The sequence below is a fragment of the Sarcophilus harrisii genome, chromosome 1 (assembly GCF_902635505.1).
Source record: "Sarcophilus harrisii chromosome 1, mSarHar1.11, whole genome shotgun sequence".
In the NCBI taxonomy this organism is placed as follows: Eukaryota; Metazoa; Chordata; class Mammalia; order Dasyuromorphia; family Dasyuridae; genus Sarcophilus; species Sarcophilus harrisii.
This window is the reverse complement of record NC_045426.1, coordinates 35,178,814-35,319,375: the sequence shown is the minus strand read 5'-3', so window position 1 is coordinate 35,319,375 and position 140,562 is coordinate 35,178,814. Positions and strand designations below refer to the sequence as shown.

The 140,562-nt window shown below is 37.4% G+C and overlaps 1 protein-coding gene across 1 annotated transcript; it reads left to right on the top strand.

Annotated features, from left to right (window-relative positions):
* The first annotated feature begins 24,878 nt into the window (after positions 1-24,878).
* SHQ1 (SHQ1, H/ACA ribonucleoprotein assembly factor) lies at positions 24,879-137,481 on the top strand. Its single transcript, XM_012543576.3, has 11 exons — positions 24,879-25,035; positions 28,844-28,908; positions 32,337-32,459; positions 33,380-33,540; positions 37,002-37,114; positions 43,722-43,852; positions 64,282-64,436; positions 67,553-67,606; positions 68,415-68,538; positions 91,889-92,009; positions 136,621-137,481. Exons 1-11 carry the CDS (start codon positions 24,893-24,895, stop codon positions 137,123-137,125), a joined length of 1,695 nt encoding a protein of 564 aa, XP_012399030.2. The 5' UTR covers positions 24,879-24,892; the 3' UTR covers positions 137,126-137,481.
* Positions 137,482-140,562: the final 3,081 nt, after the last annotated feature.

Sequence of the window (140,562 nt, the reverse complement as noted above, 5' to 3'; positions counted from 1 at the left end):
TTTTCTCTTCCTCCCACCTCCCCCAAGGGGAGAGAGAGTCGGTGGGTTAGGGCCAAACAAATTGTAGCTCATCAATGTAATAGTATGTGACCGTGCTGTGTGTGGTGATAAAGAGAAGCTTGCAAAGATCTACGTGAACTGATGCAGAGTGAAGTCAGTGGAGCCGAGAGGGAAAAAAAAAAAAGATACACACACACACACATATACATATAATATATACACACATTAATACATACATATATATATATATATACATATATAAAATATATTAATTACAACAACGAAAAAGGGAAAGAACAACCACACACCAAAAGTTCAAAAGTGAAAGTAACAAATTACAGACTGGACTGAACAAAAAGGTGCGAGAGAACGCTCAGTGGGAGGTCCACAGGTATAACCTATTTGTTTACATGTTTTTGGACTTTTTTAGGGAATCAATTAGTTGTGCTGACTTTATTTTCTTCTCTAAAAAATCCTGTTTGTCACATAAGAAGAGCCTCTGGGAAGGGGAGAGGGAGGGATAACTATAGTGATGTAAGAAAACAATTTTAATTAAAAAACTTTTTTTTTAAGGAGGAGAAGGGGAAATTTGTAAAAAATACAAAGTCAAGCAAAATAAGTTCTTGTATTGGAAACGTTTGTCTAAATAACTTGGGAACGCTGATCAACCTGTATACCAATGAGAATCAGTAAGTAGTTACTATGTACCGGGCACTGTGTGAGCACAGTTGTATAGGACCCTGATGAAACATGTCTACTCATCTCTTGATATGTGAAATTCCCGAGATATTCCTCTTCATGGACTTGATGAATACTTGAAATAGTCACAGGATTTCATCACAGGTGATTAAGTGTTGATGTGACAAGAGTATAAAACAGCCAGTATTTTCTGATAAGTATGAACACCTTTCTCAGAATCAGAAGATAAAAATTGTTCTCATCCTTAGGGTCTTTAATTACTTCTGTCCTTAAGATAGTCAAGTTTTGGTAGTTTGGCAAGCAGAGACAGGAGCAAGTGGTCAAATATAGATGCTCATTGAGTGTCAGGACTCTGAGGATGAAAAGGCAAGAACATCAGCCCTGACTTCAAGGAATTTACATTCAAACTAGGAATACAACTTGTCAACAACACAGATAGATTGTATATGTGTGTGTGTGTGTGTGTGTGTGTGTATGTATATATACATATATATATATATATATATATATATACCTATATCTTTCATATGTATATATACATATATATATATACCTATATACACACCCATATACAGACTTACCCACATTTTCTTTTTAAAGGAAAGAAGGGGCATGGTGGAAATGAACATTGGCCCTGACTTCAAGGAGTTTAGATTCAAATTAGGGACACAACTTGTAAAGGGCTGAAATTCTGAATAGTTGCACTGGAAACAGACAACTGAGCACTTAAGGCTAATTACCTATTGGACAATACTCTATTAGCATATGCTTGGTAAAATGGCCCTTCCCACTATTCTGTGCTGGCTTGCTTTTTTGGTGTATACACATAATTGCAGGAGGGTGGAGTAAGACAAGCCAAAGTCAGAGAAGGGAGGTAGGTGGGGAGCTTGTGGTAGTTTATCTGTCTCCTTTACTTCTCCCCCTAAAGTTCAAGGACCTTTTGCTGATCCTGACTCCGGCTGATCCTGAGGTCAACAGGGAGCTAACCAGGACTTCACAACAACTTGTCAACATAGATAGATTGTATATGTATGCATATACATATGTATATATATACCCGTATCTTGTGTGTGTATATATATATATATATATATATATATACACACACACACACATATATATCTATATACACAACCCATTTACAGACTTACACACACACACAAGAAAAGAAGGGGCATGATAGAAATGTATAAACCACTTTTTAAAGTATTTTTGAAGGTTCTCATTGCAGTTTCTTGAAACAATCATATTTAGGATGAGCAAGAGTGTAGAAAACAGATCTCTTCTTCCAGGTACCCCTCAGTCACCACAACAGCTTCACTGTATTTTCACACATGCACAAAGGAGATTTCTCCTACTCTACTGAGGGATGAATCTCCAAAGGATTATGGTGGGGGTAGTTGCTAAAATACATATTTTAAATAACTACAGACAGAATTTTGACTCTATCTTTGCCAGGGGAAGAGAGGGGGATATAAGTCTTTAGCAGTTGAAAGATTGGAAAGGGCCTCTTGTAGTAGATAGAATTTGAGCTTAATCTTGAAGGGATTCATGGAAACTAAGTCAGAGGTTGGTAAGCAAAGCATCTGAACCATGGGGACAGCTAGGGTGTCCTGTTTGAGGGATTTTAAGGAAGGTGTAACAAATCAGTGAGTGCAGCTACTTCAAGGAATAGGTGGAAGGCAATAAGGAATAAGGGAGCTGAAAAGGTAGAAAGGGATGAGGTTTTGTAGCATAAACTGGAAAGAGTATAGCCAGCTGACTGCCTTCATTTGGTAAACTTTGCCTCTTTGTACAAAACTTAAGATTTTTTTTTTGCCCCTTATTTCACATATGGACCCCATGTTGCAAACTTTGGAAGAATATGGATAAGATGGGCATGGGTGGACTGCCATCTGTATCTCTCGAGGGACCTCCAGAATCCATGAGATCACAGATCCCATTTATGTCCCACATTGAATTTGCATTCCATTAAACTCTCAATGTTTTCTACAGTAACTGGTGTCTAGGCATGTCCTGATATCCTACAAATAGTCCTTATCCACAAGTCTATTTTAAGAACTTTTCTTCTGCAGATTGTAATCTTGAGGGCAGCCTAGAACTGTGTCATGAACAAAATAGGTGACTAATAAATAAATGCTTGTTGGATTGGATTGTTGGAAAAGAAAATTAATTTATCATGGCCTGTTTTTATGATTTTATTTAAAAATGAGATTTTGGACTCTTAGAGCAAAGCTTCCTTTTCTAAATTTCACAAAACCATCCCTTTAATAGGGATGTGCCAATAATAATTCTTGTTGTACCGTGGGAGCAAGGGTACTTCTTTCAAGGGACCTATAGAGACATGGTGAAAAATTGTTTAAAGTCTAGTAGGTCTTTGCATGACCAACTCCCTGTGGGGAAAATTGAGAAGCACAGGTAAGTTGGAATGAGGTGTAAGGCAGCTATTTATTTACTCACCAAAAAAATACATTTATAAGCATCCATTGATCTAAATTTTTTTTTAAACAACAGTAACAACTATTGTTATACTCTCCCAGGTGACTGATGAATAAATTATCAAAATATGAAGAATTTTCAGGACTTCTTACTTTTTCTCTTCGGTTTTTCTGCCTGTTCTCTGGCAAAGTATGCCAGAGGTTGAGTTCCTCTTCTTGTTGATGTTCATCTTTTTCTCTAAGAAGCTCCATAGAAGGTATCAAAGGTAACTTCTACAATGTACTTGGTATCTTTTGAGAATCTGGGACCTCTAACTTTTTTCACTGAAAATATTGCCTCTAAAACTGAATTGTCTCTCAGGATCAGTGCTCAATTATCCCAACTCAGGGAAGAAAAACAGCAGAAGAGGCAGCTAGTGATTTAAGATATAATCTTAAATTCACTTAGACTAGCCCCTGAGTTGACTGCTATGTGTGAGGAATTCATCATTTTTTGCTAGGGCAGAAGGGGTCCCATCCCACTTGGTGGAAAGGAAGAAGGAGCCAGACAGGACAAAGTCATTTCCTTCTGAGGTCTACCGAGTTAGTGACTCTTAGGCTTAGAGGCTAGTAAAAGGATTCTTTTATCATCTCCAAGTACAATTCCTTTCATTCTAAGCCACACGTGTCCTGAGCAGTTGTCAGGGAAACTCAGAGCATGCTCAGTGGTATGACCATTGAAGGCCATGCTATATGAGGTGTACTCCAATCCAAATACAAGCATATTCAATGGTTATTTCTGCAAAGCAAAATGAGATTACACTCATTTTCCTTTGGAAAGTTGGGGCAATAATGCCCATTTCCAATCTTGGAGCAGATATGTTCTGTATCGGACTTTGTTTTAAGAGTTACAATGGAAGAAAGAAATTCAAGCAGATACTATCCCATGTTCACTAGTTGTTGACATTTGAAATTGGATGTCAGTTTGGAGAATTCTGAGAAAGAAAGTGTGAGTGAGTGAGAGAGACAGAGACAGACAGAGAGAATAGGTGGGAGAGAGGGAGGGAGAGAAGGAAGCAGGTTAGGGGGAGTTCACTTTCCATTTTATTTTCTTGTTAAATCACTCACAGACATCTAGGTGATGTGTTGGTTAGAATACTGGACCTGGAATGAAGAAGACTGAACTTCCCAAGTTCAAATCTGTCCTCCAACACTTCCTAGCTATGTGACGCTCAGTTTCCTTATCTGTAAAATGAGCTGGAAAAGGAAATTGGCAAAAGGGTTCAGTATTTTTGCCAAGGAAAACACCAAATAGGGTCACAAAGAGGCTAAGACAATTAAACATCTCATCCAGGCTAGAAGTATACTAATCATTATATGATCCAGTGGATAAAGAATGGGACTTGAAGCCAGAAAGACCTAAGTTCAACTTTGACTTCTGACACTTACTATATGTAAGATCTTGGGCAGGTCACTTAACTCTGTTTGTCTCAGTTTTCCCAGTTGAAGGTTACCTTGAGATATTTGTAAATGCTCATTTCCCCACCATCACCCTTCCCTACTGCCGAGTAGCACAAAGGATTTGACCAGCTCTATTTCCAAGCTAAATCATCATTCCATCCCTCCTTAAGCATTCTTAATAACCACATCCCCCAGGACTCATTATATTGGTACTGGACTTAATTGAATTGTCTTGGGAATAATGTGACAATCACCGGACCCTGAGGTCCTGTCTCAGCTAAACAGCCAAGCATTTAAACTCGACTCTAGAGAGCACAACTCTGATGTGCTAGCCATGTTGTTCAAATGCCAAATCTATGTTTACTTTCAAAACTTTTTACAGAGAATTAACACAAGCCAGAGCTCACCTGGAAGTCAGAAGAGATACAAGAACACTCTCAAGGTCTCTCTGAAGACCTCTGTAATTATTGATTGTGAGACTCAGAAGACACTGGCCCTGGACCGTCCAGCATGGTGGGTCTAAATCAAAGAAGGCACCGTGGTCTATGAGTAATGCAGAATTGCAGTAACATAAAAGAAATGTGAGATGCACAAATTCAGAGCCATCTCCACTCCAAATGCGAATTCATATGGACTATTTTTGCTGGATCTATCGTAGAAACTTTGAAGTTCATATTAGTCTGAGTAGTTCCAGTCGGACACACTCTATCTTGACCTCAACACGACTGTCATTTTGGTCCTCCATGAAAATGAAGGGAACAACAACCAACTGGATTTAATATGGACACTTGATCAGCTTTAAGTGCAGCTCAGAACTCCTGAATCCAGAAACCCACCACCTTTAGCCTTCCCAGTAACTGGGATTACAGTCATTTCCCACCATGTCTGACCATCTTTCACGTTAGAACCATGCAGAGAAGCAAGGTTGAACATCTCTGTTACCTGTGTGCCTATTGCCCCTTCCTTCATATTGAGACTTTGGTGGAACGCTGTTGCTAAACCAAATGGAAGAACAAACCTCGGAAATGGAGATATAATACTGGGCTAACCCTTAAAGATACCCCATCAAATGTTACAAGGTAAAACAACCCTTCTTCCTCTACTAATTACCTAATATATGGAAACCTCAATAGGCAATGCTCCATGAGAAAAATACAATTTATTTAGTTATTTAAAAAACTAAAACATACACATATGTATACTCACACAGGAAAGGAGATTTCTGGAGGGGTAATTTGGCAGAGGAACACCCCAAATAGCTAACATTTATGGCCTCCTTTTAATTCTGTCTTTCCCAGTTTAAAAATAATAGTTCCTTATTCCTGCTTTTGTGACTAGAGTACTAAAATGGGGGATAATAGGTTTATTCTATTTTGACACTGAATTAAGAAAAAATGTCATGTCTATTTTTCCTCATTTCTAAAATAGAGAATTTTACCTTCCTGGCTGACTCACAGGCATGTTGCAAGACTTAATTGAACACTTTTTGTAAATTATTTTGAACTCCGTTATTGGCATTCAGAATAGCATGTGTGTGTGATGATTGCAGGATGAGATTAGTTTCCACTATTCAAAAAAAAGGCCTCCTCATATCTTCCATTCAATTTATCCATATGGCTTTGTAACACTCATTCTTTAAACTAGGATTGCAGAAACTAAAAATAAATTGAATGAAATGAAGTGACAGTAAGACATAAATAAGTTTTTCTGAGCAAAAGAGTAGTCCACTTAGGCATACAGTTTTATTGAGTAATTGAATTTCCTTAAAAGAAAAAAGAAAAAAAGCAGTGACTTTTTACCTAACTGATCTTGAACAGTTTGCCTCAGTTTCTTTTCCTGTAAAGGGAGTTAGATTAGATGGCTTCTAATATCCCTCTTAGCTGTACATTTATTTTTCTATGACAAATAACTTTGTAGGTCTAAGTTAAGGAGGTAGAATAGAAAATACTAAAGTGTCTGAGAATGAGGCAAGAAGAGTACTTGATGATAAGTGAGTCCTCCTAGAGATAAGTGATTTTTTTTTTTACAGAATCACAGAATCCCACTATTAAAAGGAATCTCTATTCTGATAAAGAATCCCCCCTGCCCCCAGTTGTAGTCAACCAGTTCTCACTTGAAGAGCTCTTGTGAGGGGAAAGTTCATGCATTTCAAGGAAGTCCATTGCACTTTGGGATACCTCTACTTGTTAAAGATGATTTTTTGACATTGAACTTAAACTTACTTCTTTGTGACTTCTTCAATCATTCCTAATTCACTCTGGTGAGAAGCAAAACAAGCGCAATTCCTCTTCTAGATGGAGATTATCATTTAAATACTTAAGAATTCTTATTTTTGCTTTTTCTGATAGCATGAATACAACTTCTTCTTTGAGGGCACTACATGACAAACAATAAGGTAATGGTTGTTAAGTAACTTTCTCAAGGTCACACAGGGATTTGAACTCATGTTCTCCTGATTCCAGGCTGGATGTACTACACCAACTAGCTGCTTTGACGCAAAGTAAATTATGTTCCAGACTAATTTTCCTTTTGTGTGTGCCCTGATTTTTAGATATGTTTCAATTATTTGGTAAACTGTTCTCATATCCATTCTTCTACTTTTTAATGTAATATTAATCCATTTATATTTAAAGCCATGATTGCCAGGTTTGTGAATATATTTCCACAATATATTACCTTTGCATTCACTTATCCCCTCCTTTTAAGCTAATACTGTGTTCCTAGGATGACTTTTATTTATGCTACTTTGATGATCTTCCCACAAGAACTCTCTCACCTTCTTATGTATCTACCTTGTCCTAAATTTTTCTAACTTAAATTCTTCATTTCACTTTCTTTATATTTATCTATTCTGTCCTCTCTTATCTTTTGACTTCTTTTTCATTTCAGATAAGCATGTGGATCTTACTTCCCTCCAATTTCTTAAGTACACTATCCTGAGGTGCCTTTTCCCCCAAGATGTTTTCATGTACCTTATCCTGCTCCTTATTTCAATTCCTTTTCTAATCTGTTCCAAGTTTTGTTCTACCATTCACAGGCCATTCTCCTATTTCTTCTTCGTTGTTCTTTTTGTCTCTGAAAGGTAGAGATATACCATTTTTGACCTTTTTTATTCCATTTATGTTATTGCATTTGTAGATTTCATCCTATTTTCTTTCCCTTTTAAATTTTTTTTTTAAAATTTTCAATGGAACTTTTATGTTTGACTCTTGGAAATATTAGTTCTTGAAGTGATGTTGGAGGTCATACAGCACACAAAATCATTGTTTCCTCCTATATCTTGTCTGCATCCTGATCACTCATCACTCCTAAGGTGGAAGCCAGTCTTGGAAAGAACAACCCTTATCACAGAATATGGTTTGTTATTGTGTCTATTCCATCTAGATAAAATTCATTATCAGCCCTGTCTGTTACCACTGAAGGATACATCTATGGCACTCTTTCATTTTAACACAGCCTCCCACAGTTCCTAGCCCTTCTCTTGTTGAGAGACTAAAGAAAGAAATGCCTTCTCTGTTCACCTTCAGGTTGAGTATGTATGGGGTGGTGGTAATGGTAGGGGACAGCAGATATCTCTAGCTCCTCTTTTTGTCTCTTCCCTCAATTGTCCTTGATTGTGTGATTTCCTTTTCTACTATCACCATACCCCTTAAAGTTATTAATTCACTTATAGGGGAACATGGGCTTTAGTCCAAAATCTAAAAATCTTTTCTCTGTGAAACTTTTCCCTTTATGTAGTTTTTTAATGTTCCTTTTAATCTTTAGCATCTTAGGCAATTTTTGTCTTTTGTTATGCTTCTTTGTTCTCTTAGTCTTGATTCTATTTTCAAAAATAGCATATCATTTTGAAAGAATTCACTTTATTGCTTATTATTTTGTTAACTGGTTTACTTTTTGCCTTTAATGTTTCCTTTTAAAATGTTTATAAGTTGAATGTTCTTTTTTTGCGGGGGGGAATATCTCAAATACTTCCCTTTTTTTTGAAGATCTGAATTTTTAAAATTTCAGATTAGGGATTAGATTCACTTTTATTCAAAACACACACATACACACCCACCCACACATTTGGATCAAAATCTAAATCTTTGCTTTGGGAATATCTTATTCCATTCTTTCCTTTGATTTATTACAACTGTAGAGTAATCCTGACTTATTTGAATCAATGCTCTTTCACAGTTGAAGATTCTTCTCCAAGTTGCTTGTAATTTTTTTGTTTGTTATTAGAATTCTCAAATATAAATACTATAAACACTATACATAGAGTTCATAAACTCTACATGTAGAGGTCTGACATGACCAAGTTTTCTAATCCATTTTTTTGAACACAGAAATGTCTTCCTTCTAGTCAGTTATGCTATCACATCTTCCACATGTTTCCCTTCTCCAAAAGCTGTAACCCTTTTCTTTTGTATGGCTAGTCAGAGTTAACATTTCATGCCCTTTGTGGAAAAGGTGTGGGGAATCAGGATAAGTCAGTGCTGTGGAGAAACCAGGAAGCATTCTCCATAGCCAGATGCTAAAATTGAAATCTATGAAGTAGCTTATGTTGTTTGGCTAGAAGATGGGGTGGTTATATGTGGGAGTTTTATATATTTAAGTTCTCTGGTATTATTCAATAAGATTTGTAACATATATGACATTTTTGTATTATCTTCTGAATTCAGCTTTAATAATTTCAGATTTGTAATTCATTTCCTTCTTTTGAGATGTAACTGGGAGATTATTCAAAAAATCTTGTAGTCAGAAGCATGCACAGAGTGCTTTTCCCATACAGAAGAGACTGAGGAGTCAATTTCCAAGAGAATTGGGAAGTTATATAATGGAAAAGTTCTGGAGAGATTCATGTGGCTTTGGGGACCCTCCAACTTGATGGTGTTCGAAGACCACTAAAGTCTATACACCCTACTCTACAATGAAGGAAAGCTTCATCTAGAGAAGCTAAATGCATCCTTGTTGGATATTTTGGCTATGTTAAGGCTAAGGAAACCTCTTTTGGGAAACTCTTCAAACACTTATGAAAACCTCATTTCATCCCCAAACTCGTGGTGCTAATATCATTCCTACCCCAACAGCCTTAGTGTTTGTGTCTTTGGTTTTAGGGGGAAGAAATTAATCTGGAGGCTATAAACTTGTGAGTTTTTTAAAGATCAAGAGAATGAACCACCAACAGGCAAGGATTCCAAGGGTGAATATCTTGGAGTTTATGGCAAGCTAACTTCAATACCCTGAGGAGCAACTTTTGGGATTTAATTCAGGGATGACTGAGCTAGGGTTTGCAATCAAAACCTCATTTGGATGTGAATTTGGTTGGACCAATGCCATGCAAACCTGAGTCCACTCTCCCTAGAGACCAGGAAAATCTAAGTAACAGTGTACCACAGGACTTTGAATGGAAATTCTTGCTACATCTTCTGAGTAAATATTGCTTTATAAAAACTAACTGATTTTAATTTCTTAAATGGAAGAGGCAGCCAGGTGGCAAGGTGGTTAGAGTCCTGAGTCTGGAGTCAGGAAGGCTTGGATTTAAATCTAGTTTCAGATATTTCCTAGCTGTGTGATCCTGTGAAAGTTGCTTAATATTTGCCTCAGGATTCTCAACTGTAAAATGGGGATTATAATGGCACCTACCTTAAAGAGTTGTTTTAAAGAGCAAGTCAAATAAGATAATATTTGTAAAAAATGCTTAGGACAATGCTTGGCACATATCAGGCACTTAATAAATGCTTGTTCCCTTCTCTCTTTTCTCAATGAAATTAGGATGGTAGATACTGGTGTCTAACAGTCTGGGAAGACTACACTGAAATGAGGGATAGAGCTTGTAGCATTAGAAGAAAGATATCATCCCAGTCCTTTTAAAGCATCTCTAGAATTCAGAGAGGAAGATCTTGCCAGTCTGGCTCTGAGACAGAAAGGCTGGAATACTCAGTTCATGTGGAATCTCATTTGGGGTTTAACTAGAAGCAATCTGTTCAATGCTTATTACTGGGCTCATTGACCAGTCCCTTCCACTGCAGAGGTTGATTTGGTTTTGTGGAGTAGGTAGGTAGTACAGTGGTTAGAACACTGGGACTTCAGATAACTATCTGTGTGGTCCTGCTCAAGTTACTTCATTCAAAGTGTTTTCATTCAGTTTCCTGTAAAAGAACTGGAAAGGGAAATGGCAAACCACTTAAGTCACAAAAATTCAAACATTTCTGAAGCAACTGCTCCACCACCACCACACAAATGTCCCTCCTCCTTTTTTTGGAGGCAATTGGGGTTAAGTGACTTGCCCAGGGTCACACAGCTAGGAAGTGTTAAGTATCTGAGGTCAGATTTGAACTCAGGTCCTCCTGACTCCAGGGTCAGTGTTCTATCTACTGAGTCATGTAGCTACCCCAACACAATTTTCTTAATCAGTTTTTTATTTTCAAAATATATGCTAAAATAGTTTTCAACATTCATCCTTGCAAAACCTCCTGTTCCAAATTTTTCTCCCTTCCTTCCCTCACCTCCCCTAGACAAGTAATCCAATATAGGTTAAACATACATAAATGTTTTTAGATGGGAAAGGTATTTGAAAAGCTATTACTCTACTCTCTGTTTTTTTAAAAAAAAATATATATATATATTATTTATTTATTTATAACATTCTTTTCTTGTTGAATTTCGATTTTCTTTCCTTTCTGTCCTTTCTGTCCACCCCTCCCTCACCCACTGAGAAGGCTGAAATCTGATATTAATTAGACATGTGAAATCATGAAAACATATTTTCATATTAGTCATATTTCAAAAAAAAAAGGCAAGAAAAAGACAATTATTCAGTTTGCACTCAGAGTTCTGTTTTCTCTCTGGAGAGGGACAGCATTTTTTCATGATGAGTCCTTTGGAATTGTTTGGATCATTGTATTTATTGATCAGAGTAGCCAACACTTTCACAGTTGATTATCATCACAATATGTCATCAGTCTTCCTAAAGATCAAACACAACAATCAAGTTCCATTAAATGATTCTCATATCCCATGAAATCAAGACCCATCCTCATTCTGGTTCTATTCCTATGGATATCTGTAAGCTTACTGATGATTTTTTTCATTCATTCATTTGACAAATATTTATTAGATCCCAATTATGTACAATGATGGGAGATGAAGTGTCATGTGTCAGGAATAGAGAGAGGCTAGTCTAGCTGTATGTGTGGGAGGGGCAATAATAACCAATGAGATTGGAAAAAATAGCTGTGACTACGACTGAGAGGGGCTCTAAGAGCTAAACTGAGGAGCTGATATTTTTTCTTAAAGGCAGAGGAGACACCAAGAAGGAACCACGTGGCCACTTGCACTTAAGAAAAATCACTTTTTTTTTTTTCCCTCCTGTTCCTTTGACTGCTCCATCATGGGTGATTTGCTCAGGGTATACATGCCTTCTTCTAGTAATATTTCCCATCTCTAATACTCATGCCTACTGTACATAGTAAAGTATGACACACACATGTACACATACCCTTAGCCCAACCAATTTGTTATTTCACCTCTACTGTAGGAAGCCAGATAAACAAGCTTATTATAATTATATCCAAAATTAGGCTAAATGACAATTGAATTTATAACACATTTTATAGTTTGCATTTACACATTATATAGCATTTGATTTTTTTTGCAACCCTGAGAGGCAGCTGAGATTGTTGTTCCCATTTTATAGTTAAAGAAACTGAACCTCAGAAATCAAAGAACTTGTCCAGAATTGCTCAAGTAGTATGTATATGAGGTGTGATTTTTTAACCCATGTTTTCCTTATTCGAAGTACAACACTTGGATTAATTATGATTTATGGACATAAATGTTCCCAGTTGGTAAATGATCAAAGGATATAACAGACGGTTTTCAGAAGAAGAAAGTGAAGTTACCTATAGTCATGAAAAAAATAACTCTAAATAATTGCTAATTAGAGATGTACAAATTAAAATAATTCCAAGGAACCACTTCATACCCATTAACAGAAAAGGACAGAAAAGGAAAATGACATACTGGAGGGAATGTGGAAAAATTGGGATATTAATGCATTGTTGGTAGAGTTATGAATTGATCCAACCATATGAAGAAAAATTTGGAGTTATGCCTAAAGGACTATAAAGCTAGGTATACCCTTTGATTTAGTAATACCATTATTAGGTCTATATTCCAGAAATCACAAAAAATGGAAAAGGACCTACATGTGCAAAATATTTATAGTAGCTGCTTTTGTGGTGACAAAGATTTGGAAATTGAGGGGATGCCTATAAATTGGGGAATGGCTGAACAAAATGTGGTATGTGATTGTAATGGAGTACTATTGTGCTATAAGAAATGACAATGATGATTTCAGAAAGACCTGGAATTAAGAGCAATTTTGTACAATGATCAACTGTATGTGTGGGAGGGGCAATAATAACCAATGAGATTGGAAAAAATAGCTGTGACTACGACTGAGAGGGGCTCTAAGAGCTTGACTGTTCTGATCAATGAAATAATCTAAGATGATTCTGAAAGACATGATAAAAATGCTATTTACCTTCACATGGAGAACTGATTGAATCTGAGTACAGATTGAAGCATAATTTTATCACTTTATTTTTCTTGGGGTTTTTTTTTGGGGGGGGGAAAGGAGGAGAAATAGCTAATATGGACATATGTTTTGCTTGATTTCACATATATAATTGATATCATATTTTTTTTTGTCTCCTCAATAGGTGGAGCAGGGGCACAAGAACCCCCAAATGGGATCATGAAGGGTCAGACATGACTGAAATAACTGGACAACAAACATAAATGTAAGAAGACTGGAAAGCTAAGAGGGAGCTTTGAATGTCAAACAGAGCATTTTGTATTTGGTTTTGGAGACAATCTACATCACAAACATCACAGTTTGTAGAAAACAACAAAAGCATGTTATTTTCTTGATTTTGCTCATTTTGCTCTGCATCAGTTCATACAGATTTTCTTAGGTTTTTCTGAATTTATCACATTCACCATTTCTTGAAATCAAGTAGTATTTCATTATATTCATGAACCGCAATTTTTAAAAGGCTATTCCCCAACTGATGAACACTCACTTTGCTTTCAATTCTTTACTGTCACAAAAAAAGTACTGTTACAATTATTTTGATATATTTGGGGACTTATCAATGGCCTCCTTGGTGTATAATGACATTAATAGAATCTCTGGGTCATTTATCTTTCTTTTATCTATCCTTGACGTTTATTCTTTGATTCATCATTATCATACTTAGTTATTTCTTTTTCATTCACTTTATTTCTCATAGAATTAAAACTTAGGAGGTATCTTTTTTGGGTTTTCTCTTCTAGACAGTTTCTGTTATCCCGCACTCGTGGAAATATGAATTCCTTCAGATGAGAGAGAATATTTCTTCATGGTACTAATCTTCTTATATGGTTCTTGATTATATAGTTTGTAATTATTATTATTATTTGGCTCTCTCTTTGATGATTCCCTCCTCCTTCCACTGTTCTCAAAATTTCTTCTCTGGGCCCATGTTCTCTCACCTTTCTGGGTCATTTGTCCCTGAAGTTTGATTCCCCTTTTTAATGAGAAAGATTAAATGTTCTTTCTAAGCACCAAATCCTTGCAGATAATACCCATTGAAATGTCTCCATCTCCCTTCATTGAATATTTATCTTCTGTCATAGATGTGTTCATCGTGGCACTCTTTCCTACCATGGAAACACGTTTTCCTTCTAACCACCTCTAGACCCCTTGTGAATCCTCTTTTTTTCCTTGCTCAATATGTAGGCTCTCTTCTTCCTTAGAGACTACAGGAGTTATTTTCCCTTGATTGGGAACCCTTTACTTGATTAAGGTATAATATATTTCGTTCTGTCTTCTTCTTCCCCTCCTCTTTTTATGCATCCTCCTGTTCTGTAATTTAGTTCATAAAAAAATTGATTCATCAGTAGGCAGGGTGTTATTAGAGTTTTCACCCAGGGTAGTTTGATGGTGACAATATGATTTCTAGTCAATCCCATGTCCTAAATCCCTCTGAGAAAAATCCACCCACCTTGTCTAACTCTAAGATATTGAGCTCAGAGAGTACTTGCTACATACAAAGCATATAAAATGGTAAACAATTACAAATGAAGCCTATGGAGATTGTTTGCCTCTGTTTCTACATGTTTTATAATGTATTCTAATACCAGTTAATTTAGGACAGATAGAACCTTATAGGCTCTCAAGATGTTTTGTTTTGAGGTAAGCTAGAAGCTTCACTGGGCTATGATCTGGCAGAGTTAACCATAACTGAGTCATAACTTTTAGAGTTAATACAGGACAGGTTTCTGAAAGAGAAATCTAGAAGAACTTAGTTAAGTAACATACAAGTTAGGACCTTAGTAACTGCATGATTTGAATAATTTCTTTTGTTCTTTTCCTCCCTTCCTTCTTTTACTTTCTTCCTTCTTTCCTTCCTTCCTTCTTTCCCTCTCTCTTCCTCTTTTCCTTCCTTTTTCCCCTCTCTCTTCCTCTTTTCCTTCCTTCCTTCTTTCTTTCTTTCTTTTTTCTTTCTTTCTTTCTTTCTTTCTTTCTTTCTTTCTTTCTTTCTTTCTTTCTTTCTTTTTCTTTCTTCCTTCTCCCTCCCCTTCTTCTTCTTCTTCTTCTTCTTCTTCTTCTTCTTCTTCTTCTTCTTCTTCTTCTTCTTCTTCTTCTTCTTCTTCTTCTTCTTCTTCTTCTTCTCTCTCTCTCTATTTCACCCTTCCTCTTCCTTTCATTTTTTTTTAAACAGTACCTTCATCTTCTTGGTGCCTTGGATATATGATAGTCAAAAAGAAGCAGATGAGTTGACAAGGAAGCATTAGTGTTGTTAGTATCCTATAAAGAGCAGTGAGAGACAATTACCATAATTGAGATTGCAAAGGAGAGTTAGGGGTATTCTCCAGTGTTACTTCTTTCTACCATGGAAACAAGGTTTCCTCCTTATCACCTTTCTCCGCTACTGCTAGGAAGCAGTGGGTATATACTAAGAACAACCTTCAAATTTCAACATTTCCTGTAGTAACATCCTATAAAATTTCCTTTTTTATTTGGTTGTCAGCATATTGTACAAGTATAGAACTGTTATGAATTTTCTGAATCTCTAGCAGAAATATTAATTTGGGATTCTGGCTTGGGATTTGATTCAAGAAAGTGGAAAAAATGAATCTCCCAGAGGAATGCCAATCAATTGGCAAATGGCTGAATAAATTGTGGCATATTAATGTAATGACATATTAGTGTGCTGTTAGAAGTTATGAGAGAATTTCAGATAATTTTTTTTAACAAAGCTTTTTATTTTCAAAAATGTTTTGAATAGGTAATTTTTTGCATAGGTAATTTTCAACATTCACCCTTGCAAAACCTTTTGTTCCAATTTCTTCCCCTCCCTTCCCCTCCTCTCCTTCCCTAAATAGCAAGTAATCCAATATATGCCAAACACGTGTAATTCTTCTATACATATTTCCACAAATATCATTCTATGCAAGAAAAATCAGATCAAAAAGGAAAAAAAAATAAGAAAGAAAATGAAATGCAAGCAAACAACAATAAAAAAGTGAAAATACTATGTTGTGATCCACACTCAGTTCCCATAGTCCTCTCTGGATGCAGATGGCTCTCTCCATCACAAGACCATTGGAATTGGCCTGAATCACCTCCCTGTTGAAAAGAACCATGTCTGTCAGACTTGATCATCATATAATCTTGCTGTGTACAATGTTCTCCTAGTTCTACTTACTTCATTTGTAAGTTCATTTAAATCTCTCCAGGCCTTTCTGAAATCATCCTGGTGATCATTTCTTAAATATTATATATACATATAAATATATATATTATTTTTATTTTATAATAGTTATCGTAAATATACATGTAAAATATAAAATTATATATAATATAGATAACATGTACCTATATATGCATGTTTTAAGGTTTACAAACATTAAAAAACTTGATAGATATCATCTCCTTTTATTCTTTTTTTAAATTAATTTTTAAGCTTATAGTTTTCAAAATATATGCACAATTTGACAACATTGACCTTTGCATAGCCTCATTTTTCAGATTTTTAACTCCTTCCCCTTCCCCCCTCCCCTAGATAGCAAGCAATCCAATATATGTTAAACATGTTAAAATATATGTTAGATCCAATATGTATAAACATATTTATACAATTCTCTTGATGCACAAGAGAAATTAGATTAAAAAAAAGAAAGTAAATGAGCAGGAAAACAAAATGCAAGCGAACAACAATAAAAAGAGTGAGAATACTATGTTATGGTCTATACTCAGTGCCCACAGTCCTCTCTCTTGGTGTAGATGGCTCTTCATCACAAGATCATCGGAACTGGCATCAGTCATCTCATTGTTGAAAAAAGTCACATTCATCAGAATTGATCATCGTATAATATTGATGTTGCCGTATGCAATGATCTCCTGGTTCTGCTCATTTCACTCAGCCTCAGTTCATGTAAGTCTCTTCAGGCCTCTCTGAAATCATCCTAGTGATCATTTCTTATAGAACAATAATATTCCATAACATTCATATACCATAACTTATTCATTTATTCTCAACTGATGGGCAGCCACTCAGTTTCTAGGTTCTTGCCATTCAAAAAGGGTTGCTACAAACATTTTTGCACATATAAGTCCTTTTCTCTCAAAGGGTATGCACAGTTTAATAACTTTTTGAACATAGTTCCAAATTGCTCTCTAGAATGGCTGGATCCATTCACAACTCTACCAACAATGTATCAGTGTCCTAGTTTTCCCACATCCCCTCCAACATTCATCCTTGTCTTTTCCTGTCATCTTAACCAATCTGAGAGGTGAGTAGTGGTAGCTCAGAGTTGTCTTAATTTGCATTTCTCTGAACAATAGTGATTTAGAGCACTTTCTCATATCATTAGAAATAGTTTTAATTTCTTCATCTGAAAATTGTCTGTTCATATTCTTTGACCATTTATCAATTGGAAAATGGCTTGAATTCTTATAAATTTGAGTCAATTCTCTATATATTTTAGAAATGAGGCCTTTATCAGAACCTCTAAATGTGAAAATGGTTTCTCAATTTACTGCTTCTCTTCTGATCTTGTCTGCATTAGTTTTGTTTGTACAAAAACTTAATATAATCAAAATTGTCTATCTGATATTCACTTATGAGTTCTAGTTCTTCTTTGGACACAAATTTTTTCTTTCTCCACAGATCTGAGAGGTAAACAATCCTATTTTCCTTTAATTTGCTTATAATATCACTCTTTATGTCTAAATCATGGACCCATTTAGATCTTATTTTAATAAATGGTGTTAGGTATGGGTTGAGCCCAAATTTCTTCCATATTAGTTTCCAGTTTTCCCAACAGTTTTTGTTTTAGTGAGTTCTTATCCCAAAAGCTGGGGTTTCTCAAACACTAGATTGCTATAGTTATTGCCTATTTGTCCTGTGATCCTAACCTATTCTACTGATCTACTTCTCTTATTTCTTCTGCTGATCATTTCTTATAGAACAATAATATTCTATAACATTCATATACCATAGTTTATTTAGCCACTCTCCAACCAATGGGCATCCACTTAGCTTTCAGGTTCTTGCCACTCAATAAGGGCTGTTACAAACATTTTTGCACACATAGGTCCTTTTCCCTTTTTTATGATCTGTTTGGGATATAAGCTCAGTAGAGAAACTGTTGGATCAAAGGATATGTACAGTTTAATAGCCCTTTGGGCACAGTTCTAAATTGCTTTCCAGAATGATTAGATCACTTCACAACTCTACCAGCAATGTATTAGTGTCCCAGTTTTCCCACATCCCTTCCAGCATTTATCATTATCTTTTCCTGTTATCTTAGCCAATCAATTTCAGATAATCTTTAGTATGAAATGATGAAGGGTGAAGTAAAAAGCACCAGAGAACATATTTATACAAGGATAACAACATTGTAAAGAAAAACAGTCTTGAAAGACTTCAGAACTCTAATCAACGTCCAAACAAGTCTTTGATGAACCTATGAAAAAGTTTTTATCTATTTCCTAATATAGAGTTCATGGACTTAAGGTATAGAAAGAGACAGTTATTTCTAGACAAAGCCCCTCTGTTGATTCATTTGGCTTTAGTATGCCAGTTTATTAAAGGTATCTTTCTTTTTCTCTCTCTTGTTTGGAAAAATTGGCAGTTGTAATATTCCCTCCAAAAAGAGTCATTAGGTTTAAAAAAAAACCCAGAAGGAAGCCAGATATGCCAATTTTGAAAGTAACATTTTTATTTTTATTACCGAATTTAGGTACTTTAAAAAAATCAGGTGATATAAAATGAACATCATGTTTTCATCTGAAACCCCTCTTTTTGTGTTCTATTGTGTATATGTGTGTGCTTTGTGTGTAAAATTCTAGAATAAAAACAATTTTAAAAAATTCCCAAAGCTAACTCAGACCTTTTGTGTTAAATAGGTAACACAGACAGCATACATATACTAGTGAGGGGGGAAAAAAAGCAAAATTGAATGGGGAGAATAAAATTCTAAAATGCAATATAAATGGAAAAAGTCCAATGAAATTTTAGTCATGTTTGCTTGAAAATAGGAGCGAAGTTGCTATCAACATGTGTAAATAATATTATACTTACTGAAATACTTCTCTTTCTTTAAAGCAAACTTGATGTTAGCTTACACAGAGGAGAAAAGTACTATAATTTTAAGGAAATGTACATGTAATTAATTTAATTACAGAGAGATGATTGTGCTTCATTGATATTTACTTGCATTTTGTCAAACTGATGAAGACCTTTTCCCTTTCCTCTAACTTTCATCTAATTGGAAATTATGGTATGTCAATTATTGAATCTCTCACTGAATTTTATGAAAGCCTGCTTTGCTACCAAGTAATTTTATTCTATAGAAGACTGTGATAATGATAGTTGTTGAAAGCACTAGCACAGAAAATGAGCCACAGCTTATTCATTCATCGAGTTATTTTCAGTGGTTAAAAACCTAAACCTCTAGGGATAATCCTTTCTACTGATATCCTGGAGTCCTGCCACCTTCTGGAAACAAACAGTATCTCTTTATCAGAAACATCTCTAGCATAGAAAGTGTAGGCTGAAAGTGTAATGATTTGTTTAAAAACACTTTCTTGCTAACAAATGTGATTTGGAATTTAAAAGCTCAATCGAACTTATAGAGAAAATGCATTTCTTTTACAGAGAGATAGGGATTAGATCTATGATTTCATTAGTATGAGAAACTTGAGGTGAAGAGACTCTCTACCAGCCTTCTTTGTAACTTAGAGAATTGCTCAGAGAACTGGAGAGTTAAATGACTTGCCCAGCTTCTTGGAGGCAGTACAAGTCAAGGATTGGGATTTTGTTGTTCAGTTAGTCATGTCAGACTCTTTGGGACTCTATTTGGGGTTTTCGTGGCAGAGATACTAGAGTAGTTTACCATTTCTTTTTCCAGATCATTTTACAGATGAGGAAACTGAGTCAAACAGGTTGAAGTGATTTGCTCAGTCACATAAACCATTAAGCGTCTGAGGTCACATTTGAATTCAGGTCTTAGGACCTAACAGGATAAGCCCTGCTGGTTTCAAGCAGGCTCTCTTTACATATTATGCTGATTCTCACTTTTTTGACTGAGGCATATGTTTATAGACAGCATAAGATGGTAGGAATAAAGACAAAAAAAGATGTCAAAGTATACGGTGATTTGTCTCTTCATTCAGAAAGAAACAGTAAGAAAAAGGAAACAAGAGATGTAAAAGTAGCAAGAAAGGAGTGCAAAAATGGGACATTCAGAGGATGGAGGTTTGCTGTAGAAAGATCCTAAATTAGGAATCGGAAAATTTGGCTTCTAGTCTTTACTCTTGGCCTTGGGGGAGGCATTTCTCACCTGTGATCCCACCTATAAAATAAGGAAGTTGAATTAAATGATTTCTAAATTTTTTTTTTTTTTTTTTGCAAATTCCTTAACTGTTTTCCTGGATTTAACATAGTAGAATTTGTTTGGAAATCATTAAAAAATATATTTAAAAAAAGCAGTTTGCAATCACAAAGTTTTGTGTTTCTTTAGTAATCTGAAAAGAAAAAAAAAAACAGCATTAAGAGGTTGAGCACATTTTTAAAAGTTTAGAATGTTATATAGCTCCCAAATCTACTTCCTCATAAGGTGCAGATCACAACTCATCCACATTTTTAAAATCTATGCAATTCTTTTCCATATCTTCTTATATGTTCTTTATAGGGAAAACATTCAATGTCCTAGAGGCCTTCCTCTGAATACCATCATAGTATTCAGGCTTTTGGCCCATGCTTTTAACATATGACCAGCCCACATCCTTTTTTTTTTTTTTTTTTTTTTGTTCAGATGAATGATTTTGTATTCTAGTAGTCACTTGTTCTTTTGTTTTCTATCAGTCACCACTGGCAAAATATTTAAGTATTTTATGCTACTTTACATCTTTTTATTGCTGTTTGCCATTAGCAGACTACTTGCTAAAGGACATACTTAAATCACACATAACAATTATTGTATGTATGCTCAATTCCAGGTGGACATATAAAAAGTGTTAAGGGCTAGAGAAGCAGTCTCACAAAGATGGTGGCAGAACATGCTTTCCCCCCCCCCCTTTTTTTTGCTACTTTTAAGTGGACACTGTCCACCTGATTGACCATATTTATGTTTCTCAAGATAGCATTAACTGACAATTCTAGAACTAATCTTTATCCAAGATAGAAAAATAAACCTAGGGTTGGAAGAATAATGCACTAAAAATCTTTACTAGTAAAGAATATCTCTTGTTTGAATCAACCATAAGAACCATGGGTAAATAAGTCCTTTAATCAATCAAAATCATTGTGTTAAAGACTTTGTTATGCCCTAAAGAATTTGTATAAAAGGAAGGCTCTAACTCACAACCAGAAAGATTCTAATACTTGAAACTGCTCATTTTCTTACCAAGATTTACATTTCCATGTATAGTTACTTATCAATGCCAGAGAATAAAATATAAGCTTTGTTTATTATGGTTATCAACACTGATAGCAAAACAATCCATATTGTTTAATCTAGCAGCTTTTATCAGTGTGGATACCACAGAATTATTTTACAAGCTTGGTTTATTTTTTTTTATTTTTATTAAATCATTTACAAGCCTAGTATGAACATAGCTTGCTTATGAGAAAAGCGCTTTTCTTGGATTTCTTACTCTTTTGTACTTTGAGGCAATTTGGTGTATTATAAAGAGCACTAAAATTGGTCAGGAGAAACCTAGGTTCAAATTCTGCCACTAACACTTATTTGTGCGGTTATGGGCCAGTCACTTAATCTAACATTGCTTTTCCTTGTCTATAAAGAAAGTATCTGTAGTATGAATTATTTTGAGGGTAAAGTGAGATGAGAGAGAACTCTTTATGACAAAGTATCTATCAGGGGCTTATATGTGGTATGTTGCTTTATATCTAATTTCTGTCAGGCTGATGTCACCTTTTCCAAGTAGATCTTACCAAAAGTGAATAAGGCCTTACCTTAGTAATCAGTCTGGTTACTGAACATCATGCTGTGTTCATTTGCTACTTATATGTTGTATAACTGATTTGTTCAGTTACTGATCTATTTTAAAATTAGTATCAATTTCTTCAACAAAGAGAAGATCTCAGTTTCAATTGATCAAGAATGGACAGAAGCAGTTACACCCAAAGAAAGAACACTAGGAAATGAATGTAAACTGTTTGCATTTTTGTTCTTCCCAGGTTATTTATACCTTCTAAATCCTATTCTCCCTGAGCAACAAGAGAACTGTTTGGTTCCGCACACATAGATTGTATCCAAGATCTAACCTATTTAATATGTGTAGGACTGCTTGCCATCAGGGGGAGAGGGTGGAGAGAGGGAGGGGAAAAATTGGAACAGAAGTGAGTGCAAGGTACCCTTTGATCCAGCAGTGTTACTACTGGGATTATATCCCAAAGAGATTATAAAGAAGGGAAAGGGACCTGTATGTGCACGAATGTTTGTGGCAGCCCTTTTTGTAGTGGCTAGAAACTGGAAACTGAATGGATGTCCATCAGTTGGAGAATGGCTGAATAAATTGTGGTATATGAAAATTATGGAATATTACTGTTCTGTAAGAAATGACCAACAGGATGATTTCAGAAAGGCCTGGAGAGACTTACACGAACTGATGCTGAGTGAAATGAGCAGGACCAGGAGATCATTATATACCTTCAACAACAATACTATATGATGACCAGTTCTGATGGACCAGGCCATCCTCAGCAACGAGATCAACCAAATCATTTCTAATGGAGCAGTAATGAACTGAACTAGCTATACCCAGAAAAAGAACTCTGGGAGATGAGTAAAAACCATTACATTGAATTCCCAATCCCTATATTTATGCACACCTGCATTTTTGATTTCCTTCACAAGCTAATTGTACAATAATTCAGAGTCTGATTCTTTTTGTACAGCAAAATAATGTTTTGGTCATGTATACTTATTGTGTATCTAAGTTATATTTTAATATATTTAACATCTACTGGTCATCCTGCCATTTAGGGGAGGGGGTGGGGGGGTAAGAGGTGAAAAATTGGAACAAGAGGTTTGGCAATTGTTAATGCTGTAAAGTTACCCATGTATATATCCTGTAAATAAAAGGCTATTAAATTAAAAAAAAAAAAAAAAAAAAAAAAAAAAAAAGAAGTGAGTGGAAGGGATAATGTAAAAAATTACCCTGGCATGGGTTCTGTCAATAAAAAGTTATTAAAAATAAAAAAAAAAAATAGAGAAAAAAAAGTTATTCAGAGAAGGAATCCATGGATTGAATCAGATTGACAAAGGTTCATAACACTGAAAAAGATTAAGAATACTTTCATTAAGTTGTCATTATTAATATTTTGAGAATTTTCAGCTATATAATTTTTCTTTGCTATATTAAAGAATTAATGATTTAAATTAAAAAAATAAAAAATAAAATTAGTATCAAATTATTTTATCGCTTTGTTTTTTTCTCTTTTTCCAGCACTAATTGTAAAATTGTGTTAATATTGATGGGCATCCTTGCTTTACCCCTGATTTTACTGGAAAGACCTCTATCTTTTCTCTATTACATACACTCGATAAGCAGTTATTTTTCAGAATCTATTTGTACAAACATTTAATTTTATGAATCTAGCCTAGATAAAATTCTTCTTTGGTTCTAACTTTGTCAACCCCCATACCGGTATCAGCCTTTCCAGTTTTGTTTCTTCTGGAAATTTAATAAACAGAGAAGAAACTTAAAAATATGGCTACAAACATTTATGAACATTCAAACGAAGAGGTGGGCGATGATTTCAGGAGGGCCGGGACACTAAGAGCTTGTTTAGCTTGGTGGAAGAGGCCAGGAAAGAGGACAAAAAGTTGAGGACGGGATGGAAAGGGTCAGCTAGGAGTGAAGGAGATGGGAAGGGAGGAGGTTCTTGGGGCTTGAAGCCGCATTTCTCAGCAGATATCAAGGCCCAAACCCCAGCACTAAATGAGGCGGGGTGACTTTAGCCCTCCTCTTCACCACTTCAGAATAGATGAGGAAAGGGAAGGAGACCATCCAGCGGGGGAGGGGAAGCCTTTTCTTTTTTACAGAAGAGGAAACTGAGGCCGATGACGTCACTCGCTTCGGGTCACGTGGCCCTGACTCCGCCCCGCACGTAGGAATCGCTACAGAGGCGTAGCTATTTTATTATTATTTCTCCGTGCGGGACGAGAATGGGGCGGAAAAGAGGAGTTCCCGGACTCCCGTTTTTATAGGATGCGGGCGCGGGCCTCCTATTGATAGACAAGGCCCAGAGCGCGATCGCGCGGGCAGGATGCGACTGAAAGGAAGGAAATGACTGGAGGGCGCAGGAAGACCGGAGAAGCCGGGTCTCAGACGCGGCGGCGGCGGCGGCGGCGCCACCTCCTCTCCCGCCCGTACTCCGCCCCCCCTTTATCTCCTCTCCTCCCCACACACGCCGGCGGCGTCCCCATGGCAACCGAAGGAGGGACTTCCTGTCTCGTGCCAGCGCCATTTCCGCCGGGACCCGGAAATCCGACGCTAAGCCCGGGGAAGAAGGTGCGCCCGCGGCATGGTGACTCCTCGGCGTGCGTGCGACTGCTCCCCTAGGCATGAGAAGCTTTAGCGCTTCCATCAGCCGCCAGCCGCAAAGAGGGCGCCTGTTCCGTGCGGTTACGTTTCCGATCGCGGAATCGCCCACCATCGCCCCTTCCGCCCGTGGCTTTCGCGTTCGCGGCGGGCCCGCCGTCCGGCCAATCCACTCCCGAGCCGCCCCCCGGGCCCTCGCTGCGTCATGATCACGCCCGCGTTCGAGTTGAGTCAGGACGCCGAGTCCCTGACGATCGCCATCCGCGTGCCCTACGCGCGCGTCGGGGAGTTCGAGGTCTACTTCGAGGGCTGCGACTTCAAGTTCTACGCGAAGCCGTACTTCCTCAGGCGAGTGCGGGCGGGCCCGGGGGAGGACGGCCGCGGGGGAGGACGGCCGCGGGGGAGGACGGCCGCGGGGGAGGACGGCCGCGGGACGGGCTGCGAGTGCGAGCCGGAGCGCGGGGAAGCCCGGCCCCCCCTGGCGGGGACGGGGCGGCGGGATAAAGGCGGGAGTTAGCCGAACCCTCCGAACTGGAATTAGGAATGAGAACTTATCCCAAAGCGGGCGCCCCCGTGCTGCCCAGGGTCGGTTTCGCCTCTTTTCTGTCCTTGTCAGTGTCTTTGTAAGAACAGATGTCATCCTCTTTTTGGGGATTACTCCCGTCCTTGTAACCTCCCCTGAGAACAAAAACAAGCAAAAAGGCTGGGAAAACTCAGCGTCTGGTGGGAGAAGTCCCAAATCTGACGCGTTCCTGCCTTTTAGTGCGGTGCAAAGCCTGGATTTGTAGTGGGAGCGAAGAAGGCACTCGTGACTTGGGGCAAATCCACCTTGTTTTCCAGCTTCCTTGCTACCCCTCAGGCCGGTTTCCCACTCTGAATCCGCCTGATGCAAGAAAGTGCCAGCTGCGCAGTCTCCAGTGCTTGCAGCAAACTAAAACAAAAGTAGCTTCGGTACTGCTTACAAAGGCCCCTTGACCGTAATGGAGTTCTGGGAGCAGTCCCCCATAAAGCGTCCCTGCAAGCAGCTCTGCCCGGCCGGTCCCGGCTCTCTGGGGTTGGGCCTCAGGTTTGAATGGGAGATGATTCCCTCAGTCATAGGAGGATGGCGGCTGCCCGGCCCCCTTCTCCTGCTCCCCGGACTCCAGGGATCTCCGGGCTGGTCTCGGAGCTATTCGGGGAGCACCGATCTCTGGCTCCCAACCTCCAGGTGGTATCTGTTGGGTCTCTCAGACTGGATGCCCCAAAGGCATCGTCACCCCAGCCAGGCCATTTATTCAATGGGTGGCTTTGCTTTTGTCTGCATGCGGTTTTAGATGTAAGCTCCTTGAGGTCAGGGACTGACTTTTTTTTTCAGGTTTCTTTCTTTCTTTTTTTTTTTTTTAATAACTTTTTATTGACAGAATCCATGCCAGGGTAATTTTTTACAACATTATCCCTTGCACTCACTTCTGTTCCGATTTTTCCCTCCCTCTCTTCCCCTCCTCCCCCAGATGGCAAACAGTCCTATATGTGTTAAATAGGTCACAATATATCCTAGATACAATATATGTGTGCAGAACCGAACAGTTCTCTTGTTGCACAGGAAGAATTGGATTCAGAAGGTGAAAATAACCCGGGGAGAAAAACAAAAATGCAAACAGTTTATATTCATTTCCCAGTGTTCCTTTTCTGGGTGTAGCTGCTTCTGTCCATCCTTGATCAATTGAAACTGAATTAGGTCTCTTTGTCAAAGAAATCCACTTCCATCAGATTACATCCTCATACAGTATCGTTGTTGAAGTATATAATGACCTCCTGGTTCTGCTCATTTCACTCAGCATCAGTTCATGTAAGTTTCTCCAAGCCTCTCTGTATTCATCCTGCTGATCATTTCTTTCTTTTTTTTTTTTTTTTAATTTAATAGCCTTTTATTTACAGGATATATACATGGGTAACTTTACAGCATTAACAATTGCCAAACCTCTTGTTCCAATTTTTCACCTCTTACCCCTCCCTAGATGGCAGGATGACCAGTAGATGTTAAATATATTAAATTATAAATTAGATACAGAATAAGTATACATGACCAAAACGTTATTTTGCTGTACAAAAAGAATCAGACGCTGAAATATTGTACAATTAGCTTGTGAAGGAAATCAAAAATGCAGGTGGGCATAAATATAGGGATTGGGAATTCAATGTAATGGTTCTTAGTCATCTCCCAGAGTTCTTTTTCTGGGCATAGCTGGTTCAGTTCATTACTGCTCCATTAGAAATGATTTGGTTGATCTCGTTGCTGAGGATGGCCTGGTCCATCAGAACTGGTCATCATATAGTATTGTTGTTGAAGTATATAATGATCTCCTGGTCCTGCTCATTTCACTCAGCATCAGTTCGTGTAAGTCTCTCCAGGCCTTTCTGAAATCATCCTGTTGGTCATTTCTTACAGAACAGTAATATTCCATAATATTCATATACCACAATTTATTCAGCCATTCTCCAACTGATGGACATCCATTCAGTTTCCAGTTTTTAGCCACTACAAAAAGGGCTGCCACAAACATTCGTGCACATACAGGTCCCTTTCCCTTCTTTAGTATCTCTTTGGGATATAAGCCCAGTAGTAACACCTGCTGATCATTTCTTACAGAACAATAATATTCCATAACATTCATATACCACAATTTACCCAACCATTCTCCAATTGATGGGCATCCACTCAGTTGCCAGCTTCTAGCCACTGTAAACAGGGCTGCCACAAACATTTTGGCACAGAAAGGTCCTTTCCCTTCTTTAGTATCTCCTTGGGGTAAGGGACTGTCTTTTGCCTCTTTTTGTGTCCAGGATCTCATCACTGTGCCTGATAAGGAGTTGCTTAATGCTTGATTGCTGTAAATAGCAATCATTTATGCATTCAGGACTTATGAGTTGTAAGTGGGAGGCGGCCCCCAAGGAAAGGTGTTAGAGGAGACCTCCAAGGGGACAGGAGTGGGATTGGAGACTCATTTGGGAGGAAATTGAGGGAGGGGGTATTGGCCTGTGAGTATCTGGGGAGGAGCTGATCTCAGGGAACAGTATGGCTGGGTCTTGAAGTCTATAGGAGCTGGAAGGGCAGCAGCCAGGCTGTGAAGGGCTTCAGGAGCCCAGGACTGGGTCGGGAGGCGGGACTTGGGCTTAGTGCATGAGGGCAGAATTCAGTGACCCAAGGCCTTGGGATGAGAGGGAAGGCAAGATTCTGAGCCATTGGAACTGTGGAGGAAGCAGGAGAGGGCATGGTAACGCCCGGTAGAGCCCCGGGTTTGCCTGACTGGAACAGGGTAGTTGGGAAGAGGGGAATGTTAATCAGGAAAGATGCTGAGTCCTGTCTTAGATGTGTGAAGTTTGAGAAGCCAATGAGATGTCCAGTGCAAGATGTCTGGGAGGGTTGTGAACTTGAACTGCTCGGGAAGGGTGGCCTTGGCAGAAACTGGGACGCTAAGAGATCTGTGGGTTTCTGAAGAAAGTGAATGAGTCTCCACTCCCTCCCCCGCGTGATTGCACTCTGGTCCTTGTCTATAAATAGGAGGCTCTCACTCACAGTCTGTAGAAATGGGAGTCCAGGAACTCTTTTTCCATCCCATTTTTGCCCTGCATGGAGAAATAACAATAAAAATTGAAGTTAATTGACTTGTCCAGAGTCACTCAATTAGCAAATGTTAAATGGCTGGGACCAAATTTGAGTACAGGTCCTCCTGACTTCAGGTGGGGAACTCTTCCTACTGTGCCATCCAGCCACCTCTCTGGTTTGTTGTACTGATGGTGCACCCTGGGGATACAAGCTGAATGACCCTGTACGAGTCCTTTACCTTCTTAAATTGTCAGGCAATTTCTAGGAATTTGGGAATTTAGTACAGGTTTGTGCTAGAGCTTGGCTTACCTGCCTTTGTGGGTGGAGGTTCCATATCAGCAAATTCACACCTCCTCTTCCTGTTCCCTCATAGGAAAATAAGGATTAGTAACTTGCAGAGTAAATTTTTTTTTCCAAATGTGATTTTGTTCATCTTAGTGGGCTTTCTTTAGGTAAGTCATTTTTACTGTAGTTTTTGTAATGCACATTGTAATGTGCAATTAGCACAAATAGCTAAAATTTGGTGCTGTTTGATTTAAGTGCTTGATAAAGTCTTTTTCAAATTCACAGATTAACTCTTCCTGGAAGAATTGTGGAAAATGGAGAAGAAGATGGTTCATATGATGTTGATAAAGGTACACCATTGGGTTCTTTAAGCCCACAATAATCACATGATTATAACTGGAGGCACTATGGAAATCTCTAGGTGGAACTAGAATCAGTGTAATAAAACATGCCATTACTCTTTGTTTATTTCTTAATATAGTATATTTAACATTTTATTTTAATGCTTTATTTGCTATTGTTATTTTAATCTATTTTATCATAATGTACCTTATCTATGAAATAAGAGACTTGAATTAGATAATGTCTGAGCTCATTCTCAGCTTTCAAGTTCTGTGATTTTATATTCTGTGTTAAATGGAATAATAAAAAGTGCTTTGGAACCTTTAAAATGGAATCTGTCAGTTATGGTGGTGCTGGTTATTCTGTACTTATCCTTTTTTATGGTTATTGAAAGATATTTGGAAGTCAAAGTGTGAAACAACTTCTAAATGTGGTAATCTACAAATGGTGACCTTTGTTATGGAATTGATAGCTCAGCACCTTAATATTATTTCTGTGCAATTTAAAAATTAAAGCAAACTATAATATCTTAAATTTGGCAGTATTCTAGAATGGCATTCAAAGAGATGCTTAAATTTTCTTTACATGAATTTCAGTTTTCTTTCTTTATTTAGCTGCACATATTATGTTTGTTCACTTTATTTTCCCATTGCTAATACCCTATTCCAAGGCCTTTGACCTCCACAGTTGGAATAGATTCCTAACAAATGTATTTGTTGTGCTAATTTGCTCCACACATTGGTTACTGCTAGGATAATCTTATCTTCAGCTTTGACTGTGCCATTCTTTAGCTCAGAATTTTTGGTAATTCTTCATTTCCTGTCTAGTCTCTCTCACCTGGCCCTCCATAACCTAATTACAGTTACTTTTGGAACATGTCTCTCTCAATTAGTCATCTAGCCATCACTTTTATTTTTTTATTGAAGGTTTTTTTTTTAATCAAAAGGTTTTTTATTATTTTATTTAAAAATTTTAAAAAAATCTTTTAGTTTTATTTTCTTATTAAAGCTTTATTTGCAAAGCCTATACATAGGTAATTTTTCCAATATTGACCCTTGCATAAACTTTTGTTCCAAATTTTCCCCTCCTTCCCCTCACCCTCTTCCCTAACTAGCAGGTAATCCAATACATTTTAAATATGTTGAAATACATTTAGATCCAATATATGTATACATATTTATACAGTTGGCTTGTTGCACAAGAAAAATCAGATCAAGAAGGAAGAAAAAGAAGCTGAGAAAGGAAACACAATGCAAGCAAATAACAGAAAGAGTGAGAATGCTGTGTTGTGTTCCACAATCTGTTCCCATAGTTCTCTCTTTGAGTGTAGATGGCTCTCTTCATCACTGCAAAAGTGGAACTGATTTAAATTATCTCATTGTTGAAGAGAGCCACATCCATCAGAATTGATCATTGATTGTAGTCTTGTTGTTGTTGTGTATAATGATTTCATGGTTCTGCTCATTTCACTTAATATCAGTTCATATATGTCTCTCCAGTCTGCTCTGAAATCATCCTGCTGGTCATTTCTTACAGAACAATAGTATTCCATAGCATTCATATACCATAATTTATTCAGCCATTCTCCAGTTGATGGGCAGCCACTCAGTTTCCAGGTGGAAACTACAAAGAGAGCTGCCACAAACATTCTTGCACATGTGGGTCCCTGTCTCTCCTTTAAAATCTCTTTGGGATATAAGTCCAGTAGAAACAATGCTGGATCAAAGGGTTTTTGAGCATAGTTCCAAATTGCTCTCCAGAGTGGTTGGATCATTCACAGTTCCACCAACAATGTTATCAGTGTCCCAGTTTTCCCACATCCCCTCCAACATTCATTATTATTTTTTCCTGTCATCTTATCTAATCTGACAGGTGTGTAGTGGTATCTCAGAGTTGTCTTAATTTGCATTTCTCTGATCAATAGTGATCTGGAGCACTTTAAAGGCATATATTTTCAAAATATATGCATGGATAATTTTTCAACATTAACCCTTGCAAAATCTTGTGTTCCGATTTCCCCCACCCTTGCCCCTAAATGACAAATAATCCAATATATGTTAAACATGGTAAAAATATATGTTAAATCCAAGAAAAATCATATCCAAAAGGAAAAAAATGAGAAAGAAAATAAAATGCAAGCAAACAACAGAAAGAGTGAAAATGCTGTGTTGTGAGCCATATTCAGTCCTCACACTCCTCTTTCTGGGAGCCATCCCTCTTCATCATAAGATCATTGGAACTGGCCTGAATCATCTCATTGTTGAAAAGATCCACGTCCATCAGAATTGATGATTGTATAATCTTATTAGCCATCACTTTTAAAGCACCTACAGTATGCCAAATGTTGCACTAGATGCTGGAAAGATGTAATTCCTGCTCACAAGAAACCTACATTGCAATGGAGATATCAAATACATACAGAAATAGCATAATTATATATATCCAGTTATGTACAAGGATTTATGAGAGAGAGAGCACTAGAAATTTGGGGGACTAGGAAGGGCTTCTTGCAGAAAATGGTACTAAGGAAGAGTATCAGAAGGAATTGAGTTTTAGGCATGTGGAGAGGAGGTGGAATGGCAGTTTTGAGGAGCTTTGAGAGAAGGCTATTTTGGATGGATCTCAGAGGGTAGAAGAGAGAAATCCTGTCTGGTGAGCCTGGGGGAGATAGGTTGGGATGAGGCTGCAAAGGCTTTAAACAGCTGGAGGCAGTTGGGAGCCCCTGAAGATAACTGAGCATGAGAATCACATGGTCCAGCTTTTCACTTAAAGAATATCGCTTTGGCTGAGAGGCATATAGAATGTGCTAGAGTGGGGAGAGACCTTCAGCAGCAGGGAGACCAATTAGAAGACTTGTAATCCAGGCTGAGATTGGTAATGATTGGAAACTGAGTAAGAAACAACAAGCTTTACAACTGATTGGGTCTGTGGGGCAATGGAGGGATTGTGATGACAAGGATAATATTGATGCTACAGACTTGGGAAACTGGAAAAACGGTTTAATATTGGACATCTGAATGTTCAACTTGAAATATATGACTGTAACTAGTGATGGCAGGCTCTAGATTTGGGACTCATCTGAATAGAGGAGGTAATTAATTCTATGAAAACTGACAAGGTTCTGACTATAGGATTGAGATCTGAAAAGGGGGACAGCAAAATGAGAACGTGGCCTGTGCCTGAGATGAGCAATAAGCCCCATAAGGTGACCTCTAATAGGTTCAGAGGAGGAAGGCATAGGGAGAGATGCAAGTGATGAAAGTTATTTTCAGATAAAGGAATGGCAAAATTTTAAATTCAGGAACTTCTAATTCACTGTTACAAATACCTTTTAAAACCAATTTTGAAATAAATGAAAATGTATGCTATCTGTTAAATCATATGTTCTGTACTAAACTATAGATCCTCTTAATTCAAAAAGTATTTCATTTTTAAGGAATCTTTACTCTTCGAATGTCAAAAGAGACTCCTGGTCAGCATTTTGAGGGACTGAATATGTTGACGGCCCTCCTGGCATCAAAGAAATCCAGATCTGCGAAGCCCCTTGTGGAAGTGACAGGTATGTACATTTCCATTAGGAACAGGAAAGCTTTTGGAGTTGTTGGAAAGGCAGGAAAATGGACATGATAGGTGATTGTGTGCAAGAGCAGATCAGATGAGCTAATGGCTGTACGTTTGTGGAAGGGTAGAAAAGTTAAGTGCTATAGATTTACAAACCGTATAGGGATTCCCCAGTAAGAAATGTTGCTTAGAGAATTATTTTTATGTTCCTACTCCCGCGCCCTCCCTTATTTCAGAGACATTAAAAAATATGTGCTTGTTTGCCTAAAGGGAGTGTTTTTCATATATTTCTTGGAGGTCGGAGTTCAAAATTGTCCTCAGACTCTAGATAGGGGGATTAAAATGTATTGAGAAAAAAGGTTATTAAAACACTTTAGTCCTAAACACAACCATGGGAAGTGATATCAGAAGATTACTTCTTTTTTCACAAATTCACAAAGTATATGCTGAGGTGGCAATCTCTGTTGTGCCAGTGGCCAGAGCTTAGAATCTCTATATGGTCCTCAGGGCACGGAGGTCATCGGGCTCACCCTTCTCCCAACAGCTATGTACTGTAGCAGAATGGCATGGAATCACTTAAGCTGTGTCTGTAAGTTTCCTCCTTTGTAAAATGGGAATAATAATAGCACCTTCCTCCCTGGGGTATTGTAAGATGTTTGTAAAGCATTTCCCACAGCATCCAGCATCTAAAGTAAGTGCTTGGCAAATATGTTGTTATTTTGGCATGAGTTTTTAAAAAGAAACACAAAAATCATTTTCTAATGGACTCATTGGAAGAAAATTTAGAAGTGTAAGGTAAGGTCTTTTGGAAAACTTGAACTTGACTTTCAGCCACTGTGTTCATGAATTCCTAATGAGAAAGTCATTTCCATAATATGAAAATAATCCTCTTTCCTTGGTACTATTCAATATATTTAGGTTCTTCTGAGGTTCCTGTAGAGTGTAAGGAAGATGAGGAAGAAGACTTTGATTGGGAAATTGAACAGTCTCCATATGAAGAATTAACAGCAAATGATTTGAATTCCCAGTACCATTATGGGTTTGGAAACTTGCGCACAGGAGTGTTTAAGAGATTGCAGGTTTGTTGTTTCCCTTTGAAGAATGTCTCAGACTTTTTTCTCATGCTTGAAATCCGTGATTCTCAAACTGAAATTCACTCAGCCAGCACTTTTACTGAGCTTGATAAAAATGTGGGTTCTTATTATTCAATGTATTTTGGCTATTTTTTCTAAGCTTTTGATGAGTAGGGTGTGGCCATAATGCATGCCGGGCCTGGGATCTGGGAAACCTGTGCACTAATCTGGCCTCTGATGCCAATTAGCTGGGTGACCCCGACCAAGTCCCTGAAGCCATGCCTCTGCTTCCTCATCTATGAAATGGGAACAGTAGGACCTGCTTCCCAGAGTTGTGACGAGTATCAAATGAGATAAAGGACTTAGCACATTGCGCCTTATAAAGATTATTACTATTAGTACCCAGTAGGCACTTATTATTTGTTAATGATAAAGGTAATAAGCCATCTCTATGGATGGAAATAGGGATGAGTCCCGACAGAAAAAAGATACTGTCTTCATTACCCCCTGCAGCTCAAACATTAGGCTACATTCTGTGAGATGAGACACTTTAAATGATTGTCCCAAGGGATGTTCTAGTATGAAAATATTTGTGAGCTACTGTCTTTTTTTTTTTTTTTTTTAAAGTCACATTTCTTAACAGCTCATTAGATCCAGTGTGTCCCAAGAGTCTGTGTGGTATCAAGCGCCTAAAGTTACACTGAGACTTTGGGATACCTTGTGCTTTAGTTTATTGGATGTGGGGCTGTTTATGGGACCTTTGAGGGCAGCAGGGCTGGGGAGGATCTGAGGCCTGGGGAGGATGGGGAGCTCCGCTGTGTGTTCTGGACTTGCTCCCTTCTTCCTTGTGAGCTTCAAGAGTGTTGTGTGGTGATCAGGCAGCCACAGCCATGCAGACAGCGGTGTGCTTGGGGAGTTCCTTGTACCTTGATGAGACTTTTCTATAGTTCAGTAAGTGTTTAATGATTTCCAGACAGGTTGGTTGCTGGGTATACATCAGGAATGCCTTAATGCTATTTCAGTCCTCTTCCTTATGCTTGTATAAAACAGGATTTATTCTGGCTTGAGCTTATACTATAATAAGTTCATTGAAAAGTAAAGATTTTAATAGACTCATTTTACATTTTTTCCCAAATATGTAAAAGAAGGCTTAATTAGTAGTCAAGTAAAGCTGCCCGATCGATCTGTTTTATCTTTCAAAAGGTATAGATTAGATTTCATTCTTTCCAGTTTTCGAGATTCTGTAAAATTATATTTTTTTTTCCTTTTGCATTAATTTTAACCCATTATGCTCATAAACATTAAGGAATTACTAGATTTCCCACAAATGCATGCAAACTGAGATGTTAAAAAAAATACTTTAAAAAATAGTAAATACCTTTTTGGGGAGGCTATTCATATGGCACAAAACTTTATTTTATGGGTAAAGCTCTAGAAATTAAAAAAAAAAAACCAACACACCTTGCATAGTTGGATTTGTCTGCAGAGTTCCTGTGTAATTTCATGTACTCTATTTATGATAATCATTCTGTGTGATTAAAACAGATTTATAGCTTTAGACTAAAAATATGACCCTTTTAATAATTCATGCCAGTAATGCAGTTAGAAGAAATTGAAATAATTGCTGCATGAATAATAGCTTTGAGGAAATTGCTACTAATTTAAAATTGCAGATTTAAAGTCAACTTTAACATGCTCTAAAATACTGCTTTCCCATTTAATATGACAAACTGGGATATAGTTTGCTGCTTTGGGACAAGATAAATTCCTGAAGTTATTAGAACTGTTGAGGCAGACCTGAGGGTTTATTATCCGTGTAAGTGTGTCTCTGCCCCAAGGGGTTGGACTTGAGGGTGTCTCTGGGCTGTGGCGCTGTTAGTATTTGGAAGAGGGGAATTGCACACAGAAGGCTGCCAGCCCTTGGGGACTCCTGGGGCCTCCCTTGAGCCCTTGTTCCTCTCTCTCTCTTTCCACTAACTCCTATAGAATACAGTAAAAACTCTTATAGAATACAAAGAAAAATGAGGTGCTGGGGCCCCTGGATGGTGCAGAGCACTAGCCCTACAGTCAGGAGGACCTGAGTTCAAATTCGGCCTTACACACTTTACACATCCTAGCTGTGTGACCCTGGGCAGGTCACTTACCCTGGTTTGCCTCACCCAACCCCCCCAAAACAACAAAGAATGAAAAATTAAGTGCCCCTGGTCTGGGTCTTTTTATCTATCTGGGTCATGTTTGATATTTGGTGCAGTGGGTCACATACAGCTTGAGGCTTTGAGCAAAGTCATTTTTCTGAGATCCTATTTCATTTCTGTCCAGGAGATGTTTAGAAGCAGGCTTGAGGCTAAAACAAATGAGGCACTGGACAGAGCATCAACGAGCACTCTGTGAGGGCTTCTCACTACATCTGCCTTATCTGGCCTGTCTGTCCGCCTAGGACAAAGTGCACCCCAAGTCCCTCGCACGTGTCCCCCCCTAGCTGGTGTGGTGGGAGAGTGTGGGGACCACTCACAGTCTCCCCATTCCCGTCCTGTCCCAACTGCATGAGTATTGGAGCCCTCGGGGAGTTTCATTACAAACTGCATGTGTTGGGTTGCTTGTCCTGGAGTGTCTCAGGCTATAGTGACTGCTGCTTAGCGTGAGTGGACTCCCGAGGAGCTTGGGGTTGTTTCAGAGGAGAAGGCAGGTGACACTGGGCCTGCTGCGTGCTCCTGCACTGCTGGCCTGCTAGGCCTTCTTCACCGTTGCTAAGTCTTTAATAAGAATGTCGCCTGCCTGCTGGACTTTTTCAGAACCAACCAGTCTCTAATAGCATCTTCGTTAAGCAGATTTCATCACCAATTGTCTGAGGCTCTCTGGACATGGTAGGATTGAGCTGTTGGTTTCCAGTCAGTTTCTGTTGGCGAGCCGGCTGCTCAGAGATCAGACCTTGGTCCACGAAAACATATGCTTTCCTTGTCCTCATAAATGGGGTCCAAAAAGAAATGACTGGCTAAGCAGTCTCCCTTGTATATTCCTATTTGGATTGGGAAAGATAATGTGGAGTTAGGTAGAAACATTTTATCGTAGACATGAATTTCTTGAAAATGGTTTTTTGTGGAGTTTTCTTTCGCTTCCTAAGTGAAAAATCAAACATTTCTAATGAAACATTTTTCTGTTCATAGCTAGGAAAGCATTCTGAAAAGTTCTGAATATAAGGTAGCATAATAAGTTTATTCAGTTTCCTATATCAAATTGCCATTTAATTCAGTAGCAAACATCTGTTTACTGATGTATCTTTGAAGAGAGCTATTCATTTCCTTTTTACTGATAGCATCTGGTATCATGTCTTATGAATCAACTTACTGATAAATCAGACATTTTATGTTTGATGTTTTGTCTGAATTGTATGTCTTGAGGCTGACATACATACATTTGAGGCGACACAGTTCACTTTTTCCTTTTTTTTTTTTACTTCCTGCCTCTAGGAGGAGTTGAGTGATGTCATTGACATTAAAAACCCAGACTCCACTCCCCCAGCTGAACGAAGACAGAATCGGATTGCCGCTGAAGAGTCTAAATTTGATCCTGATCATTACTTGTAAGTACAGTGTTAAGTTCTTGAGCTTCAGTGGGTGAAATGGTCATCACTTTCTCACTCCTTTTCTAGCCTTAGTTTTGAGGAGAACATTTTAAATATTTTTTTGGGGGGAGAAATTCAATGATTTTTAAGATTTTTATGGAGGCCCACAGGAAGGGACCTTCTGATTCATCTAGGCCCATTTTATTATTTTATAGATGAGTGAACTTCAGCCCGGGGAGTTACTTCTTGCCCAGGTTAACGTGGGTTGTACATATTAGCCCGAGTTTGAAGCTGGTTCTCTTACCAGCCTTTCTTGTGTGATGTGACTTATGGTACAGGGTACTTCTTCTGTCTTACTGTCCATTGAGCTAAGCTCTCGGGCAGTGCCTCTATGAATTAGATATACATAAACATGTTGTGAAACATTATTTCCTAGATGACTACCTTAGCAACAGCAGATGTGTAACAGCTACTTCAAGCTTTGTTTCTCTAGGGTAAAATAGAATACTGAATACAGTTATTATGGATGTTTTTGACTGTTCTATTATAAAGGCTAATTACTTCATTTGTTTTAAAAAAATGTTTTAAAATAAAAATAATAAGATAAAATGATCAAAGCCTTGAGTACATGAAACTATTTGAATTTTCATAAGTATAGCTCCGTTTTTACCTCCTTTGCATTTTTAGCAAGGATTGAGGCTTAGCCAATACTTTCATGTGCTAAATCCTGTCTTCAACTAATGAATAATTCTTCAAGAAAGTATAAATAGGATGCTAAAAGAGATATCTAAACACATTTCCCCCACCTCTCTTAGCTGTAGTCTGCCTTTAATATTTTAATTTAGCATTTTCTGAATCATCTTGACAAGACATAGTTAAGTATTTTTTTAGTAAGTGTCAGAGCTGAGATCTGGAATCAAGAGGGACATTGTAGCGCAGTGGATAGAATTTCAGACTTGAAGATGGAAGCACCTGAGTTTGAATCTTGCTTCTTGTCCATGAACAATTTCACCTCTCTTCACCGCAGTTTCTTTATTTCTAAAATGGGGTAATACCCATAGTGCTTGTCTATCCTGAGGCTTGATGGTGAGACTCAAATGAAGCGATATGTTTAAAACTCTTTGCAAATCATAAATGCCACTCATTATTTTTATCACATCAGCTCTAGTATTGCTCTGTTTTTTGATCAACTGTCATAAAGTGATCTATTAACCATTGTTGTTTTAAATCACTATATGAACTGGTTTTGTTCTGTGTAGTCAAGTTTGTTCAAACCATTAAATACCTTTGGGTATGTTTGCAACTTCATATGTTTGTATTGATTTGAATTTACTGGGATTGTTGAAACATTTATAGATTTTAATAGGGCCAAAATATTAATTATGAATGTATTTTAAGGAACTTGCAAAAAAATTCTGAATTTACCATTTTGACTGAGTTATTTCCCTTGCAAAAGCTTTTCTAGATTATATTCTAAACATATCTCATTCCTGGCAAATTTTTCCCTTTTGGGGGAAATGCATTTTTGACCATTGGAATTTGCATTAGAAAATTAGAGAAAGAATTTAACATTTTTTCCCCTAATTCCTAAATATGTATGATCGCTTTGCTGTTGTTCTAGTAATTAATATTTTATCTCCTGTCACAGTATGAGGCTAATTGGAATAAAGTACAACTTATGTGCAAATGTCATGTACTATATAATATAGTGATAAATAGCAAGACTTTGGGACATTTTTAAGGGACAGTAAGAACAGACTATCTTTTATATTTTAGAGGATATCTGAAATTCTCCCATTCACGTTGCCATTTCTAATTATGTTTATCTTGCCTATTGGTGGTTTTAAAGGTCTGCTGAAGAGCAATTTGAAGAAGCCCATTTATATTCATGCTGAATATTTAAAATGAAATCTTCATTGTCAGCAAATTTCTCTGGCTAGGGTAAGGACATCATGAACATTTCTGAGGGGAAAGGAGCTTAATTAGAACAACTGACTAGTTCTTGTAAAAGGGAACAGAAATAACTGCTTGGGCTAAGGACATTAAGAAATTTGGTTTTATAATCAGTAACATTGTATAAGAATTGTATTTTTCTCTGCCTTTTTCCTTTTTCTTTTATCCAGAAGTTTATTACTTTAATTATTATGCAAGAACTATTTTTTCTATTTATTAACAAGTAATATTGCTTTTTATAATCTCTGAAAAAGATATTTTCAATTAAGACCAAAAAATGAGAAAAATGGCAGTATGGAAGTTATGGTCTTGTCCTATATGGTGTCCTAGGTTATTCTGGGTTTTAAATTTTAGCCATTCTACCAATTTTTACAGATGATATGTTACTTGCTTAATCAAATGTACATTTGTTGATTATCTACATGCAATTTATTTGCTATGCATATTTTGAAACTAGCCTAATTTCTTGTGTAACAAGACTGATTCTTTTCACTCTCAACTGATGTGTGAACTTAGAAAGAGTAGAAAACTCGTCACATTCTCCTGTTTTTATCTTTGGTTTATTGTCTTGAAGATCCTAGAAATAAGAGGTGATTTACAGGGGGAAACTGCCAAGGTATTATCCTATGTCAAATATTATTAGGTTTGAAGAAATGGTTATTTGTAAAATTCTCCCAATTCAAAGTAATTAGAATGATCTGAATTAGTGAAAAGGCTGAAATGTGTGATTTCTTTTTTTAAAGAAGTTTATTGTTGCTGCCCTTCTGTGAAAAGTTTTAGTTCTAACCATTTCTCTCGATATCAGTTTTTAGTATCCAGGTTTCCTGAAATGGTTGATTTTGTCATTTCTTGCAGTACTGGAATGAATGTTCAGTCACATTCATATTCCACAGCTGGTTCAGTCATTTTCTATTTATGACATATACAATTATTGGGGTTAATAGAAATTCACCTTAATCTCCTACCCTGCTACATCTACTTCTAAGTTATTATGTAGACATAACCTGCCTAAAGTAATTAATTAGTTCTGTGAAACAGAACACTAGAAGAAATAGTGCTATAGACAGTTCAGAAAGAACATTGTTATAAATGAAAGATAAGTTTCTGGGAGAGGAGCAAAATTGGGTATGAAAGCACATGTATATATGCAGTAACAACAAGATTGTTTGATGATCAGCTATGATTGATGAACAGATGATCATCAAACAATGACAGACTTGATTCTATTCATCAGTTCAGTGATCTAGGCAATCCCAGACTTTGGATGGAAAACACCATCTGTATCCAGAGACCTGTGGAGATTGAATGTGCATCAGTGCACATTATTTTCATCTTTTTTTTCCCTTTTTTTTTTTTTTCTTTCTTGTGGCTTTCCTCTTTTTGTACTGATTTTTTTCTCCCAACATGACTCATGGAAATATGTAAAGAAAAATGTACATGTATAATCTAAAAAAACAAACAAACAAAACACTTTTGTACATCTATATAAGTTTGCATATACACCTATGTCTGTAAAAGGTCTTTAAAGAGATCTGATACTTGTTTTCCTAAATTGAAATTCTAGACCAAACTCTTTTTTTTTTTTTTTAATAGCCTTTTATTTACAGGTTATATATATGGGTAACTTTACAGCATTAACAATTGCCAAACCTCTTGTTCCAATTTTTCACCTCTTACCCCCCACCCCCTCCCCCAGATGGCAGGATGACCAGTAGATGTTAAATATATTAAAATATAAATTAGATACACAATAAGTATACGTGACCAAACCGTTATTTTGCTGTACAAAAAGAATCAGACTCTGAAATATTGTACAATTAGCTTGTGAAGGAAATAAAAAATGCAGGTGGGCATAAATATAGGGATTGGGAATTCAATGTAATGGTTTTTAGTCATCTCCCAGAGTTCTTTCTCTGGGCGTAGCTGGTTCAGTTCATTACTGCTCCATTGGAGATGATTTGTAGACCAAACTCTTACCTAGTCCTTTTGTAGTCTGCAACGAGATGCTGAAGTCGCACAGAAAAGTGAAGAGAAGAACTTTGGTCTCCTTTAAATGTGCAACTGAGCTACGGGGTCAGGGCAGGGACTAAGGTAGACATAAGACAAAAAACAGTATTAGTCAAATGGGAGGAGGAGACTCAGAAAAGAGGAATAGGAATGTAGAGAAACATCTCTCAGAGATTGCCAACTATTTTTTGAGAAATTTACTATACGATTTGTGATGGACTGCCCTCCCCCCCCCCCCAGACCATTATGATAGGATTTCATAATGTTGAGGTAAAATTTGCTTCAGAAAAATATTCTTGTGAAAAACCATCAATTAAGGAAGCAGTTACTCCTCGAAAATGAGGTGTTTATTCAAAATTTTGACTGGAGTCATTAAAGATAATTTGAAATATGTTTAGTTTATTATGTCTCCAAGGCAAGAAAGTGAACAAATACATTTTGGAATCATAAAATTTGACTAAGAGATTTGAACTTAATTGATTGGATTTTTAACTGAATTTTATTGGGTGAAATTTTGTCAGAAAGTATGTTCTCAGTGTGGTAGGTACACTTACAGTATGATGATCATTTCTCCCCCCCCCCCCCCCCCCCCCAGATTATGAAGAATTTTATTTTATTTTATTTCTTTTCTTTTTTTTATTATAATAACTTTTTATTGACAGAACCCATGCCAGGGTAATTTTTTTACAACATTATCCCTTACACTCACTTCTGTTTGATGGTCATTTTTTAGTCAAAATATAAATTGAGTTTGGTCTTAATCTAAAATTTTCCTGGTAGTGAGTATTGTCAGATATATACCGTAATTTTATTTTATGTAAAATGCCAGTAGGACTTTTTGGTAATAGTGGTTTTAGTATTTTCCATTACATTCTCTTCTCTTGAAAGCATTTTTTTGGTAGAAGTTGTAGTTTCCCCTGTTATAATTTTAAATACTGATGTTGCATTTCTAAAGTCATCTGGAATGTCATTGATAGATGCATTTGAACAGTTGTAAAAGTAATTTCAAAGAAAGTCAAAAGACACTGCAAGTACTACATGTAATCAGCCTACCAAGTTATTGCAATCTTGATCTGGTGAGTCAGTATTCATACTAATATTAATAAGTAATTTAGATCATGTTTTAAGATTTGTAAAGTACCTTACATATATTAGCTCATTTTATTTGAAAGTCTTTACAACAGCTCTTTGTGATGAGTGCCATTATTAGCCACATTTTATGATGGAGTAAACCGAGTGGTCGCTTGCCATGGAGCACCGAACTAGGAAGTATCAGGGCGAGGTTCAGACTCAGGTCTTCCTGACTGAGTCTGGGCCTCTTTAAGTCAAGTCCCACTTTTGAAAGACTGTAGGACTTCATTCACATGCCTGGAGTTTTCCTTCTGACCTTTCTTTTCCCTGTCCCCTCCATTTTTACAGTGACTTACTTAGCCACCTTCTCTACTTAGTCACTTTCAGTTTAGACTAGGAGAGCTCAGAACCAGGACATTGGGGCAGGCTTTAAGCTTCTGTAGTCATTCTCTAGGGGCCATTTTATCTCTCCAGCATAAAGAGTTTTCTGCTTTCTTTGAAGTGATAAGCAAGACTTTTAAGTGGAATGATTAATGAGAATGCCAAAGAAGTTCCCTTGCAGGTAGTGTTCTGTTCTCTAGTTTTTCCTAATGCCAGGAGTAACAACGGGGTGTGCAAGCATGAGAACTTTCTTTCTGGGGGCAGACGGAAGCAGGAACAATTAGGAAGAACCACACAATGTAAGAACCCGCCCAGTGGGGGAGAGGTGAATCTCACTTTCCCTTCCTCTCTTTTGTCTGCCACACGTCAGTAACTACAGTAACCAAAATTAGCGAATTTGCCAAGTTCCTCTTGGGTGCTTCTCCTTCATTGTATTAAGAATTGTTTTGGAGTACTTTGGAAAAAAGGGGAAAGACTGCAGTAAATAGTGGGAGGCTGGCTGTGTGGATTCTGATTGAAACTTTGTGTTGATTTATTTTTTTCTGTTTGATTGAAAAACCTTCCTGCTTATAATAGTCTTCCCAAAACCTGATGTGTGGAATGATTAGACATTTGTATGCTGCCAGATGTAGGACTTCCTCCTGTTAAAAGTCTCCACTGTGAAAGGCTGGTGAGAGGAGGGCTGTGTGTTGTGTGCTTTTACTGTTTGAAGACATTTCTGATGTCTGCTTTTCTTTAATTACATGATAATTAGCAACCAAGGAAAAGTTAAATGTAATTAGAAATTGCTGCAAGTATGGATTGAACACATCTCCCTTTCTTCTAGAATTATTGTTCAGTCCCTTTCACTTGTGACTCCATTTTTTCTTGGTAAAGATACTGGAATAATTTGCTGATTGCTTTCTAGCTCATTTTATAGGTGGGGAAACTGAGGCAAACAGATGACTTGCCCAGAGTCACACCTCTGGTAAGCATCTGGGACTAGATGGGACTTTAGGCCTGACATTCCAAGCACTACCTGACGTCTTTATTTTTTGTTTTTTTCCTATGGCAATTGGGGTTAAGTGACTTGCCCAGGGTCACACAGCTAGGATATGTTATGTCCTGTTTCTAGGATATGCATATTCCATTTAATGTGATTTATTGAAAGAAAGATTAAAAATATATCAGATGTGACAATTCATTATAACAAGTGCATCCCCTGTTTTTCCAGAGCGGACTATTTTGAAGATGAAGCTATTCAAAAAATTTTGAAGTATAAGCCCTGGTGGACTGTAGCATTTGCAAAAATGATGGCCTCTCCGGAAAAGAATCAGGAGCAGAGTAATCCAGAAGAATTTCAGGGTAAACTCACACTTTCATTCAGTTTGTTTTGTTTTGGTCTCATTAGATGTCAAGTTTTATGGTCTTTATCCCCATCTACTAGCCTTTTGACTAAATACACAGCTGTGACTGCCTATAGTGCGGAGATAAGGTTTCGATTTCTTCTTCTAAAGTCCTTTTCCAATCTTTCCATGGCATTGAAAGAATTCTGATTTTCCAAGGCTGTGCCGAAAGGGTTCGTACTACAGGAGGCCCTTCAAAGTTGCAAAGGCTTCAAGTACCAGTCTCACAATAGGCAGAGCCACTGTTGTCCTAGCACAGGCCAAACTAAATTTGAAGAAGCTTTTATCACCAGAAATTTGGCAACCCGATGATGAATGTTTTTGTCTACAATGACTCGTCATTTGTGGAGGGAGTAGTTTGCACTAAAATGGCTAATTTTCATAAAAGATTTTTTCTGTATACCTAATTTACTCATCTTGTTTCCCATGATGGTTATTCTAAATCATCTGTCCATCAGTTCCCTGCAGCATCTTCATCCCCTTCTTTCACACAGCAGAGGGGTCCTTCTTTGCCTCTTACTTTAGAAATAGATGCCATCTTCTGTAATCTTCCTCTCTTCTTCTCAGCATCCTCCAGTTTTTCTCTCTTTTTCTGCTCTGGTCTCTGAATAGCAGGAGTCCTTTCTTGTCTAGAACAACAATTCTGCTTGTGATGTTTGTCCCTTCCCTTCCCACCACCCAGGTGAGCTTGTCTCATTCCTACCCATCTTCAATCTTTCTTTTTTCCATTGGCTGCCTACCAATGACTGGACCTCTACAGTCCTGTCTTGACCAATGCTCACTGAATACAGCCCTTTCCTTAAGCATTGATCTTGTATCTTTCCTAAGGCAAACCCTTAGAGAAAGCCATTTACAAATCACTTTTCCTGTCCTTCCACCCTGATATATGATCACACTGCTCACCTGAAACACTTATCCATGATTGCCAGTGTTCATTTGTTAAAATAAATTTTTAGTTATGTCTTTTGTTTTTTACATTGTTAAGATTCTTCTTCATTTCTTTGCCTTTTCCTTATTATTTGTGACTTGAAGTATTCTTTCATATAATTGTTAATAATCTGCTGGTTTTGTTTTTGAAAAGTGTTCGTTCCAATTTGAAAATTGAAAATTTTGAAAATTTGACTACTTATCTACTAGGGAATGAATTCCTTTTGATTATATATATAATTTTTTAAACAAAATTTTTCTCTTAAATTGCTTGTTTTGATACTGTTGACTAACCCTGCTCCTGGGCAACCTCTCTTCTTTTAATTTCCAGGCCATTGCATTCTCTTGGTTCCCATCTTAAGTGTTTAATATCTGTTCTGTAATTTGTTTTGGGATCATCTCTCCTTCCCACTAAGTATGAGTGTGTTCCTTAAAACTCTGCCTTTAGCCTTCTTCTAAGGCCAGACATTCTCATCAGCTGCTGTGAGAGCTTCAGCTCTACATCCAGCCCTAATCTTGCTTCTGAATTACAGGCTCTTATTTTCAACTGTCTTCTGCTTGTTTTCACTTGGAACTTTGCCTCGCAACTATCTCAAATTCAACATATTTAAAATAGAGTTAATTGTTTTTCCTTTTCCCAAATCCACTTCCTATTTTTGGTGAATGCACTACCACGAACCCAAACATTAAGATTCACAACTCTGGATTCATCCACAGTTCTTTCCTTTCTCTCACTCTCTCCACCATCAGTCATTGTTAAATGTCATTTGTTGTGTTTATACATCTCTTATGCTCTCCCTTTCCTTCCACTCATAAAGCTGCCAGCCTAATAGAGGCCATTACATTTCTCACCTGGATTCTTGTACTAACTCCCTGCAACCATTCTCCTACTTCAGTCCAGCCTCCAGCAGATACTAAATTCATTTTTCAAGATGCAGGTTGGCCAGTTTAATTGGCCAGTTTAACTTCCTTGTTTAAAATTCTTTAGTGGTTCATTATTGCCCCAGGATAAAATATGGACTTGTTAGCCTTACATTAAAAGTTTCTTACAGACTAACACCTGCCTTTCCAGATTTATTTGATATTACATCCTTTCTCTCTCTGTGTGGGTCTCCTAGCTTTTCCAAAGGGCTCTTATCATTGCCCTTTTCCTGGAATGCATGAGGTCCTCACTGCCACTTCTTAGGAACCTTTGCTTCCTTCAAGGTTCAGCCTATTTATGACAGAAAGATTTTACAGGTTAGTCCAGTATTTTTTCCTCCTTAAGAAATAAAATAATCTTTGTGTTTTTGTCTTTTTTTTTTAACTCTGAAGAAGATATTCTTGTATACAGTGTAGATATGATATTAAGTCATTTTTAAATTAAATTTTTTAAATGAAAAATCAATTTTTGTCTCCTACTCTCTTTTCTTTAACCCCCCTTTTTATAATAGTTATGTATAGTTAAGCAGAATTATCCATGTTCACAAAAAATAGGTTTAATTCTTCAACCTGAGTAGTAGCGTTTCTTTGTCAGGAGATGAGTTTCCAGTTCTGTGCTAATACAAAAAAGAGCTGCTATATATTTTTGTACAAGTGAGATCTTTTTCTTTGATCTCTTTGGGGCCTAGTGGTGATAGTGGATTAATCCAGTTGTTAGTGTTCTTTCTCTCTCTCTTTCTCCCCCAAATTATGCTGTATTTGCCTATCTGTATACATGTTGTATCAGTCCATAACCTTGTGGTCAAAGACTGTTTGATTTTTGTCTTCATGTCCCCAGGGCCTAGCAGAGTGTCATGCACATAGTAAACATTTAATAAATGTTTGATATATTGAATTGGGTGAAGGAAACTTTTTTTTTTTGGCTGAGGCAATTGAGGTTAAGTGATTTGCCCAGGGTAACATAGGTAGGAAGGTAGTATTAAGTATCTGAGGCTAGATTTGAATTCAGGTCCTCCTGACTTCAGGGCTGGTGCTTTATCCACGATGCCAACTAGCTGCCCCAACTTCATTTATTTTGTCTTTGCAAATACTTTTTTTTTTTTTTTTTTGACATTTTTTGTTTTACTTTTTAAGATTCACTTGTGTTAGTACATTCAAAGAAATTAGTGTCTTCATATGTTAAAGTTAATGATTTTTTGGAGGCTTCGAGTTGAAGACATTGAAATACAGAAAGGTTAGAAAAATAGCCTGTCTTCTCTGCCTCTGTTTGTTAAATGAATTGGCATGTTTCCTTAAAATCTGTCTGAGGTGATTTTATGAGGCAGCACACATATTTTATTGCTGCATCTGCAGATTATAAACACCAGGTGGACCACCTGTCCCGCTTAGTATCAGAAACATCTAATAGCTATAAGGTACCAGTAGTTCCTATATCATTATTTAACAACTGAATGCAATCTGTAAAGTGTCTTTCTTCCTTCTCCTCCCAAACTAATCTTTTTATAATATTCCTTGGAATATTAAGATTGTGTTCGTTTTGGAAGTGTAACCTGTAAGTAGTTTGAATTACTAGCCCAAGTAGAAATACTGTTCTCTCAGTTTGCAGGGTATTAATACCCCCCTCCTCATTGCCTTCAGTATTTAAGTATGTGATGAGGTTCTGAGGCTACAGAGGAGGAGAAAAGACCATCTGGTTTTGTGCTAGTTTGTGACATTGTGGAAAATTTATTATGGCTTAGAAAACTTAAGAGTTGGGTCCATATAATAATCAAAGCTCATTTATGGCGACTACTTGATAAAAAGTCATACATTTATTTCATCATTGTTCAGAGTCTGCATTTGACTTGATTTGGAAAATTATATTTTTCAGCAGTTGGACAACTTTCATATAGATTTGATAGACAAAATAAACTAGTTGTATAATTTAAAGGCTTAATGCTCTGTATAGCTGCTTAGCTATTTAGATGTACTAGAAATATTTTGAATATTAACTGGTAAATATCGATTCTTAATTTTAAAAATGGAATGCAGAAAAATTGCAATCTCCTATTTGTAATTTCCTTTCATAAGTTTGAACTCTAGTTACCAAAATTCACAATAGGCTGTTTTCTGTTATTTAAATTATTAGATTTTTCTCTGATAGGATGTTGGAATGATAATATTTATGCACAGTATAACTAAGTAACTGAATTCACTCCTGATCTTTAGTCTCTTGCATATCATTGTATGAACCATAGCTTGCTGATATTCTGTATCTAATTTAGTGTCAATATTAGCAGTAAAAAAGTAGGGTTTTTTAAAAACATAAATTAAAAAAATTTTGAGATCTCAATATTTTCCCTCCTTTACTTCCTCCCCCATCCATTGAATATTTATGCGATATGATTGATAGATACTATATATGTGAAGTCATGCCGAACATTTCAGTATTAAATATGTTGCAAAATATTAAAGCAAGAAAAGGAAAGTAAAAAACAATCTGCTTTAGGCTGTATTCAGGATTTGTAATTTCTCTGGAGGTGGATAGCTGGAGGTGAGTTCTTTGCAACTGTGTTTTGGATTGTTGTATTGATCAGAATAGCTAAGTATTTTTAAAACTGATCATTTTACAATATTGTTGTTACTAGATACAGTGTTTTCTGGTTTTGCATATTTTGCATCAGTTCTTACAAGTCTTGCAATTTTTCTGAAACCATCTCCCTCATCATTGCTTATACCACAGTTTGTTCAGCCATTCCCCAATTGATGGGCATCTCTTCCATTTCCAATTCTTTGTTAATTTAAGAACTGCTATAAATATTTTTGTGTATATGGGTCCTTTTCCTTTTCTTTGATTTTTTTTGAGGGGTATGTGGTGATATTTCTGGGACAATAGGTGTACACAGTTTTATAGCTTTTTGTGCATAGTTCCATATTGTTCTGTAGAATACTTGTATCACTTCAAAACCCCACCAATAGTTCATTAGAGTCTCAGTTTTTTCACATTTCCTTCAGGATTTGTCATTTTAAAAGGTTATTTGAAAGCAAGAATATATGAAGCAAGTTGGAAGGTCTTGAGATACATTGTATGAAAGTGCAGTGTTACTGTTTCTCTGAAGGGTTCAGTAGTATCTGTCAGTAAGAAATGCATGTATACATGTTCATTTTATGCAGAGACTTTGTATAGAATTAAGTAATAGAATTTTTCATAAATACTTTTTGAGACAAATAATTGAGGCATAGAAGGTATTACGGCTTTTAAAAAATATTGTGTGATAGAAACTGATAGTTCTGTGATCTCATTCATTTGGAAATTCCTTCCAGTGATATAGTTTGTGACCTATTTATCCCTGTCTAACCTGTTATAATCTCTGCTTTCTTCTGACATTTGGAAGTTACTTGTAGAGCACTCCAGTTGTCCACCTGTTATTATTCCTCACTCTTACTATGAGACCGGCTCATCTTCTCATTAACTGGAATAAAATGTGGGTTAAAAGAAACGGGTTTCCAATGAAAAGGTAATTCTCAAGTCGAGGTGTTTGAAATTTGCCTAAGGAAGGACAGGATTATGGGAAATGTCACATCCCTGCCTCTTAGAGATTGTTAGGAATTACTTCTTTTTCTCCTTTTCCTCCCTGGAAGTCATCTTAACAACATTTTATCTTACTCATCCTTTGGAGCAGAAGGATGTGGCTTCTCCGTCTCTTCCTTTCCTCTCCTCCTTCCCAAATAAGTCAATGCAAGTTTTAGAAACACAAGTGACTTTTAAATTCTTATTGTTCCATCAAAAAGATCTTAACCTGAATAAGCACAATTGAGTTATAGTTATCTAATATTCTTTGCCTCTTTCTTTATGGGGCTGTTATTCTAATTTCATAGCCATATGTGATACTGTGACTATTAATAAAGTAATTATCTTTGAAATTATCTATATTTCTTCCCCCCAAGGACTTGTAAATGGATATGTCAGATGTTTTGTTGATGATCTGATTTTTTCAAAATGGCTTTGCTTCATTTCTTATATCTTTGAGTGGTTAATTTTAGTCTGAGTCTTGGCTTATTATTGTTGTTTGTTTTGATGGCACATAAAGTTTACGTTTCTAATCTGTGTACTTCTCATCAAGAATGTCCTATTTAGTTCCTATGAATTTAGTGTTTCTAAGAAGGAATCATCAGTCAGTTCTGAAAGAAAACTTATAGAATAACACTGTAATACTTTTTCAATTATGATGATATAATGATATATGATGATATGATGATAAAATGATAAAGAGGCGACCTCTTGGGAAATATTGCCTGAAAAAGTTCTTATTCCTGGGACAGCTAGGTGGTGCAGTGGATAGAGTATCCACCCTGAAGTCAGGAGAACCTGAGTTCAAATCTGGTCTCAGGCACCTAATACTTCCTAGCTGTGGGACCCTGGGCAAGTCACTTAACCTCAATTGCCTCTGCAAACAACAACAACAAAAAAAGTTCTTGTTCTTATTCCTAAGGCTTCCTGGCCTTCCCGAGTGCAGAGTTGAACTCATTCGTCATGTTGGGAGAGAAGTTTAGAAGGGAGAAGAATGTATCCAAAGTAGGTGTGAGGGCTTGAAGCAGTAATTAGGGAGGGAGGGATTGCAGGCCATGGTGAGAACAAACAGGAGAGAAAAGCATAGGCAGAGATGAGAAAAATAAAAAAATATTTTCATGGGAAAAAGGAAATTCAAAGTTGAACTTGGAAACCGAACACTTGGACTTATTGGCAAGATGAAGATGTGAGCAGATATGTATTAGCAAAGGTGGAGTGGATGAACAGGTCATGGGAAATAAGGACAGCAAGGGACTGAGAAATCAGGGAACGTGAATATGAGCCAACGTAAATAAGTGCCATTGCCCTGTGATGAGACAGGATCTAGAGGAAGTCTGTGAATCCGATGATGAACTCATTGAGAAATCAGATTAGAAATCTTCTGTGGGGAAGGGAGATTAGTTACTAGAATGTGGATTGTATGAACCTCAGAGGAGCGGAGCCCGGGTTGTAGGAGAAGAGAGAAGAGAGAGAAAAGGGGAGTGTTCTGAGCCCCTATCAGAGCAAGTGACAATGCTCTGGTCCTGGAAAGAACCACAGACCCAATGTTATCCACATGGAACTGGGATCCCGACGAGGACCCAGAAAAGAGACAGTTTCCTGCAGGTGCTTGGGCTCTGCCCTCTGGGCCTAGGGAATGACGGGACCCCCAGAGGGAAAGGCCTGCAGGAAAGGAAGCTAGCCTCTCCCTTTGCTGCTGTAGCCAAGGACCATGAGACAGTAATAAATGCTTAAACAACGCTTCCTTTAAATGAAGGAATTAGTTGTGCCTTCCTTCTGAGGCTGGTCTCCCCCATTTCACACTGCCTTTCTCAACATGTAGAAGAAGATGGACAATATAAACATGGTGATGGGTGGGGGAGAGACTTGGGGGGGCGGGTGTCCAAAAAAGCTTCCTCAAGGAGAGGCTTCTCAAGCCGAGCTTGGGAGAACACCAGGAAGTGTATGAGGCAGAGCGGAGAGAGGAGGAACAGGGCTCTAGGCCTCAAGGATGCTGGAGAAGAGACCTGATGAGAACTCCTGGGAGAGGAACGGCCCCGGGGAGGGGGGGGTGGCAGAGAGGTGGTGCCGTGGGAGATGGGGGTCCTCCCTGAGGGTTTCAGGTGGTGGGGATTCCTCACTACCCAGGTCCATAACCAGAAGCGTTGCTTAGGCTCTCCCATACAGCTGGCTGTCCCTGGTCCCGTTTAGGCCAGGGGCTTTGCTGGGAGACTTGGAAACTCGGTCCCTGGTTGGCCTCGATGAAGCATCAGCATGGGGCTTTGTGAAGGACAGAATGGGGAAAGGGAGCAAGCAGCTCTCCAGCCTCTGCCAGGTACCAGGTGCTGTGCTGGGCATTGGCCGGTCTTACCTTTGATCCTTCCAGCACCTGTCAGGCAGATGGAGGTGGCTCAGCCAGGGGCACGCAGCTCCTAAGTGTCCCAGTTTGAACTTGGGCCCACACTGTATTCAGTGTGCCTCTTTGCTCCTTTAAATATAAGATAGGGGCCAAGTGCTGAGGGAAGCTCCAGAGACAGCAGTTCCTCCTGTCAGTATCAGTGGGACTTTGGGTGATAAGGACGGTCCGGCAGCAAGGAGCGATGCTCACTTCCTTTTGTGAATTCAGAGGGAACAGCCCAGCTATGGGCTCCTTCTCCCTTGTTCTGGGGCTCAATTTTAGAAGGATAATTAACAAGAAACATAAAAGATGGGGCACAATAGCTTTGTAAATCAACAAAGTCATAGAGATGTGGCGAGTATTACCTAGGTGTGAGAAAGAAAAGAGTCTTCCTCAGTCTGCATTCTAAATGTGTCACTTCTCTATCTGGAGGGGGCGTCATGTTTCATCTGGACTTCTTTGGAGCGGTAGTTGGTCAGAGGGCCTTAGTCTTCCAGGGTTCATTGTCCTTACCTGTCCTGTTGTAGAAGTTATTCTCCTGCTTCTGTGCATTTCACTTTATATCGCTTCACAGAAGTCTTTCCAAGTTTTTCTGAAATAATCCCTTCTTCATTTTTTATGGTATAGTAGGATTCCATTATATTCCTAACTATGACTTTTTTGGCCTGTCTCCACTTGAAGAGCATTCCTTTAGTTTCCAATTCTACCATTAAAAAAACCTGCTCTAAATATTTTTATTCATATGTGTCCTTTTTCTCTTTGATCCCTTTGCAGTATGCGTTTAGTAGTGGCATTGATAGTCAGAGATTATATACTATTTAATGGTCTTTTTTGGGCGTAGTTCCAAATTGCTTTATAGAATGGTTGGATGAGATCACAAGCCAATGGCAGTGAATTAAAGTACTCGTTTCCCCACAGCCATTCTAGTAATTGTCATTTTCCCTTTTTCATCTTCTTAGCCAATAAGACAGGTGTGAAGAGAGCAGTACCTCAAGAGTTTTTTTTTTTTTTTTTTAACTAGTGTAAAGTATTAGTTTCAAATTTAAATAGAAATATATCTTTATGGACCACATGTTGACAAATACGAATCAACTTTATGTTTTTTGCATTTTTTATTTATTTTGTTAAACATTTCTCATTTCATTTCAGTCTGGGTCAGTGACCTGCATGTATGCCCACAAGTTTAATACCTGATTTAGAGCATTTTAAAATATGGATATTGATAGTTTTGATAGGTTAATAGCTTTGATTTTCCTCTGGAAAAATGCCTGTTCATATCCTTTGACCATCTATTAAATGGGAAATGACTCTTGTTCCCAGTTTATCTTAGAACTAAAATCTTACTGTATATATTTTCCCCCGTTTCCTGCTTATTTTCTAATTTTATGTGTATTTGTTTTTGTTTATGCAAAAAACTTTATTTTATGCACTCAAAATTGTCTATTTTACACCCTATGAGCTGCTGTCTCTTGTTTAGTCATGAATTCTTCCTTTCCAGGAATCTGATTTTTTTCTTCCATGGTTCTTTAATTGCTTTTGATGTATGTTACTCTCTATATTTAAATCATGTACCTATTTCTAACTTATTTTGGTATACAGTGGGAGATAGGAATACATATAATTTTTTAGATTGCTTTCTAGTTTTCCCAGCAATGTTTGTTGAATTGTAAGTTCTTGCCCTGATAGCTGTGATCTTTGAGTGTATCAAACTGAAGTTATTGTGGTAATTTGCTTGTATATATTGTGTATTTGGTCTTTTCCATTGACCAACCACTCTATTTCTTATCCAGTACAAGATTGTTTTGAAAATAACTACTTTGCCTGATAAATATAGAAATATCTTAGAGAGTTGCACATTTTTAACCTATTTTGGATTATTTGCCATCCAGAAGAGGAGGGATAAGGAAGTGGGAAAAAAATTTGGAACACAAGGTTTTTCAAAGATGAATGCTGAAAGCTATTTTTGCATGTATTTTGAAAAATAAAAAGCTATTATAAAAAATTAACATTTTTAATAGCAAAAAAAAAAAGATGAGGAAACAAAAAAAGAAAATGACTGCTTTAGAATATTGTTTGAGATCAGGTACTGCTAGGTTCCTTTCTATCCCAATTTTTTTTTTCATTGATGCTCTTGATATTCTTGACCTTTTTTTCCTTCAGATGAAATTTACTTCTTTTAGTTCTGTAAAGTAATCCATTGATTGTTTGATTGATATAATATTGAATAAGTAAATGAATTTAGATAGTATTGCCACTTTTATTATATTGATCTAGGCCACCCATGAGCAATTAATATTTCTCCAATTATTTAGATCTGTCTTTATTTGTGTAAAGAGTTTTTTGAAATGGTATTCATGAAGTTCCTGTATATGTCTTGGCAGAGAGAGACTCTCAACTATTTTATACTATCTGTAGTTATTTTAAATGGAATTTCTCTTTGTATAATATCTCTTCCTGCTCAGAATAAAGAGAAATGCAGATGAATTGTGTGGATTTATTTTATATCCTACAACTTTGTAAAAGTTGTTAATTGTATTGTTTTTTAGCTAACCCATTAAAGTTCTCCAATAAACCATCATATATACTAAAAGTGATAGTTTTGTTTCCTTTAATTTCTTTTTCTTGTCATCACTATTGCTAACATTTCTAAGTACAAGATTAAATAGTAATGGTGATAGTGGACATTGGTGTTTCACTTTTGTTTTTAAAGGCTTCTAACTTGTTCCCATTGAAGATAATGCTGTCTCTTTTAAATATTACTTATCATTTTAAGAAAAACTCCATTTATCCCCCATGCTTTTCAGGGTTTTTTTTGTTTTTTTTTTGTTTTTGTTTTTTGTTGTTGTTGTTGTTGTTTTAAACAGGAATAGGTATTGTATTTTGTCAAAAGCTTTTGTCTATATCTTTTTAAGTAATCCTATTTTTATTGTTTATGTTTTTAGTATGATCAATTATACTTAGAGTTTTCCAGACATTGAACCTACCCTTCATTTCTGATATAAATCCATCCTCATTAATATAATGGCTGATCTTTGTGACATACTGCTATAATCTCCTTGCTATAATTTTACTTAAATTTTTTACATCAGTGTTCATTAGGGAAATTGGTCTGTAATTTTTATCTTTCAACTCTGCCTGGTTACGGTATCAAGAGCATATTTGTGTCATAGAAGGAATTTGATAGTACCAATTATTTTTTCAAAAAAGTTTTTATAAAATTCACTTGTAAATCCATCTGATTTGGGGGCCCTTTTGGAGTTGTTTAATTTTTCTTTCTTAGAAAGGATTATTCTGGGCAGTTACAACTTTGTAAATATTCATCTATTTCTTTTACATTATTAGTTTTATTGGCATATATTGAGCAAAATAGCAAATAATTGTTTTTATTTCTTCATTGGTTATGAATTCACCTTTTTCATTTTTGATGCTAATTATTTTTTAAAATTCAAATTAGCTAAAGATTTATCTTATTTTAAAAATTCCTAGTTATATTTTTTTGTTCAGTGATCTTCTTGTACCTCTCTGGCTATGTATGTGTATTCTTCCCTCCTTTAAACAGTTCAGATGAGAATGAGATTCAAGTGCTTCTTGCTCTTTCCACTATTTTTTGAGTTATGAACTCTTCCGTATGTATCTCACTTGTGTGAGACTCTCTCCCCCTTTTTCATCTCCCTTCCCTGCTCTGCCATTGCATTCTTTTATTCCACTCTTCATTCTTCTTTGGAAATCATAAGAATTACATTTGAACACTGATTAATTAGACTCTCCAAAATGCCAATGATTATAAAATTCTGAGGGCTTCATGTGTATCATCTTTCTACACAAGAATGTAAACAGTTTAAGCATCTTTTAGTTCTTTATGATTTTTCATTCAGGTTTACTTTTGTAATACTTCTCTTGAATCCTGTGTTTAAATGTTACGTTTTCTAAGTGAAAATTCCCAGGAATATTATACCCCAAATCCAGAGTTCCTAGGGTAAGGAAAAAAAATTTTGCATCCAGGAAGAAATAATCCACATACCTCAGAATCCTAGGGAGGATCATACAAGATTTGGCAACCACCACAACAGAAGAATGGAGAGTTTACAATGTGATATTCTAAAAAGGTTAACCTTATAACCAGGAATAACTTTCTCATCAAAACTCAGTATAATCCTAGCAGAGGGGGAAAAAAAGATCTTTAATGAAATAAAGGACTTTCAACTATTTTTGATGAAAAGAGCAGAGCTGAGTAGAAAATTTTACATTTAGTAAGGATTTCCCTAACTTGATGGCTTGCAAATTGATTGTATCCCTGTACATATTTTGAACGTAGTTTCTCATTATAACTAGCATTTATGGAAGTGTTTTCATCATAGATATTGAACGTAAAGTTTGTGAGGCATCATTTGTCTATTGAAATACATCTCTGTGTAAGTTACAAATACATTCTCAGGGAGTGGGGAGAGGAAGTATAGTATCTTTTTAAGATCTATAAAAACGAATGTGTTAAAAGTCTATATCATAAGCCAAGCCGGAAACCTTTAGAGTTTGCAGAAGATAATGTTATTTTGAAAAATCTGATAAGAGGAATAAATCTTTCTTTGAGAAAAGAGAATTATTTCATTTTGATTAGAAGACTATCATGAGTTTTTCTCTTCTGGATTTTGCTGAGCCATAGGAAAGAAAAATCTACTTTCTTTCCCTTGGGGAAAGAAACAGTGGGGAATGATTTGGGCAATTAAATGCTTTTTTACTGGTTAGGCAGTTGACCTTTTCTCATGAAAAGGTGAAAAAATGTCTCAAGTGCTGAGGCACTCTTACGTTTTTGTTTGTAGTTCCAAGCAACAATATCCAGACTTAGCAAAGATCCTGGCCCATAGCAGGTGCTTAATATATTTGGGTAGATGGATTGAATCATCTAGAAAAATCATCTACGAGGGTTCTTGATCCACAGAATCATGAGCCCTTATGGGTGTGTATCCCAACAAACTTTTAATGTAAAAAATGTGAATGTGATGTATTTCCTTTAGGCCTGGAAACAGTGAGGGTTTGACAGTTGAAGATTAGTGAAAAGGTACCTGATTGAATTCTTTGTACATATGTGTGTGTGCATGTGTGTGCATGTGCAGTACATTTGTGTGCACGTATGTGCATTATATAGCTGTGCACACACTGTGCTCATGAGTGCGCACATGAGCATATATGTGTGCATGCACTGAACAGTGCTTGTGCGTACATGTGTGCACGTGCATATCTGTGTATGCATGCAGATAAGTACATAAACTTTGTACAAAAGTTACATCATTTTATAGAAGTAACATTGTATATAATGATTGCTTTGTTAAGTAAATGGCATGGAGTCAGCAGTGCAGGGGAGTCGGGGATCTGCATCCAGCACTGCAACTTTTGTCCCTTGTCCTCCATGGGGTTTTTTTTTCCTCCTCTGTAAAATGAGGCTGTTAGAGCAGATGCTCTCTTTTATTCCATGATCCTGTGAGCTAAACTTAACATCTCATATGAAATGGATAATTAATGGAAAAGGACGTTTGATCCTACTTGTTGTTTCTTTATGTCTTTATGTCTTCTTTTTGGCGGGGGGGGCTATGTAACTAATCTGTCTGTTCTGTTTGGGTTTGTGGGGCTGTGTCTGAGGTGAAGTGTTTCACCTAAGGAAGAAGTAAACCTTGGGTGTGCCTTCTCTGCTAATCCAGATTGATCAGTCGGTCAGTTATCTGTAGCATTTTGAAAGCATATCCTACCATCTAACAATTTCTTTTTTGGAGTAGGTAGTCACATCCATAAAATTTGGAGTTCTATGGTGTTGGGGTTCTGACCTTTGATTAATTTAATTTACTTGCCCTTTCTGAATGAAGGCAGGTGAGCATGATTTGAGTGCTGCCTCTTTTCATAGCTGAGAAACTGAAACTTCCACAATGTTAATACAGGGAATAAGGTTGAATGTGACTTCCTCGATAGATTCCAAACACCTTGAAAAGAGCAATTGTTTTTTGTTCTGGCTCTGGGTCTCTAGGACCTAGCAAATACCTTACACAGTAGCAGCCGCAAATATTTGTTGCTAGACTGGATGAGTCACTGGAGGCTCTTGGTAGAGATGTAGGGTTTGTGTGGTGTTTTCCTAAGTCTTAGAAGTTTTAAATTGTATTCTTCATTCCGTGTGTAGTTAACAGTCATGAAGAGTTAAGGGACTGTAACCTTGGCTTTAGGACACATAGTCCAAACACATTCTTTTTTTGGGAGATGGCATTTTTTGTTATTGCCTAATTTGGTGAGCTTAAAAAAAATGCCAAGTGCATTTTTACTTTATTTTAGATCTGCACAATTCAGATAATAGTATTTTATGTTCTCTGAAATGAGTAATTTGTAAAGTGTTCAAGTGATTTAGCATAAACTGCCATGTCTCTAGAACAAAAATTAAAATAATATACTTTCTGTCTGATACATTGTAGGATTTTTTTAGTTAAGTTCTAAAAATTTTTTAGGTTACAAATCTTTTAAAATTATTTTCAGCATTCCTTCCTACAATTATCACTAGACTTCACTTCTTTTATAGAATTTCCTTTGCAGCTATAATATTAGTTGAGGCTCAATTGAGGTAGTGTATAATAAAACACTTTACAAATTTTAAGGCACCTTATAAATGTTATCTACTAATGACGTCAATGTTTTTTGCACTGAGTTTTAGTAGAGACCACATTTTAATATGTTTTTCCCTCCTTTATATAGCTGTAGCCTTCTTCCTTGAAGTTACTGTTTTAAGAAACTTCTTTATGAGGCACATTGTCTTTTAGTGTTGGTAGTTAATAAATGTTTATTGATTGACTGAGGAATAGATTCCATCAGCACCAGATATTCTGCCCTTGCTTCCTCTTTCCCAGTCCTCCTTCAGGGTCTTCTCTAACCCTGCTGCTTACTGCCACCACCTTCCCTGCCCATGTCAACATTCTTCCATCCTGGGACAAGAATCATGGGTTCCCAGTTTGTGTCACAGACTCTGTCCCAGGAGCAAGGTACATCAAGTGGTCAACCCCAGACAAGACCCAGTACCCACGGCCTTCTCCAGATCTCCTCCAGCTCCCCACATCTGGGACATGAGCTTCCCTGAGCATGGCTGCCGTTGCTGCCTCCTGACTGGCCTCCTGGCTCGCATGAGGTGCCTCACAGGATGGGTATCATTGCCATTACCTCAAACAGTCTCCTCACATCCTTCTCTCAGCAGACTGTGTTTACCTACTGGTCTTCTCCCTGGACTCGCTCTTCTTGGTTAGTTAGTGCACATTCCCCATTCCAGTAATTCTGAATCTCTGGCAACTGATGTGCAAGCTCCTTTCTCCATTCCCATACTTCTGTTCTTGCATCCAAGCCCTTCAGTACTCCATTCCAGATCTATTCCCTTTTTTCCTGGGCTTTCTGCAATGGCTGCTTCGAAATTTACAAGGTGATTTTCATCTTAAACTTCTTTCTTTCTCACTCCTTCCATTTTCTGGTAATCCCTGATACTTGTCTCTCTCCTTTAGCACTATCTTCCTTGCTACACTTTCTTGTGCTCATTTTGTTTTCACTCATGTCCCCTGGCAGGTCACAGTGGATGGGGTATGTTACTTATGCCCTATTGCTACCCTGGAGACTGTTCCCTATTGATCCCACAGTCTCTCTGCCTTCATATTGGGGGACTTCATTGTACACAATGATATTTTCTCAACTACTCTTAATCTTCCATTTTCTCAATCTTCTTAGTTCTCATGGCCATTACTCTGCTTTTCCTGCAAAGACAGATGGTCATGCCATTGACCTTGTCATCACACCATGCTCATGAACTCCAAAATTCCTTTTTTGATAATAATCTATTATCATTCTATCTCTCTTTGCCTTCTATTACATTCCCCCTTTCCTCCCTCTCCCCTCATGCACTTGTTAAGCTTTTTTGCCTTCTTTGTCTTGATCTCGTGGTAAACTAGTTTAATTCTATACCATCCTTGAGGCTTGAATTCTTATTCTATCACCAATGATACTTGCCAGATCCCAACTCTGCAGTATTCTCCCCATAGTCCTCCTCTAGTCTTATTTCTTTGTTTCTAAATTGAATTAAGAAAATCATGAAGCTGGTGATTGGGTCCACTATAAATGTTATCTTGGCTTAATTCCTCTTTAATTGATTCTCTGTTCAGTTTGTCACTGGGGCTGTTCCAAACCTTTTATCTTCTTAAACTTACTATGATACTACTTCTTCCTACATCCTTTCTGCTCAGAATCTGCTCTTACATACTTCATTGAAAAATTGAGGCCATTTACTAAGAACTCCCTCATCCTCATCTCAAGAAGTCAGACGTCTTCCTCTTCTGCCTTGCAGAAACCAATCAGTGTCTCTACTAGCATCCTTAATCTTAACCTTCTTGCTTTCTCCAGAAGATTAGAGCTGCTATCATCTACATTCTCTAATTCTGAATCTCTCCCTTAACAACTGCCTCCTTCCCTGATGCTTTTAAACATGCTCAAGTCTCCCCCATCCTTACAAATCTCTGACTTTTTCCCATTAGTTTTCATTCCCTTCTTAAATTCCTTGATAAAACCATTTACACCTGGTATCTCCATGTCTCCTTTTACTTTCATAACCTATTTAATCTTGTTTCTTTTATTGTTTACCTGAAACGCATTACCAGTGAATCTTAATTTCCAAATCTAATGGCCATTTTAAAATCCCCATCATTCTTGACCTGTTGGTAGCATATTCGACACTTTGGGATACTCTCTCTGCTAGGTTTCCATGACACTGATCTCTCCTGATTCTTTTTACATCTGGGAGCGTATTCTTTTTTTTGCAGATCATTGTCCATTTCATGCTTGTCATTTATTAGTTGGTCAGTCAGTAAATATTTATTTATTTATTGAGCATCTGCTATGTGCTGGACATTGTGCTAAATGCTGGTGTTAAAAGGAGGCAAAAGAAGTTTCTGTCCTAAAGAAACTCATAATCTAATGTGGAAGACAACAAACAAGTATGTACAAACAAGCAATATACTAGATACACAGTTCATTAAAAGAGAGAAAGTTCTAGCACTAATGGAAATTGGGAAAGATTTGCTGTAAAAGATGAGATTTTAGCCTTCTGGTCATGGGAATGGCCAAAGAGAGAGAATGTTCAGAACCAACAAATGGGGTGTTTTGTTTGTGGAACAGCTTGGGAGGTTGGTGTCATTGGGTCGAAGCATATGTAGAGTGGGGAATAAGATATAAGAAGGCTGGAAAGGTAAATGGGGAACAGGTTAGGAAGGTCTTTGAATGCCAAACGAGCGTTTCGTATTTGTTCCTCTGGAGGCAATGGGGAGCTACTGGAGTTTATTGATTAGGGGGATGACATGGTGAGACATGGATTTCAGAGAAATCTCTCTGGTGGCTAGATTTGAGCATAGATGGGAATAGGGACAGGCAGGAGGCAAGCTGCCTCCAGGGTCTCTGGCTGGAGTTGGGGAGAGCCTGTGCCAGAAAAGAGGAGGGGGTGTATTTGAGGGATGTTGCAGGGGCAACAAAGGTTTTGGGATGTGGGGAGTGAGAGGAGTCTGGGTGACTCCCCGGCTGTTGATTGTGAGGCACTAGGAGGATACTGTTACCTTTTACAGTCATAGGGAAGTTAGGAGGGAGGGAAGGTTTAAGGGGAATGTGGATGAGTTGTGTTTGGACGTGGTGAGTTTAAAATGTCTACTGGACATCGAGTTAGAGATCTCTTAAAGGCAGTTAGGGATGTACAATTGGAGACCAGCAGTGAAGGTAGGACAGGAGAGGCGGAGAGAAGACTCTCAATATGGAAATGGCATGGGATCTTTGGAAGCCGGTGAGATTTCCAGGTTAAGTGAAATAGAGGGAGACCTGGAGGTCCTGCAAAGGGACTGAGAAGTCAACTTGGCAGCAGGAGATTCAGGAGAGAGCCTCAGGCACGCGAACTGAGATCGGGCGATCCTCAGTGACTGCCGAAGTCAAGCCTGATGGTAAGGGCTAAGAACAAGTGGGGCTGCATGAATCTGGAGGCACTTTAGGGGAGATGGGGTATGTTGCAGGAGTTAGTGCTAGAAAGGGCAGGCGGTGGCTGGCTACCTCCTCCTGGCAGCCCAGGCAGAGGGAGGGAGGAGGGGAGGCAGGGGAGGATGGGGGTTGAGGAGGGATGTGAGGGTATGGGGGAGTGGGAGTGAGGGTTGGGTAGAAGGCTTGTCAAGCCACCCCCAGGAGCTCCCTTTAGCCCCAGTCTTCTGAGCTACCACTGCTCGTCATCTCCCGCTGCCCTTTGGACTTCTCAGCTGGACAGTCCTCGGACCTAGCCTCCTTAATTGGCTCCAACTAGACCTCATGGCTCCTTCCCTGGGGACTCTCCTGCTCCCCAGCTTCTTATTCCGCCATCTCCCTCAGCTGCCAGAGGGCACGCCAGACCGAGCCCCCTAGCATCAGAGCTCCACATCTGCCCGCTCTGGGCCCTTGTGGTCAGCTCTTTGGCATGATTTTGGCCTTCTCACACTCCTCCCTTGTGTGCACTCTGGGGTTCAGCTGCATGGGCCCTCCATCTCCCCTCAAGGGTTAGTGTACTGGTCTTCCTGGCCTCCCGCACAGTGGGCCTCTACCTTTAGGACCTCCTTTTCTGTCTCCATCGCTCCGAGATGATCTCCTGCCTCCTCTCTGCGTGTCTTGTACACACTTTGTTATTTATTGTTGGCTACCCCATCAGAATGGAGTTTCTTGAGAGCAGAGATTACCTTTCTTGGTATCAGGCCTGAATATAATTAGCACTTGATAAATCTTTTTTTTATTGACTGAGACTGTCATCCTACTTTTCTTCCAATCCAACTCTTAACATTAATATACCCTGTCCTCTTGGAGGTGGGTGACTCTGGATGTAGAATATTGTTTTGCTCTCAGGGTATTTATTACCTAAATTGTTAATATCTTTGTTAGCTTTGCTGAAATGGCTTTTTACTAAGGGATAGTTCTCTAGCCAGTGGAGGGATATATTTAGAAATTAATTAGATATAAAAACAAAAGACATCAATAAAAGTGAGGTAAAATTTTAAAAAATTATGCCACAAAAATCAGAGCTTGTTTATAAAAAATATTCTCATTGAGGATTAGAAATGATATGCTCATTGAACATTCAATAACGAGTCATCTTTTGTTCCTCTCATTTTCTCTTCCCTGTTTGCAAGGCTACTGGCAAGAATCCAGGCAGTGATCATTTGTTCTTGTTAGGATATTGGTACATTGGAACAACTGCTAGAATTTTGTACAAAATCGTCTGTGCTGGGAAAAGCAAAGCATGTGCTTGTGCTCTTTGAGTAGAAATTTTTCATTCTTATATTTCCCATCACTTTCAGAAAGTTAAATTATTTTACAAGCATTTTGGAGTTGATTTATCTATGATGTTGCCATAGCAGATAGCATGGAATAGATATTCCCATTTTTCAGATGAAGATTCAAAAGTAAAGAATGGAACAGGATATTTATTATTGTCATGATGGTCTGCTGCTTTCAGTTCATATAATTTTGCTTAGTTCTTCCTGAAATTTTCCAGTTTATTGGGTAGGGTTCTGTATGAGGGATCCAGAGACCTGCTTCTGATCTTGTTCTTTCAATTAACTACTTTGTAATATGATCTTGGAGAGTTTATTTAATCCCTCTGTGACTCGTTTTTCTCTCTGCATAATTTAGGCAGTCTATATAAAGATGTTGTAAGGATATAAGAATGGAACCATGTATATTTCCCCAGCAGATTTTAGAAGGAACTCAGTGAATGATAAATAATATATGAAACAATCTGAACTCTGTGTGATGACACAAAAATTGATCATTAATTAGTTCTTTAATTTTATCTTAATCATGAGATTATTTTTTCAATGTCACAAGATTCTGCTGTTGATTGGGTCTGTAATTAATGATTGTTTTGACAGTAAATTGATGCACTTTCCTTGTAAGGAATCTAATTTTAGAAACAACTACAAAAATTTTTCAGCAAAATTATTTTCTTCATTAAATTACAAACTAGTATTAGAAACACTTGGACCATTTGCTTTATTTTAATAATGGGTAGAGGTTTGGAGGTGATCTTTTAAAAGTATTACTATAGTGAGGGAAAAAAGCCCTAACCTTTTAGTTTCAGTTTAAGCAGTGTTATGCTGGGGTTCATAAACTTCTGGAGGCCAATGAATAGTTTTCAGGGGGTTCTATGAATTTGAATGAAAAAAATTAACATCTTTATGATTGATTTCCTTTGTGATCTTATACATTTTATGTTAAGCATTTAAATATATCATTCTAGAAAGAGGTTTATAGACTTCACTGGACTACCCAAGAAATCCATGGTATAAAAATGATTAAGAATACTCAGTCTTGTGATTTGGTTTCTTTTTTACTCTTTAACTGAATACCTTTATATATTTACATAATTATCTTTATTGAAGATTGCTGAAATTTCTAAAGGATAAATGAGAATATGGTTCAGATTTTTTCTTCACTAAAGTTGTAATACTTTATTCTACTTTAATTTGGAGAAATCTAGATTTGTTAGTGGGTTGTGAGAACATTGTTTTTCTTTAATGCCTTAATCTTTGAAAATCTCTTTTTATTTCCTTTCTAGTTTCTTTTTCTAAAGAAGAGAACTATCAACTTCTAAAATTTACAAATAAATCTTATCTGCTGGATAAAAGAGCTCGATATTATGTGTATTTTGGCTTGATTGACATTCTTTTGGCTTACTGTTATGAAATCCGTGTTACGGAAGGAGAGAGCAATGTAAGTATATGTTTATTTTGTAGAACATTGAATGTACCTAACTATTCTAAAACATTACCTGCCTGTTAGCAGAATCTGAAACCAATTGTTTGAATATGGTTATTTAAAAACAACAACATGACATTTGTATTTAGTGACCCTTTTCGGCTGTTAGTACTTGATTAGTGTAGGAATGAAAGGAGTAAGTAGTGTAGTATCCGTCTCACTCTGGTTTAACTCATCCTCTCCATTGGAAAACGACAGGATATTCTGATCCACGCAGTTGACATTGATCTTTTTCATTGCTTTCTGTTTATCAGGCCCTTCTGAAGTCAGAGGCTGGGAAGATCTGCCCTCACAGAACTTAGCTTTACATTCACAAGTGCACAAAACAAAGGACTACACATTCATGCAAAGGGGGGTTTCCTCCTTGGCATAGAGGAGACTGTTAGGAAGGAGGAGACAGTGCTTGGCACTGGGCACCTGCCTTCACATGGTCCAACTGGTCCTTGGGTAGGAGAAGAATCCGCATTCTCTTTGGTTCCCCAAGAGCGCTGGGGAGAAGTAGCAGGGTCCAATCTAGGCTTGATCCTAGGAGGGAGGTGTAGCCCAATAGGCAGTCAGGCAGATTGTGCATAAGAGTGACCTAACATGTTAAAGGAGAATATAATTTCAATTTTTTAACAGTTACTTCTCACTTAAAGACGTGAACCACTTTCCAGGTGTGTTATAGACAGTGTTTTCAGGGAGAGGTGTCTTCTAGTCTTGAGGTTGTGGGTTCTAGGATCCTAGGATACCTAGGATCTAGGTGTAAGTAGGATCTAAGTTTAGGCCTTAGATCTCCTCCCTCAAAGTGTCCTAAATACATTCTTACAAATCAAAGCATGTTCTAGTATCTTCAGCTTGTTATGTATAAAAATTCTATGACGAATCCTTGTGGAAGATAAATGATTGCCTAATTTTTTTAAAATTTAAAATTTGAGTTTATCTGGTTGTTTTAGGTAGTGTTCACGCATGCAACAGTGATTCAGTAACAACATCAGTTGTAATAATAACTAACCTTAAATGTCACTGTTAGGTTTTCAGAGTGTTCTTATGTATTGTTTCAGTTGAGCCTTATAAGAATTCTGGGTATGTGTTATCCTCATTTTAGAGAGCAGGAAGCTGAGCCTTAAAGAAATGACTTTCTTGGGAGCACTCCTCAACTATCAGAGACAGTATTTAGAATTCAGGTCAAAAACTGGAATGTTCATATTTATAGTGGATTAAAAAATCCTGGGAGAAACAGAAACAAACTACTGGATTAAAGCCTTTGGTTGTCTGTCTCACTACTAAGAAGATATTATTTTTGAAAAGCAGATTTTTAGTATTTTTCTTGAATACTATGAGAAAGTGAATATGACATTTTGAGGGGGGCAAGACAATTGGAATTAAGACAATGGGAGATTTGCCCAGGGTTAAACAGCTAGGAAACATTAGTATTTGAGTTCAGATTTGAACTCGGGTCCTCCTGACTTCAGGGTTGGTGTTCCATCCATTACGCCACCTAGCTGTTCCTTTTTATCATTTTAAAAGGATTTCTGTTTTATAGTAACAAAGACCCCTTTTTTTCAGATTTGTTTTTTCCATGTAGTGAGCAAAATTTGTGTGTCAAAGTACTTTAATAGAATAGCATGGCTCAAGTACTTTATTTAAGACGTTGCAGTTGGTTTCATAAATTTATAAATAAGAAAAATATTTTACCTTTTAAAAATTCATACTCGGATTTTGTTTGGAAAAAAATGGCAGGTTAGGATTCTACAGTATCTTATTGGCTATCATTTTGGATTTGAAGTTTGTATGTTTGAAGGCATAATAATATAATTTGAGATTTGTAAAATCTGCTGTATGCTCAGATCTCAGATATAGAAAGCTCTTTAGAGTCAGAGATAACGTTTTAACAAAAATAATGATGATAATAGTTGACAAAAACTGTGGGGTTTTTTTGATGAGAGGTGTTGCTTTTGGCAGGCACCAATAACTACAGAAGGACAAAGATTGAGTAAGCACTTTATTTTAGTTACTACATGTAAAGACTTAGCTTACCTAATATGTTTTGGTATACTTAGCAATAGAAAAATGTTATTAGTTCAACCTTTTCATAAACCAAGTAGAAATTTGTTTCTCCAAAATGTATCCATTATTAAATTTACTCAGGCAAACTCAGTGCATAAAGAATAGTTAGTGAGACAAAAATGTGTTAAATCTAGGTTTAAAATATCTTTTTCCTACCGTTTTTGCTGAATGGCATTGAGTAGCCAAAAATAGCCCTTCAGTGTCTTTAAAAAAATGGAAACATGACATAATGAATTGAATTAAAAACCAAATACTTGACTTAGAACTATCAATAAACTGATTCATTAACCTCAAAGAACTGACTGTGCAGAGACTTGGTGGTGGTGCCTGATGGGGCAGTAATTCTGTAGTCGGTATAGTAGAAAACCATTGGAAACATCCCTTTTGTCAAGATTGTCTTAACACAAAGGGTGCAGTGAGAGTTAATTGTTGCCCTTAACCCCATTCCTGAATAAATCTTGAGTCAGTCTGGTTGCCAACAACATAGACTCAGTCATTGTCTTGTCTTTGGAAAGAATTAGGTTGGAATGTGAAGGTCTTTTTATCATGAAAGTTTTAGTATGAAGTTGTTACTGGGAACTTATTCCAATACAATAATATTAGTGTGTAGTCTGTCGAACAAAAAATATGCAAGAAAATCCTTCCTCTCTTTGAAAAGTTGATGAAGAGTTCTTTGTTATAGTATACATTTTCTTTCCTAGTTAAGATTAAAAGTGATAATAAATGTTTTGTTTTGTTTTGCAAAAATTTATGAACTGGACCATTTTTTTTTAAATCAAAGAATGGATCTTCTGTTGCTACCTGAGTGTCCATAGCTATATTTTTATTCTGTACTCATAAGTACTTGTTGATTCTTGGATTTTCCAAAAACTCTATCACTATCCCTCAGTTACAGAGTTAAAAACTCAGTGTTCTTCTGTTCTCATTCATTTAGATTTATATTTTCTTTTCTTTTTCTTTTTCTTTTTTTTTTAATGATTTGATGTATGACGAATACAATTTTCTTTCCTAATCAAATAAAGGTTGAATCTCCATGGAATATCAGAAAACTAAGTGGAACATTGTCGTGGTTTGAGGTAAGATTTTCTGATGCTTAAAAGCTAATATTTCTACCTGAAGAGATTAATTTGTTTTTTTAACAGAATTTTGACTTTGTCTTTATCTTGTCTTTAAAATAGAAATTGCATTTTGCAAATTCTTTTAATATATTTGTGCCACATTTTGATACCATTAATTCAGTAATATTTAAGCAGGAATCCTTTTATGAGAAGCACCTAGTTTAGTTACATGAATTTCATAAGTAATCTGAAGAAGTAAGACTGAGTAATGGCTCTGTCTGAAACTGGACAGGAGTATTTGATGAAATGAGTTTTGAGGAAAGTTGAGAAAATTAGTGGAGGGGATTAGGGAATCCAGAATCCTGATGGTGACATAAAGGATACATACAATGGTCCAGAAATAAGGAAGGGCAAACTTGTGCAAGGTTGGAAGCTATGTGTATATGTCTGGAGTAGAATGTACAAATTATGCCATAATTCTGATATCTTAAGAGCATTGCACTTTATCCTTTAAAAAGATTTCATATGCATATGTCTTGTGTAATGGCATATGTTTTAAATTTCTTTACATTATTTTTAGTCTATAACCTTATTATGCAAAGGAAAGAACAGATAATAATGTATCAATCTAATAAGAATAAAGATAATATACATTTTTTATTATGAAGAGTTAAAATAATCTCTTAAAACTTAGTGTTTTCTGTGTACTTAATTTGATGCTAATGCTCATGTTTTTATATTCTTTTATTGAAAATCATGCCATTTGTTTAAAGATTTTTTTTGTAATATTTTCTGGAAATTAATAACTTTTAATAATAATTAACAGAGTTGGAATAATGTTCATGAAATCCTGGTTTCTTTTGGAAGAAGAGTTTTATGTTATCCCCTTTATCGACATTTCAAGCTGGTGACAAAAGCCTATATTGATACAATAAAGATATTGCAATTAGGTAAGATACTTTCTTTTCTGCATGCTAAAATAGGAGAGATTCTCCCAACTTCCAATAAGGTGGGAGAATTATAAACCAATGGTCCTCAAGAAGGCAGGTGAGTTGATCTTACAAGTAGTGAAAATACATGTGTTATTTCTGTCCTTATATAGTATTCTTTTATTTTCTAGTTAAAAGATGAAATGGAGTCATTTGTCTAGTATATTTGCTTATTTACTTCCATTGGTAAATCTTGTTGCCTCTTTAATGACTTTATACTTACCTGAAAGTACTTGTGGTTCCATGATCCAGGCAATCCTGGATATCAAACCCCTGCATATCACAACTTCGCAATGATTCGGTAACAATCTCCAAGAGGTGTGAAGTACAATTCATTGTCCCACCATCAGCCTGGTGATAGTTAGAAAGGCTGATCTCGGGGAACCGAACCCCTGATGCCATACCTGTACTAGAAGGCTTTCCAGCATGGTAGGACTGGCCAGAATTTGAGCTTCATTGGCACAGCCTTTGAGGATCTCAAGCTGCATGCCTTAGAGTGAGGTCCTAGCTCCTCTAGCTTTGGAGACTGGCAAATTACAGGGTTATTTCACAACAGTAGCAGTAATTCACTTTATATTCTACTGACTTGTATGCACATACACACACACAGACACACACACACACACAGAGACACATACACATACACACACATACCTGTGCACAGAGTGCACCTCCTTAAGTTCTTTACAGAAGCAGCATCAGCTGAGTCGTTGAAGGATTTGGGTAAATTGAAGAGTAAATAAAATTTGATTTTTTGAATACAAGTTAGATGTTATCTTTATTCTTGTGGTTCCAGCCCATCATGATTTTTTGAATCAGGATTCTATTACTGATCTATAAGCTAAAGTTCTCCATTCCTGATAGTACTGCTTCCTCTCTCCACAATCTCAGAGATCATTGAAAGTACCTTAACAGTCATACATATCCTCTTTGGTATAAAATACATACCTTTTTGATGAGCCCATTAGGGGCATACACATCCATTATGAGTGTGTGTGTGTGTGTGTGTGTGTGTGTTTCACTCAGCAACAATATTTTTTCCTACCCAGCTCACTCTCTCCAGGTCCCAGAAGAATTAAAATCCCTATTATTCTTTAAAGGGAGAAAATGGCCATCAAAATCCTAGGATTTAAAACAAACACACATATGCATACTATACACATGCATATGTAAATGTGTGATCCATGTAGACATGCATACTCATAATTTGAAGTGTTACAGAAACTAGTTTTAATTTGGTCAGATTACCAACATTTTGTATAAACTTTAACCTTTAAGCTGAAACAGTATTACTCTTCCTACTCTTAGGTTAGGCTTTGCATGAAGTAGGATTTTTATTTTTGTAATCTTTGCTGTTATTGTATTCATTTCATTTGGGGGACTCAAACTTGATTTTTCCTCTAAATTTGGCTCACTTTATTTTGCATAAATTCTTGATACTTAACAGTCACTGAAATAATCTCATTTGTCGTTTGTTATGGCACAATAATCTTTTAATATATCACAGTTTGTTCAGACATTCTCCATTTTTCTAAGAGAAAATCTGAGGCACAGGACCCTTAATTTCTACTTAATTTGTTTTGTTTTTGTTTACTTGTTTTAAGTCCCTTTTTGGATTGAAAAGGTTTATTCCCATCAACATCCTTTCTTTTAGCCCCCTTCCTTATCCCTACTTGTTTCCCTGATGACTCTGATGTTCAAGCTCTGAGGGTGTATTTATGTTCAACTCTTCCTTTGTCTGTTTTAGATAAAAATGAGCTTCTTCTAATTCCCAATCCTTCCATCCCTTCATCAGTGTTTGTATAGCTCTTCTCATGCATTCCATTTAGAAAAGCATAAGTTTTCTTGTGCTTCCTTTGCTGTGCCAAGTTAGTGTATTTTTTTTTAACCCTCCATTCTCTTTTTCTCTTCAGCCATCAAAAAAAAAAAAAAATCAGTTCATCCCTCAGGATTCCCTTATTATCCTTAGAATAATTAATATTTTAAGTGCATAGCAGAGAACAAAACAAAGTAAGTAAAGCTGTGTAGCTTTGAAAGCAGTGTGTAGTATTATGTTGATTTTTTTTTGAAATGAAAATTTATTGCTGTGTACATGGCAATATTTTCTTATTTTGTACTTAATTTTAAAATAAATTAAAAAACTTTAAAAAAAAAAGATTAAGATTGAACATTTCTTTTTCTATTAGAATTTTAGCATTACTGGTGAAAACAAAATTCTGAATGCCAAATAAAGATACAGTAAATAAGCAACCTTAGCATGAGTGAAACAGTTTAAACTTTTAATACATTCCTGCAGGAAGTGGGTGTGAAACTCAAAATAAGTTTTGAATACAGATTACGTACAGAGGTAAAGTCACAGCTTTTATCCCTTTTTCCTGGCTGCAGAATCCCTCCCCCATCTCCCTTGGGGTGATGAGGTTAACATTCTTTTCTGATCCTCCTACAAAATATACACTTTAATATGGTTCCCCTCCTGCAAAATACATTGTATGACCATAAAATGAGCTTATCTTCTCTTGGGGAGGAGAAGTTAATATTTATGAAACAATTAAGCATGTGTACTCTAGCTAAGCTATGACCTTTGTTCTATTTTCCACCTTTTTTTTTTTTTTTTTTTTTAACTACACAGCTAGTTCTGTTCAGTTTTATCTAGTTTCAGCTGATTTCAGGAGTTCCTCTGTTCCCCTCCTCTGGACTACTACTGGTTCTAGGTTTTCAGTTTTTTCTGGTGTGGGAACATAACTGTTTATTGTTTCTCACATTACATCATAATATAGCTCCTCCTAGTTCAATAAATTTTATTTTCTGTATATCTTTGGACTCTCTTGTTTGTATTTCACAGTTCGTATTCCGTTTCAGTGATTTCATCAAATATTCTTCAAAATCCTTTATTCCATTAAAGTTCCATTTTCCCTCTGGAAGATGATGTGCTCAACTTTGAAGAGTATTTTATTCTGGGTTGTAAGCTTCCAGCTTTTGTTAGGATATCGTTTTCCAGAATTTCCTCTCCTTTGTAGTGGAAGCTGCCAGGTCTTGTGTGCTCCCTGCTGTGGCTTCTTGGTACTTGAACTGCTTCGTTAAGGGTGCTTATAACATTTCTTTGATGTGGAAGTTATGGATTTTGGACTCCTAGGATTTTTCTTTGTGGATTTCTTTTCAAGAATTGATCTTGATGTTTTCTTTTTTTTACTTTGTCCTTTTGTTGTAATAGTTTAGAGTAATTTTCAGTTATGAATACCTGAATATTTGTTGAGGCTTTTTAAATATTCTTTTCAGAGAGTCTGAGCATTTCTAAATTATTTCTTCATGACATTTTTTTCCAGATTAGTGGTTTCTGATGTCATATGTTTAATATTTTCCCCCCTTTTTTCAATCTTTTAATATTATTTGAGTATTTCTCATCTCATGGAGTCATTGATTTGTTTGATCTTTTATGGTTTTTAGGGAGTCTGTGAATGAGTGAAATTTTACTATTTTTGAAGCTATTTGTTTTCTAATTCTTTCTTCCAAAGTCTTTTCTTTCTTTTCTTTTTAAAATCTCATGCTTATTTTTCTTCTTCTATTCACATTCTTGTGAAAATTTCATTTTTTTCCCCCTTTGAGCTTCTGCTTGAGGCAGTTACAGTGTTACTTTTGGTGCTTTTGGGGGGATCTTGACTTCTGTGGTAATTTTTATACTAACTGATGTCTTTGTTTTTTTCATCTCTCTAGCTTCAGTCCCAGAATTGGGGATGTTCTCTGTGCTGTGAGTTGCTCTCCTTGACCTCTCCTTGGGTCCCCTAAATTCTTATACTGACTTCCGCCACCTGAGGTCAGGTTCCCCTATCTAGATCTCATTGTCAAAGTGTGAGATCTCCACAGCTCTGACACGAGTCTGTCGGACAGAATCCAGAGGTCTTAGGTGTCCGGACAATTAATTAGACAATTAACAATCCAAAAGATCAGTTATTACTTGGTTTAATCAGTTTTACTGGCCTCTCTGACCATGCTGACTTTTTTGTTGGCACTGGGGAGTGGGGCAAAAGGCCTCATTGGGGCCTTTTTTGCTGGTGGTCCCCTTATCATTTTTGGGCTTTAAGTTGGCTCTTTGTGTCTCACACCTGTGAGCTCTGTGATGCCATATGGGGCCTTGTAACCGAATGTGAGGGTCACGGGATGAGGATTTATTATCATTGAATGTTTGATTTGTATACATCTTTTATCTACCTATATGCTCTGGGTTACATAAAAACTTCTCAGGCAAAAAGGGGTGGATAGTGGAAAAAGTGTAAGAAGCTCTGGTTTAAGCACTCAGATTTTTGGCACTTTTTGACCTCCCCCGCACATGTCAGATGGGGCCTGGTAGATGGAGGCCACATGCTCAGACTCCCCCTCCCCAACCCCCAGCTCACTCACATGCACCCCTCAGTCGTTCAGCTTGCAGGGCAGTGGGGGGGTGGGTAAGAAAGCAGGCCACCCTCCTGGGGACTTGACTCAGGTGCCACTGCAGCCTTTTCCTTTGCTCTGTGACCACTGATCACTCAGAACCAGCGACTACCCCCCTCTGAAATAGGCGACCCCTCATTACAGGCAGCCTTGTGGGATGGCAGGTCCGCATCAGCCGGGCTAGCTGAGTAGGCCTGTCTGTTCCACGTGGTGCTCTTTGGTGTCATGGCAAACAAGCCGAGGAAATGCTTCCTTGCTTGTCCCCAGTGAGCCCTCACACTCATGGCGGCTTCTCCTTGTTGATGGGGTTGTGCATGTCATCATGGTGCTTGCTCCTTCCAGGGCCTGTGGGCTCAGGAGCAGGTGAGCTCACATTCAGCTGCAGGGCTGATTGACGTGGGCACGTTTACATATTGTGACCTTGAAAATCCTGCGTTCCAAAAAGCAGCTGTTTCCCCAAACCTTGATTAGGTAGGAAGTCATGGGAGGATGTTTACTGAATGAGGTTGGGGATTGGTGAAGTGGTCTGAGAAGTGTTTGTGCCCGTGGTAGGAGAGAACGTGTTTGGGCTCTCAGAGCTGCTGGGATGTTTGGAGGGTGACAGTTGGGCTTAGACACATTGTTATTGTCACCATAGCCGTTGTTTCTCTTCCTCTCAGCAACTTCCTTACGTGCCCTCGTGCCACAGATTCTGAGAAGCCTGGCACAGTCCTTGGAAATGTTGCTTATATTTCTTGGATATTTGAAAATAAAAGATAAAAGGAGAAGATTTTTAAGTATCTTTATAAACTTAATTCTTTTTCTGTGTATTAGGTCCTGGGTGACACTTTAAAACTACATTATTACATGTGGTTTATATGCTAGTTAATCCTTTTTTGTATTAATATTTACATTTCATTATATTTTGAAGTGGTATTACCCCTCACCCTAGGCCCATAAAAATTCTATGTTTTTTTTTTTTTTTTTTTTTTAATTTTTTTTTATTTAATAGCCTTATATTTACAGGATATATACATAGGTAACTTTACAGCATTAACAATTGCCAAACCTCTTGTTCCAATTTTTCACCTCTTACCCCCCCACCCCCTCCCCTAAATGTCAGGATGACCAGTAGATGTTAAAATATATTAAAATATAACTTAGATACACAATAAGTATACATGACAAAACATTATTTTGCTGTACAAAAGAATCAGACTCTGAATTATTGTACAATTAGCTTGTGAAGGAAATCAAAATGCAGGTGTGCATAACTATAGGGATTAGAATTCAATGTAATGGTTTTAGTCATCTCCCAGAGTTCTTTTTCTGGGTATAGCTAGTTCAGTTCATTACTGCTCCATTAGAAATGATTTGGTTGATCTGTTGCTGAGGATGGCCTGGTCCATCAGAACTGGTCATCATCTAGTATTGTTGTAGAAGTATATAATGATCTCCTGGTCCTGCTCATTTCACTTAGCATCAGTTCGTGTAAGTCTCTCCAGGCCTTTCTGAAATCATCCTGTTGGTCATTTCTTACAGAACAGTAATATTCCATAATTTTCATATACCACAATTTATTCAGCCATTCTCCAACTGATGGACATCCATTCAGTTTCCAGTTTCTAGCCACTACAAAAAGGGCTGCCACAAACATTCGTGCACATACAGGTCCCTTTCCCTTCTTTATAATCTCTTTGGGATATAATCCCAGTAGTAACACTGCTGGATCAAAGGGTATGCACAGTTTGATAACTTTTTGAGCATAGATCCAAACTACTCTCCAAAATGGTTGGATTCGTTCACAACTCCACCAACAATGAATCATTGTCCCAGTTTTCCCACATCCCCTCCAACAATCATCATTATTTTTTCCTGTCATCTTAGCCAATCTGACAGGTGTGTAGTGGTATCTTAGAGTTGTCTTAATTTGCATTTCTCTGATTAATAATGACTTGGAGCATCTTTTCATATGACTAGAAATAGTTTCAATTTCTTCATCTGAGAATTGTCTGTTCATATTCTTTGACCATTTTTCAATTGGAGAATGGCTTGATTTTTTATAAATTAGAGTTAATTCTCTATATATTTTGGAAATGAGGCCTTTATCAGAACCTTTGACTGTAAAAATATTTTCCCAGTTTATTGCTTCCCTTCTAATCTTGTCTGCATTAGTTTTGTTTGTACAAAAACTTTTCAGTTTGGTATAATCGAAATTTTCTATTTTGTGATCAGTAATGATCTCTAGTTCTGCTTTGGTCATAAAGACCTTCCCCTTCCACAGGTCTGAGAGGTAAACTATCCTATGTTCCTCTAATTTATTAATAATTTCATTCTTTATGCCTAGGTCAAATTCTATGGTTTAATAATACAATTGAAGATATACTTTGGTCTCTTCTTGAACTTATATTTCAGCATATACAATTTTTTAAAAATGCCTGCATTATTAAAGTAGTTCACGTATTCTGCTATATTCTTTATTTTTCTGATCATTATATATATGAAAATTTTTTCTCTGACAGTGTTTTTCTGTTTAAAATAGCATAGACATTTGTGAGGGATGTTAAGGTTACTAGAAATTGCTTTGTACTAGAGGCATTTTATGAAGACTAATGAATTAACTTTCTGCCTTGCAGAGCTTTACATAGGGAAACTTATTTGAGAATACTCTTTGAGGAGACTGGTCCTTGTCACCAATGAAATACTGGTTTTTCATTTTCACCTTAGACAATTAACAGTCTAAAAGATCAGTTATTACCTGGTTTAATCAATTTTATAGAGACTACTTCTTTTCTGAACTATTCAGTTAATCAGATAGTTTTTTTTCCCTTTTAAATTAATTGCATTACTATGTGAAATTGTATAAAGGCTCAGTTCAATTCATTAAACATTTATTACTTACTTTCTGTATTCTAGGTACTGTGCTGATAAACTCTGGGGATACACCCCTTGCCTTCATGGAGCTTAAAATTTGATGACAGAGACAAAGTGCAAACAAATATATACAGAGCAAGCTAGATATAGAATAAATGGGAAATAATTAAGAGAGGAAAAGCCCTGAAATTAAGAAGGGTTGGGATTTTAGTTGGTACTTAAAGGAACCCAGGGAGGTCAGTGTTCCTGGCCAAGTACCTTTTAGGAAAGGTAGGAGGGGACTGGGAGCTATGAAAGCCAGATAGAACATTTTATGTTTGATTCTGGAGCTGAGAGGGAACTGCAGGGGGTGCCATGATCAGACTTGGGCTTCAAGAAAATCACTTGGATTGGAGTGGGGAGAGATTTGGGACAGGGAGGATTTTTTCCTCTTCCCTCCTTCCCCCCCCCAAACAGGCTGATAAGTGATATGATGTGGGGGAATGCAGCCTACACCAGAATCGGGGTGAGAAGGGCTCATAGTTGAGGGATCTTGTATAGGTGAGATGGACAGGCCTTGGCAACAGGATGGATATGGGAGGGGTGAGAGGTACTGAATAACCCAGGATGTCTCCGAGGTGGTGAGCCTGAAAAGGGGAGAGGGGAAGGTGAATTTAGGGTGGGGGGAAAGAGTTCTGTTCTGGACGTAGTGAATTTAAGGTGTCTACTTGGACATTCAGTGTGAGAGGCCTTGAAAGGCAGTTGGAGATAGCTGATTGTAGATCAGCAGAGAAAAGGGGACAGGAAAGGTGATTTAAGTCCATGGGAGAGAATGGGATGAGAGAAGGACCCAGCATGAATTGGGGCAGGGGGGGGAACATCTGCATTAGAGAATGCGGTCTGGGAGGAGATCTAGCAAACCAGACAGTGACGTGGTCAGAGAGGGAGGAGAGCCAGAAAAGGGTGTCACAAAAAGCTCGAGAAGAGAGCACCAAGGAGGAGACAGTAGTCAGTTGGGTCAGTGTATGCAGAGAGGTCAAGAACGAGGGTTGAGAAAAGGCCCTTGGACTTGCAGCTAACAGAGCATCAGCCATTGGAAAAGATTGATTTGGGACTGAGTAATCACCTCCTTTCCCCAAAGGATCAGTCTTCTTTCTGTTAGTCTAAATTTTTTAATAAGCCCCTGGAAAATACTCTGTTTTTTACATTTTCAGTCCTGATTGTTGTGAATTCTTTCATACCAACACTTTTGACAAATTCAGGATTTTGATACAAACTGGGTTGTGAAACCCAACAGAGTGAAAGCATTACATCCCAGCACTGTTCATTTTTGATGGGAACACATTGCCTCAAGATCAGGAGGTCTGGCTGTAGTTTAACTCGGTTGAGATCCTTCTCCTGGAGGGGATCAGTTTCTTTATCTCTAAATCAAAAGACTCCCAGGATGCAGAGCTCATTGAAGGCAGGGATTTTTATTCTTCTTTTAAAATCTCTAGTGTCAGCACAATGCCATGCATGTGGTAGCACTATTGAATACTTTTTGAATTGATTTGGCCAGATCATTTCCAAGACCCTTTCAAGTTCTAGCATCTGACAGTTCTTCTCACTATTAAGAAAAACTTAAAAAAAAAAAAAATCAAATAAATACTAATTAGTCTGAAAGTAGGAGCTGCTAGTAGACCTTTTCATACCTGCCCTTTAGTATAAAACATAGCGCTACTGTGATTTTAAATTGCTAATATGGATTATTAATTGCTTTTTAAGTTAACTATGTACTTTTTAATGCAAAATTAAATCCATTTTTCCAGCCTGAGATATCTAATCATGAATAAGATTAACATAACTATTTCTCTCATAGAATAGTTAGTAAAATACCCAAAGAAAATAATTTTTGCTTTTCTATTTTTCATCTTAGAGATTCTAAAAAACACTTGATACCTTTCCTTGTAGAGGGCCAAGTGTACTTGAAATAAGTAATCTTACAACAAGGTGTTAACTCAGTGGAATTGAGATAATGATTTTCTAGTTTACATGTACTTAGTATTTAGTATAGTTCTACAAATTGACACTATTCTACAAGATTGACACCTATGATGATGTACTTATAATAGAGTATATAAGAGTTAAGAGATCTGGGAGGGAATACAAACTGAGATAGACAAGACAGGGCTGGAGGCTGGAGGCTGGAGGATAGACTACCGACTACAGACTTGAAAGCAAAGACCCTCGTGGTGGTTGTCCAGTCTCCTTCACAGACTGTCTCCTTCGCCTGGAACCAGGCTAGCTTTCTGGGGGATCTTCAGATGGGCCTTGGTCTCAGTGGAGAAGTGAAGGGCAGCCATCCCAAGGGTCTCTGTCTTCAAGACTCTTTGAGTTCTCCTTCTCTAGGTCTGACTCTGACCTCTTAAATACTCTATTACAATTAAATCCATTCAAGATACTGAATATAAGCCAATCATTATATCAATAGGGAACCATTATTTGTTGTAAGATTAAATCAATCATACTGTACTAGAGAACTATTAATCACCATGTTAAACTAGATAACCATTGTCTCATCAATTCCACTGTTAACACCTTGTTATAAGAATCCTTGCCTCACATATGTTTCTCCAGAGTTCTGGCCCTTTACATTTCCTCTTCCATTTGGGATTCCTTTTCTCATTACAAAATAACAACTATATTTATATACTTCCAAGATCTAAAGAAAAGTAGTGGTTTGGGGGAAACTTTCATTGACTGTGAATTCAAGTCAATTTGGGAATTGCTGTTAGAGAAGCCTCCATTTCATATACATATAAATCACATTTAGGGTGTTAGTGTACACATATCAAATATAATGTGCATTCACACACACGTAGGCATTTATTTACATAAAAATTGCTTCCAAAAAGAGAACTACATTAGAGGGATAGCCCAAGATATCTCTAAAAGGCAGAATCCAGGATGCTAAGCAGTGCTGTGGGGATGAGAAGACTCCTTTGTTGAATGCAGGCCAGCAGAGTGATTCCTGGGTTGCTCCCTTAGCTACTAAGTGACAGATAACTTCCTGTCAGTCTTTCCTTCCTTCTTCCGCCTCTCCTCCCCCCCACTTGTCCAAGGCTGGGTTGTTCCCTCCCAAACCATTTGTCTCACTCTTGAGGCTAAGATTATCCTTTGTAGCAAAGCATTGCTGGGCACATCTCCTGTGCGTCATTCTTGGAGCCTAGTGGATCCATCTGTGGAGAACTTTTGTAGGAAACTTATTAGTTTTTTTTTTCATTTTTATTTTTAATTTGTGGAATAAAACAAGCATTTCCATAATATAGTAATGATAAGAAGGATGATTGCACCTGAAACTGCAAATCTTCTATGTACAACTTGCTATTCCTTTCAAATACACGACAAAATTATTATGCAAATTATTTCCCTCCTGGAGATGGTTACCCCAATAGGTGTGTGTGTGTGTGTGTGTGTGTGTGTGTGTGTGTGTGTGTATATATATATATGTAAAATTATAATAATAAAATTGATCACTTCTTTGATTTGAACTCATCTAGTGACTCCAAGTTCATCATTTCACATTGACTCTTCTTTCCATTCACCCTGTTTCTTCCTTTTTAGTGTCTCTAATATACAACTTAATTATGTTATATAGTTATATAATTTTGTAGTCATGATTCCATATGGGGGTCTTATAACTGTATGTAGGACTCACAAAATTGTGATTTATTATCAGTAAATCAAATGATTTATATATCTGTTTTAACTACCTATATATCTCATGTCACATAAAAATTTCTCAGGCAAAAAAAAGGTCATGATTGTAAAAAGCTTGAGAAGCCCTGTCTTAAACAAACCTCCCCTTTCTATTTCAGGCTCTTAATTCCTCATAGAAATTGTTTTTTATCTCTTACTTCCAGCTCTTAATACATGACTTTGTATGGGGCATAAGCTTAATTAGAGCTTGATGAGTGTTGAATTGAATTCAATTGCTAGACATTCCAAGTTCATGACTTTTGATAGAATAATTTTTGAATTCTGGGCTTGAATGATACCTGGAAGTCATGTCAGAGGACCTGGGTTCAACTCTTAGCTTTGCTATATACCTTATGGGATCTTGGGGAAATCACCTATGTTTCTTTTTCTATTTTTTTTTTTTTTAAATATTAAATAACTTTTTATTGACAGAACCCATGCCAGGGTAATTTTTTACAACATTATCCTTTGCACTCACTTCTGTTCTGATTTTTCCCCTCCCTCCCTCCATCCTCTCCCCAAGATGGCAAGCAGTCCTATACATGTTAAATAGATTACAGTAGATCTTGGATACAATATATGTGTGCAGAACCGAACAGTTTTCTTTTGCTCAGGGAGAATTGGATTTAGAAGGTATAAATAACCTGGGAAGAAGAACAAAAATATAAGCAGTTTACATTCATTTCCTAGTATTCTTTCTTTGGGTGTAGCTGCTTCTGTCCATCCTTGATCAATTAAAACTAAGTTAGATCTTGTCTTTGTTGAAGAAATCCACTTCCATCAGAATACATCCGGTGATAAAACATTTTAACAGTTTTATTTTTCAGGAAGCTCTTTCCTTTTTTTCTTTTTGTCAAGTTTCGTGTGTAGGGTCCCATGGCTAGTTAATGACAGAACCAATTCTGGGCGCCTTCCTGCCTGCCTCCCTGATTGTACTAGTCATGTAGCACTGCAGAAAGGCAGAAATCAGCCGCTGTCCATTGGTCAGGACATCCACCTGGGGCTGTGGAGAGGGGCCAGGAGTTTTTCTGGAACAATCCTCACAAACTGTGAAAATCTGTGAAAGCAGACATCCCCTCCCTTTCTCCCCCCACTTCACCCCCATTGAATCACCAGTGCAAAGTATTGCCCTGGACAAGGGAACTATGATGCTCTGGGTTGTGCTGTCCTAGCCTGTCAGCTCCTTTGAGGTTCTTCTGGAACCAGCAGCCAAAGGGATTGAATCGATTTGCCCCCTCAGGCTTCTGGGGGTAAACATTTCCTTTGCAGGTTTTGGAGCATGAGGTTTGGGATGGTGTTAGTGATGAACTCCATTCCCTTCCATTCCTGTTGGCGGCCTGAGCGCCCACGACCTTTAAAGCCTCCTGATTGATTCTCTATTTCCAACAGAGACAATGATTAATTAACTTCAGGCTGGACTCTACCCCCTCTTATGGCCTCTATCTTGTCAGTGACCAGGGCCTGTCCATTTCGCCTTTGCATGTCTCTCCTTGGACACCCCACACTTTAGGGCAGGCCCTCATCCCTTCACCCCTGGACCATTGTAGTGGCTGGTGGGGGTCTGCCTGCTTCAGGGGTCTCCACTCTTGTCCTTTCAGGTCTCCATTCTTGTCCTTTCTCTATTTAGTCACCAAAGTGATTTTCTTAAAATGTAGCTCTCTACTCAGTAAACTGCCTGTCACCTTAGGATAAAAGACAAAATCCTCTCTTTGGTATTTAAAATAATTTATTATCTAGGACTGCCTGCCTTCCCCACTTTCCAGTCTTATTACTCTTTATTCCCAGCAGTTTACTCCTTATTTCAGTGATCCTGGCCTCTTCATCCCACAAAAAATATGCTACAGGCCTTCCCTCTGAAGGTCCTCCCTTTCTGGAACACTCTTTTTCCTTCTGTCCTTGCCTGTTGACTTGTGTAGGTTCCCTTAAGTCCCAGCTAATATTCCATCTTCTGTGGGAAGCCTTTTTTAACCCTTCTCCCCTTTCTTAGTGATAGCCTGTTCATCTTGTTTTTCATGTGTTTGCCTATTGTTTCCTTCATTAGATTGGGAGCTAATTGAAAGCATGGACCATCTTTGGCCTTTTTTGTATCCCCAGCACTTAATACAGTGCTGGCATGTAGTAGGTGCTTAATAGATGTTTATCAGCTGTCCATATTAATTAAATAATTTGCTTGTTAAAGTGTGAATTCCTGATTGTAGTCTTAGAATGATGTAATGCTATGTAAATCACAGTAATAATTGGCTCTTAGCAGGACAGGATGGCCTTACTCTCTTGACATACATGAATGGTAATTGGTAAAGGGACTAGAACTTTGACTATAGTCTAATTGGTATCTTTCCATCCCACTAAATTAAGAATTCATATAATGCTTACTAATTATAGTCACATAGCTATGGATATAAGTGTAGATACAGGTTAAAATTTGATTGCTTCCCCAATTTATATTTCACAAACTACCAGAATAATCTCCCTAATATCTAGCTCTATGACACTCAAGGGTTAAAATGTCTCCCCATTGGCTGCCGAATAATGGCCAGATTTCCTACCCTCACTTTTGACGCCCTTTAGGTTCTGGCCTTCACATTTTATCTCCAGCCACTGATTGCCTGCTTCATGTTCTTATAGCTACTATGCCTAATAACTTATCCAGAACAGTTGTAGTTTAAAATATTCCTTTTCTGTTTTACTTTCAAATCATTCAGCTATTCCTGAATCATAATGTTTCAGCACCTGGTGGCAAAATAACATCAGGAAATGTTTTGATAAAACATTTGTCCTGAAAGATGGAGAGTCACTGTCTGTGAGTGGTACTTACTCACTAGAAGTATTAGGTGTACCAGTCTATTTGGTGTGTACCTCTGTCTCCATATGCAGTCTCTGTGCAGGTGGGATAAATGGTGATGGCAATGCCAGCATTGTTTAATATATTTTTATAAGCCATTCATTTACAAATCAGAATCTGTTATCAAAGTATATATCTTGATTTGGGATTAAGAAAATGTAATCATGCTGCTTATACTGTAGCTGAATTCGACTCCTTTTGCTTTTAGTTCTGCTGAAGTTTTTGTTATGTTTTTTCCCCTAGAAGACCCTTTCTCAAACCCTTTCATGGATGTTCCCTCCTGGAGATTCTCTTCATTATCCACGGCCTATTTCAAATGCCATCTCCATGAAGACTTTGCTTCTCTCCTTTCTAGATATTTTTCTATCCTTGGGACCCCTAAAGCACTTTATGTCTCAAATGACCCTTTTTAATAATGTCCCTCAGTGTTGTCTGTGTACTTAATGTATATACTTGGCCGATTATAATCTCAATCTTGTGGCCTGGTTAACTCATTTTTTCATCTTGTCTATTGAATTTACTCTTGTCAACAAGCAATTTTTTTAGCTTTTTATTTTCAGAATACATGCATAGTTTTCAACATTCACCTTTGCAAAACCATGTATTCCAAATTTTTCCTCTTCCTTTCCCCCCCAAACAGCAAACAATCGAATATATGTTAAACATGCACAATTCTTCTGCACATATTTCCACAATCATCATGCTGTACAAAGAAAAATCAGATCAAAAAGCAAAAGAAAAATGAGAAAGAAAAGAAAATGCAAGCAAACAACACAAAGAGGGAAAATACTATATTGTGATCCACTCAATTTCCACAGTCCTCTCTCTGGATGTAGATGGTTTTCTTTATCACAAGATCATTGGAACTGGTCTGAATCACCTTGCTGTTGAAAAGAGTCACATCTATCAGAATTGATCATTGTATAGTCTTGTTGCTATGGACCATGTTCTCTTGGTTCTATTCATTTCACTCAGCATCAGTTCATGTAACTCTCCCCAGATCTCTCTGAAATCATTCTCCTGATCGTTTCTTAGAGAACAATAATATTCCATAACATTCATATACCATAACTTATTTAGCCCTTCTCCAGCTGATGGGCATCCATTCAGTTTCTAGTTCCTCACCACTACAAAGAGGGCTGCCACAAACATTTTTGCACCTGTGGGTCCCTAACCCTCCTTTAAGATCCCTTTGGGATATAGGCCCAGTGAATCAAAGGGTATGCACTGTTTGATAGTTCTTTGGGCATAGTTGCAGAATTCTTGATTAGTTCACAACTAAACCAACAATGTATTAGTGTCCTGATTTTCCCACATCTTCTCCAACATTTGTCATTATCTTTTCTTATCATCTTAGCCAATTGAGAGATCTGTAGTGGTATTTCAGCGTTGTCTTAATTTGCATTTCTGAGATCAATAGTGATTTAATGCATTTTTGCATATGGTTTTAATTTTTTCATCTGAAAATTGTCTTTCCAACCTTTGACCATTAATCAATTTGGAGAATGGCTTCAACAAGCATTTTAAAAAAAATATTAACTATGATCTGGGAACTAAGTGCTGGAAAGATACAAAGTAAGGCATAAACCAGTCAGCCTGCCTACCTTCCAGGAGCTAATATTCTAATGAAGAAGGAAACTTGAAAATACAGGTTCGTCTGAGACTAATTTGCTTATAGTACTATCTCATTATGAAGTAGGAGATATCTTTTCTTCCTAGTTATGTAGTTTATGAGACAACTGAAAGGGACAATTTTAGAGTTAAAATTCACTAAAGTGGTGAGTTATCTTCCCTCTCATCCTTTCCCTCTTTTCTTTCCCTTTCCTTCTCTTTCCCATCTCTTCCTTACACATTGCTCTTTCCACTTTCTCTTCTCTTTATGTTATTTGTCTGTGAAATTGGTTGTCAGGTTATAAACAACCAACTTCATATAGTCATTTAATAATGTAAATTAAAAAAAACCTATTATGTCTGCATAGCTCTCTTTTTGCTAACTGATTACCATTATAATATAAGAAGTATAATTTTGGGTAGCTTCATTATGCAGGTCATTTTAAGAATATGAAAATTAATAATATAGCCAGGATTCCCCCCAAAAGTCTTCATTTATATTGTTGCTGATTCAGTGAGGAAAAGGAAAAAAAAAAAGACTGGGTATGGTGACTTAACATTTATAAAACCAGCTGCTGGGACACTGTAGGTTATAGGATCTCTTGAGCCTAGGACTTCTGAGTTTCAGGGGCCTCTTCAGCTTTGGTGTCCACACTAAGTATGGCTTCAGTGATGTGAGGCCGGGGAAGATGTGGACCATCAGTTACCTAAGGAGGGACAACTAGACCTGCAAGATCAGAGGTCTTGCCAGTCTTAGGATCATGGCCATGAGGAGCTGAGAGACAGAGAGACGCACAGATAAACAAAGAGACAAGAAGGAAAGGAAGAAGGAATTTTTTACCTAAAGTTTAGAAAATGAGAAACTTCTTTTATTTATACCAAAATAATACCAAGTTTAAAATAGTTTACAATTTATAATTTTCTCTAGTAATGATGTAGGTGTATTTTCATGTCACAAGAAATCAATAAATATTCTTTTATAGCATTTATGTAAAAGGAAATTGTGATAGTTTTTTTCTTATATACATGATTTTTTTTTTTTTTTTTTTTTTTTTTTGGTCTTTTTTGGCCTTTTCTCAGTTCTCATTTTCTTTGTGCTGTGTCCACCTTCTACATGAGGCCTTTCTTGTTCTCTCCACAAGTCATCTTGGATCTCCTTTATACATATCCCTGTATGAGGGAATTGTCTCCTGAAGCTGGACTGTAAGTTTCTTTGGGTCAGGAATGCTTTGCCTTGGTTTCCCCAATGCCCCAGTCCCCAGAGTAATGTGTGGCACATAGGGGCTTTGTAATAAATTCTTATTGATTGATGGATTGATTCTTTTTTTTTTTTTTTTTTTTGCTGAGACAACTGGAGTTAAGTGACTTGCCCAGGGTCACATAGCTAAAAAGTGTTAAGTGTCTGAGGCCATATTTGAACTCAAGTCTTATTGACTTCAGGGATGGTGCACCCTCCACTGCACCACCTAGATGCCCTGACAGATTGACTCTTGTAATTGTCTTCTGGTCATTCCAGTTTTTTCACACTCCAAACTATCATTTTCCTAAGGCTCAAGTTTAACTATCATCCTGCCAGTTTTAAAACCTTCACTGCCTCCGAGTTTCCTCTAGAATAAAGTGCTAATTTCTCCATCTGACTTTTAAGGTTTTTTTCTATGGTCTGATTTTATAGCCTCAACTCCCATGTTATTTTCCCACATATTCTACTTCCTATCTCTGTGCCTTCTCAGAGCAGTGGTCTCTAAAGCCTAACAAAGCCTAATAAAAATAGTACTCAGCTCAGATTCCCTATTATACCAAATTTTTCTTTACCTCTTTTGCTAATTCTCTCTTCCTCCTTACATTAGCTATTTGTTTATTTGTTTATCTATTTGTTTATTTGTTGTAGCTTTACATGTAGAGTACTCGTAGAGGAATAAATGTTGTATAATGTATTGTAAAATACAAGGGCTTAAAATCACAACTTAGATATATTTAGAAGCTCTCATAATGTTTTATTGTGCTTGTTTTATTGTTAAGTGATTCAGTATGTATAATTTCTCACCAGTGTCCTGAATTAAAGGAAAATTATCATACTTTACTTTTTTTAACTTTGATTGCTTTGCCAGGGCATTTAATCTCCTTACCTTCTTTTTGGGTATTTATTCAAGCTATAATTAGATGGTCATTCAGTTTCTTTAAGAAGATTCATCCGAGGATATAGAAAAGTATTGTTTACAATAACGGAAAAAATAATCTCACAGATTTACTGTATCCTAAGAGGTTCTTTTTGATCTGTGATCTTTTGCTAGAAATGTATTAAAATAATTCAGTGTATCCGGCCAGTCTTATTGTGCAGATGTTGCACAGACACAACCATAGTTATCTTTAAAATAGTTGGAAGAGTTTATTTTTATTTTGAATTAATTTTATGCCTTATGATTAACCACATCATCAGTAGTGACTCCCCCTTTTTCAACATCAGTTAAGTTTTCACTGTCTTATATTGTTGGGACCTCTAGAGGGCAGGACTAGGCACAAGTAAAATACCTAGCATCAGCTATATAATATGAATAATTGAAAATGAAGGTAGGTAAAAAGTGGGAAGAAAAAAAAAAGCAACTTTGTCCCTAGAACAGTTCCTAGTACATAAGAGCACTTTAATTGGTACTTGCCTGTTTAATTAAAAATCCCAAAAAAGCATGACCAGATTTAGTTCTAGATTATTTTTAATTGCTTGGAGTTAAAAGATTTCATAGATTTCTTGCTGGTCATTATGACAGTACACATTGTCTCTCAAACAAGTTAGTAAGGCACGATTCCAAATGGCCAATTTGACTTAATTTAGAAAACTCTGAACTTGTCTCACATCGACAGCTAAGACTGTCAGATTGATAAGAAATTAACCCAGGAAGTCATGTGTCAGAAACTGGGGAAAAAAAATCTTTTTCTTGGACACCTTCCAATATTAAGAAAAACTAGTGAGTGTGTAGGCATATTAAGTAACCAGAGGAATTTTCAAATAGTATTAACCACACAATTTGTGATGTGTAGTAGGAATAATGTATTCTCACAAATAATTTGGACCTTTAACTCTTAATTCTTACTAAAGTAAAATATTCATAGTACCTATGATACTGGCTGTGTGATCCTGGACAGGTCACTTAACCCTATTTATCTCAGTTTCCTTATCTGTAAAATAAATTGGAAAAGGAAATAGCAAAACACTCTAGTATCATTGCCAAGAAAGCTCCAAATGGCATCAAGTAGAGTTGAAAAACAACAATGACAAATATGAGGAAACTGGAAAGGGGAGGAAGGGGGAAAGAGAGAAAGTACCTACCCCACGGGCATGCTGATGAAGTCTGGTATGTCAAAAGGTGGGAAGGGAAAAGCTGGGAAGGACTGGCTAACCTGGGCACCTCTTCAAAATGGAAGCTCTAGGTCCATTTATTGTGGGCCCATTGTAAACTTAATCCAAGGAAATTCGGTTCCTAGAAAGGAGGGGACCTTTGTCTTAAAAAAGCACAAGCTTAAACCCTTTCTCTTGATGCCATTTGTGGTTTTGGCAGCATCTCATAAGTAAAAATAGCTCAGGGGAAGTCACGTTAGAAGAAACAGAAACCTCTTAAAGATGAAATTTTGAAGATAGAAAAGGTCTTTAAAGAGACTAGTGTGAATATACAAAGAAGTAATTGGCCAACATGAATGTTAGAAAAGCATGTAAACAAGGACATAATTCTGCGAAAAATGTCAGAACAGAGTGAAAATAGTCAAGATCAAAAATAGTTTTAGTGTATTTATTTTTAATATACGTTTTATGAATTATGTTGGGAGAGAAAAATCGGAGCAAATGGGAAAAACCATGGGAGACAAAAAAAAACAAAAACAAAAAAGAAAAGAACATAGCATGGGTTGATTTACATTTAGAATTCTTAGTTGTTTCTTTGATTGCAGATGGCATGGCATGTCCAAAGTCTGTTGTGAGTGCTTTGGATCACTGAACTACTGAGAAGAAACAAGCTTTTCACAGTTGATCATTGTACAATCTTGCTGTTATCGTGTACAATGTATTCCTGGTTTTGCTTGTTTCGCTCAGCATTAGTTCATGAAAATCTTTCCAGGCTTTTCTATAATTAGCCTGTTCATCATTTTTTTAGAACAATAATATTCATTACCACAGCTTGTTTATCTATTCCCCAGTTGATGGGCATCTACCCCTTTTCGAATTCTTTGCTACCATAAAAAGAACTGTTGCAAATATTTTTGCACATGTGGATCTTTTCCCCTCCTTTATGATTTCCTTGAGATATACACCAGTAATGGCACTTCTGGGTCAAAATATATACACAGTTTGATCGCCCTTTGGGTATAGTTCCAGAATGGTTAGAGCATTTCACAATTCCACCAATAATGCATTAGTGTCCCAGTTTTTCTATATCCCCTCCAACATTTCTCATTATTCTTTCCTGTCATCTTAGCCAATCTGAAAGGTGTTGAGGTGGTACCTCAGAGTTGTTTTAATTTGCATTTCTCTAATCAATAGTGATTTAGAGCATTTTTCCATATAACTAAAAATGACTTTAATTTCAACTGAAAATTCTGTTAAATTCGACACAGTTCTTACATGTTTTAGAAATGAGACCTTTATCAGAAATACTGGTTGTAAAGATTTTTTCCCAGCTTTGTACTTCCCTTTTAATCTTGCTTCAGTTCGTTTTGTTTGTGCAAAACCTTGTTAATTTAATGTAATCAAAGTTACACATTTTGCCTTTTATAATGTTATCTAGTTCTTCTTTGATCATAAATTTCTCCCTTCTCCAAAGTTTTGATAAGTAAATTATCCCTTGTTCTCCTAATTTGTTTATGGTATCATCTTTATGCCCAAATCATGAACCTTATTTTGGTATGGAAGTATGAGATGTAGATCTATGCTGAGTTTCTGACAGATTACCAAATAGGATTTTTTTTTAAAAATTATATTGGGGAAAAGAAGAATGTCCAAATAAGATTCTCTGGGTGGAGAGATGGTTGCTGAGGAATGACAGAATGAAAACTATTTCCTTTGTTTGCTTCTGTTGTTCAATTTTTTCTTCCAAATACTGATCCATTCTCATGTCTTCAGTTCTCACTTTATAAGGATAACTCTGATCTAAATTGCTAGTCCCTGCAGTTGTGGTTTTATTTCCATATTTCTAACTGCCTACTTGACACTCCTTAGATATCAGCGGAGGTATTAATGTCGCAATGGAGGGAGTATGGGATCCAAAATTTCTGCCATATTAGAAGTTCAGACTTCCTGTGTGAACTTGACAAGGCATTGATTGGCCTTTGAGTTTACTTTCCTCAGCTCTAAAAATGAGAGGGTTAGATCTCTTGTTTCTCTCTCTTAATCTGTGATTCTTTGTTTAAAACTATACTGTATGCTCCTTCTAAATCCCTTTGAACTTAAAAGCATATTTTAGCTAAAGATGGTAGTATGATGAAAACAAAACATTTCTAGTACTAGGTATGCAGGGCAGATTGGAAGAAAGGAAAGTCCAAGGCAAGGAGATGGATCAGAACACTTGTATGGTGATTCACAATCTGGATGTGACTCAGTGATTTGCTGCTGTACTAGGATGATGGCAGATGACAGGGGATAAGAAAATACAGATGACCTCTGCAGCCTCACAGAATCAGAGGCGATCGTGATGGTAGTGTCCATCCACCATCCCCACCCTATTGCATCCTACAAGAGATGTGAAGAACACTTGGAAAGAGGCTCCATGGCATTGTGTGGGATGTATGAATTCAGAGGTGACTAAAGTTTTGTGCTTGGCTAAGTGCAAGAATTGTGTTTTCATGACAGAAGTAGAGAGAAGGGGTTATCTGGGTAGAGAATGTTGAGAAGTTCTGACGACGAAGACTGCTCTGTCAATGAAAATTCATGTTTCTTGAATTATGTAGGGCTTGTTTGTTTGTTTGCCTTTTCCAGAAAGTTAGAGCAAAATTTCCTTCTTTTGTGTCATTGATGTTCAATATATTTCTGAATATATTACTCTTAATTGCCTGAGATGGATTTTTTTTTCCACTTTTTATCATCAGAAATAGAGAAATTTGCTGGATTATATTTTGCTTGTGTTGTCTATGTTTAGTGCTAGTGATTTGGGATTCTTTAAGGTTTTGATATTGAGCTTTTTATGACTGAAAATGTTCATGGAATTATTTAGGATCATCATGAAATTCATATATACTTCATATTTTATCACCTTCAAGCAATGCATGAGGCAAAAAAATAGTTTTATTTTTGTAAATGAAAGGAAATAGTGCTGGAGATTTAGTAATTTGCCACATAATTAATTAAATGTAAAGGGACCTCATGAACTTGAGAATAAAGAGAATTCTTGTTGAATTGTAGCATTTGCTAACTTTTAAAATTAAGTATAAACAATACTCACTAAAACCTTGCTTTAATGTCTTCTTGTGGCAGGGAGGCAAAGATGGATTCTCTTAAGGATATTTTGACTGATCATAAGCTCTAATGAGTTTTACCAGACTGAAAGTATGTGAGCAGTGATTATGTATTTATCCTCGGAGGATCAGCCTTGGTTTGGAGAAACTCATTATCAGGACATGGGCTACCTCAGCAGTTCATAAAACGGTCTCTTAAAGAATACAGATGCTTCATCAATGGAAGGAGTAGCCACACAGATGGAACTATATCCCTTTAAGTGATAATAATGTTGAAAAGAAAGGGCGATAATCATGTGAAGTAATTAAAATGGATACTTTTAAATGAACAACATTATAGTGAGATTTTATCATATTTTAATGGCTTATGAAACTATATTGATGTGGGCCATTATCAATTACTGAAGATAAAGTTTTAGTTTAAATAGTGAAAAAAAGATTAATCTCAATAGAATCATATTTCAGTCAATTTATAGACATTAATGCTTATTCTGTGACAGATCACTGCTGAGTAGTAGAACTACAAATAGAAAGGATGAAACTCTCCTTGGTCTCAGCAAACTTATATTCTAATCAGGGAACAAAAAATACATATATACATTTATATATAGGACAGATATAAAGAGAATAAATACAAAAGTAAGGCTTTGTGTAGTAGTTGGTGCTTGCAAATGGAAAAGGTAGAATTGAATGAGTGCATTCTAGGCGTGGGTCATGATGCAGCAAAAACATCTGATAAAGTTCAGAGAGTATCAATATATTCCTGTTGTAAAAAAGAAGTATTAAGATATTTTAAGTCTTATGTGAGCTGCTGCTGAGTGAACAGAGCCAGGAGAATGGTGTGTACAGTAATAGCAAGATTATGTGATGATCAACTGTGATAGACTCGGCTATTCTCAGCAATACACTGATCCAAGACAATTCCAATAGACTTGGGATGGAAAATGCCTTCCCCATCAGAGAGAGAACTATGGGAACTGAAGGTGGATCAAAGCAAAGTATTTTCATCTTTTTTGTTTGTTGGTTTGCTTTTTCTTTCTTGGGTTTTTTTTTCTCCTTTTGGTCTGATTCTTTTTCTTGCACAACATAACAGATGTGGAAATATGTTTAAAAGGATTGTATTTGTATAATCCTGTATCAGATTGCTTGCTGTCTTGGAGAATTAAAAAAGAAATTGGACCACAAAATTTTACAGACATGAATGTTGAAAACTTTATCTTTACATGCATTTGGAAAAATAAAAACAAAACAAAACAAAATAAATTTAAAAAAAAAAGATATTTTAGTCTTAAAACATTGGTTTGCACAAATCATGTTATATCCCCTTACCTGTTTCCAATACGTTTTAAATTTTAAGTGTAAAAAAAGTGGATATCATTTGTAGCCTTTTTGAAATAATGTTGGGATATTATGTTTTCTATATTCCTCTAGGAAGAAGTGCTGTTTTGAAATGTCTCCTGGATATCCACAAAATTTTTCAAGAAAATGACCCAGCATATATTCTAAATGATCTTTATATCTCAGACTACTGCATATGGATTCAGAAAATCAAGTAAGTTATGTTACCAAGCTTGTGAATATACATGTGTTAAAGTATTGGAAGATGACCTATTTTCTGAATATCTTGGAGCTAAAAATGAAATAATCTGAAGGACTTAACTGAATAAGATGGAAATTTAAATCCACCAACACCTAACAACGAAAGGGTCAGTAAAGAGGAGCTGTATTTGCATAGAAGAGAGATTCAGGCAACTGTCAACTCTAGTTGATCAAGTTGGTTGGATTTAAAATGCTAATGTCTGTCTGTTGTATAGTCCAGCTGTTGACTGGCATATCCAGTACCACTGCTCTCACTATTCAGATTTTTACTTCTTGAAGGGTCCATCTTGTTGGACATGTCTTCTGTTAATATTGAGGCATATGCTCATAGTTAAAAAATCTGAGAAGAAACATATAAACAGCCCACAGTGCTGACGGCACAGACCCTCCATCCTTCTGAGCCTTTAGACTGTTGTAAACGACAGCTGGGTTTATATGGCATTATAAGGATAGCAAAGCCCTCTTAAATATATGATTTCATTTGATCCTCACAAAAGCCCTGGAGTGATAGGTGCTGCTATTATGTCCATTTTACGGTTGAGGAGACTGAAGCTGACAGGTTCAGTGCCTTTGCTAAGGGTCACAGCATTAATACGGATTTGAAGGAAGTCAGATCCAGCGCACTGTTAGGACACTTAGCCCATGATTGGGGATAATTCTTAAAAACACACATCACTAAATAGTGTATGGAACAGTCAATCACTTATGGAAAGCTGGCCTTTTATGGGTGTTATTATATGTTCCCTTTTTTTTCAAGATACAAGAAGTATGCTAAGTCGAAAGATCCAACCAAATTTAATTTGGTCTAGAATTTCGGCTATTTGTTCCATGGATCATGGGATTTAAAGGGTTTGTGAAAGCATAGATTTGTGGAGTTGGAAATGATCTTATGGGTCAGTAAGTCCAATCTCTCTTTATAAATGAGGGACCTGAGACCCAGAGAGGCTAATTAATTTGCCCAAGTTATAACTTGCACATATAAGTAACAAGGACTTCAGATTTGATCTCATATCTTCCCAATGTTCAATCCCATGCACTAGCTGCCTCCTTTTCATAAATTTGAAAGGCTTCCATTTCAGGAACTGTTGTCACATGTGATATAAGGGTTAGCTGAAAGAATAGACATACTGAGCCTAGAAAAGGAAAATGATAGCTGTTTTCAACTATTTGAGAGTTATTTACCTTTTGCCTCGGTGACTGTGCACGGGCACTTTACAACATCTGAAATGTCCAGCCTCAGGGCTACTTTGCTATTTATGTCTCTGTGTACATGTTATACCTGTTATACCTCCTCTTCTTTCCTCTCACTATAATATAAGCTGTCAGAAGTTTAAAAACTGTCTTATTTGTGTCACCAGCACACCTACATTCCATTTCAAATTTTACATGTTATCTCCAACATTGTCCTGCTTACCTCTTCTGAACTTTTCTGCCTGTTTTGTGTATGTTTTATTAATGCCTTTTTTTCCTTGTTTTTTTTTAGTATCACTGTCATTACACTCACCTAAGTTTCCCCTCCAAAAAAGGTCCTCCCTTATAATCAGTAACATAAAACAAATGCACACATTAAACATGCCAGAAAATATAAGTATCTTGCACCTCTAATTTGTTACTTCTTTGCCAAGAAATGGGAAGCATGATTCACTATCATTGTGGTACTATGATTGATCATTGCTCTGATCATACTTAAGTTACAAAGTTGTTTTCTTTTACAATGTTTTCTCTTGATTCCTGTGTATTTGTATTTCAGAGTTTCTCTTCAGCTTTCATTTCTTCACCTGGAATAATTAAAAGTTCTCTAACCTAAATTCCCTCTAAGGATTATACTTATGAGCCTCTGCCTTTTGCCTTTTGGGGATATTTTTCTCTTTTATGGTTGTTGCTGCCAAGTCTTGTGTGACCCTGATTGTGATTACTTGATTACAGATTTTTTTGTCTTTGTCTTGAAAGCTTTAGATTTTAACCATGACATTCACTGATTGTTTTTAATTTGGCATTTCTTCCAGAAATAGTCAAGTTTTTCAATTTTCTGAGTTTTTCCTCTAGTGCTAATAGATTGGATAGTTTATTTAGATAGCATGATTTCTTAAAACATAGTATCCAAATTTGTTTTTTCTTGGTCTTGGTTTCCAGACAATCTAATGAGTCTTAAGTTATTGCTCCTTGAGTCGTTTTCTAGGTCAGTTTTTTTTTTAAACAATTATTTTCCCCTTATTCCCCCCTCCACCCCATTTAAAATCTTTGCTCTGATGTTTCTTATGTTAGGTAATCATTGAGCTCTAGTTGTTCACTACTTGGGTAAGGTATTCCATCTTTTGTTCTAAGCTATTTCTTTTCCTTTCAATTCTCCTCCTTCCCCCCATTCTTTTCTAATTTCTTTTTTGTATCTTGCAACTTTTCTTCTAGTCCCTATCAAAGTACTTTTGGCTAAACCACTTTTTTCTCTGAGGTGTTCTGCTTATTATTATAGATTATTTTCTTCCAGGTGTTACTTGATCCATAGTAAGTCTTCATTGCATTTGGTGTTTTCTCTGTCAGCTTATGTTTTCAGCCTCTTATTTTGGACTAGGATTTTGTGCTCAGGCTAGTTCTCTTTGGAAGTCTTTAAAGGGCTGGTTAAGCTTGCTTTGGTCTTGTTTCCTTTATAGGCTGGATTGGGCTGAATCACAAAGTTGGGATCAGGATCCACCCTTGAACTTTCTGGCTTCTGTTCTAGTCCCCCAGTGGTCAGAGACACTGTGTGTCCTGATCTGAGCTGGACTCTGCCTGCTTCATTTCATGGTTCCCAGTTGGAAATTCTGTTCCTGCTGTCTCCATGAAAGATGCAGATTATGCTGGCTTTTGGCCTCCTTCATCCTTCTTCTGTCCCCACACTGGTGCCCAGTCTGATTTGACCATTTTCTAGGCAGTTAGGCAGTGTAGTGGATGTTACACTAGGCCTGGAGCCTTTCCTGAAGGCTCACTTTCCTGAGTTTAACTCTGGACTCAGAAGCTTCCTAGCTATGTGCCCTGGGCACCAAGTCATGTCATTCTGTGTGCCTCAGTTTCCTCATCTGTAAAATGAGCTGGAAAAGGAAATAACAAATAACAAATCCACCCCAATGTCTTTAACAGGCAAACCCCAAATGAGATCTTTAAGAGAGGGCCAACTGTGTTGATTGAACAACGGTCAGTTCTTCTTGCTGTCTTTTAAATAAACTCTCCTTTCCTGGTGAGCTCAGGGCACTGACAAGCAAGGCCTTAGATGTAACTTTAGTCCCTGCGCTCAGATAGGCTTCCCTGGCTCTTCTCACCAGCCCTCTGGCTTCTGCATGCACCCGCCACCAGGTGGCTTTCCTGCTGGCTGCCCTGGTCTCGGAGCTCTTCTGCACTTTGGGGAGGAACTTCTGTCTGCCTTTTGCTTATTTTCATCTTTTTCTGATACTTGCAGTGGTTTGTGGGGGAGCTGGGCTTTTCCACAACTTTCCAGTTTGCCATCTTAGTTGGAACTTCTAATGCCATGATTTGCTTCATAGGAGGGACCTAACAAGTGTTTTTAAAACTGATTTATGGGAGGATTCTAAAAAGATGGCAGAATCTGTCAGAAAATTCCAAACTCTCCAGCTCCCTCCCTCCTCCACCCCCCCAAACGACTCAATAGCACCTCAGGGCTAACATGGAGCCTAAAAACAGCCCAGAGTAGGGCCCAACAGCAGTCCTCCTGGGACAGTCAGAACATACAAAGAAGGGTGCCAGGACCTAGTTCTGGCTTCTGGGGCTAGCTGGATTGGGGGGCAACCTTGGCCCTACCCACAGGAACCTTCACCTCAGGCCCAGTTGTGCTGTTCAGACTTGGCCCTGGGTGAGAAGGAACGAGCACAGCCTGGGGGGTGGAGGAGGGGTAGGGGCGGAAAGGTGCTGCTGAGGGCAGAGTTCTTGGTTCTGAGAGAACTGAAGGAGGACCCGAGGCCAGGTGCACCATCCCCAGGCCCCCCAGGAATAGAGATGTTATACACCAACACTCTGCTAAAAATAAACAAGCAAGCAAAAAAGCAGGCAAACCATTCCAAGTTAATTTGGGAATAGGGAAGACTAGGACTCAGAAGAAAAAGACAAGCCTCTCCTATCTCAAAGAGTAAACTCTATCCCAAAGAATAAAATTAAATGATCATCTGCCCAAAAAGAATTCATAAAAGAAATTTAAAAAGCCTTTAAAAATCAAATGAGAAGGAGTAGCTAAATGGTGCAGGAGATAGAGCAACAACCTTGAAGTCAGGAGGACCTGAGTTCAAATCTGGCTTCAGACACTTAACACTTCCTAGCTGTGTGATCCTGGGCAAGTCACTTAACCCTAATTGCCTCAGCAAAAAATAAAAAAATCAAATGAGAGAGATTGAGAGAAATTTAAGGGGGAAAAAAGGGATCCAAGAAGATTATGAAAAGAAAGTCAGCCATCTAGAAAAGGAAATTCATAATTTTAAGGAAGAAACTTGAGAATTGGATAAGGGGAAACCAGTGATGTTATGAGACCAAGAAAGAGTAAAACAAAATATAAAGAATGAAAAAATAGAATAAAATGTGAGACATCTCATAAGAAAAAACAATTGATCTGGAGAATAGATCAAGAAGAGAAAAACATAAGAATGTTTGGAGTACCTGAAAGCTAAGATCAAAACAAGAATCTTGATACAATAATACAAGGAATAACTAAAGAAAATTATGCTGAATTGTTAGAACAAGAGAGGAAAGTAGTAAAAACCACCAGTCACTACCTGAATAGAGATCCTGTGGGGAAAGCCTACAGGAACATCATGTTCAAATTTTGAAACTCCCAATTCAAGAATATTATAAGGAGCAAGAAAAAAAATTGAAATGTCAGAGCCACAATTAGAATCACATAAGACATAGCAGCTATATTAAAAGACTGCATGTCTTGGAACCAGGGTATCAAGATGCTGAAGAATTAGGGTTGTAGTCAAAAATACCATACCCAGCCAAATTAAGCATAATTCTGAATGGGAAAAAAAATGGGTCATTCAACGAAATGTTAGACTTTCAGGATTTTGATGACAAAAAGACTGGAACTTAATAGAAAATTTGATATATAGCATCCAAAAGAAATACAAGGTAAACATCAAAGACTAATTTCAAGGGATTCAATAGGAATAAACTTCTCTAACATGGAAATGTAAGACATATCCCTGACACTGTCATTAGCATCTGGGTAGTTTGAAAGAAATATTGGGGTAGAGCTGAATATGATTTGATTCTGAAAAACACAACTGAATAGGAACAGATTAAAAAAAAAAACAATTATTTATACAAATGAGCTGCAAAAGCAATAACTGACTCAGTAGTTAGATTGCGGAGGTGACTGGCAGTTCTGGAATCCTGCTTATATTGGGGGAATTAGGGGTTAAAGAGGGAAAAATACATGTATATCTAGAAGAATATAAGTCTTCTAAATTTATAAAGAAATAAGGGGGGCAATAAAGTAAGGGAGGGACATAGAAGGGGATATAGGTTAAAGCGAAAGGGTTAAGGTGTATATATATTAACTGGAATGGGATAAAGAGGAAGGGAAAAAGAGGGGCAGAAGATCTCAGACAAAGTTAAAACTAAAATAGATTTAATTAAAAGAATAAGGAAGTTACATATGTCGGTAATATTAATCAGAACTTTCTTCTGTTTTTTTTTTCTTTTGTATTTAAGCTTTTAAAAATTAATTTCTGTTTAACCTTATAGAGCAGAACCATGACCAATGGTTATGAGCTATAAGGAGGTGAATTTTGATCCATTATAAGTTTAAAAAGATCATGTTTATAGAGGTAATTTTTATCAGTATGTTGTTTTAATCTCACCCCCTTCTTTCCATAGAGCCATTTTTATAATAAAGAATTTTTTAAAAGCAGAAAAAAAAGAAAAAAGTCGGGCATTCTCTGTAGTAGTTTATGGTCTTCTACTTCTGCAAAGAAGCGAATGAGTTCATATCTCCTCTTCAGAACCAAGTTGGCCATTATAATTAGAAAGCATTCTGTTTTCTTTCAACTTTAAGTATAAAAATTCTCAACAATTACAGTTATCCAAAACTGAAGTTATTCTGAACACTTATAAGTTGTCCCTCATACCAATTAAAGCTCTTCTGGTGACATAATAGTTGCCAGAAACTTAAACTTGTCTAAAGTGAATATGATAGAGCTGGCTTATATATGTCTCGTGTCCATGCGTGTAAATAAAGTGTGTTATTATGCTGCTGGCTTAAGGGAAGCTTGGAGGACTTGTCTCTTCAGTTTGTTTGTTAGGCTATTTCCAGTATTTCAGGGATTACGATAAGAGTGGTTGATCAAAAACATGGAGATCAAAAACAAAGACCTCATCTCTTTGCCTGAGTCTAGTAGTTAGTCTTAACCTCCATGTTGTGGTGGTCTTGACTGTCGCTGTTTTCTCACAAAGGTTTAATTTGTCAGGACAAAAGGGAGTTAGCCTTTAGCAAGAAGTTGGACAAAGGGTCCCTTTTTACTCTAAGGTTCCGTACTTCCATGTTTCTACTGGACCACTTGTTCAAAAATAACGGGGTGCACTATTCATTTTTGATTTTTTTTTTTTTCCAAATTCAGAAGCAAGTTTTTGATTTTTTTCTGTTTGTTTGGTTGGGTTTTTTTGGTAAAAATTGGCATGTCTTTTGGAGACGGTTTTTTAAATAACCTAATATGATTGTACTTTGACATAGAATTGGTATAAGTGGCTTTTTATTTTTAACTTTTAATTATGGAAAGTGGTCATTTCCCACAGCTTAAAGAAATAAAGACATAATTAGGTTAACTTCTAATAGCGAAAATACTAAGAAACTGCTGAAGAAAACTCATATTAATGTACAGCAGGTGGTCTCAGTGTTTATGTTGAAAATCCAGATTCAGCCAGATGGAAAATTACATCTTTTAACCCCTGAGGCCATAATGGCATGTCATCACCTCACTTGATCCTCCCGCTAATTGAGCTTATCAAACACCCTGCTGTCATTTCCTGTTACTACTTTCATTTTTGTAATAAAAGCAAATTTAATTTGTCTGTTCATGCAGGATTTTGGTTTTGTTATAGTATTTCAAGGATGTTATATAAACTTAAGGCATTTCTCAGAGATTTACCTGCATTTTGTTTAAATTGTTTTATTAATTCACAACTTTCTAATTATAGAAAAGAAATAAAGTTTCAGTGAGTATAGATGACCTCAAATTGTAGTGGAGAAAATGAATCTTTACCTTTTCTTTTAAAATGTTAATATTTAGTTTTAAGTTGTAGAAAAAAGACTAGTGTTCTGTATGTGGATCTTAGCTCATATCGTTAAGTCCAGGATATTTCTTTATGACTTATTGTGATAATTGAGCATCTGACGTGTGACATACCTGAGAAAATAGAATGGTTTGGTCCAAGAATTTGTTCTGGAACTCCCATATTGCCTCCTAGAGTTCCAGTTTTCTCTCATGCAGCTCTTGCTGTTCTCCTTCATCATTTCCAGAAAAGGGGTAAGCCAGGCCTTCCTTATACCTAAGGTGCTTTACCTCAGCTCCTTCTTGGTGTCTGGCTCTGCTTCTATGAGGGGGTATCCATTGGGATCCCGGGTTCTAGTAGTGGAGCTGGATTGAGTCAAGCATTTTCTTTTTCTTTTTCTTCTTTTGGATATCTATCTGCTGATCATTTTTGTATCATTCATTTTTAAATTTTTGAGTTCTAGATTCTCCCCTTTCCTCCTTCCCTCCCTCTTTCTGTCCCTCCCTTACCTCCTCCACCTATTGAGAAGGCAAGTGATATGATACCCTTTATATATGTGAAGTAAAAGCCTTTTCCTTCCCAAGTTTTTTGTAAAAGCTATTTTTTTCTCTTTTAGCTTGGAGAAGTCTTCATATACATGCTCCTCTAGCATACTTCACTTTGGTGAAGTATGTACGGAATAAACAATATTAACTAGCCTTTAGAGTAATAATTTCCAGTGTTTTACCTTTTTTTAACTAACATATTTAGATTAATTCTGCGATAGTCAAGATGATTTAAAACACTCAATTCAGCCATACAAAGTTTTCAGTTATCTAAAATTATCAGATTTTTTTTTCTGTAATGGTAAGTTAAATAACTTATTATTCAGTACAAATTTAGCTTCAGATACTTAGTGGTTGTGTGTCTGAGTCTGTTTCTTCCTCATCTGTAAAATACAGATATTATTAGTATTTCCCTTTTAGGGTTGTTGTGAGGAAAAAATGAGATAATATTTGTAAAGTATTTTAGAAACCTTAAAGTGCTATAAAAATGCTAGTGGTGGTGAAATATTGACAAATGTTACATAGATTATATTCATTTTATGGAATGATTTTTAGATTTTTGAAAGCTAAATTTAACTTGAATATCTAATGTTCTTTTAGGAGATTTAAATTGTTATGTTAATCTGAAATTCACTTTCACTTTTTTAAAAAATTAAATTCACAAATTCATTCTCAATAGTTTTTTTTTAACCATAAGAAAGATTAATATATGCCAATACATATTGAGTGATATCTATTCATTGTGGTTTCATATAGGAAGGATTTACCTAACGGCTCTTTCCCTTTTCACCACTGGTTCAGCATTGTCCACAGCATTGTTGCTTTTTATTACACTAATTAGATATATGCCAATAATTCATAAGATTATAAATGTTAAATAACCCCTGGTAAAGATCTATGAGTGCTACCCATAAACATTCTGATTGGGATACCTAGCAAAAAGCATCATTTCTCTGAATTTTAAGATTTGTTGCTAAGAATCACAATATAATTCAGCAGTACTTTATTTTTTTAGCTGTTTTGAATAAAAAGGATTCAACTTCTTGTCTAAAAGCCAAAATACTTTATAGGAATAGAGTAAAACAATTTGTAAAACAAAAATTTCTTTGAGTTTTGTAACGCCTTTCTTTTGAGGGATTTCAAAGCACACAAGTAGAAAAATTGTCACAAATCTGAAGCCAGATCAAAATATGAATGGGGCATTTGAGGATTTATATTAAATTTTAATAGGACATTATTATTAATTATCTTACTATTGATAGCACTGAGATTAACAAGTGCGGGGGGGGGCTAACAAAAATTAAGATTTTAAGTTTTAATATTCGAAAGAAGAGGAAAACTTTGTGAATTTTTTAACTTATAAATAATAGATAAATCATGTAACTTCAGAAGAGATTGGTGAGAAATGGACATATTTCCTGAATTTAAAGCAATTATGGTTTCGCCTAAGAAATAATTGTTAATTTTACAAATTCTTTTTGGTTTATACCTTTTAGGACCAGTATCCAAAATCACAACTTAGGTATTGGGTGGTTTTGTTTGTTTGCATTACTTTTGGCTACAACGTGAGCATTGAAGTAGCTGATTTCTGGCATTAGTGATTTTCCTTCCTGATTTTTTGGGTCCCCCCTTCATTTGCCTTTTGATGAACAGATGTTATTAACAGCTCTCTTTCTTTATTTTCGTTCTTAAATCTTTTTGCATCCCAAAGAGATATTCACTTTTACTTTGAATAAGTGTGGTTATGATTGCGATTAATTCTAACTTTAGAAGCCGTACTAGAAATCTTTTTATATAAGTTTTCAAAGTATTTTGGACTATTCTTAACATCATTCTTGAGCAAGAGGTTTTGAGTACTTGAATATAACACTTGTGCAACCACTTAGAACAGTCTGTGTTTGATATAGCTTTATCTGGAGAATCATTTGAATGGAATCAAAAACAAGCCTTTTTTCCCTAAATTAAGCATTCTGGTAAAATTTTATTTCTTCTGCTAGAAATTGAAATTCAATCCATTTTGTATCTTAATTACCTCAACTGAAGTCATTAGGGAGTTGATGTTCTAATGTGAGAACCTCCTAAATAAGATTAATTATATTAATTTTATGGCATGAAGGTGAGGAGATTGATTGTGATTTTTCATTTTTTTTTCCTTTTCTGTGCTAGAATTTGTGAATTAACTCTTTCTGTGGTAATTAGAAGCTATAGCCAAATGATAAACTCTAGGAAATGTATTTGTTTGGAAGAGAGAATAAAGGGCTATGAACTCAATCAAGCCCCAAAATAACAAAAAAATTCTCTGGAGTGAGTGAGTATTATTACGCCTTCAGGAAGTAGCATTTCCTTGTAATAGAGGAGCAGGCTGGTACAGAAGAGAGAGCTTGCTTTTTTTATTAACTAAACCTCTTCCATGTACCACCCAGTTTCCTCCCAGTCATTCCTGATTGATGAAGATAATGCTGACAAACAATATTTCCCTCTCCTCCTCTTCCATGCTCTCCTAGATATGTATGTTTCCCTCTCCCTTGTCATATATCCTGTGTTCAAAGATGGTGGAAAATTCCTCCCTTTGGGGTGTTTTGGTTTTATTCAATTAGTCTATTAAGGATGCTCATTTCCTAGTTGCCTTTGCCAGGTCATTGACCCCAACTTGAGTTTAAGCCAGATCAGGGTCTTGGTTGAAGAGGATACATGGATCATTTCTGATTGGCTGGATCCACCTATTAAGCAACTTTATTAATTATTGTCATAATTCTCAAAATTTTAGCTCTTTGTAGAAAACAGTTTTGTTACCCCATCCCAGTGTCTATCCATCACAAAAGTAACTGACATTTTACATATTTGAAACACATTGTCCAGATATGTAACTTTCCAGAAGTAGTATCTTCATATATAATTCAGCATTTTTATGAAGGCTTATTGAACAGCTATCATATGAAAGGCACAGAGAAGGATGTAAAAATAAGTTAGACTCAGTTTTTGTCTTCTAGGAATTTATGATGTATTTGGAAGTCCTGGTAGGAGAACAAATAGGCTAAAATTTAAATTAAATTAAAAACTTCTTGAAGGCAAGAACTTTGTTTGAGTTCATCTTTATAATGTAGATGTCTAGCACAGTAGCGCATAAATACTTGTTAAATTATACTTGCTGAATATCCATAATAATAATATATGAGAAAGATATTGTGAAACTTCAGAGGAAGGGATTACTTTTGGCTGGTTGGGATGTGAATTAGGAGAGAATTACAAACATTAGATAGAAAACCTAACATTTGAAATCGGCTTTAAAGAGTCAGTATTGTTATGTCAGCAAGCTAGGAACCAGAGATAACACAAAGGAAAAATGCTCTTGATCTTATGAAAAGATTACATCTCATCAGATGAGAGAGACAGTATATAGATATCAAGTAATTTGGGCTCAGATAGCACTTCAGAAGTGTGGATAGATTGAGAAAAGCTTCAAGAAAAAGGTAACTCTTGAGCCGAGAGTCAAAAGAAACTTTGGGATTCTTTGAAGTGAATATGAGGAAGAAGTACATTTCAGATATGGGAGACAATCAATGAAAAAGTTAAGAAATAGGAAATGGACTGTCATGTTTGTGAAACAGTGAGAATGCTAGCTTAGCCGGCTTATTGATCACATGAAGGAATGATGTAGTATAGTAATACAGGAATTGAGTGAGGAGGCTAAACAGGATTTTGAGTAGGGGAGTGATGTACCTTTACTTATTTTTAAATAATAACTTATTTATTTTCAAGATATGTAAAGATAGTTTTTAGCATTCACCTTTTTTTTTTTTTTTAATTTATTTAATAGCCTTTTATTTACAGGATATATGCATGGGTAACTTTACAGCATTAACAATTGCCAAACCTCTTGTTCCAATTTTTCACCTCTTACCCCCCCCCCCCCCCCCCTCTCCCAGATGGCAGGATGACCAGTAGATGTTAAGTACATTAAAATATAAATTAGATACACAATAAGTATACATGACCAAAACGTTATTTTGCTGTACAAAAAGAATCAGACTTTGAGATATTGTACAATTAGCTTGTGAAGGAAATCAAAAATGCAGGTGGGCATAAATATAGGGATTGGGAATTCAATGTAATGGTTTTTAGTCATCTCCCAGAGTTCTTTTCTGGGCATAGCTGGTTCAGTTCATTACTGCTCCATTGGAAATGATTTGGTTGATCTCATTGCTGAGGATGGCCAGGTCCATCAGAACTGGTCATCATATAGTATTGTTGTTGAAGTATATAATGATCTCCTGGTCCTGCCTATTTCACTCAGCATCAGTTCATGTTACTCTCTCCAGGCCTTTCTGAAATCATCCTGTTGGTCATTTCTTACAGAACAGTAATATTCCATAATATTCATATACCACAATTTATTCAGCCATTCTCCAAGTGATGGACATCCATTCAGTTTCCAGTTTCTAGCTACTACAAAAAGGGCTGCCACAAACATTCGTGCACATACAGGTCCCTTTCCCTTCTTTATAATCTCTTTGGGATATAATCCCAGTAGTAACACTGCTGGATCAAAGGGTATGCACAGTTTGATAACTTTTTGAGCATAGTTCCAAACTACTTCTCCAAAATGGTTGGATTCTTCACAACTCCACCAACAATGCATCAATGTCCCAGTTTTCCCACATCCCCTCCAACAATCATCATTATTTTTCCTGTCATCTTAGCCAATCTGACAGGTGTGTAGTGGTATCTTAGAGTTGTCTTAATTTGCATTTCTCTGATTAATAATGACTTGGAGCATCTTTTCATATGACTAGAAATAGTTTCAATTTCTTCAACTGAGAATTGTCTGTTCATATCCTTTGACCATTTTTCAATTGGAGAATGGCTTGATTTTTTATAAATTAGAATTAATTCTCTATATATTTTGGAAATGAGGCCTTTATCAGAACCTTTGACTGTAAAAATATTTTCCCAGTTTATTGCTTCCCTTCTAATCTTGTCTGCATTAGTTTTGTTTGTACAAAAACTTTTCAGTTTGGTATAGTCGAAATTTTCTATTTTGTGATCAGTAATGATCTCTAGTTCTTCTTTGGTCATAAAGACCTTCCCCTTCCACAGGTCTGAGAGGTAAACTATCCTGTGTTCCTCTAATTTATTAATAATTTCATTCTTTATGCCTAGGTCATGAACCCATTTTGACCTTATCTTGGTGTATGGTGTTAAGTATGGATCAATGTCTAGTTTCTGCCATATTAGTTCCCAATTTTCCCAGCAATTTTTATCAAACAGTAAGTTCTTATCCCAAAAGCTGGGGTCTTTGGGTTTGTCAAAGACTAGGTTCAGCATTCAGCCTTACAAAATCTTGTGTTCCAAATTTTTCTCCCTCCTTTTCCCCTCTACATAGCAAGTAATCCGATATATGCAATTCTTTTATACATATTTCCATACTTATGCTGCACAAGAAAAATCAGATCAAAAAAGGAAAAAAAATGAAAAAGAAAACAAAAAGTAAGCAAGCAAACAACAAAAAAGGTGAAAACACTATGTTGTGATCCACTTTCACCCCCCACAGTTCTCTGGGTACAGATGGCTCTCTCCATCACAAGTCTGTTGGAATTGTATACCTTTTTTTTTTTTTAATGGACAAAAGTGTGGTTCTAATAACAAATGCTGAAGTTCAGGTGTTGGCGGCAAAATTTTGAGTTCATATTTACACTTGTTGAGTTTGAGGTGCCAGTGCACCATTCAGAGAGAAACAGCCCACAGGACACAGGGTTTAGAGCTTTAGAGATCATCTGGAGGCTCAGATTAGGTGGCTCAGCCAAAGCCACATGGAGTTAGAGGGTACACGGGGAACAGCCTCTTAAGAGTGAGTGGTGACTGAAGCTCTGTCAGACTGCTAAGAGAAGGAAAAAGTGTGGTCAGAACCCTGGTAGAATGAGGGGGGAGCGGCATCCCAGAAGCCAGAGGGCAAAATCAGCAAGGCCAAATGCTGGAGCTCATTCAGGAAGAACAACATCTTAGAAAAGGCCATCGTGGGTCATTGAGGACAAATGTTTGGTGACAGAAATGGTAAATTGTACTTTAATGATTGCATAACATGTGATCCTTTATTAACATTAGTCTTTTAATGTTATTTTCTTTGTTACATGAGGCCATATGGAAAGTTACCTTTTCTGTTCTTAGATTCCAAATTAGGGGTAGCAAGGTGGCGCAGTGGATAGAGTACCAGCCCTGAAATCAGGAGGACCCGAGTTCAAATGTGGCCTCAGACACTTAACACTTCCTTAGTTGTGTGACCCTGGGCAAGTCACTTAACCCCAGTTGCCTTGGGGATGGATTATTGGTTGGCTTGAAACTTGAGAATTAGCATAGTGTAGTGTTCTAAAATAACTGTGGACATTCAGTCTCTCCTACCTCTGAAAAAGAATGTTCTTTAGATTCCTTTCTTTAAAGAATACTTAATTGTTTGTAAACTCCAAAGTTGTCTGTTAACACATTTATTCATTTATACTGTGGTGTCCAAGAAAAAAACAATTAAAACTCTCCTTTGTTTTATAAACGTGTCTTCCAGGAACAATTTTTTATTAATTTATTATTATTCTAATTCAAGTATTTCTGTCTTAAAGAGAGGTGTTCAAAATGACCTAGCTTCTCATTTTCCTCCAACATTTCTTTAGCAGATGTTTGAAGTAATTATAAGACTCTTGGATGAGGAAAAAGGTCTCAGGGTTATCAATTTTACTTTGAGACTAACATTCTACTTCATGTAGTAGAACAATAGTCATTAGATTGGGAAAGGTAGGCAATGTCTCTGGAGAACCATTCTCCTGAGCTCATTCTACCACTGCTCTTTAGCTTTGTTCTCCTGGTGGTCATTGGTGGCCAATAACAACCAAAAGGACTTTTCTTCTGATGAATGTCTCCCCTTTCAGAAAATGAGGAAAGAGGGGCTTCATAACCAAATCCTTCAGTGGGTGGGGAACCTGGATATGAGTTTTTTTTCCCCTGGGTTTCGTTACTATTCTTAACTCTAGGGTCTTGAATGGTGGAGTTAGACTAAGAGAAAGGGAGAAAAATCTAGAAAGGACTTGAGACTGAAGAAATATTTTGTTTCTTTATATTTTTAGTGGAACTAAAAAGGTTTTTAATATGCTTCTACACTGAGAAAATTATCTATACCACCAGGTGGAACGGGCATATCATTTTACCCTCAATTATTGTTTAGAAAGGTCACTGTTTATTGATATTAAATGTTCTTCCCTTCTATTATCTCCTGGTTTAGAGTTTTTTGCTAAGGGAAACTTTGATCTCCGTTTTAGGGATGCCTTGTCTACAGGTGCCATTCCCTTCTTTGCTCAGGTTACAAATATTGTACTCAGGATATCTCTTTAGTTTCATATTCTTTTGATATGATAATCATTCTCTTTTTCTGGCCATACATATATCCCTTACGATTTTTCATATTCACTTAAATGTAAAAAGAAAAATATATACATATTTTATCGAAGGTTGATAACTTTGGAAAGGTATTTTCAGTTAATTTAATGCAGAACAATTTTATAATTTTTATAATTTTGTTACTATGTTTTCATTATGTACATTTGCATATATACATTTATAATACATATAGCATTTAGAAAGGTGTTTGCTGAATCAATCCAATTCTGCCAACCCCTTTACATGAAACTAGCTCTTTACCTATGTATCCCAGGATAGTCCAGCTCCATACATCTTGATCACAGATCATTGATATATTATTTCCATTGAGGTCAGTTGGATTCAGCAAGCATTTAAGCATGTGTCTTCCTTAGAGAATATCAAATTTACCCTTTTTATTACCTGTTGCTTGTGCATTTGTATCTAGATAATCTAAAGTGATGGGTTTTATTGCAGGCTTACTTGAATATGATCTCCCCTCCTGCTGTTTTTTCTCCTATGTTGTACCTGCTCTGCTCTGTTGTATCTTCCTTGGCCAGAGTAGTCACTTTTCTGCTCTCTTCCCCTTGAAGATTAAAAGACCCAAACTCCAAGCCACTATTTACAAATGTGTATCTTTTCTTAACCAAGCAGTTATTAGGGGCCAAGAGCCAGTCATTACTTCTGTATTTTAATCTGTGGTCTGGAAATCCATGTTACCTTTCTTATACATCATTTTATTAACCAGATCCTCCTTACCATCACTCAGCAGGGATGATTCAAGCACTACTGATAGCCCCTCAATTTTTAGTTTTTTGACTCAAGATCTTTAGCAGCACTTTCTAGGTCTCATACTAATGCTGTAATGCTTCAGAAACACTATATGTACTCTCCTCATTGGGGAAATTTTTGGGGGGGGTTTGACAAACTCCTATATGTCCTGCTTCATATCCACATATTTGCCTTGGGGAGACAGCAGATATTTCTTTGATTTCTATTGAGCTTCCCATCATTCTTGCCTGTCCAGCTGGGGATGTGTGTCATTAGGCCTCAGAGCACAAGAAGTTTCACCTTCCACCTGTTTCTTGCTTCTGGTTGTGTTCCTTCTCTCCTCCACCCCCCATTTCACATTGTTCTAACCTCAACACAGGAGGCTTGCGTTCTTTGCCCCCTCACTTTTCTTTCTTACTTAAATCTTATCTTCTTTCTTTATTTAGATTAAAGCTTTTTATTTACAAAACATGTGCATGGGTAATTTTTCAACATTGACCCTTGCAAAACCTTCTGTTCTAAATTATCCCCTCCTTCCCCCCACTCCTTCCCCTAGGTGGCAGGTAGTCCCATACATGTTAAATATGTTAAAATATATGTTAAATCCAATCCAAAATATATGTTAAATCATATATATATATATATATATATATATATATATATAGATAGTTATCTTGCGGCACAAGAAAAATTGGATCAAGAAGGAAAAGAAAACTGAGAAAGAAAACAAAATGCAAGCAAACAGTAACAGAGAGAGTGAGAATGCTATCTTGTGGTTCACACTCAGTTCCCATAATCTTCTCTCTGGGTGTAGATGACTCTCTTCATCACTGAACAATTGGAACTGGTTTGAGTATCTCATTGTTGAAGAGAGCCATGTCCATCAGAATTAATCGTCGTGTAGTCTTTTGTTGCCATGTACAGTGATCTCCTGGTTCTGCTCATTTCACTCAGCATCAGTTCATGTAAGTCTCTCTGGGACTCTCTGAAATTATCCTGCTGCTTGTTTCTTACAGAACAATAATATTCTATAACGTTCATATATTATCATTTATTCCATAATTTATTTAGCCGTTCTCCAACTGATGGGCATCTACTCAATTTCCAGTTTCTTGCCACTACAAAAAGGGCTATTACAAACATTTTTGCACATATGGGCCCTTTCCCTTCTTTAATATCTCTTTGGGTTATAAGCCCAGTAGTAACACTGCTGGGTCAAAGGGTATGCACAGTTCTATAACTTTTTTAGCATAGTTCCAAATCGCTCTCTGGAATGGCTGGATGTATTCACATTTCCACTAACAATGTATCAGTGTTCCGGTTTTACCACATCCCCTCCAACATTCTGCATATCTTTTCCTGTCATTCTAGCCAATCTGACAGGTGTTTAGTGGTACGTCAGAGTTGTCTTAATTTGCATTTCTCTGATTAATAATGACTTGGAATATCTTTTTATATGGCTAGAAATAGTTTCAATTTCTTCATCTAAAAATTGTCTGTTCACGTCATTTGACCATTTATCAATTGGAGAATGACTGTAAAAATGTTTTCCCAGTTTATTGCTTCCCTTTTAATCTTGGCTGCATTAGTTTTGTTTGTACAAAAAGTTTTTAATTTAATATAATAAAAATTACCTATTTTGTGATCAATAATGATCTCTAGTTCTTCTTTGGTCACAAATTCCTTCCACAGATCTGAGAAGTAAACTATCCTATGCTTTTCTAATATGTTTATAATATCATTCTTTATGTCTAGATCATGAACTCATTTTGACCTTCTCTTGATATATGGTATTAGGTGTGGGTCAATGTCTAGTTTCTGAAAACTTATCTTCTTTCTAGGAAGATGACTGTAGAAAAAAACTTTCATCTAGCTGTTTCATTTTGTCCTCTAGGATGTAGATTGACTTAACCCTTTGTGAATATGTAGCTGGTGGAAAAACAGATGTACACTCTTTTTAACAGGTCGTTACCGAATTGACTTTGACTGCCATACTTTCTTTGCTCAGCCCTTTGTAGTCATTGATGGTTCTTAAAGCTAATCCTCATGACAATCTGCCATTCATATTGGCTGTGTGTGGCCTTTTTGGTGCAGCTTATTTATGGCTGGGTTTTTCTATTTTCTCATTATGTGAAGTTCATTTGCCTTGCTTAACATTTAGTATTTTATTACTGGGCCCTAATGAACACCTTCTGCTCTGGCTAGTCATAATGATAATTACTAGCATTTATATATTACTTTCAGGTTTGTAAAATAATTTGCAGGTATTACCTCACGGTTCTTAAGTAGCTCATTTTTTCTCTGCGTACCAAAAAGCAGATTTTTCTTAGGCTTCAACTGGTCTCCACCCTCCAGCCTGTGGTAAAGAGAATTGAGAAGGTAGACAACTCTGGCATTTTGGATTGCCTATGCAGGGGAACCTCACTTTGTTTCTTCTGTAGAAAGTTACAGACAGTAATTATCTAGCATGAGAAGACACGGAGTTCCAACAGCCTTTACCAACAAAGGGAGTAATCACTTTGATGCGATCATAGATTCATCAAAGTGTCTCCAAGTATTTTCATCTTACACTCTTGAATGTAATATTTGGTGCTGAGAACTGCAGGATCCTAAAGAGTTGGCCTTAGGATTTATAGAAGAGCAGGGACGATTATTTAACGAGGTCTGCTATTTTGGGTAATCACAACACCAGCACCCATGTCTCCCCCATCCTCAGTTGATTGGCCCAACTCCCCAACTATCGTCCTGTGCTTCTCCTTCCTAAACTCCAGAAAGGTGCCTACCATCTGCCTCCCTTTCCTGCCCTGGCCTCCGCCTCCCCAGCTGCTCAGAGCTCCCCTCTCCAAAGTCACTAACATTGGTGCCCTTCCTCTCTTCAGGTCCTGCCAGACCTTTTCCTCTGCTTAGGTCTGCTAGTTAAGGCTGCAGGGCCTTGCTACTCGTGGTCTCGCCGGTCCTGGTTGGCTGCTCTGCAGCCTTTAACAAAGACTTCTCCCATGGGCTCTCACCCTCCATTGCTTGGATCTTCATCCAGATCATGCCTGCTAATGGTGGGGTCCCCCAAGGCTCTGTTCTTTCTCTCCCCCCTCCTCCAATTCTCTTGATCATCTCCTCAGCCTCCAGATTCAGGTAGAGCCTTGGCACAGGCAAGTCTCTGATCTCTCCATCCAGCCCTCACTTCTTTCCAGTCTCCCATCACCCTCTGCTTCTCAGATGCCTTCCCAAGTATCCTCTCCTCTCCCAGATTTCTTTGTCCTCTCAAATTCATCTTCAACCCCTCGTTCTCTCTCACATCTCAAGTCACGTCCATGACATTTCTTACAGCTGCTCTTTCCCCTGGCCCTGACACCGGCCGGCTTCTGGCCCTCATCACCTCAGGCTGCCTCTAGCGCCTGGCTGCTGCTTAGATTACCCTGCCTCTAGCCCCTTCCCACGGCTGTCCATTCTTTACTCAGCTGTCAAATGGACCTCCTTAAAGTGCAATCTCCTTGTTTCTCCTTCTCCTGTCCCTCCCATTCAGTCCAGCAGCTTCCTCTTCCTTCCAGGATCAAATATAAAGTCCTTTGTTTTATAGCCTGGTGTCCCTCTGCCCATAAAGCTTTCTCTCTAATTCCCACACATTCTGTGGTCCGGCAACACTGGCCTCCTTGTTGTTCTGGCTATACCCCCCTTCCATCCTGCCTGCCTCCTACCTGTGGCCCCCCTGCTTCCTTCAAGTTCCAGCTAAAACCTCACCTTCTGCAAGAAACTTTCCCCCATCTCCAAATGCCACCAGCTTTCCTCCTGGTTATCCTGTCAGGGCTTGTTTTTACCTTTCTTTGGATCCTTGGGGCTTAGCAGCATGCCGGGCCATGGGAAAGGCTCCTCAAATGCTCGTGGACTTGACTTGACCACATTCTGTTTGGCAGACATCCTGGCCCTTTACACTAATATGAGAGTGGACCAAATTGTGGAGGGAAAATAGCTAACAAATCAACCACATGTGACGTTTTACTGATGATGTACTTTCTACAGTTGGAAAAAACCTAGAAGTTCTGAAGAGGTGAAAGCGAGGGAAAGATCATGTGTAAACTCTGCTTGTTGGTGGCTTTACTAAGTTGCTTTGTAGCCATCAAGAGAAAGTATTTTTTTGATAATACCACCTCCATGAATAACATATATCAAAAATACACGTGGAATTGTAGTTCTTGCTATTTTCAAAGAGAGGATTGACTTTAAAGTGTTTAGAAAGTTGTGAAATGTTTACTTACTGCTGCTGCTGAAATCTTATCTGTCCAGAAGGAGTCTTAACCTTTTTTGTTGTGAGCACCTTGGGCAATCTGGAGAAACCTATTGACCCCTTCTCAGAATCAAGTTAAACAGTTTTCCTTGTATTTTAGTACTCTGATTTTGGTTTTAGCCAAATGAAAATATAAGAGAAAAATATTAGTTATCTTGAAATGTAGATTTCTTTTAAGAGTTTTAAAATGCGTCCGGCTGCCGCCATGAACACTTGTAATGTAATACTGCCTTGGCCTTTTGTTCTGGGATTGGTTGGCTTCTTTTTCTCTATCTTTTAATATTGTAGTGAAGGCTAGATCATTTTACACTACAGATTTCTAATTACATAGTGTAGTATGTTTTAATTGACATAGTGAAATTTGAAATGCAATGTCTGTTATAACTATCTTATTTGCTGAGATTCTCCTTCCCTCAACAAACAAATAAACTATCATTTGAAACAACTCGCTAGAACCTAAAGAGAGTGGGGGAACCTTCCATACTTTTTGTTTTCTGTTATGGGGAGGGGAAAAAAACCAAGCATGTTAACTATTTTAGGTTTTATTTATATATCTCAAAAATATTGCCAGTATTCTATTCTGACTCTATAAAGTATTTAAAATGTGCAGGCATAAGCATATGTACTGTCCACTTTGTGGGATACTTAGGGATACATTTGTTAAGACTTTGTTTTTTAGAAGCATATGAATAAAATTATTCCCTTCCTGATGATTTCAATATATGACATCAAGCTTAAAAATCCATATTCTAAATAGTCCTTCTCCCCTTTCCTGGCCCTGAGACCCAGGCCCATATACTGGATCCTTCCTCAATCCACATCCCTGCTCTTGGAGTCTGTCATCCCCTATCTTGGATCTGCCTTCTTTATTTACCCAAATTAAGGTCAGGGACTGCCCTTTCTGTTTTCTGACTTCAGTTCTCTTCATTCAGATCATCATTATTTCTGGTGTGAGTTATTGTAGTAGTTCCTGGGGAGTTGTGGGTAGCCAGGGGCGCCACAGCACACAGAGATCTGGCCTGCAGGTGGGAGGACTGGGGTTCCTGGGGTCAGTCTGGCCTCAGCCACTCACTAGCTGGCCAAGTCACTCAGCCTGGTCTGCCTTGGGCTCCTTGTCTGTAAAATGGGCCAGAGAAGGACATGGCCAACCAGTCTGGTATCTGCCGAGAAAACCCCAAGGAGGTCAGGAAGAATCAGAAAAGCTCCGAACAAAGGAGCAAGTCTTCAAGCCTCCTAAGTCATCCTTTATAGCAGTGGCTTTCATACTTTTGTTCTCAGTGTCCCTTTTAACTACTCGTTGAGGGTGTGTGCAAAGAATCTGTCTTTATTTGGGTTATATTTACAGATGTTTATCATATCAGAAATAAAAACGAATTTGAATTTGTAGACCTCTGGAAGGATTTCAGAGACCCAGATTCTCCAGACTACCCTTGGAGAACCACACTGCCAGAGTCATCTTCATTATTTTCAACCTTGATAATTTCCCTTTCCTGCGCCAAAGTTCCAGGCTCCTGCTTCCCTGCCGCTTCCCTCCACATACGTTCTCCTTTCTGTGCTCCCAGACTTTGGTCGCACCATCTCCCATCGGGAAGGTGACTTGCCCCATTCCTATTCCCTTACATCATGGTCAGCCTCAAGGGCCACTCCAGAGAGAAGCTTCCTTTGCAGCTCCCTCTTCCCCCAGCAGTTGACAAATTTTTCTCCTCTGATTGCTTCTACCTCCTTTTTTGGATCCCTCTTGTGCGTGTGGAATCTAGATTTTCCATCCAATGTTTGTGCATTAGCAGGGGCCACTCTGGCCAGTTAGTGGTGTGAAGGGAACTGGAAAGCAAGAGGCTCACCATAAGCCCCCGGGACGCCATTGTCCACTGAGCATAGACACACGGAAAACTGGAGTTCAGACACATGGTGGTGTAATTCCCATACAGGTGAGGGAACCAAGTTCGAGAGAGATTCGGTGGGTTGGCAGAGTCACAGGGCAGCAAGATGGTGAAGCCAGAGGAAGAGCAGGAAGGAGCAGGAAGAGCCATTTTTCCACTTCCAATTAAGATACTAACTGGCGGTGTGATGGTTGGCAGGGCTCCTAGCCCTGTTTGCCTCAGGTCCTGAGACAGGCACCCGCTGTCGCTACTTCCAAGCCTGACCTGTGCCCGTTGAATTGGCTTATTTATGACTTTGGTCCAATTAGACCAGAAGAGAAAAAAAACCAGAGATGGACTCAGTTGGAGGGGTCGGGGGCACAGTGGTGATCCCCAGGCCCGGCTGGGTGGGCTCACTGACCGCTGGGGACCCTGCCCAGTCTGGGCTGCTCCTAATTGTTCCAGACCCAAAGGCAGAGCCCAGATGTTTGCAGGGGAGAAAGGAAAACGGCAGACATGGCTTCCCCAACCCCACCTGTCCGGATGCACGGACTTCATTTCCTAACCCCAAAGCCAATAGCTCAAAAGGGAAAAACGGCCCAAGTCAGAGGTGGGGTGTAGACTGCTTATCCTGGCCAGGCGTCCAAGTGATGGAGCCTGAGCAGCCTGCCAACAGCCCCGCAGTTTTCCCTGGGGATTAATCAGCCAGCGTAGCTGCTGGGGGCTGTTTTACTAGGTGCTTCCCCAGTCCTCCCTGCCTGTTTACTTCTTTATGTTCCTTTATTCTGCTGTTGTTATTTCTTGGGGCTGTGGCTAAACGCACCTTGCCTTAGGGAGAGAGAGCCTTGAAGAAAGCCAGCTGCTTTCCCCCTCAGGCTCAGGCTTTGGAAAATCAGAGCTGCTCGGAAGCAGCTCCTGCCTGCCTGCCGTGGGGTCAGCCATTTGTGTAATATTTTCTCTGTCAGCTTGCCTCTCCTGATTTCTTTTGAGGGAAGCTGGGGAGTTGCTGCCTTTTTAAACAGGTGTAGCGGGGAGCTGGGAGCAAAAGCCCGCTCCTCCCTCCTGCTGCCCGCATCTCCTGGGCTTTCTCCCATTGGGCCTCTCGCAGAAGCTTGCCGGTCCTCGCAGAGCAGTGGCTCTTGCCCATCTTGTGTTTTGATAACCTAATTTTCAATCAAGCTGTAACTGGGCTTTTTACATCAGATGATTGTTGTCGCATGAAATGTTTGTTCTTCATCTCATTTATCGTGTTCCAGTTTTTAGTAAACGAATCTCTTAGTGACTTTTTCATTGTTTTCAGGAATAATCTGTTATTTTCTTAGATTATGATTTGGGTCTGATTGGGACATTTTGGCCACCCTTCAGTTAGGGAAGCCCTGAGGGAACCTAGTTACGAGAAGAATTGGCTTGGGGCTGATCAGTCTGCTAAGACTTTTAGAGTTTTCTGTCTCGCCCCTACACAGAGCAAGCTAAAGGTCATCCTCTTTGCCATCATCGATCGCCTTATGTGTAACCTTGAGTTATTCTTGACCTTCTTCTCCATGAAGTGGAATCAAGGTGTCAATGCAATGAAGACTGGAATGATTGATCGTGAACCCAGTTTACTTTTTAAAAATAAATTTTAGTGATTTTTTTTTTTTTTTTTTTGCTTTTAAATCAGTCATTGTTTAATTCTCTACTCTCTTGATTTAAACCCTTCCTTGTAACAAAGAAAAGCAGTTAAGCAAAAATAATCCATAGGACCAGCATGTCCGGTGGTTTTGCAACATTCTGGCCTTAGAAACTGCCCTGCTTCGCTAACAAGTGCCACCATACTTCTCGGGTAAAATGCTGTTCCGGGACAATCCCATCCTCTTCTCATGTGGGAAATAAGTTTCTTTGGCTTTAATGAGACGCTTTATTCAAAAGGGGGATTACTCGAAAGGAAACAGTACATAGTGGAAGTCTCCTACACGTTGTACCCTGTCTGAGGGAAGGTAAAATTCTTTTTACGTTATTAGGAAGATCAAATAATAAAAATAATATATTAATTTAAAAGCTTTATCTTACTATACTGCTCATTATGAAACAATCATATACACTCTTTTATGCTTCAATGATTTAAGAGCTTCATTGGCACTCTTTCCATTGAAAGAATATTCAACTCCATCTATGCCTTTGGAGATGATTTTTATGAGTAAAAAAAGAGTTCATCACCTTGTAGCCACCTCTGGAGAAAAGCTACCTTAAACTTAGGATATTTCTTTTATAGTGTGTGTGTGTGTGTGTGTGTGTGTGTATAGGCCTATACTTAGACTTCAGCAACTTAATAGCACCTACCAGAGCCTCTACTCTATTTATTGGCTTTGCTTTGTAGCGCTCAGAGTAACTAACTGCCATACCATTATGACATATTGGATTGGATTGGATTACTAAAATCCAATATGTTTTTCTTTGCAGTGATGTTGAATCATGTTGTGTAAATTAGTCTCTTGGTTTTGTTTGTTTATTTCCTTTTGAGGGGTGCATTTAATCATTTCATTATTAACAAGACCAACAGGTTATTAAAAATAATGGTCATTTGGTTATCCATCTCTTTTAGACCAATGTTTGCTTTTTTCCATAGCAATTCTTTCCAGCTTTTTTGAAATCATGCTAATTATCATTACTTACAATAAAGTAATAAATTGTCCATTATGTTCACAAATAATGAAATGGTCAACTGTTTCCCAGTTGATGTGTTTTCTTTGAGTTTTCAACTTTTTGCTACAAAAAGAATTGTTATAAATACTTTGGACGTATGGATCCTTTTTTTCTTTCTTTGATCCCTTTAGTATATTGGCTTAATGGTATGCACAGTTTAGAGACTTTGAGCATAGTTCTGAATTACTTTGCAGAATGGAAGGCCAGTTCACAATTGGGCCATCAGTGCACTAATGTCTTATTTTCCCTCAGTCCCTTCCTGTGTGTCATCTCTCTCTCTCTCTCTCTCTCTCTCTCTCTCTCTCTCTCTCTCTCTCTCTCTCTCTTCCCCCTCTCCCACCTCTCCCCCTTCTCACCCTCCCACCTTCCCTTTCTCTGTTAATTTTGTCATTCTTGTGGATGTGGAATAGAACCTTAGAATTGTTTGATTTGCATTTTTCTAGTTTTTTGTGAGTTGGAATAATTTTTCTCATGACTTTTAAAAATTTTGTTTCCTAGATTCTAATTTAGCTATATTAGATGTTAGTGTGGGCTGCTAGGTGGCGCCATAGTGCATACATTGCCAGATCTGGTGTCAGGAACACTTTCCTGGTGTTTTGGTGGCCTCAGATACTCAGTAGCTGAGTGACCCTGGGCAAGTCACTTCATCCCATTGTCTCACTTTCCTCACCTGTGAGAAGGAAATGGCAAACCCCGCCAGGATCTCTGCCAAGAAACGACTGAACAACATGTTGATGCAAACAAACCCTTTTTTTATAAGCAGAATGGTCCATTTTACTTTTTTATGTGTTCAGAATTGCAGTCATTTCTTATGGATGCTATCCCTTGTTTAGTCATGAATTCTTCCTTTCTCCGTAGCTGTGGAAGTCATGTTGTTCCTCATTTACAACATAACTTTTTATCTCCAGGAACATCCATTTCCTTGGTGTGGGGTGTAAAATGTTGAGCGTATATCTCATTTTTTCCAGACTTTCCAGTTTTCTTAGAACTGTTAGTTTTTGCCCACTGGGTAGCTGGGTTTTGGGGTTTATCTTTAAACTGTTATCTTCTTTGTTTCTATATGTGTTTTGTTCCTGATCTGTTCCACTGATCAGCCAGTCTTATTTTTAAACCAGTATTAAAACATTTAGATGAATTTTACTTTGAGGGTAGATTAAGGTCTGGTGCATTAGGCCTCCTCCTTTCTCCTTTAAAAATGTTTTCTTCCCTTGAGATTTTTGACTTCTTGTGTCTTCAAATTAATTTCATCATTCCTTTTTATAGCCCTATAGAGTAATATTTTGCTATTTTGATTGATAATAGAACTTAATGTGTACTGTGTCAGTGCTACCAAGATCAAATTAATTGATAGTATTACTGTTTTTGTTAGATTGGTTCTGCCTACCCATAATCAATGAATATTTCTGTAGGTATTTTAAAAAATTTCTCCAGTTCAGGTCTGCATTTGTAAGAAAGGTATTTTGTATTAATGTTTATATGGTTTTTGTTTCTTATAAAACTCTTTTTGTGTTAGATAAATATTATGCATCATTTAAAAAATCTGTTTGTTCCAGGTTTTTAATTGTTTTTCCTGTTGTTATTTTTGAACAGGAGTGTTGTATTTTGTCAGCTTTTATTGCATCTATTGGCTATTAACAGTTTTTGTTATTGTTAAAAAATATATAGTTTATTTTATACATGGCTATTTGGTACTATTTTATACAGGCTATTTGTATAGTTTATTTTAAAATATTGTTTTCCTGATAATTGAGTCAATCCTACTTTTCAATCTAGTCATATTATGTAATCTTTGTGATAATTTTTTTATTCACTTTGCTAATTATTTTGAAATTTTGCATCGATATTCATTAGAGATGTTGATGTATAGTTTCATTTCTCAGATTTTGACTCATGATTTATACTATATTTATGTCATAGAAAGAATTTGGTTGAATTCCTTCTTTTGATATTGCAAACAGTTTGTGTAATGTAAGAATTAGTTTGCTTATTTTTTTTTGAATGTTTGAAAAGAAGTCCTTCATAAATGCAACTCGCTCTCTGTGGTTAGAATTTGTTTTGCTTATGTAGGACTAATTGCTTTCTTAATCTATCTTCCTTCTTATTTCCCCCATTCCCTTTCCCTCCTCTTTTCCTGTTAAGTGAAATGTAGTTTCATCCCCCTTCCCACCTGTGTGTATGTGTGTGAGAGGGTTCTTTTCTTATTTTACCTGTTCAAATGAAAGTGAGATTCAAGAGTCTCCAGCTTTCCAAACCCTTCCTTCTTATTTCTGTAGTCTTTTCCTTCTACAACTCAGTTATATGAAATAATTTTCCTTTGCCTTCTAGTTCATTCTCCCCAATTCTCCAATGTCTTTCTCTTTACCTTCCATTTTCTTTAAGATCATTTAAAGAATGATTTTTTTGGGTTTTCAGCTAACTAGTTCTGGGTTTTCAATCTTATTTGACTCTTTCTATGACTATGGAATATTAGGTAGTTTGCTGTAGATTATATGGAATGTCAGAGACAAGTGTTTCAATTCAAAATTGTTATAGCAATACAATTATTATATTGTATAATCAACTTTCATAGGTGTAACATTCTTAGAAAGTAGTGTGAAAGTCAAAAAGGTGAATATTAATATATTGAAGTTTAGGTTCTTTCATCCTTACTAATCTTTCACTAGAAGTTGCTGAAAATACACTCTTCTGCATACAATTCTTTATGAAAAACATTAATTCTGATAATATGAACTTTTCTTAATACCAGTAACCATGAAATAATTATAAAATGCAGTTCACAAAATAAAATTGGTAACATGCAAAACATTTTTTTCTCATGTGGTAATTCCCTAGAATTCTGTGATTTTTTTGTTTGTTTGTTTGCGAGCATCTCAAAAACAAACTTCAGATAATATTAACTTTTCATAACACAAAATCCACAATGTCATAAATACTATACAGCAAAACAAGTTCTTAAAACTAAAACACTTTTTTAACCTGAATGTTAGTTTTTACTGTGTCAATATGGCAGCGTGAAGGTATTGGACTCTATACTGTGCAGCTGTGGATCTCTCTATCTTGGCTGTCCCCTGAAAAGTAAGGGATTTTAGTTGCTGCTGTTGGAAAATGTCACAATTGGCGAGGTCTGTACCTCTCTGATATTCTGTCCTTCACAGAAGACATTGGAAATTGGGAAGGACACACCAGCTTGAAGTATTGTGTCAGCAGCATCTTCTTGGTGAGCCACTGAGATGAGAAAGGGTCTTGGAGGATGGGAGCATAACAGAAGCCATAGTTGAGAACAGGATCTGTACCCTCTGGAGCAGCAGCCTCAGTTTCTCTATCCAGCTGGTCAGAGAAGTCGATGAAGACTGTGGGTGTGCATTAAGTTATCCAACACCTTTATTTCCTCACCAAGCTGCTCCCCTGACTTGGCCCACTTGGGCTTAGCACCCAGAGGACTTACATTACTCTTAAGAGCATTGCAACACAAAACTCAAGTGTTACAGGCAAATAGTGAAACATGCAGCAAATGTTTGGGCGGGGAGCCTTTTACATTTATAGGGTGAACAAGAGCAGTGAAGCCTCTGCTAGGATACTAGCCATTCCACACACTTGTGTGTGCCATTCCTCTCAGTTTTTCTCTACTGTGCACAGCTGCAAATGTGTGTGGTTGCGCCCTCCCCCCCCCCCCCCCCCCAGGGAAAATGAGATTACTAATAAAATCTTATGAAATGCTTGAAGTTTGTTATTGCTGATAGATGCTTTTGCTTTGCCTCCTCTCTATTACCTTACTGGGTTTTCCTCTTAATCTTGTGAATCTTTTACTTATTTTCAAGACTGACATGTACAAATGTTAGTAATTAAGCAATTGTTAGTCTAACTTAGTTTTGATAATCCTGCATTCACCCCAACTTGAAATAGTCTTGGATAAGTTTGTGATATTATCATCACAGTTGGCAACTACAGTATTAAAATGATATATTAAAAATATCCTCTCTTCATTTGGTTTGACCTGTAATTCCATGCAGCAAACCTGCATTACATATATTAATGGGAAATTAGTGAAAAAGAATGGCAATTTTTGCTTCCTTCACTTAAAACAAACCAGTAGATAGAGCCCATAAAAAGCTTAATCAGAGAAAAGGCCAATGGCATAGCTTTGAAGTGAATGGGAATCTTGTTTTTCTGAAAATCTTTTATATCTCATTAGAATACTCATAATTACTTTAGTTTCTTCACAGTAATTAACAATTACTTTAATTTTATCTTAGTATTTGTTGCAGCTTTGGGGAAAGTTTTATATTATTTTTTCTAACAGGGACTTTTATGAAACACTGGGGTGACAGTCCTTAAAAGAACAGTTTATTTTTGAGTTTGTAGTATTGGCTACAATATTTCCCCCTTCTTTTTTCAGTGAGAACACTTTCCCTTCATTCAACACCATGGGACTGACTCTTCATGCTATGTTGGCCTTATATGAAACATTAATCCTTGAGTTTTTGATAGGGGGTTAGAGTGGTTATGTTCAGTTTTTCAGTACCTTGATTTATTGAGATCTAGAGAAAATGGAATAGTTCTAAGGTGAAATAACTGAATTAGAAATAGAAATCAAGTATCTTAATTTCCTGTTATTCTAAATCTTCCCAGGCTTAGAAAAATACTCTACACTTTTGACTGAATGCCTTCTCAATTTTGTCTCCACAAGGCTCCTGAATTGAGTATTTTTAGGAGCCATTTTTTGCAGGTGGACCATTTTACATACTCAGCATTCTTTTCACTGGTCCTGGACTGGTAATGAGTCTGTGAGGAGATTCCTCTTTTATGGGCACAGCTACAAGTGCCGAGTGCATGTTTGTAGTGTCCTATGTCACAGTCACTTCTGGATATAAACAGATCAGGCAGGAAATGTGGAAAAACACCAAGAAAACAAATCAAGGAAGACAAGAAAACAAATGCAGTCGAGGCCATTTGTTATCCCCATAGGGATCTCCCATGCTGGTGATTATTCACCACTACCCAGTACAACTTATTTTGAGCTCTTTCCCCTTTTTTTTCCAATGAATGTTTTCAGCTAGTGCTGGTTGAATGCCCTGAATTTGGAGCCAGAGTTCCTGCATTGGATTTCCAGCTCTTCCCTTAACTTTCTCTGTGAATTTGGAGAAGTCACTTTAAATCTTTCAGAGCCTCATTTTTCTCCTTTGTAAAATGAGCTGTTTGGATTAGATGATCTGTACTGCTCCTTCTAGCTGTATGACCTTTGTTGTAGAAAAGCTTCTTGGATGGGTTGGCTTCCAAGGTTTCCAATGTCCCTTTCAACTCTCATTCTTTCTCAGGCACATATGGTATACTTCTAAATTTGGTGTTTCAAAAAAATGGGTGATTCTTTAATCACATTCATGAAGTTATATGGTTTCCTTGTCATTCGTTTCTACCCACTTTTTAATCCATTTATTCAAGTTTCTAACATAATTTTAATTGAGTTGTAGTGTGATTCCTCAGTTTTTGTGTTTTAGACCTATTATGTCTTCATGATTTGATCTCATTAAAAAAAACCCCAACAACTTGTATTCTTTGATAGATTCATGATATCATTAGTTTGTTAGGTTAAATTTCTCCTCTGGGTCAGATAAGGACCCACATGTGCCTCCTTATTCTATGCCATTCTTGCCACTGTTAGTGATGTGTGAAGGTAATGGAACATAAGCATGTACAAGAATTTGTGAGGGGAAAATGTCCTTATTTTCAAAAAGGGGAGGCAGGGTAAATTTTAAGACATGAAATTGGATTTCATTTCTGGACACAATTCTGCAATAAAAGAAAGGGATATTCACAAACATGGCTTCATTTAAAAATGTTGGCTGGTTAACTTCTTAAAAGAGCTCCTGAAGACCTTCCCATGTCCCAGATTATTGGGGATAATGAAATGTTCCTTTTAAAACAGAAAAAAGGGTTTCAGCCTAAAAAGAAGAAAATTGATTGATGACTTGTGTTTGGAGGTTAAGTGTAGAAAAGGTCCACCAAGGAGGAAAGAATAAGGAATATCACTAAACACCTAGAGCTAAGAAATGAGTTTGTCACGTTCTGGAAAGGGAAGGAGCTGACACTGGAGGAGGAAGCAGCTGCCTGCCATTCAAGAAATGATAACCCCCTACCTGGATCATCCACCAAGGCTGAAGAGCAAGAAGAGGAAAGGAGGAATGGTGGGGGATTCCAAATAGAAGAAGATTTATCGACAATCTCATTGGTTTGTATGCCAGGTTTTTGCAGATTCACTTTATTCCCTTACTACTTTGAACTATGCTATGACACAGTGTGAATGGTTATCTTTGGTCACCTTGCACCCTAATGTTTCACAGCTGAGTCTAAACACTAAGCCAGTATTGTCCTTGACTTTCATCTGTTCTACTTGGTGAGAAGGTTTTCAAACTGAGGCAATTTTTGAGCTCTTTGGCCTTCTGAATAGTGGGTTTTTTCACTTACATCCTTTAAATTACTCTGAGAATGATAATAGAGTCAGTGCCTTTATATATATATTTTTTACATTTCTTATTTTTCATTGTCAACACTTTATTTAAATAGGTCAGGTTAGAGCTTTTGTAATTACACAGTGTTGTCTTTTTAGTTCCATCCTAATTTGATGTTAATTTTGACCTTTGCTTTAACCAGTTGATATTCTGACTGCACTGATGGCTGATTCTAAAATTACTCCCAGGTCAGAAGCCAGTTGTTTCCCGTTAAGATAGAATCAGTTGTAGTTTTTAAAGGATTCTGTGCTCAGCCCCTTACTCTTGTCTTTTAAAAAAATATTCATGGTGGGCAGCCAGGGACCTTCTGAAAAATCTGTAGCTCTTTGGCCCTCTTCATTTCTCAATTTTAAACTATTGACCAATATAGCTTTTCTTGTCCACCCCATGTCCATCTTCATATTGAGGATTGCTAAGTATCGAGATATATATTGACTTGGAGTATATTCTTAAGTTTTTCATAGAATTTATCATATTAGTCTTAGATGGGGGGATGGGAATAAACATTTACATAGCACTTTCTGTGAACCAGGCGCTGTGCTAAATACTTTTAATATTTGATCCCCACAACAACTCTGGGAAGTAGGAGCTGTTTTGATCCCCATTTTTACAAATGAGAAACTGGAGGCAGACAGGTTAAACGTCTTTTCTGGGATCACATAGCCAGGGAGTATCTGAGGTGGGATTTGAATTCGGGTCTTCCTGATTCCTGCCTGGCATATGGTGCCAGCTGCGGCTAAAGCAGATATTGTCGTGTTCAGTGTTTGACTTGCCTGTGCTTATCAGGATCACAGCCTAGGGTTCCATGAGCTGAGGTTTCTTACTGCCTTTGAGCTCATTATGAAACCCGCTCCTTTACTGGGTCATCTAGTGAGCCATCCTTTTTAGCTGCAACTTTATTTCTTCAGTTTGCATTAAAATTGAGAATGTTAATGTGTATATGGAGAGTAAATATCTCGTATTTAGAGTAAGAGTCCCTAAACTAACTTGTCTAGAGGCTATAAAGTTGGGGAGACTCTGGATCCCTCTGCTCTCTTTTTCATCCCTCCACAGCCATCACTTTGGATGCAGAAGGGCTTTCGCACATGGGTCTGGGGGCCACTGCTTGTGATTTGTTGTTGTTGTTGTTCCATGAGATCCTGTAGCCAAAGGATCAGTACTGAGCAGGTGCCAGAGGGCCCTGACCCTTCCTTCCTGAGCAGGGCCAGTCCTTCCGTGGCAAGTACAGTTACTCTTATCAGGACCATCCCAGGAAGTTTCACAGACTGGCTTTGTGCCCACTGACATAGGCTTCCATGACTAGGGGGCTACTAAAGCCCACACCTATCAGCTTGTAAGACCAGACTTAGAAATTTTCGGTGTGGACATTTACATCTCAGGACTTGGCAAATGGTACAAATTAGAGTTTCTTGTTTTGTTGATTGTTTAAACCTAAGAAATTGCTGAAGAAAATGTTAATTTTGAAGATTAAATTTAAGGGTGTCATGTCTGAGTCTCCTCCCCCTATCCCCTTCACCCTCTGAGCTGGTTGTTAAACATTTACAAGCATATTCCCTGTTTAAGACCCCATGCCACATTGGGACATGAGAATAGGATGTTGTCTCCTGGGCTCTTAGCAGTCACTTTTAAGAGCCTTCACTTCTTTGGAGACATTTCTGATCATATTTCTGAAGTTGTATGTCCTGTTGCCTCTTGCCATTAGCTCTGTTGTTGATCCACTTCTCCACACTTGGAGCACATCCTTCCAGATGCTTTCTTCTTCAGACTCTGCAGAAATTAATCCATTTGGGACTTTTGCCCTGGGAATGGAGCTGTTTTCATCTGTGAGTGCTTTAGGACATTCATTAAAGAAATCTCCTTTAGTGGTCCTAGAATACTATAAGCTAATTTGTCAGCAGTCATGTTTTCCATCTCACGGACAGATTGCTTTGAGGTTCAGTTGGAGTTGTACAGAATCTTACCTCATCTTCACAATATGAAGCTTCTCATCATCATCACTGTTATCAGTACAACTGTTTTTGGAATGTATTTTTTTCAATGTTTCAATGATAATTTTTTTCTGAAATGCTCCTTACTGATGACAGAGCGAGCAGTTAATGCCTTCATGCATCCTGCTTAAGTGAAAGATTACCACCCTGACATCTTTTGCTGTCTTATCAGAACAATTATCTATTCATCAGCCGCTACCCTTCCTTTAATGGCAGCCCTCAGAGAGCAAAATGTGCCACGAGAGATTGAATGAACTTTGGCTGCAACTTCTGCTCCTTTTACTTTGCTCATCCTTCCAGCATTAAGGGAGAAAATGTGGGTGTCGTGTGTGTGGAACTGCTGGTGAAATTTTAGATGAGGTATTTTTTTATCATAAAGCTGATCATGGGTTTGAAAACCTGGTCTCCCCCTCTTCTTCCATCAGGCTAGAAGTCTAGGGGCCACTCATGCTCTCCAAGGGGTCATTGGATTGATGTTAAACCTCGTGCAGACCAATTGCTTAGCCCGGTAGGGTAGCTCAGAATTCCCTCAGCCTCTGCCTCCCTTGTAGTTGGGACACAGGCACACACCACTGTGACTGGCTTCATTTAAAAAAAAAAAAAAAAAAAAAAAAAAAAAAAAAAAAGGAGATCTTATATTCCATTTAGATACTAGTTGGGATGACCCCATATGGTCAGGTCCCCTTTTTCAGCTCAGTTTCCTCATATACAATGAGGATAACAGTCCTTTCCTCTCAAGGTTTTTGTGAGGCTTGAATGAAATAATGTGAAATGCTTTGCAAACATTAAAATCTGTATAAATGCTAATTATTGTTAAAGTGTGTATTATGTTAATGGATTGGAATATATTGAAGCCATAGGAAATGATAAATCCGAAGAATTCTGTGAAACTTGGAAAAGCTTGTCATTTTATTTGTTTTTTATTCTGAACTTTAAAAACCAAAATATATAGCATTGTAGGGTTTGCAAAACATTCAGCTGAGTTCTGAGCAGAACATGAAATGTTTTCCCAAGATTCTAAAGATGTTTTAAGATCAACGTGGCAGGTAGAACAGTACGCCTCGGTCCTGTATGACAGTTTCCAGAATGTACATGAATTACTTTTTCTGCTTCATACTTAGTAAACATAATTCCCCCAGTCTCCCAATTTCTGTTTTGAATAACCCCGGGAAATAGAACATAAGACTCTTTAAAATCACTGAGCAGAGAACAAGCGCTTCTCACTTTGGCCTTGTAGGAGCCACATATTATGTTATCAGTGGCTTGCTCCTGTGTCAGCGTGTCTGCCTTGCAGGTTAGCTGCTTTTGGCAGAGGAAACGAAACCTCGTCAGTTATTGTAGGATTTATAGTAGACCCACTGTTGCAGGAAGTGGTGAAAAGTTGATTGATGGTCTGAGGCAAAACTCGCAAGTAAGAAACAGGATGCATGCTTTCTATTTTTACCCAGTTTTCTTTTCCTACATTTCTGTGCTCCACTTGCACTATGGTTTGGCTGTTTATCAATAAATCTGTGGTCCAGTTTTCTTGTAAACTGCACCAAATTTAAAACAATGACAATAAATAGATATCAGCACAGCTATGTTAAGGGTGTGCTGCAAAAGTTAGATTCATATGGTTTGTGGTGGCTGGGCTTTTTTGAGCTCTCACAGAGTATGATGGGGGGGCTGTGTTTTCAAACCCTAGAAACAGTGATACCTCAAAACATAGCCATAATCCCATTGACGTCTCATTTTGGCGGAAGTTAAGTGCCTGCTGTGAGAAAAACACAGCATTAGTCAAGGTGAATAATACAAAGATAGTAGTGCTGGCTTCATGGAGAATGTAGACTTGAAGTTGGGATGACCTGTTAACTGTGCATGACCCTGTATGGTCAGGGCCCCACTTTCAGCCTCAGTTTCCTCATATGTAAAGTGAAGATAATAGTCCCTTTTTTATCAGGATTTTTGTGAGAATTGAATGAAATAATGTGAAGTGCTTTGCAAACATTAAAATGCCATATATAAATACCAGTTATTGTTAAACAACATGTTTCTTATGTTAATGGAATGGAATATATTGATCCCATAGGAAATGATGAATATGAAGAATTCAGTGAACCTTAGGAAAACTTGGAATTTTATTTTTTATTCTGAATTTTTAACACCAAAAATTGAGCATTTTCATATGTAAAGACAAACATAATTATTATATATGAAAAAGAATCTACCACTTTAAAAAAAAAAGTGTATATTAAATGCCTCTCATTTTCAAAACTCTTACTTGTCTGTGCTTCCTTGTAAGTTCGTTAAAAACAAATTAGTTTCAGTGACCTTTTGGGGGTTATCATTATTACTAGTCCTTTTTCTCCTATCCTCTCTCTTTGTAATTTTTGAAACCTTTTGTAACCCTTTGTAATGAGCATAGTCAAGCAAAACAAATCCATACAATGACAGTGGCCCTGCACCATCACTCTATCAGAAGATGGATAACATGTTTCATGATAGGTCTTCTAGAAAACAGTTGATTATTGCATTGGTTGGGATTAAGTCTTTCAGGGTTATTTTTCTTTACCATTTTGTCGTTTTTCACTCTGTATTAGTTCATAGCACTCAAGATTCTCAGAAATCATCTTTCATTATTTCTTACAGTACATTTAATATTCAGTTAGATCATGTGATCTTCCTGTCAGGATTAGGAACTTTATTTTGCTTGTAGCCCTCAATCCCTTGGTATTATCCTTCATCTTAACTGGACTCCTTCACCCATCTCCTCATCCCTCTAGTTTCCATTTGAATTTGATGTACATGTCAATGTGAGACAAGGTTCATCTGATCCTAGTTTCACCCATTGTTGTCTCCATGGGCCCCCAAATATGAGAAATAACAAATTCTACCCTCTTCCTCTTTTCTGTGCTGGTATATTTCTTTTACCTGTTTTCCTCTTTGCTCTCCTATACTTCCTGAACAGAACCTGTTCCCCTCATCCTCAACTTCCCTGTTTTTCTTGTTTAACTCCCTCAATACCCTGGAAGGATATTAAATTTCTGAAAGGTCACTTACTTTTTCTCCTTCTATTGGAACTTAACACAAAGCCCCCTGAAGTTCCTCCCAGGTGCTCAAATGAAGTTACTTTTCTATATTTTTCAGGACTTTTGCATTTGTATTTCAGAATTCCCATCCTGCCTTGGGCTTTTCATCAAAAATGCTGAAAAATCCTCCATTCAGTGAAAGCTTCATTTTCTTCCCTGTAAAGTGAACCCAGTCATTCTGGATTGCAGGACCATGGAGCTTTTGCCTTTTGGAGTACTCTGTTTCAGTATCTGTTTGCTATGGTACCAGTCTTATGTGATCTTGACAATTACTCTCTTGTACTTGAAGTACTTTAAATATTTGTGGTTCCATTTTGGGTTTTGCTGTGATATTTCCTTGACTTTTCTTTTTGAGGTTTTGTGGATTTGTTTGTGGATTCTTTCAGTTTTTACAATGCCTTTTGTCTGAATAAATCTGGACTATTTTCATAGATTTCTCATAAGTCTGAATTTTTAAAAAATGATGATTTTTCAATTTTCTTTGTCCTGTATTCCATGTCACTTGTTTTTAATATCAACTGCTTTACTTTTTCTTCCTTTTTTTTTTTTTTTTTTTTACACTTTTTGGCTTTATTCTAATATTTCTTATTACCACATGGAATCATTAAACTGGATCTATTAATTCTTCTTCTAATTCCTGTTCAGTTAGATTATATGATTCAGAGTTATTTCTCTCTCTCTCTCTCTCTCTCTCTCTCTCTCCCTTTTCATTTCTTATAATCTTTATAGAAATAATCCATTAATCCATTTTTTTCCTTTGAGTTTGCAGTCATTACAGAATGATTTAGCCCTTCTTTGAGGGATATCTCCAGTAATTTCTTATCTAAATTTATATTCATTTCTTCAGCTTGAATTCCTTTTTGGGGTCTTGTGCTAGGGTCAGACTCCACCTCCTCGTGTACCCTTAGATGGCCTGGCCAGCCTGCTTAGTCTCCCTCTGGCTCACCCGACTCCTTCGCTACCTTACGCCTAAGCTTGGGTCTCACGGAGTCTTTACTTGTGAATGCTTATTTCTTCAGGAAGGTCTCAGGCCTCTCAGGGCAGAGTTCTGGGGAGATCAAAGCCTGTGGGCCCGGGAGGTGATCTGGGGCGAGCTGTCCCCTTCCCACAGGTCTTCAGCGTTCCCTCTGCAGGAGTTTTTTCCGGAGAGTCATCTTCTTTTGCTGCTTCCAGACAGAGCCTGCTCTCACTGGGAGACTGCCAGGCTTGTGGCCTGGCCTGGCATTGGGTTTACTAGTGGCCCTATTTCCTGTTGCCCACAGGGGGTTCTCATTGTCCAGGGTCATTTTGCTGTGGAGGACCGTAGTGTCTCATTGGATGTTTATTGCTGGTTTGGACTGTAATAGATATCTGGAAGACAGGTGATTTGCCTCTTCTTTTTGTAGTCTGTGAATTCGTCCTTGACTTCTTAGCTGCTCTGATGTTACAGACTCCCCTTTGTTCTAGCCCTTTTCCCGCGGTCCCCTTTGGGTGCTCTTCTTCTACCTGGCTGTCCTTTCCTTGGTCTCTTTTCTAAGTTATCATCCTTTTGCTGCCCACCTCACCAGGAGGCTCCTGCCTCTCCTTGCTGTTCCTTGGCGATCTCCTTACTTCTCATATGTTCTGGCTTGTGTCCCTGCCTCCAACTCTTATCTCCTTCAAAGTCAGTATGTTCAAAATAGAACTCATTTTGTTTTGTTCTTAAACCTACCCTCTATCAAAGTTTCCCCTTTTCTATGGGAGGCACTATGGTCTTTCCAGGTAGCCAGGATTACAATTTCTTGTGCTCAGTTCTGCCTGTCTGTCTCTATCTGTTTCTATCTCTCGTTTCTGTCTGTTTCTCTTTCTTCCCACCCCCATATCCAGTGAGTTAGTGCTAAGTTTTGTTGATCCACAGCCACAAGACCTTAAACCCTTTATAGTCTCTTAATCAGTCTTTGTCCTAAACTATTCTCCACCCAGTTGACAAATGGATGTTAGATCCCACAGATCCCTCTCTCCACTCAAAAATCTTGGTTCCTTGTTGCCTTTACAGTAAAATACAGATTCTTTAGCCAAGTCTTTTGGTCCGTTCCTAACATGATTCCCAGATATCTTTGCAGGATTATTCCATACTCTTCCCCTTCATTTTTTTTTTCAGAGTAAGTTAGCTAATTTCATCTCCTTCCTCATGGTCTTTGTAATAGTGTTGAATATGTTGTGGACAGACAGACATGCGATGATACTGCTGATGGACCTTCAATCTTTTCTTACAGAGGTGGGGGGTGATGGATGTGAATGGTTACATACTTGGTTAACCTTGACTGAATATGGTCATTTTTCTTAAACTGCTTTTCCCTTCTTTTTTTTTTTTTTCCCCCCTCTTCTTCTTTGTGTAAAGGATGGTTCTCTGATTAGGAAAGGGGAGAATGATATATTGAGGGACTGAACCTAACCAAAAGGCCACTGGCCCAGCCTGGCTGGAATTCCCTCCAGCTTCCCCTGCTTCCCTCTAAGCACAACTCATCTGGCACCAGTAGCAAGTTTTGTGTGACCTCCTCTTTCCATGCTCTTCTGACTAAAATTATTTTTCATTGCTCTTCTTTTCTTGTCTTTGTATTCCCGGTTCTCAGAACGGTGTCTTTCTCATAGTAAGGTATCTAATAAATGCTTATTGAACGGAATGGAATGATTTGAATTGCTGGGGTGGCGTTAAATCTTACAAATGGTTAAGAGAATGTTAGAGTGGGCTATCTTGAATTTAACCACAAGGAGACTATTAATGACTCCCAAGAGAATTATTTTCCATGAAGCGATGATGACATGAGCCAGATGGAAGGGAGTAGAATAGACTTCTCTTTATAGAAGTTTGCCAGTGGAAAATATTTTTACAGTCAAAGGTTCTGATAAAGGCCTCATTTCCAAAATATATAGAGAATTAACTCTAATTTATAAAAAATCAAGCCATTCTCCAATTGAAAAATGGTCAAAGGATATGAACAGACAATTCTCAGATGAAGAAATTGAAACTATTTCTAGTCATATGAAAAGATGCTCCAAGTCATTATTAATCAGAGAAATGCAAATTAAGACAACTCTAAGATACCACTACACACCTGTCAGATTGGCTAAGATGACAGGAAAAAATAATGATGATTGTTGGAGGGGATGCGGGAAAACTGGGACATTGATGCATTGTTGGTGGAGTTGTGAACGAATCCAACCATTTTGGAGAGTAGTTTGGAACTATGCTCAAAAAGTTATCAAACTGTGCATACCCTTTGATCCAGCAGTGTTACTACTGGGATTATATCCCAAAGAGATTATAAAGAAGGGAAAGGGACCTGTATGTGCACGAATGTTTGTGGCAGCCCTTTTTGTAGTGGCTAGAAACTGGAAACTGAATGGATGTCCATCAGTTGGAGAATGGCTGAATAAATTGTGGTATATGAAAATTATGGAATATTACTGTTCTGTAAGAAATGACCAACAGGATGATTTCAGAAAGGCCTGGAAAGACTTACACGAACTGATGCTAAGTGAAATGAGCAGGAGCAGGAGATCATTATATACTTCAACAACAATACTAGATGATGACCAGTCCTGATAGATCAGGCCATCCTCAGCAACGAGATCAACCAAATCATTTCTAATGGAGCAGTAATGAACTGAACTAGCTATACCCAGAAAAAGAACTCTGGGAGATGACTAAAAACCATTACATTGAATTCCCAGTCCCTATATTTATGCACTCCTGCATCTTTGATTTCCTTCACAAGCTAATTGTACAATAATTCAGAGTCTGATTCTTTTTGTACAGCAAAATAATGTTGTGGTCATGTATACTTATTGTGTATCTAAGTTATATTTTAATATATTTAACATCTACTGGTCATCCTGCCATTTAGGGGAGGGGGTGGGGGGGGGTAAGAGGTGAAAAATTGGAACAAGAGGTTTGGCAATTGTTAATGCTGTAAAGTTACCCATGTATATATCCTGTAAATTAAAGGCTATTAAATAAAAAAAATAAATAAATAAATAAATAAATAAAAAAAAAGAAGTTTGCCAGTGAAAGGGAAGTGAGAGAGAAGAGGTAATAGTTGAAGGATAGAACAAGTCAGAGAAAGGGAAGTGTCTGGTAGTTTTCACCCTAATGGAGGGGCACTTGAGCCTGAAAATTCAGCCTGTGAATGAAAGGAGATGAATAATAGAGAAATGTTAGATGGGCCACTATGAGAGTCTGACCTGAAGGTACAGGGGGAGAGAATGAACGTAAACAATGAAAGGGCTTTTTAAAAATGGATCACAGGGCAGAGGTTACATCTCACTACTTAAGAAAAATGTTTTAAATGAATTTTTAAAAAAAGCTCACGTTAATTGTCCTGTCATGTTCTTATCAGTGAACTTGTTGTCATTAGACAAAAAATACTTAAATGTTCTTAATGCCAGTAAATCAAAATAAACATTTATTAAATGCCTGCTGTGTGCCAGGCACTATGTTAAACATTGGATGTATGCTCATGGCAAGAGAAAGATAAATGATAACTTGGAGATTTTATTTTTCATGGTGGGGGACGTATAACGTATACTTTGATCTCTTGGGTACATTCCAATTTTGTCATAATATTATGTTAATATTTTCATTAATTAATGATGTCATTTATTTTGCATGTATATTTGTGGATGTAAAAGTTGGCTGGTCTTCATGAGTATGTAATGAGTGAAGAAAGCACTGTGACTTTTAAATTAGGTGCGTTCTGAGGTTAAGTTGATTAAAATGGTATAATATGAGCTACATAAGGCGGCGTGGCAGCTTTAAAACTAATTTATTTTTTCAGTGACCAAAAAAACAAAATGCTCTTCAGGGTACTGATGTTTTTTTTGGAGGGGATGACTTCCTATTCTTCAGTTGGTCATAACTGAGCAATGTGTTTGGGGAAGTAGAATCCAAAAGGACTTAGAATTCTATAGGAATGATACTCTAAATGTTTATTAAGCACCATTTCTAGGGAGTTTCTAATTGCAATCAGAACACCCTACCGAATTAGGGAGATTAGAAGTTTGTCAATCTTATTTTATAAATGCGAGAAAATGAGGCAGAAAAGTAAGTTGATTTGCCCGGAAGTCTCACAGCTCAAGAGCAATAGAAATAGAGACCAGGTTCCTGATTGAAAGCTGGGAGCTTTTATCATATGATGTAGTATCTTCTGCCCATGTTAGGTTATATTGTAGCCTGGGAACATGGGCACATCAACTTAGCCTCCATCTCCTCATCTTTAAAAAATAAGTATTTTCTAACTCCTAAGATTGTTGCAAGGGAGAAATAAAGTAATATGTGTAAAGTGTTACAGAAACTTTAAAGCACATAAATGTTTCTATTATTGCTGACTTCCATGCCTGTATATATTGTCTAGTAGGCTCAGTGGTAATATAAGTAATGACTGGCTGACTAGACATCTGTGTACATCCCTCTTAAACCCCACACTGATGACACAAGGGAGACCAGGATCAACAGGGTAGCTCCACTACTTTCTGCTCTTCCACCAATTTGTCACCACCCAGAAGTCTTGCTTCCCCCAAAACAAACCCAAAACATTTTGATAATTGTATTTCAATATAATTGGTTTCCTTTGTAATCTATTTTATTTTATGCATTTGTAAAGGTTATTCCGGGAAGGGATCTGTAGGCTTCATCAAAAGATTGGGGTAGGGAGGAAAAGAGATTGGCTTCTGACATTAAGAACCCCTAATCTGTATCAGGTAACACCTAGTCTGTGTATCCAGAAAATCCCATTTTACGCCAGCAGCCTCCTACTTCCTGATACCCCTTAATCTCCTTGCAGACATGTCAGTTAGATGAGTGATTTTCATGTTTAGCTGAGAGAGGTACAGGCAGATCTTGAATTTTGGTATACAGGTAGTAGCTTTTTCCCTACAGAACCTACTAAAGGACCACAGGCAGTTAGGAATTCCATTTCTTCCTTTGCCCCTTAATAGTACTTTATTTTTTTCCAGTTGGAAGATAGTTTTCAGGGACAGCTAGTTGGTACAGTAGCCTCAGACATTTGACATGTTCTGGCTGTGTGACCCTGGGCAAGTCACTTAACCTCAGTTGCCTCAACAAGAAAGAGAAAGAAAGGAAGGAAGAGAGGGAAGGGAGGGAAGAAGGAAAAAAGGAAGAGAGGGATGGAGGGAAGAAGGAAGGAAGGGAGGGAGAGAAGAAGGGAGGGGGAATTTTTAACATGGAGGAAGGAGGGAGGGAGTTTTCAACATGCATTTTTCTAAGATTTTGAGTTCCACACTTTTCTCCTCTATCTCTCCCCTCCCCAAGACAGCAAGCAATCTAAGTTAGATTAAACACATACAGTCATTTTAAACATATTTCCACATTAGTCATGTTGTAAAAGAAAAAAATCAGAACAAAAAGGAAAAATCACAAGAAAGAAAAAACAGCTAAAAAGTGAAAATAGTGTATTTTGATCTGCATTCTGTCTCCATTGTTGTTTCTCTGGATGTGGGTGACATTTTCTGTAATAAGTCTAGTGGAATTGCCCCAAATCACCTCGTTGCTGAAAATAGCTAACTCCATCACAGCTGACATTACTCAATCTTCTTGTTACTATGTACAGTGATCTCCTGGTTCTGCTCATTTCATTTAGCATCAGTTCATGTAAGTGTCTCTGGGCCTCTCTGAAACCATCCCGCTGCTCATTTCTTGTAGAACTACAGTATCCCATTACCTTCATAGACAAAGTTTTTTTTTCGCCATTCTCGGTTGATGGGCAAACCCTTAATTTCCCGTTCCTTGCCCATCACAGAAAGAGCTGCTGCTGCAGCACACATCTTTGTACCTGGGTTCTTTTCCCCTTGGCCTTTTATGTTTGATAATGAATGAAGCCCACGTTGTAAGAGGAATGCAGTAAAAATGGACTTCATAAAAAGTTTTTAATAGATCAGGCAGGAAAGATTGCATGTGTCCTTAAACCTCTGTGCACTTCGGTCCTCTCTGCTGTCCCTCGGCTCCTTTCTCAGAGTTTCTGTTTCCCACTTCTTGGTTTGTTTGTAGTCTCTTCTGCCTTTCAGTGCGGACTATTAATAATAGAGGATTGAAGCTGAGACTTGAGGCCTTAGAAAAGTAATACTTATATAATCAAGAGTTCCACTAGTCTTTTGCGCCATGCTTTTAAATGAAACTCTGGGGCCTTGTACAACTTTGGATTTTGGGTGTGTGTCACATTAAATAAACCAAATTATGGAATGAAAAACACCATCCACATCCAGAGAAAGAATTACGGAGATTGAATGTGGATTGAAGCATGCTATTTTCACTTTTTTTTTTTCTTTCTTGTGGTTTTACCCTTTTGTTCTGATCTTTATTTCACAGTATGATTAATATGGAAATATGTTTTAAATGATTTTACCTGTTGAACTTATATCAGATTGCTTGATGTCTTGGGGAAGTGGGGGGAGAATTAGAGAGTGAGGGAGGAAAAAATTTAGAACTCACAATCATAGAAAAATGAATGTTGAAAACTATTTTTACATGTAATTGGAAAAATAAAGTACTATTGAGAAGAAAAATAAACTAAGTCAGTTCTGTAATTACACTTTAAAGAATGCTTCATGCTGTTATGAATTGTTGGGCAAAAGGGATTTTACAGCCCTTTGAGAAATCAGTAATCTCAGTCTTCTCTATCAAGTCTATTTCCTCGGTTCCCTAGGCTCTGTTGTACTTAAGCACAGGGTTAACTTGGCTTGTGAGGACATTAGTCCCACACTCTTGACACTGTTATGACGACTGGTTCACACCATTATAAATTTGACCCACCTTCTTACCTACATGTCAATGCATTGTATTAAATAGCTGAAGTCTCTTGTGGAAATATTAACATATGACTTTGTCTGCATTTTCACAAATAATGATTAATGCTCTACCTAATCCTGATCCAGTTTTGCCTTCCAGCCATGGATGTGTTACATGTTTATGTATCTCCCCATCTCCCAGCCAAATATCCATTAGCTGAGGCTGCTGCCTGAAGTTTTTTGGGATGGTGACAAGATTTTTGTCAGAGGTAGAAAGGATACTGTATGACATTGTATTTTATTTTGTTATTTTATTTTCAAAAATTCCATCTTAATGATGAATTATTTAATGTTTATAACTTAAGTAATTCAAGAGAGACGCCACTAATCTGTAAGCCATGATTCTCCCCCACTTCTTTTGGGGTTGTCTAATGTATCTTTTAATTGTATTTGTTGAAGGTCCCAAAAGTTGGCAAGTCTTGCTGAAACTCTACAGAGAACCTACATTACGAAGAGTCAGCTGGGATTAGAAATAGATGAACTGGAATCAGCTGCACTTCTTGTCCAGGGGGAAGAGACTGAGTTGCAAGTCCCCTCGTCGGTTAGTAGTCAGCAAGTCGCTAGCATTGATTCACTCACAGGAGGCTCTGCAAAATCAGATGGGATTTCATCGGTTAAGACAGAAGTCTTGAATGGGGATCCAGCTAAGCCTGCAGATTGTGAGGGCGCAAAAATAAATTATTTGGGAAAAAATACTATCCCGATCACTGATTCTCTTAAATTTTGTGTAAAACCCAACATGTGGACATGTGATGTTAGTCAAGAAAACCCAGTCAGTTCTTCCCAGTCTCCTAAGGCTTCTGCTCCACTCATCGTAGAATTGGAAGAAAAAATGGAAACTGACCCTCAGCCTTCTCAACAGCATGCAACTTTGCCAGTGGATGAGGGCAAGCAACCCACCTAAGCTCATACACACCACTGAATCACTCATTTGTTGAAAGAAGTAGTAAGATTTCTTACTCTCCTGCTGCTTCTATTGAATAAAAATCTATCACGAGTCTGTCATGGTGCATTTTCTTGTCTAGTATTTGTGGCATTATTTTGACAGAATTAATGTTCAGTGTCCTAAACTTTGGGAAATGAAAGTATGTGTTCTAGCAGATTGTAAGCTCCTTGAGAGCAGAGTCAGTTCTGTTTTTGTCTTTGTAGTCTTAGCACACAATGCAAATCCTTGGCACAAAGCAGACTTAATAATTGTTTGTTGAGATGAAAATGAAATGTGAATATTTTAAGCAACAATAAAACATTTTTTTGATGAAATTGAAGAATTATTGTCTCTTCACTTCAAAAGATAAGAAAAGATATCTTTCATTTTGCAAAATATTTGCATAAATTGTAAATTTTTTGTTGAGCTATCCTGTGGGCCACACAAAAAATTGGGACATATTGATAAAAACAGTGGTTTTAGAAGCAGTTGACCCAATATGAACTCATATTACAGTCATTTCATGGAGACTGGTCAAAAGTAGAATGGGATGTCAGGAAATAGGGGACCTGACATGAGAATAGAAGATAAGATGAGCAAAATCCAACAGAACAGATACACTGGAAAAGAGATGGGTTGGGCTTCCAGAAACACATCTGGTCCTGTGGAAGGAGCTTTAGGTTTAGACTCAAAGAGGTTAAGAAGAATGTAGCCAGTTCTCAAGGCCTGAGAAATAGGAACACGTAAAGAAGAGAATCAATCGTTAGTTTTACATATGGACTATGAAGAAACAGATTCTGGTTATCACTGACTAAAGAGTTATTAGAATTTGTAGTAGAATACACAAAGACTGTCTTGAATGCCTGTAATTAAATAAAGCAGAGGGCTTGGAATCTAAGATACCTTGATTCACTTAAACTTTCTAACCTTTTGTTACTTAATAGAGCCAAATCCTGTGCTTTTATAGCCTCAAATGTGACTTCTTCAGCACATAGATGTTCTGAACAGCTGGTTTTCTTTTTTAAATTCAGAATAATGTGGACAGACCAGTGTGATGGCATTGGGATAACTATGGATATATGTTCTAAGTAAGTTGCTAGTAGGTCAGTTGAGTTACTAAAATAACTTGCTATAGAATACATTCCGGACAGCTAAAATGTCCTAGTGGATTAAGAGTATTGCAATGGGAGTCGAGAAGACCAGAGTTTGGATCCTGCCTCAGATACTTGTTAGCTGCAGGACCTTAGATCGGTCTGTTAATCTCTCTTGGACTGTTTCCTCATGTGAAAAATGGTGATAATAATAGCAGCAGCCTATTGCACATGGTTGCTACAAAGATCAAATGAGACGATTTTAGGTGAAGTTCTTTGCAAACTTTAAATTGACATGTACAGTTATTAGCTGTAGTAGATTAAAATATTAAACTATCTCAAGGATATTTCTTAGAAATATTTAAACTTTTTCCTCTTTGAAAGCTTTCCCTATATAGGCTACACAAGAAAGGTGTCAACCCTGAAACCCTGTTATGTTTTGGGACATCCCTGGATATCCCTGTATGACATTGAACATTTAATGTCTGTAGTAGTGGGGCGTGTTTTTATCAACAAAAAGGGGATTTGGAGAGAGAAATATGCCCTTCCTTCATCGCCACCATGGTAGAGGTCTCCAGAAGAACTTTTTTTTTTTTAATTTAATAGACAGGATATATGCATGGGTAATTTTACAGCATTAACAATTGCCAAACCTCTTGTTCCAATTTTTCACCTCTTACCCCCCACCCCCTCCCCCAGATGGCAGGATGACCAGTAGATGTTAAGTACTTTAAAATATAAATTAGATACACAATAAGTATACATGACCAAAACGTTATTTTGCTGTACAGAGAGAATCAGACTCCAGAAGAACTTTTAATTCCATAGGAGTTAAATTCCATAGGAGGTTGATGTGACCATTCTTGCAGGATGTACCTGATATGGAGCTTATCCTGAAAGTACACTACCTATTGGAGAGACGGGTTGGGCTTCCAGAAAAACATCTGATCAAGTGGAAGGAGCTTTTGGTTTAGACTCAGAAAACCTAATTTCTCTTCCTGATGGCCCCTTGTTAGCTGGTCAGATCACATCCTCTCTGTTTGTTTCCCTATATTTAAAAGGAGATAATTTGCTCACTGGCCTAATGGCTTCACACTACAAAGGTTCTTTCCTTCCAAAAGCATTGTCCTTTCATATTCAGCTGATGGCTTGACTGCTCATTTTGGGATGGTTTAGTTCCAGGTCTTAGAGTTATCTTCAAATTGTCACTCTTCATACAAAGAATAAGTTAATAACTCAATTGTTTTTTTTTGACATGCTAAAGGCAAAGAAACTTATAAAACAATTCTGAGAGGTCTTTAAAAAGCTCAGTTAGCTTTTTAAATTTGGTCTTAAAAAGTTCACAATGCTTTTCTTGCTCTCTCTTAATTCAGAAGAAACTTAAAGCATTATATTTAATCCTGACTTTATTTACAGTGGGTTAAAAATAATATGCCAATAATCCAAAGCACATCTAAAGGAAGATCCTGTGTTATTTGCATATGGACAAATGGTGAGGCTGCTCAGGGATCTCTCGTAACCATGTCAATCACTTGAGACAATTGACAAGAGAAATAAATTGCAGGGTTATTTGGATTCCCTAGCAGCAAGAGGTGCCACTAATTTTACAGATCCAGGCAGGGTTCTCTGGTAGAGTCAATCTTAGACAAGCATGTTTTCTTTTTATCCCCTCTAGAGAAATGTGAAGTGCTGGAAATATAGTATGGCATATAGAGCAATGGCCATGTGGTCAAAGGAACTAGATTCAAATTTTGCCTTTGATGCAGACTCTGTAATGACTTTGAGGAAAGTCATTTAACTTTTGTGGATGATCTTTTCTTCTTTAAATTGCGAGAGTTGAGTTAAATAGCCTCTGAGGACCCTCCAGCTGCAGATGAATAATATCTCCACAGTATAGTGATTTTAATGGAAATAGAAGTATTGTTTAGCTTCCCAATTTCCATCTTCTATTATCTTTTTTAAAAAATAGGGTCTAGGTTTGTCTGGTAGATCACTATTTCAGCATCTGGATCTGTGGATTTAGGTACTTATTATATGGTGAAGTCATCTTCTACTGGTATAAAATTTAGCAGCATGACATTAGAGCTGAAGAGGACCTCAAAAATCATTGGTATTAATGCTGCTAGAATTGAAACACAGGAGATTAAGCAATTTGCTGAAGATCCCACAAGTGGTAAGCACTAGAGCCTGGATTCCCATCAAGTCCTCTGGCTCCATCAGTCTAGCCACTGTTTCATATGGACCTTTGTTCACAAATGAGCCAAAGCCTGCCTTTACAGCATTTAGAATTTATCTTAATTAATACAATATAACATAATACAATAC

Excerpts from the sequence above, each read along its gene's own strand:
- SHQ1 (XM_012543576.3), top strand. The coding sequence starts at position 24,893 with ATGATCACGCCCGCGTTCGAGTTGAGTCAGGACGCCGAGTCCCTGACG. Across the intron at positions 28,909-32,336 it reads TTCATATGATGTTGATAAAG|GAATCTTTACTCTTCGAATG; the intron begins GTACACCATTGG and ends TTCATTTTTAAG. Across the intron at positions 67,607-68,414 it reads GAACATTGTCGTGGTTTGAG|AGTTGGAATAATGTTCATGA; the intron begins GTAAGATTTTCT and ends AATAATTAACAG.